Source organism: Oenanthe melanoleuca, chromosome 7 (genome assembly GCF_029582105.1).
Source record: "Oenanthe melanoleuca isolate GR-GAL-2019-014 chromosome 7, OMel1.0, whole genome shotgun sequence".
Classification (NCBI taxonomy): domain Eukaryota; kingdom Metazoa; phylum Chordata; class Aves; order Passeriformes; family Muscicapidae; genus Oenanthe; species Oenanthe melanoleuca.
This window is the reverse complement of record NC_079341.1, coordinates 22,918,856-23,059,857: the sequence shown is the minus strand read 5'-3', so window position 1 is coordinate 23,059,857 and position 141,002 is coordinate 22,918,856. Positions and strand designations below refer to the sequence as shown.

General features: G+C 48.3%; 3 protein-coding genes across 4 annotated transcripts; 2 read left to right on the top strand and 1 right to left on the bottom strand.

Moving 5' to 3' along the window:
* Positions 1-2,310: 2,310 nt before the first annotated feature.
* Positions 2,311-5,856, top strand: RPL37A (ribosomal protein L37a). Its single transcript, XM_056496565.1, has 4 exons — positions 2,311-2,700; positions 3,632-3,760; positions 4,992-5,074; positions 5,707-5,856. Exons 1-4 carry the CDS (start codon positions 2,698-2,700, stop codon positions 5,768-5,770), a joined length of 279 nt encoding a protein of 92 aa, XP_056352540.1. The 5' UTR covers positions 2,311-2,697; the 3' UTR covers positions 5,771-5,856.
* Positions 5,857-36,251: 30,395 nt separating this feature from the next.
* Positions 36,252-93,017, top strand: IGFBP2 (insulin like growth factor binding protein 2). Of its 2 annotated transcripts, none has more exons than XM_056496242.1 (4): positions 36,252-36,821; positions 87,612-87,835; positions 89,220-89,360; positions 91,110-93,017. In XM_056496242.1, the coding sequence occupies exons 1-4, from the start codon at positions 36,404-36,406 to the stop codon at positions 91,275-91,277; spliced, it is 951 nt and encodes a 316-aa protein (XP_056352217.1). In that variant the 5' UTR covers positions 36,252-36,403; the 3' UTR covers positions 91,278-93,017. The 2 variants fall into 2 exon arrangements, with proteins under 2 accessions (XP_056352217.1, XP_056352215.1); XM_056496240.1 differs by having other exon boundaries at positions 36,255-36,803.
* Positions 93,018-95,387: 2,370 nt separating this feature from the next.
* On the bottom strand, positions 95,388-118,402 carry IGFBP5 (insulin like growth factor binding protein 5). Its single transcript, XM_056496243.1, has 4 exons — positions 117,018-118,402; positions 100,365-100,591; positions 100,084-100,203; positions 95,388-99,715 (listed from the first exon to the last, which is right to left on the bottom strand). The coding sequence occupies exons 1-4, from the start codon at positions 117,346-117,348 to the stop codon at positions 99,584-99,586; spliced, it is 810 nt and encodes a 269-aa protein (XP_056352218.1). The 5' UTR covers positions 117,349-118,402; the 3' UTR covers positions 95,388-99,583.
* Positions 118,403-141,002: the final 22,600 nt, after the last annotated feature.

The following is a 141,002-nucleotide window of genomic DNA, read 5'->3' as shown; positions in this document are numbered from 1 at the left end:
CTGGGCAACTGGAGGAAATGTTTATCTCTGGGTTTGAGGCTGTTAGCCATCACTGCTCTTACTTCAACAGCTGGCCAGGTGATGAATACATGCTTTTTGACATTTTTAAATGTCTGTCATCTTGAACACAGAGTATTTAATCCGTCTGTAGGATGAGTGATCTTTCTACTGGCAAAGTGAGTTGTTCTGAGTAAAGGGTATGAAATGTTGCTGTCTGCTGACTGAAAAAAAAATGCAAAAGGCATTATTTGTGTACCCATATTATTGAATCTGGTAGAAGTAGTTCTCTTCTTTGTGAAGCTACAGCTGTGTCATAACAGTACTTTTCTAAGATACACTGAAAGTACCCTTGGAGAATTCTGCTTCTTATTAACTTGGTTAATCTTGTCTATAAGATTATAATCTTGTCTGTTGGTAAATCCCAGCCCTGCTAAAGGAATGCTAGGTATACCTTCCCTGTGTCAGGACCCATAAAATCTCAGCTGCTTTGCTGCACAGATACAGAGGTTTTTCAAATACACCTGAGATTCACTTTATCCTTACTACATGAAAAAGGGGAGAAGAACCTTGCAGGAAAGTGCTAGTAATTACTTCTAGGGATGGGAGAGACTGCAGGCTTTATCCCAATGGCACCATTGATCCACCATGAATATGGTGAGGAGGTGGCTGGGCAGCTGGCAGCAGGCTCAGGCAGGATCTCCAAGGCAGTGTGCAGGATGCAGTGAGACCCACAGCTGGCTCAGGAACGTGCAGCACTCCTGGGGCCTCGTGCGCCTGCTGGCTGAAGACAACAGAGATGTGTCTGTCTAGTGTTATCCAAAACCAGTACAGGACAGGGAAGGACCCATCTTACTGGATCTTGGAGCATCTTACTGTGGCTGGATGCCTGCTTGTACACTTACATCAGTGTTCCCACCCGTGCTGGAGAAAGGTGTGTTTTCAAGAAGGATGCCAAAACAGCAACAACAGGTTAAAATACCTCAACAAGAAGCTGGAGCAGTTCCAACTAAGTGTTCTGCATGCCCCAGGCTGGCTAGCTTCATGAACTGAAGAGTTCAAGGGGATGGACTGTCTGGCCTGTCTGTGTCCTTCATCTTCTCAGTCCTTTGGAAATGTGTGTTGACTTTGGCAGTGCTGGGAATGGCTGTCACCCAGGGAGGCTGGGTTTGGTTGCTGCAGAGCTGTCTGTGACACTGGTAGATGATGAATATGACCATGTGTTGTACTGTCACAGCAAACCTGAACTCTGTAGATACAGACCAGAGAACAGCAGTAGATTCTCTGGATGTGTTGGCTGACAATTTATATTTTTTTAACCATATCATCACTAAGCAGCCAAAGGAACTTAGTTTTTCTTTTCTGTTTTCTAATACGTTGGTATCAAAGCTGTATCCTGTGAGTCATCATTGTGACGAGGATCTGAAAAGGGCAGATATATTCGTAGGATATATCAAATGAAATTTTGATTCAGCTGAGGGAGATATAAATACCATTGCTGAGCCCTCATCTCAAACACTGTTCTGGCCCACCAGATCCCAGAAGAGCTAACAGGGATGATCAGGGAATGAGGAGCCTGGCATGACAGAAGGAATTAGAAATCTCGATGTTCAAACCCTTAGAGCAAGAACCAAGAGGGGATGTGACATCTGTCCATGAGCATCTCTTAAAGCACAGACCCCAGCTGGGGAAAGTAACACAGTGGTTGAGTACACAAATTCCTTGATTCCCTCTTAGACTGTAAGTGAAAAGTGCTGTCAATGGTTGAGACAGCCAAAATAACATGCAATAAGTCCCTGGGGAGGGTTTCTCTAGGTGGAATGGGAAGCACCAGCCCTCTCGTGGCAGGAGGGGATGAAATGTAGCTGGCTCTGCACATCTAAAAGCTCTCAGGCTAACTGGATTGCATTTCTTAATGGAGGTTAATGGGTTGCTAATCCCCTTACAAGCATTGCAGCTCGGTGCCACTGCTGTATTTTTCCCTCTGTTCTGGTGCTGGGAATCACCTCTGCAGCAGCACACGGCACTTTCAGGGCTGGTGGTTTCAGCACTGGGTAACCCCAAGGAAATTAGGAAGTTCCCTTAAATTGACCTGATGCCAAAACTCTTGAAACCTCATGGTTTAAGGGCCGGTATTTTTATGATAAGAATTAATCCTCATTGATTCATCTATCTATATATATTTGTTATTATTTATTTTTTCTGCAGTTCTGGTCACGTTTTCTGTCCCTATTTTGACATCTACCTGCTGCTTATTCTCTTTAAAAACAAGGTGAATGAATGGAACTGCCCCTTCTCCTTTTGTGCTGTGACCTCCGTGGGTGGAACCCCAGGAATGACTCCGCTGGTGCTGGCGCTCACGCACCGCCTGGTCTCACACTGTGTCCCACAGGACGGGGCAGGCTGGAAGGGACCGCGCTGTGCATCTGCTCCAAGCTCCCTGCTCGAGCAGGGCCATGGCGGAGCACAGGGCACGGGACTGCACCCGGATGGCTCGCAAGTGTGCCCAGCGAGGGAGCCTCCCGCTCTGTGAGCGGCGGTGACGCGGCCCCGCCCGCAGGATGTCCATGGGGCCGGGCCGTGTCACCGCGCTCCTCACCGCGGCCAGGCCCGACCGCCCGGCGCCGCGCCCCGACCGCCGCGTCACTTCCGGCGCGCGTGCGCGGTGCGGCTCCCTCTGCGTGTCTGCGCCGGCGGAAGATGGTGAGTGAGGCCGGGCCCGGCTTGCGCTATCCGCTGCTATCCGCTGCCATCCGCGCCGGGGCCGCCGCGCTGAGCCCGCGGGCCGCGCCCGGGGCAGCGCGGAGCCGGGGCCGAGGATGCGCCGCGTCCCCGAGCCGGCCCCGGCTCCGCGCTGCGCTGCGACAGCCGCTCGCTCCGTCCGGGCGGCCGGGGGGAGGCGGCCTGGGTGAGGGCAATGGCAGCGGGGCGCAGAGGGGCTGCAGCGCTCCGTGCCACCGCCGGCTGGCCCCGAGACGGACGCGGCTCTGCCCCGAGTGCCCGGCAGGAGCTGGGCGGCGGCAGCAGCGCCAGCCCGGCCGCATTTCATGGCTGATGCTCCGGGGGGGGGCAGCGAGGAGCACTGGGGGACTGGAACAGCTCTCATGAGCTCAGGCTGAGGGAGATGGGCCTGTTCAGCCTTGGAAGAGGCGATTGAGAGGGGATCTCACTGTATAAATATATAGTAATTAAATAGTTAAAACTGTGTACTAATATCTAAAGGATGCTGTCAAGAGAGAGGAGCCAGGCTCTTCTCCATGGTGCCAAGCTGTAGGACAAGTGGGCAGAAACTAAAGGCCCACCTGAACACGGGGAAGAAGTTCTTCCTGTGCAGTGACCGAGCGCTGGGATGGCTGTGCAGAGAGGATGTGGAGTGTCCTTCAGTGGAGATGCTCAGGAACTGTCTGGGTGCAGTCCTGAGCCATGTTCTCCGGGTGACCCTGCTTGAGCAGGGACGTTGGACCAGTGACCACTGTTGTCCTTTCCAGCCTGACCCATTCCATGGCGCTGTGCACAGTCAGTTTTCCCGGCCCGGCTTTAGGGCGCTCAGCACTCGGCTGCCATGTGGGCAGGGGAGCAGGAGGAGGAGGCTGTTTCTGCAGAGCTGAAGCTCATTCTGGTTTGCTCCCAACAGGCCAAGCGCACCAAGAAGGTCGGGATCGTGGGTAAATATGGGACCCGTTACGGTGCATCCCTTAGGAAAATGGTGAAGAAGATTGAAATCAGCCAGCACGCCAAGTATACCTGCTCCTTCTGTGGCAAGGTGAGAGATCTCCTTCCCCTCCCAAAAGCCTTTAAAAATCACATTGTTATTGATGCTAGAAAGGTGATTTGATGCTTCAGTAATTTTTGTACTGAAGAAAAATGTACCTGGTTCCAAGACAGTATAGTAAACTTTGGGCTACTGTCAGGCCTTAGAAAAGAGAGTAGACATTTCAAATGAATGTTTAGTGACATGAACAAATGTTTAGTTAAATGAAAACAAACAGTATTACATTTCATGACACAAAAGAGTGAGCAGTGTTGCCATATTATATGTTTTACATAATTAATGAAATAGACCTTACAGAATTAAAGCATCACATTTGTTATCTTTATAGTTAAGGCTTCCCTTAGGCTTTTTTTTCCTTTCAGTAGCTTTTTACTGCATACCTGGTGGAGGTATGCACAGAGCTTGCTTTTCCCACTTTAACTTCTGATGGCAGTTGCTTATTTTTGTGTGCTGTATAACTCTGGATGGGGAAGAATTTCTGATAGGAAGTAATCTTAACTGCGTGTGTGCATAATTAAAATTTGCTGTTAAATCTAGTTGTCAGTTTGAAAGGCCCATCAGCTTATGCTTTGCACAGATTTTTTTATTGATATCTGTAGAGTAGGAATCTTTAAAGTGGCTGGAAATTTAAAAATATTTTGGGGTTTTTTCTTGCTTTGATTTGTTGTGGTTTTGTTTGTTTTTAACTTACTGTCTTTCACATATGGAGTGAGAATGTTCATAGTCTTGCTTGCAGAGCTGCCTAAATGAAGCATAACTGTGGGCAGACCTGTTGTCACCTCTGCAAGGTGATGGATACCTGCATGGGGGAGGGAGTTCCATACCCCCCACTCAATCTTTAGATGCTGTTTGAAGTGGGCCTGGGTTGAGCAAGCTGGGCTTGCCCCAGGTGTCCTGGGAACAGTGGTGTTACATGAGCACCAAACCAGGTGACAGTATCAGTTGTTATGACCCAGGTAACTCCTTACTATTTTTCTCCTTCAGAATAAGCTGAAGTTTTGATGATGCCTTCAGAAATGACCCAGTTCATATCTGAAAGGGAAAGTGTTTCAGAAGCCTCTGCAGAATTTGAGTAAAAGGATTGTCTGCCCCTTTCTAGTCTTGGCTTATAGGAGTGCTGTGGTGTGGTGCTGAAGTCCTTGCCTGAAGTTTCTTGTTTGGCTTTTTCAGCTGATGGAGAGTGACTTTTTTTTTTTTTTTTCTCCTTTTTTTTCTGTTCCAGACCAAAATGAAGAGGAAGGCTGTGGGTATCTGGCACTGTGGATCCTGCATGAAGACAGTTGCTGGTGGTGCCTGGACTTACAAGTAAGGGAATTAAAAAGCTCCAATCAGTATTTATTCTCACATAGCTGAGGCCTAATACTTAAATCTTTTGACTTTTTATTGGCATTTTGTATATTTTTTTTTTCTACTAACCATTAAGTAGATCTGTCTTGAGATAGTGGTGGGGAGTTGCCTATTCTGTTAAAATTTGATTGCAGTGGACCAAAGTCAATTTGACTGCTATTCTTTGCAATAGGCAAAGCCAGATTTATTCTAAGAAAAGTTATTTTCATGTTTTCCTTTTGTTGTAAAAGCAAAAAACCTGAATTATAATAACCTTTATTGTGAGGATGCAGTTGTTAGTCCCTTTCTTTGCTCTCCTTCCCCCACAGTTCTGTAGGAGACACTCTTGCCTCACACGTAGCAGTCAGGGATCTGAGCCCACACGTTGTGCTCGTGGTCGGTGCATGACTGGGAAATTTGGGTTGTGAAGTTCCATGTGCTTCATGGACCAAGGCCTACACTTTGTTGTCAGGAAAACAGAAATGGAGTTAGACCCTGTTTGACAGTGCAATCAGATGATAACAATTTGAAATTATTAATGCTTTCTCAAAAATAAATAACACCAGCACAGTTGTTCTGCCACATGCAAATGACTCTGCTTCTTCCTCCAGTACCACCTCTGCAGTGACAGTCAAATCTGCCATCAGAAGACTGAAGGAACTGAAAGACCAGTAGAAGCTACTTCCTGTTCTCCTTGTGAAACATCCTTTTTTCTGCACTGTCAAGATCTGTCCTTTTATTAATAAAAGGGTGATGATGGAGTGGAATAATGTTTGTCTTTTGTGAAAAAAGTTCTGTCATGTATGGTGAGTACCAGGTGCCCACCAAAGCTGCCCCATCACTGCCTTCCTCTACAGGACAAGGGGGAGAAAATAGAGAATGAAAGGTCTGTGGGCTGAGATAAATGCAGGGAGAGATCCCTCACCAGCTGCTGTCACGGGCAAAGCAGACCAGCTTGGGGAAACCAGTTTAATTTGTTACCAGTTGTATCAGAGTAGGATAATGAGAAATGAAACTAAATGTTTATTCCAATCAACCCTCCCTTCTTCCCAGGCTCCCTCCCAGCAGCTGCACACACTAGCTGAGCCAGGGATGAATGCTGTCAGGCCTATGGTGCATGTGCATGTCTCTGTACCTTCCAGGAGAGGGAGGAAAGGAATGAGGAGTTCTACAACTCAGCCAGTTGTGTAAGGGAGGAAGGACATTGCATGATAAAAAGCATTCTTCCACCTCAAAGGATCTGCTTCTTAATGGCCCTCTCTCATCTGGCTCAAAACCAGTTTGTTTCTAAACAAAAGTTGGTTTAAAGTCGTGCACCTCACCAGCTGTTTTTGAAAAGGCCAGTTGTGTCATTAACTCTTAAAATTTCGGTCTCTCAAAGGCAGGTGCATCTCCTGCTGCACTGACTGGATACCTGCAGACCTGTTGCTCTCACATACTCTCACTCCCCTCTCTGGCTGCAATTGCTGTTTGGATTTTTTTCTCCTTAAATCTGTTACCCCAGACACCCTACCATCACTGCCAATGGGCTCATGCTTGGCCCGTGGTGGGTCTGTGCTGGAGTGCTGGGCTGACATTGGTTCTGTCAGACACAGGGGAAGCTTCTGGCAGCTTCTCACAGAGGCTCCCACTGCCAAAACCTTGCCATGCAAACGCAGTGCCCTGTTCAGTATTTGTAGGTGTAACTATGGAGACACTAGTCGTGCTATCCAGTAGTTTGGCTCTTGTTACTGGTGAAGCCATTAAAAACCACTTTCCTTTCTAGTTAATTGCACACTTTGTTGCTTGAATGCACTGAGGTGAATCTGAGGAAAGCTTAAATAATTTGAAGAATCTTGGCTCATCTTGGTATATCCTTCACATCTGTGCCTTGAGGAATAGCATAGAGCTCCATGAGTGAAGGAATGGGCAGATGCAAGGGGGGGAAGAGAGAGCACATAAAATATCTCTGCCTTTTCCCATTTCCTCAAGGGACTGGGCCAGAAAAAGAGTATATTGACTGGAATGGTAAAAGCAACTCGTGCTCTGCTGCTGGCTGGTGCACGACCCGCAGATAACACCACCCACAGATAACTGTCCTACAGCTTGTGCTGTGTTCTGTTGTGTGCAGATCTCAGGGTTAGTCCACCTGAACGCTTTCCTCCTTGTGGCTCCCTCTCTGTCTGGTAGCTGGCCCTCCTGTCTGGATGTTTGAGTGCCTAATCCATACTGAGCTGCAACAATAAATTTTCATGTTGAGCCAATCTTTGGGACATTCAGTCTTGGTGAAAAAGCTGCTGTTTGAGTTAATAATTGCCTCCAAGTAATCCATTTAAACTGTCAAGATGCTGGAACATCTTTTATGGTCTGACTTGTGAGTTTCAATTTGGTTTTGTCTGGGGTTTTTTGTTTACTGTATCTCCCATCCCTAACAATACAGGTCAAAAACCAAAAATCTTGTTAATAACTTTGGCCATTAACAAAAATTATAAATTTTCCTTCTAGAGGAAAACCAGTAAGGAAGTAGTAGAGGGGTTGCTTGTAGTTGCTTCAAATTAAGCTTTACTTGGATTTAGGTAGTGATAAGCCACAGCAATAATAATTCATTACTGAGCCTGACATCTTCAAAAGATAATTCAAAGCTGGACCTAAGTAGGAACTTTTTCCCAAGTTGCAAAAAGTCTGTGGCTCACCAGTTTGCAGTGACCTTGAACTTGTTTTCTAAACTTTTCTTTTTTTCCTTTTAATTGAGTGCTTCAAGCATCCCTTACTGAAGTCAATTCATGTATTCAGGTATCTGGTGTCATTCATACCAACCTGCATATCCCAACTGGCTTGGTGATGTAACCACTTCCCTGAGAAGCCAATTGCAGTGCTCAACCACTCTCTGGTTGAAGAACCTTTTCCTAATATCCAGCTTAAACCTCCCCTGATACAAATTAATTACTCTCCTTTGGGTCCTATTGCTGATCACCAGAGAGATCTGCCCCTGCCCCTCTGCTTCCTGTCATGGGCAGGACAGTGTGGTTCTGCATATTGCTTTTTATTCTGGGTTCAGTGTGCTTGGGCCACATTTCCACGTGGTGAGACACGACTCTGCACACCCCGTGCTTTCTTCATTAAAGCAGAGGTTGTAATTGAAGTTCAGGTTTCTGATGAAGCCTTCTCAACTGCTCTGAAGCAGCCATTCATAAACAGGTGCAGAGGATGTTTCACTGTGTTGACATCCCAGGATGGCTGCACAGGTATCTTATCTGAGATGACTTCTATTCCTGCTGAGGAGATTATTAATGACCCTTTGGATTAATATTTGCAGAGGGTGGAAGCTGAGAAAGGTAGAAATACAAAGAGAAGATAGACGATCTTTTTGACCTGGATGTAATGTGTGGTCCTGCCTGCATCCCTGTGGGATGGGCTGTGCCCGCAGATCCCCTGGGCTTCTTGTGCCTGCTATCCCGCCTGGTATCCGGCGTTGTGTGTCGGTGAATCTCAGAGACTTCCAGTCCCGCCCGCTTCCCGAAGCGAGGGCGGGGAGAGGCAGGATGCTCTGGCAATGCTGCGAGCGGCCAGCGGGCGCCACTGCCGCGCTGCTGCGGGGATGTGCGAGGATGCTGGGGGATGCTGGGGGATGCTGCGGGGATGTGCGAGGATGCTGGGGGATGCTGGGGGATGCTGCGGGGATGCTGCGAGGATGTGTGAGGACGCTGGGGGATGCTGCGAGGATGCTGCATCCCCCGGCTGCCCTCCCGGCCGGCAGAGCCTGGCTACACCACAGCACCTGGGTGCCTGCTACAGCTGCTCAGCTCCCCCCTAAAACAGACCATGGCAGTCATTTCCGACTGAAGCAAGAGCCTGTGACAAAAGAACATCAGGAGGTTAAAATAGGAATGGGCAGGTTGGACATGAGGATTTTGTAGTCATTTGTCACCCCTAGAAAAGCTGAATTTGTGTCAGTGCTCAGTCGAAATGCTGTGTATATACTAGGAAAATCTGTATTGGCAGCTATGTGATTCAGCCAGGTGATCCTCCAAATTTGTTGTTTCCTCTGGGAATCTAGGGTGGAAACAGGAATTCTAAAAACAATACTGCTTACTGCTTTCAGTATATTTGCTGTTAAGCCTTAGTGAGGAACCTGGATAGAGTTGTCTTAGATGCTGTAGAAGCAGGGAGCTGATACCTGTCCTGGAGGGTGTAAGCTTATGACAATGTCTGACCCCTCTGGATTACAACAGCTCTGGGAATTGGAGAAGGGTTTAATGGAAACTGAGACTTCAAATCTGCCTGAATGTTCTGTAGATGTGGCTGTGCAGGTTAGTTTATCTTGGCTGCTTTTGAAGGGCAGGTAAGAAGGAGACCTCTTTCTCAGAGCAATCTGTCAGTCCCATGGGATTTTTCTTTCAGGATAAAGGATAGAACCTAAGGGGATGGTAGCTGTAATCAGGGTGGCATTCAGGTACCAAAAGGTGTTTCAGGAACCCAAAGGAACTTGGAAATAAAAAAACTGAAAAAGCTCAGGGAAGCTTTCCCCATTCTGATTTCTTTTAAGTATTTCTTTGTTTCCAAAACAAAATACTTGCTTTGGCCTTACCCCACTTGTGCTTCCTGCCTCCTCTTGATCACCTACAGCCTGTTTGGTCTGTAGTGGGTAATGATGCCTTGGGGGCACCACTGGTGTTATGCCACATATTAAAGACTGGGAGTTTAGGGCTTGCAGGAATGAGAAACCTCAGCCACAGGGCTACCCCTCTTGCCCTTTCTGCATATCCTGACTTAAAGGTGGTGTGAGCTCAGCCCATGTACAGGTGCTCCCTTTTGGCTTGGTGTTGTAGGAATTTGACTGTAATGCAGCCTGGCAGTTATAAGCAATGGGCACCATGTTTTAGTCAGCCTATTCCAGTGTGATTTCTAACTTTCATGACCATCAAATGTTTTGCCCTTACTGTGTGGTCAGCTGCTTTCCTCCTTTAACACAAACAAGGGCTGCTGCTCATGGCCTTCCTCAGCTCCCCCGTGTCTTTTCCTCTGTGCTGCATCCCAAAGAGATTTCAGTGGCACTTCAGAAACAAGAGTGACTGGTGCAGGTTTGTCACATTCCTGGAGCAGACTAACCCTGCCTTGGGACTATATTCTAGGTCTCTCCCTGGAAAGACAGGAGATTGAGTGGTGAAGTTTATTACTGGCTTTGCATGCAGCTCAGAACACTGGACAACAAGAGAAGCAACCAGACTTGGGGAATGATGTGAGCACCACTTTAACAGGCTGCAAGTCTCCATCTGATTTTATGTACTATTGTAGCTTCCACCTGCTGCTCATCCCACCTGGATTTTCAGCAGCTCCACTTTGGAAAAATTGCATGGCAGAGCTGGCCCAGCTCCCATGGATGAAGGGGCAGGTAACATCTCTGCCACCCAGCTTTCCTGCACACCCAGCTGGGATGCAACAGGGCTCCCAGCTTTCCTTGGAGAAACGGTTCCTTAAAGGATGCTACAGAATGATTTGCAGTGGCATGAGGTTGTGTATTTCAAATGGCTTGAAACTGGCCCAGTGCTCTGGAAGTGGGCAGCTGCCATCCATAACACATCCTTCCTCCCAGCATTTGATCTCAGCAGATGCCTTTTGAGGCATGGAGCGTGGCAGAGTTGTGGATATGCCTCAGGTGCCCTTATTAGATGCCTGGATGCATTTTGAAAATGGCTGCTTAGAAAATGTCTAATTGCTATTCCACATATTCAAAAAGTTTTTTTTTTTTTCTTGTCAAGGCTTTGGCATGCCTTAGATTGCTAAATATACTTTCCTCTTGCAAATTCTTGGCAGGAATTTGTGTAAGGAATCATGCCAAGCAGTCTCTTCAAATGTTAACAAGCTCATCGGTGTGGCTTTCCCAGTGCAGGGTTTGTGCTCTTTTTTTTCCACCTTCCTTCCCAAAAAACCCCAACCCTTCTTTTTGTACACTGTTGCTCTAAGCACATGAACTATGGCAGCTCTGCAAGAAAGGATTTTTCTAACCAGAGCCAAAAAAGTGCTTCTTTCGTGTTCAACAGTTTGGTGTCACAGCCCTGCTCAACCTCCCGGGACTCCTGCTGAGTAGGAAGTGTGGATTTTGGGGTGCTTGTGGAAAACCTAATCCACTTCCTCTCCTCCTTTGCCATTCTTGCTTTTCCTCTGTTCTTAGCAAGCTGGACTGTGTCCTTGCATGGTAATTGTAGATTTGATGTCTTTCTTCCAGTAGGCTATTAGCAAGTGAATGAGGCTGTCATGCTCCCCTTTTGTTGCCTCCCCAGTGCTTATCCGGGTGCAGAAGCAGCCCTGGAGGTGGTGCCTGCAGCGGGCAGGACCCAGAGATTAGAGCTCCAGGCTGGGCTGCCTCCCTCCCTCTGCCCCAGGCCAGGAGCAGGCTGCTCTGGCATCTGGAACTCACAAAGCAAAGAAAGCAGTGAGAAGCTAGGGCAGCACCCCTGAAAACCTCGATGTCTCCCTGAAGGAAACCTTATCCTAGGACTTTGGCATTCATCAGTATGAGGTTACACTCCTCCCTTGAGCTCCACTGGAGACAATCTTGCATTGGCATTTGGAGAGTTTGCCTCTGACTTGCTCTCCTTGCCTTCCTCCATCTGATGGACACACCTTGGGAGCAAGCCTCTGTGTTCAGGATGGGATGCAGGATTCCCCTCCCTGAGCTCAGTCCTACCTCCTCCTCATGAAAGAGCTCAGTGTGGGATGCAGGGAAGGTGCTGCAGAGGAATTGAGCTGTGGGGCCAGAGAGCCTGAGTGCATCACACTGCAGCCTGGAACGAGCAGTGGGTGTTTTTGAAGGGACCTCTGCTCACACCGAGGAATATTTATTTATAACTCATGATTTTGGTTTCAGGAATTTGCTCTGTGACCCTTCTCCATTTCTTTGATTAAACCTCCTGTTGTAAGAGGAACATTTTATTTTGCAGTCCTTCCCCACCCTGAGACAAATGTCCTGCAAGTCACAGCTTCTCTCTCCCCTTCAGGCAATTCTGGAACAGCTTCAGCTCTCTGGAAGTGTGAGGGAGAACCTGATTCCTCCAAGTAAATATACTTGATGCCAAGTGATGGACCAAGAGGGCACTTGCCATTTTTACTGAATATATTTCTTCCAAGTTGCCACCTAGTGCTGGGCCACAGCTTTGAAGGAAGAAGTTCTGATGCAAGGCAGGAATGTCTCTGGTATCCCAGCTGTGAGGTCACTGATTGCCTGAAGATAGGATCTTGGGCTCTATCAGTCATGTCTGTTTCCATTCAAGTGGTTGCATTTGAAACTGTCGGGACTGTGATGGATTAGATTTGAGATTAAAAGGCAAATCTGTAAAGGGAACATTAAAAAAATCCTTAAATGAAAACTAGACCCAAGTCATGCAAGGAAAGAAGAGGAACAAATAAATAATCTAGGCATTAAACAATTTTTAACCTTAGTCAGCTGAAGATGTACTTTTCTTTTTGCCTGAGGAATATGAAACAAAAAAATGCAAGTTCCTGTAGCAAGCAAGAGATTCTTGTTCCAAAGTAGATCCACCTCTGACAGAAATGTTGTGTATGCTGTGGTGCTCCTTGGGGACCTCAGGTGAAGACTGGTACCTGTCAAAACAAAGAACAAAACAGTCCAAGCAAAAGATAGAAGGCAGTAAACAATCAATCAAATATGGAAGATTCACAGCCCTAAAACCAGGCTTGTTATCTGAGCCCATCAGCAGCCATTGCTTTGGTTTGGACTATTATTACTGCACCAGTGCTTAGCAGGTGGAGACAGTGATGGTTTTACAACACCAAGAATCCAAGGCATAAGAAAAGGTGGTAGAGCTGCTGGTTGTGCTACTTTTTTGCTCTCAGAAGGGCAGAGAGTGATTGTACATGGTAATCAGGCTAATTAATTTGGTCAGTGTACTGTCCTGGTCTTTCCCACTGCTTCCCTTCCTTCTTTGGTGTGTTCTCACCTTAGGAATGGAATATTTCCTTGTTTTGCCCACTGGGCAGGCTGAGCACAAAGGATCCTGTTACCTCTGTTCATCTGAAGCATGGAGATCGCCCAGGCCTTTGAGGATACATTTCAAGAGCATTCCCTGCCATCACAGCAGGAAGATGGTACCTTTGTCAAAGGGAAAACTTGCCATCACTTACAGAAAAAGGGGTTGCATAGAAATGAGACGGACTCTCACTTGTGGTTTTGCTCTAAATCAGCTACATTTTTAACATTCAGAAGCCAACAAAGATGAAAGACTCCTGGTCAACCTCTCTACTCCCTTGGGGAAAAAAGTAAAAAGACTTGATAAATATTTTACATTAATAAATTCCATTTGTCTTATAAAACAAAGTTTGCCAGCTACCAAAGCAGGAAAAATACTTTACATAACTCTGAGTGCAACGTCTGAAGGTTGCTATGAGCCTGGTTTGAACAGCTCTTTCCATATCCCAGAATGTGAAGGAATGCTAAGCTTCTCCCAAGCTAGGACCAAGCTTGGTGTGTGTGTCTGTGTGGTGCCCACCAAAGCTGCTTGGGGAAATCAATTTAATTTATTGCCATTCAAATCAATGTGGGGTAATGAGAAAATGAAAACCAAACTCTTAAAACACCTTCCTCCCACCCCTCACTTCTTCCCTAGGCACAACTTTACTCCTGATTTTCTCTCCCTCCTCCCTGGCCTCCCTCACCATGCCTCACCACAGTCTTCCTCATGGGCTGCAGGGGAATTTCAGCTCCAGCAGCTGGAGCACCTCCTGCCCCTCCTTCTGCACTGACCTGTCTGTTCCTCTCACATGCTCTCACTCCTCTCTCTGGCACCAGCTGCTGTTGTGCAGGAACTTCTTTCCCTCCTTAAATCAGTTATCCCAGAGGTGCTGCCACTGCTGCTGGTGGGCTCAGCCTTGGACAGGGGTGTGCCCATCTCAGGGCCAGCTGACATTGGCTTTGCTGGACTCATCACAGAAGCCCCCCCTGCTATCAAAACCTTGCCATGCAAACCCATGTACTTTTCTGACAGTTAGATTTATTGCAGGCTGGCCCAGTAGGTAAGAGGTAAGCCATGGAAAAAGAGATAAAGATGTGTACATGTCCCAGAAGCTGTTTGTGAACCCAAAACAATGTCCCTCATTGTGCTGTGGGAATGTTGTTGTAAAAGGCTGGAAAAGCACAGCTGCCTACTATTATTATTTTGTTACTAATTTTTAAGTGTGATGTTGATTAATCAGTGGAGCAGATTCCCCAGGGATGTTTCTTGGTCTGTACTCCCAAGTTTCTGGTTCTCAGGGCAGGAATGGAGCACTGGCTGTTCCTGCTGATCCTGACAGGGTCTATGTGATGGTTTGCATCACCCTGCTGTGGTTTTGTGTCAGGCATCAGCCACAGCATCTTGGGGAGCTGCAGGAGGCTTTGCTTGCCTTTTGCAAGCCTGCAATCCTCGGCCTTGGTTAGCACTTCCTGGCATACAGAAACACAAATTGTGTGAGTGGTAGAAGGAGGAGACACCCGAGCCTGAGACAAGCAGGGTGCAGCTGAGGTCTGCCTTCAAATAACAGTGTCAAGACCACTTCAGGTTTGGCAGCCCGAGCATTCCTAGGCAAGGATGCTTTTTTGGCTTTGTAGGATGCTCATCATCACAGCTGACCAGCCTCCCTCCACCCTTCCCATCAGTCTCCTAGGTATCAGCTTGGCCGGCAGGAGCTGGGGCTGTTTCTCTGCTCAGTTTAAGTCCATCTCCTGGTCACCCCTGCCTACCTCCTTGAGGATGAACTGGCTGCAGCTTTTTGTAAGCTGGTGCTTCCCCTTGAGCCTCCCTTTGCCTTGGGCATCTGCCACCAGATCTTCTGGAAGGAGGGGGTGACCAAAGGCTCATAAGTCTCTGTCAATGTCAAGGCCAGGAAATGCTGTGAGTTAAAACACAAAGAAAATGAGGATGCAGCAGCTCTGGGGGTACAAGAATTGCCTGGAGCTTGGCTCCTAAAAGCCCCCCAGCCCTGCTGCCAGAGGTGTTCATGCCAGGAAGATATGCCATGGTTAGCCACGTGGGAAGTGACCATTCCCTCTTGGGAAGGTATTTGAAACAGTCGACTAAAGATTAATCCAGATTTGGGGTGAAAATTTATTTGTGAATCCCAAACAATGTCTCTTGTGGAGCTGTGGGAATGTTGCTATAAAAGTCACGAAAGGCCCAGCTGTCTACAATTATTGTTTTGCTGTTAATTTTTAACAATAAGGGCAATTACCCACTGGAACAGATCCCCCCCGGGATGTTTGTTGGTCTTGGGTATTTAAACTATGAGGTCCTGTGAGCAGGGACGTGTCTAGGGCAAAGTGTACATACAGCGCTGAAAACCTCAGTGCCTTCAGCCACAGCTTGTGCAAACCTACCCTCAGTTGTGTTGCAGCAGTTCAGGAGGGCACATGTGGCCAGACATGCTGTCTCAGCAGAGGGGTGTCTGCTCCTGCTGGGGTGGCACTAAGTCCTAAGAAAACTTGGAGACCTGAGTATCCCTGAGCACCTGAAGTCTTTCCCAGTTTTATCAGATTGATATTTCACAGCAGAATGGCCTGTTCAGGCTGTATACAGCCAGCCCCTAGCTGAGAACAATTAGTATTTGTTCTAACAGCAACTGAGGCTCTCTGGAAAGAGTTTCAACAGCTAAAGGACCAGTTCTTGGTCACCAAGGGCGTGGTGGCGTTTTGGTTTTATCCTCCCCCTCTCCCCCTCAGCAGACCGTGCAAGTGCCTTCTCTTTTAGGAACCAGTTCTGGAACAAACGGAGACTCGGCACTGAATTATATCTGTGGCAGAAAAGCAATGCCAACACAGTCAGTTGATTTTGTAATGCAGGCCAGAGCCCCCCCTGCCCTGCGTGCAGTCAGGCACAGACTCCTTGGCAGCTAATTAATAATTTGCAGTTCAGCAGTGGCTGCTCCCTTGCATCATTTCAACACGGTTGCCAAGGGGAAAATTGAAAAGCAAGAGAGAGACAGAGAGAGGATGACAATGACAACGACAACAACAACAACAACAACAACAAAGGTTTAAAGTTCTAGGAAATTTCACTATGTGAGGTCAAAATTCCTTGTGTGTTCATGGGCTGGGCTGTTGGCTGGCAGGCACCTCCAGTTAACAAGGCAAGGCCTTTTCTTTTCAAAGCCCTGTTGTCCTCAAGCACCTCCTGTTTGAGAGGAATTTCTTGGCCCTAAAATGCACGTGTTTGGGGAGGGGGAGGATGTGGGGAGTACACAGGACTAGGGCAGGTTGAAGAGAAGGCAAGTGAGGGCTTTTCTCATGGTTGGAAAAGCAACAAGTCCTCTGGGGGTTAGGAACAGGAAAGGAGAGATGGTGAAGCAGCACTCCCAGCACAGGACTGGGAAGAGGATGGGGGTGATGCCACGAAGGAATTTGCAGAGCAGGGGATACCCAAGAGTGGGCTTACAGCCAAGGGAATCCTGTTTTAGTTTTTCTGGATCCTGGGGCACACATCTTGCAGGAGTCTCTCCTTCCAGTATGCTGGTCAGCAGGTGGACTGTGTTTGTTCATGACACAAATGGGCTTTCCTATGGGTGGAGGGGTTTTTAGCATGGTCCAGTTAGATAACAGTAACAGTATTGTCTCATGAGTTAGATTTTCCACTTTTTTTATGGGGGAGACATGGGTCATGAATTGTTGGCACAGCAAGAAGTACAACAGCTGAACTGAGCATGTGAAGTTTTCATAAAGCTTCAAGTTTGAGGTTGTCAGAGATGTGAGGAGAAGGGCACCAAGAGTGTTCAGAGCATCTGATAAGCTGCTTCTGCTTTGCCAGCCTTTCTTCTGTTTTCTCCTCTCCATGGAGGAAGCCTTGGAGGCATTTGACTTTTCCCATCTACAGTCACAGAACTCTTCATGAGGTGGCAGCTCCAGGATCTGTGTGGCTGGAGACTGTGGGAAGTAGGCATAAAAGATCATCAGTCTCAAAAACATGACCTATGAGGAAAGGCTAAAGGATCTGAAGAAGGAAAACCTTTTTGAAAATATTTTTAAACACACAAAACATTTTGCTGTAAGGTAAAATGGCTTCATCAGTTCTCTGTATTCATTGCAGATCTGACAAGATGTGATGACTGAAACTTCAGCAGCAGGTTAAGTGTTGGTTGGACATCTTCTGGGGGTTGGAGCAGAGACTTCCAAAGGTCCTTTCCAACAACAAAATTCTAAAATTCTGTGATAGCAACAATTTTCCTGCAATACAGATGGCCACACAGTGATGAAGTGCGGTGACAGTAATGTCACATCTGGAAGTTCCAAGCTGGAGATTAGGCAAGCATTTGTCAGAAGTGGCTTGGGGAAAGCTGTCAGTGTTTGAAAAGGGAAAGCAGAATGTCCTCCTGATGTCTCTTCTATTTTTGACTTTAAAAAACATCAGCTCTTAACTCTCAAGCACTGACATCTGAGGGCATGAGGCTATGCATCCTCCACTTCTGCTTGGAAGATGTTGAGCTTACAGATAACCAGCATGAGGGAGGCCAACTGGTTCCATTAAGAAAAACTGTTGTTCTCCCATGTTCACCCTCTTGGTTTGGGGGTTTTCTGGAGAGGGAAGGAACCAATGGTGTGGATGACTCATGGCCCTTTTCTGAGAAGCCCAGTAATGCTGGGTTGAATCACTGAGCAAATACAGGCAGAGCTGCAAATACCCAGAAGTCTTGGCCCCATTCTGCTGCTCACATTTCATGATTTCATTATTCAATCTAAACCTGGAGCTCACAGTCCCTTCCAGGGAGGTGTGTTTAACAGCACACACATATCATCTCTTCCTCTTTGCCCTGAGCCTTTGTACACAAAGCAGTGACTGGGGGCTTGTAGCTTCTTGCAGTTTCTTGCTTCTGTGGGATTCCTGTGGGCTGAGCATGACTGAGTGGCTGTGGTCCTGTGGATGAGAAATGCCTCACACCCTGCTGGCAGCGAGGAAGGATTACTGCTCCCCTGCTCCATGTGCTTGTTCAATGCCCATTCTGTGAGGCTGTTTCTCAGGCTGTTTTCCTTGCAGGATGTGTCTCTGTGTGTGCAATTAGCTAAGAGACATCAGCTTAATGACTTGTGCGTGTCTGAGTTAGGCCTGGCCCAGCTTGGCTGCCTTTCTCCTGTCTGGAGACGTAATTCTCTGCAGCACAAACTGCTCTGTCATGCTTATCCCAGGGGTTGGATGCAGACAGTGTCTCTTGCTGGTCCCCAGCCAAAGGAACCCTGCTATCACACATAATTACCTCCTTGACTCATCGCGACTTTTATTGCTCCCACCCCCCCGTTCTTGTTTTGTTTTATAAGTTTGATTTGTTCTTTCGAAGCTATTGTTTCCATCCTGTATTCCCAGTGGCTCCAGAGGACTGCAGTGTATTCATGCAGGAATTACTGGGGCGGGCTCTGTGGTCTGTTTTGTGTAAGAGTTCAGACTGACTGATTGTTCTGGTCTCCTCTGGCTGGTTTCTGAGCTTATGGGTTAGGCAGAGGGAGAGTAATACCTGGACAGCAAGCTGCATTGCTCAGGAGCCTGGTGCTGAATCAGTCTCTCACCAAAACGTAGATGACCATTTATTTTTAATGGACTGATTCTCTTGGTAATCTCAGGTGGTCCACTGCAGCTGGCTGAGCAGTGACTCAGGTAAGATGAAGGGGGCACAGGTCATCCAGTCTTCTGAACAGTTCCAGAGCTAGAAGTCCTCAGGACTGCAAGAATAGATCTCACACATAAAGAATCTCTCCTCCCCCTCCATCTTTTGTTCTCAGTCATTTTCTTTCCCATATACTTCAGCCCCAGCTTCAAAACTCAGCCCAACAAAGGTGTCTGCAGAGGGCACTGGTAAGAGACAGGTTTCTCTGTCTCTGTTCCTGGCTGCACTGAAACTTCTGCCAGCTCAGCTGGACGACTTCTCCTCTAGGCAAAAATGGATTAAGTTTCCAGAGCCACCACTGTGAAACTATGTGCTGTGATTGGACCTGCACAACAACATTTATGGGAAGAAAGGCAAGCAGATAGGAGTATCTTGTGAGCTTATTGATGGGTTAAAGCATGGTCAGAGAGTTTTTTTGAACCAGACATTGCCTGCCTAATGCTGCCTCTGATCCTTTCCTGAAAAGTGAGGGCAGGAGGAGTGCTGTACATTTTGGATGGCAGTAAGTCAGTTTATCTGCATCTCTGGCCTTGTGAGAGGCTTTATTGGACTCCAGGTGCCTCCATATCCTTTCCAGCTCCTCCCTCCTTGTGCTATTATCCATAGGTAAGGCCCTTGAGCCATCACCTGCAGCTCACTCTCAGGAGACACCTGTACTTGTTCCCTTGGTGGAAGCTGAGGAAAAAAGGAGTGCTTGGGTGGACCATGGTGGAAGACTTCCTTCAAGGATTCCTCTGAGGGTAGGATGTGTGTGCCAGAGGCAGCTGTTTTGGAGTAGGTGGTTTGAAATACTGTCTGGAGCAACAGGAAAATGAGTGACAAGTTCATATCTTGCATTGCTTTTCCTCACCAATTTGCACTTCTATAGTAGATTTGGCAAGGCATCAGCTTCAGACTTGGCATGGGAGGAACAATCTGAATAAATTTACCTTATCTCTGCTTTAAAAACTCCAAGATCTATCAGTTTATTGTCATCCTGGAAAGGACTGTGACATTTCTCTTATTGCTGAATACATTGTTCATGTTAAAAAGTGTCACTCATGTTGTTCTTTGACGTAGATGGATATAATCTACATCAAATCAAATACATTCTTTTCATTGATGTAATTAATCAGCAGGAGGCAAGGGGCAATTGTTAAATTGTTGAATACTGCAAATTAAAGCCTTCAAGAACAACAACGAATCCATGCCTATAATGGAAAGAGCAAAGACATGTCAATCTTGTTTAGTTACCTGGATTTAGGTTTCAAGATCCTTTACTGGCAATTTCAGAAAGAGTGTGACAGGGTAAGAATATAAGAATACCAGATCCAGTAGCTCCTATTGAACCAAACCCACATGAACTCTCATCAGGCATGCTTCTTATTTTCTTACATAAATTGTTTTCCTATTATGAAAACCAGTCCTTTTTGTGAAACTAAGCATTTCAACAGGGTACATCTCTCTCTGAGGACTTTTCCTGTAGATTTTTCATGGGAAACTGACCAAATAACCCAACTCTGAGGTTATTTTTTTTTTAAATCAAATTTATGGGCCTTTCCTGAAAACCTTGTAGGTTTTATTTCTTCATCTTAAAGCTGAGGTTAAAAAGAGGTCAAGGATAATGACAATTTTTAGCAGCAAAAACCAACATTTTAACAACCTTTCTTCCTAAACATCTTGGCTAATTGTTCATTAAAATACTGTTAAAAGCCTTGGAGAGGAACAAAACCTCCATGCATCATCTCCACCTGTCCTGGGAGATGGGCAGGGAGACAACCAGGAGCTCATGGAGCAGGGACTGTAGTGGACAGGGAGCAGGCTCTTGGCTGCTCTGTGAATCTTCCTCCACAGGAAGGTCATCATCAAACCTCCTCAAGGCTTGGTTCTCTTTAAGTGCATGGGTTTGGGTTTGCAATCTCTGGCTCTACACACAGCCTCTTCCTGACCCCTGGACCAAGATATTTCTGCAAAGAAAAGCCCAGAAAAATACCATGGGAAGGACTTTCTCCTTTTAGACATTGAAGACAAAGCTCCATTTGGGCCTGTGGCCATCTTTAAATAGAGTTGTGTCAAAAGATGAGTCCGTCCCTTCATTTATCAAACAAAACAGCCTGATCTCTGTGTCAGTCAGCTCTTGCACTAAAGCTCTACAAGTACTGGGTGTGTCTGGCTGAGCCAGGGTCCTGCCTGGCCTCACTGCCACCATGATGATTTGGGGTTATCCATGAAGAACTGAGCGCTGGGCGCGGATGGATGCGCTCGTGCACAGGCAATTCCCACTCCTCAAACACCACAGCCTCAGCCCCTCTGCTTCCACCACAGCTCCTCCAGGGGCTCAGAGGGCTGGAAAGGGTAAAAGGCTGCAGCAAGCCAGGCATGGAGGCCAGCTGTCCCCTGCACAAGTCTCCAGGGCCTTAACCTCCAGACCACAGCGCTCAGCTTCTTCTGAAAAAGGGCAAGGCTGCTCAGCACAACAGTGGAACTGGAAGGCTTGTGGGCTGAAATGAGTCCAAAAGACATATTAACAGGCATGAGAGGCCTGTGATGAAATAGCTAAGGTATTAATGCAGCCAGAGGCTGGTAATGAATACAAAAAATGCCCACATTTACCCAACAGGTCCCAAAGGTCTTTTGTCCAGAACATTGTGATCCTTAGAGAAATCTCTTAAGAAAGTTAAGCCACAGGGTTAGGGCTACAGGACAAAATCTGGGCTAGTGTGGTCTCTCAGCTGTTCTGACCTGTCTGATGAGACCTTATTGGCAGTTTTGTGCTCTTTAAAGAGCATGGATATCATCCTCTGGGACTTGTGCCCTGTCAGGTGAGGGTGCCCTCCTGCCCCTTTGGCTGGTGTGAGTCTCTCTCTGTGCCCTGTGGCTGTGCTGCAGATAGCAAAGCTTAGTTTGCATTTTTTTCAGATGAGATTCTGTCCCCTGGTGACAGGGGAAATCCTGAATGCTCAGGTACTACCCATGATATACAAAATGCTTTTCTAACACTTAGCTCTCCATCTCTCAACATGCTGAAGGAAACCTCTGACACAGGTCAGTGCAGGATAAAGTGCCATCATCACAATCTGACCTTCAGTTCTCCTTGTTTCCTCAGCCCATTCCCTTTTCAATGCATGGAGAACCTGGAAATGGTCTCTTGGAGCTGAGCAGAGCTGGGGGAAATGGGACCTGGAGGCTGAGGCATACCTGGTGATGGATAAAATGCAAACATCACTGAAATGAGGAAACAAAAGCAGGTTTGATGGATCTTCCTCTAAAGTCAATTCCAAAGCAGTGCCTATGTGACCTGCTTTTTGGGATGGCTGAACACACTTTTTAGGACTCAGGCACTGCAGTCAGGCACGTTTTTGACCCTTCCAAAGGTGTGGCAGGCCTTGACTGTCCCCAAGGCTGTACCCACCCTACTCACCCTATGTCTGTGTGTCCTTTAGCCTCTCCATCCTTCAGAATCTTTTCTTCTTTTGCACATATGGCTTCCAATTCAGAGTGCCCCAATGAGGAACAGCTGCTGAGTGGAGGCCTTGCTGTATGGCACTGGCATGTCCCCTGGCATGTCCCCTGGCATGAAAACACCACCCATGCTGTGATTATTTTATGCACCTGATGTGAGAGTCCATGCAGCCATTCTTTGCTTTGACCATTAGCAAGGCCTGATTTTAATCCAAAACAAGCTTTCTTGAAACAAAATAGTAATTTTCCAGTCTTCCTGTAGAAGCCAAAAGTATTTTAAGTTGGACTGGACTGGCCTAAACACAGGGTGGGGAGGGAATCAGTAGGTTTGGGACATTTTAATAATGAAGAGAAGAATGTGAAAGGAAGGATTAAACATGGTGTTTTATGTGTATTTATTGAGTCAATTTATAAGGTGCCTTTTGCAAAATATCTTGAGCACTGCACGGAAAACCACAATGCAAAATATTTGAAAAATCTGAACACGAAGCCAGCGTGTCCCAGCATAGAGCCAGGAAACAGAGGAGAAGCTGGCACTGGGAGCAGCTCTCTAATCACCAGCCCCAGCAAAAGGAGATCTGTGTCTGCAGGGCAAGGTGATCATCATGGGAGGGATCTGTTCCCTGTGCTCCAGAGCCCCAGGGGGGTGTCTGTGGGCAGCCAGGAGGACAAATGGCTCAGCCCATCAGATCTCCAAAGAGAGACCTGACTGACAGACCTTGGTGGAGATAGGGTGACCCTGGCTGATCTGGGAGGCCTTAAGGCAGCCCACTGAACACAGAGGAGCAGGACTGCCTGGGTGGGAGCTCTTTGGGGAGTGCAGCCACTGCTCCATCTGTACTGCACAACCCTCAGGACAGCTGCCCCTGCACTGTTTTCAGGGAGAGACCAATTAGAAGCACGTTGCACCTGGCCAAGGCAAGAGCACAGATGATTGTGGCATGGTTTCTGTTATGGGATTTTCTCTTGGAACTGAAGCAGGAGTCTTTGGCACGCTGCTGTGCTGATGGCTTTCCCTGTGAGATGGCCAGAGCTGCCCCTCCAGCTGTGGGGCTCTGCTAAACCCTAAGGAGGGGCTGCCAAGTGCTCCCCAAAATCTTTGTGAAGTCCATGGGACACCCATGTGGTGAGGAACACTATAAAGAATGCACTTTATAAGAGTGCTTTGAAATCATGGGTAATGGAAAAATATTCTGTGGAGGACTGAACTGAATTAAAGAACAGGTGAAGATCTCAAGGCAAAATTACTGCACCTCTATTTTTCAACTTCTTCAATCATTTTTAAGGGTGGCAAGGAACTGAAAATCCATAGAGTAGAAAAATGACCATGCTGATTGCTTTGAGCCATGCAAAATGCATTTTTTTAGCATCTGTAGCACAGTTAATTTCCTTATAGAGTATTTTTCCTGAAAATAATTTGCTGTTAAAAAAACAGAAGGAATACCATGTCCATGGGACAGAGGTTAATCTGCAGTACAGAAGGACATATCTTCAGGGGAGGAAGCACACCTACAAGAGGAGGTTCCATTGCAGGAAATACTGCTCATCAAATTGCTGAGTTGTCAGCAAATTTAAAAAGATAACTTTGTTTTGCAAATCTAACCTGTGCAGTTTCTGCTGTGGCAAAGGCTTGGAGAGATGAGCGAGATCAACAAACACTGGGAGTGGGGTGGCCTTCATCACTTTCTTCCCTACAGTCAACCACTTCCAATGGGAAGAGTGAAATACTTAAAAAACCTCAAGACAAACCAAGAAAACCAGCTCATAAAACTTCATCTGTTGGCAGTGAGGCCCAAGACAGGACTTCAGTCTGGTCTTAGCTAATCTGACTGAAGGTCAATCCACAAAGTAGCCCCTTGGTTGGCTGGGACAGTTGCTAGATATATTAAAGCTTTGGGCAGTCTGTGTTGGGAAAGAGGTTTTGGACAGGTGTCCCTTGAGAGTGGTCCAGGGTCTTGCAGTTATGAGCTGCTTGTCCAGCTGTGTGTCCCAGTGTTGGAAGAGAGGTGAGAACAAGAACTTTGAAGGCCAAGCCTTCCATTTAGATCCTGAATGAGAAGCATGGACTGATGCACCTACATCTGGGTGTGAGAAGGGCAGCATCACCTGGCTTTCTGTCACATGGTTCTCAGGTATTATCTGGACATTGCCCTTACCTGGAGGACTTTACCAGCTAGGAGCAGAACAGATTGACAGCCTGACATTTTTCAGAAATAAGAGTATGCATGAAGCAGAGAGGTGCTTGTATGGATGATTGATAACATTTGATTGATACTTGGAAGTGCTGCAAAGCATTGCTGGAGGAGCTGGTTTGCATGAAGGATTTGACCTTGAGCTTTCTTCTGCAGTTCAGGCCAACACCCTCTACCCCCTAGGCTTGAAAAATGCCTCCCTCCTTCTTTAAAAATATATTTGTTATGTCTAATTTTTCTGGCCAGAGCACTGGTACAGACGTGTACCCGCAGAGCTATGTGGGTCAGGGGTGGAGGTGATGTGACATGTGAGGACTTTAGCTGAGCTTACTGGAGTCCCCAGTGCAGCTACACCAGCACCACTGTCCTCTTCTGGGGGCAGTTTGCTGTCATCCCAGGGGATGGTGAATTATTGTCCCAGTGTGAAGTGCAGCTCTGTGAGTCTTCCTGGGCTCACACTGGGCTGTGGCAGCCACAGGCTCGCTGTGACATCCATGCTGCCAGTTCCAGAGTGGGTTTGATAGCAGACACCCATAGCTCTGACCTGCTCATGGTCAAGGGACCTGCCAAAGGACTCTGGGTGTCTTGGAGCAGTGTCTCTGATAACCTAGAGCACGTGAGCTTGGATCTTGGCTGCCAAGCTCCAGACTTTATGTGGGATGTGTGTGGGTGTGTAACGTGGCTGGCAGCAGAGCCCCATTCTGGGGACAGGTAGAAGAGTCATGTCCCCTGTGATCCCTGAGTCAGGCACAGAACAGGACGTGGACTGAAGCAGGGATGGAGCAGGTTTGTGTGCTCCAGCCAGACTGCCTGGTCCCCAGCCAGAGCACTGCAGCACCCAGGCTGCTCCAGAGTGCTTCTCCTTGGGATCACACACACAGCTTCCTCCATCCAGCTGCTGGGCAGGGGGGCCCCTGCCCTGCTGCCAGGTGTGTGGGTGAGTCACAGAGCACACCCCCCTGCCCCAAGTCAGTCTAGACACAGGGAAGTCCAGCTGCCTGCACACCCCCCATCCCACCAGCTTCCCAGCCAGTGCTCTCCTGGCTGGCTCGGGTCATTTGGAAGGACTCCAGCAGAGGATTTGGCAGGCTGATCTCTCACTGTTCTTCCCAGTTCAGACCAATGTGGTGAACTGGTTTACCAAACACTTCAGACTGTTCACTGTGCTTTTGCCCTTCTTTGAGTAATGGCTGTGTTTATTGGCCCAATGTCAACATTCATGAAGTGACACCCCTTGTCTTCATGTGAGAGGCTACTGTCATGCTGGAGTGGAAGCATCTACTTGCTTTTGTGGGAGAAAAGTGGGTATAGAGGGCAATGTGGTGATTTTACAAGCAGCAGTGTTGAGTATAGGAAGCCACATGATTGAGTTCCATCTCTGCCACACCAGAGTGGGTTTTCCAGTGAATTTCCAGCAGTGGGGGATCTTTGAGGTGTCCTAAAAAAGACTCTACCTCCCTGGGAGGATGCAGACAATATCTCAGTGGCATGTGGATCATGCTGAGCTTGCTATCAAACCTCTCCAGGTGCTTATCCCTGGCACTGATTCTTTTTTTGACGTAAATATTTTGTGTAGAGAGGCTGACATTTTCCCACAGACCATGGCTTAAACCTTGTGGGAGCTCATGTGCAGGCTGCTGGTGGTGTGGCTATACAGGAATCCTGGCTGGCTTCCATGCAGCTACCTGCCCTGACCTGTCCCATGAAATTAAGATATGCAAAACCTATTTCCCAGGAGATCTTTTGTGTTTATGTTCTGCTGGCCCACAAAAGCCATTGGGCTGAGGTTGTTTCTGTATTGGCTCAGTAGTGGAGGAGTTTGAAAGCTGGGTATCTTTTTATAACACCAGCTGTGCCCCCATCTCCTCTCCATGGGGCAGGGTACTCCTGCTTGGGCAGCAGGATGGCATTACCCTCCTGACAACCTCTTCTAGGCATATTGATGCAGCACTAGAAAGCAGTGGTAATGTCCTTCAGGGACACAGATAGACAAATCTTGAGAACCTGAGCCAGAAAAATCTTGTTTCAGTGAGATATTGGGCAGTTCAAAGGAACACAATTTGCAAGAGTTATATTCTTCTGTGATGTTTCTTTCTTTTTTCTTTTTTTTTTTTTTTTAGCTCACCCTCCATCAATTTCTGTATCCATTGCAGTTTCTAGCTCTGTGTTCAGCTTTTCCCTGCCCACTCCCCTTGCACTCCCAGTGCATGCAGCCCTGCAGAAGCACACCACTGGACTGTGAAGAGCTGACTCTCCCCAGGAGCTCCTGGCATCCAGCAGAGGGCAAGCGAGCTAAGACAGCAGCCCTGTCCCTGCAATCCCCCCTGAATGCTCACTGCTCAGGGAAGATCTTCTGGGATCCTTCTGGGCTCTCAGCAGACAAGATCACATTATCCACCCCCTTTTTTCCCTCTCTTCACCTGCCTGCATCTTTCCATTTCTCCTCACTAGTAACACCATATTTTATTTTTTTTCTACATTCGTGTCCTGATTGGTATTGGCATGATCTACTGAAAACTTAGCTTATTTCAGTCTGACTAGATACAGGAAGTATTTTTTAAATGTTTTTTTTTGTTTCCTGTGTTTATTTCCTGCACTTTCAGAAGACATCTTCCTCTTTTTTGGGTCCATTTTGGATCACTGTCCCTGGGGTCTTGAAAGCTGATTCCCCAGAGAAGCTGTTGTTCCCCCACCCTGCAAGGAGCAGTTCTGTCCAACGTGTGCACAATCATTACTCAAACAGTTCCTGCTGCTCCTTTACAGCTCTAGCACATCCAGACATTCACGTTGTTACCTGTGACTGTTCCAGCTGGCAGCTTCACAGTCCCACGTGCTGCAGGACAGAATCTTTCTAATCAAGTCCCTCCTTTCTGGGAACGTGCACTGTTTACCCTTACACCTGGCTGAGGGTAAGATTTAAGATTTAATCAGCAAATTAAAAAAAATAAACAAAGCAAGTTTGAAGAGAAGCAGATATTCCTGTCCTTTATTTTGGGATGCTCTCTCTTTGTTCTCAGCACAAGTTAGTGTGTGTGCTTCATCAAAGGGAATTAAAATGTGGTTCAACTCTCAAAAGACACTGCGGGAAACCAACACCAGTTGCTGTGCATTTTCTTCCTGTAAAAGGTCAGCACTGGGCTGTACTTGCTGGGAGAGTTAAAAATGTTGAAGGAAATAATATACTCATTTCTCTTTGAATGCTTGTAGTGCACAAGCTCCTTGTTCTTTCAGGTTCTTCTGGAAAATCTCAGCCATGAAGGTAAGTAGGCTTTACCCCAGCTCACAGCTGAGGTAAAAGAGGTAAAAGGGTGAATAACTGGTAAAAGAGTGAGTAACTGGCTTATTGCCTTAGAGAAGGGTGTGTTTGCTGCTGACTGCTCCCTGCTCCTCCCTGTAGCCACACCAGCAGTACCCACTGGGACAGAGTGACAGGAGGGAGAGCTGGATGCTGTAGAAGGATGGATCCAGCATGGATCCAGAAAATGGATCAGGTTCTGGTTGGGTGAATATCCCTAAAGCCAGGGTACTGCATAGGGTTTGGGGGAGGCAGATTTGGGCCCTCTGTTTTAGAGCTTGTGGGTGAGGGAGGAGAACCTGTGCTTGCAGAAAACTCATTAGAAAACAGCTTTCTCTGATGGGGTGGGTTTCATCTGGAATCTGTGAGAGACAATAAACAGGATGTACCACAGTGACATTTTTATAGATCTGCTTTGCAGAACGGGGCTGTGCCTAAAATCCAAATTTAGTTTATTTGAGTGGGAGCGTCCTCAGCTTTAATGTCTGCTTGCTTTCAAAGCAACAGGATAGAGCTTGGCTCATGCAGCTCTGGTGTCCGGGCAAACCCGTGATCTGGATCCCTCCTGCTATCCTCCTAAAAGCCCCCTGCCCTTCCATTGAACTGCTCATGCATTGAGATTTTAGCTGTAATGATTTTGTGAAGGGTTAATTAGCAAGCTGTGCTCTGCAGCAGAGATTACTTCATTTTAAGGTTTAAGCATCTTTGTACATCAGGCCAATAAAATATTCTTGGAAATAGACACAGAGCTATAAACCTAAAATCATGCTCTACTGCTGAGTGAGATACAAGAATCTTTAATAAAAGGTCTGGTTAATTACTAGCATGTGATGGCAAGTGATGAAGAGAGGCTGTGGGCTGTGTTTGTTCAATGTGGAGAAGTGAAGGCAAGAGCCAATTGCTGTATTTGACTCTCCAAAGGGAGGGTTCAGAGAGGATGGAGCAGGTCTCTTCTCAGAGAGGTACCACAAACAGACAAGAAACAACAGGGACAAGCTGCTGTGAGGGAAGTTCTGTCTCCATAAAAAGAAAATAATTTCAGGGGGAGAGTGGTTTAGCCCAGAATGGCTGTGGATCTCCACCCCTGAAGACACTCAAAACTGGATCAGAACAGATGCTGAGCAACCTTCTCCAGCTCTGAAGGGGAGCTCTAAGTCTCTAGCTGAACACTGCTCTGCACAGCAGCTGTTTGCTTTAGGTGGGGGATTCCTGCAGGTATTGGTTTGTGGGGTTACCAGGAGACCTTTTCCTGGGATAGAAGGAATATACAGCCTTGGGCAGTGGTGGCCCAACCTCCTTACTTTAGTCATGCCTTTTCTTTGGCAGGGTGTCCACGTCAGCAAGAAAGTGAAGAGTTAGTCCAGCTCCTCCTCTGTCACAGCAAGGGTCCAGAGAAGAGAGCCAGAAACCAGCAGTGATGCTTGGAGAGAATGCTGCAGAAGGGGTCTTGCCTGTGGGCTGCATGTCAGTGCTTGTGCTCGTAGGCTGGTACATACACACACACTGAAGAAATGGAAAGACTCGCTGCTGTAGGAGTGTCTCAGGCTGCCTGGCTGTCTCAGCAGGGCTGCACCAGTGCAGGAGGGCTCACTGTGCTACCCCGGGATGAGATCATCCAGATCATCCCCTCCCACACCTGTCCTGACAGGTAGTGTACTTTAAAGCATATGCTTAAATACTGTGAGTTGGGGCCCCATGCCTTTCTGCTGGCCCATGCACACTTTTATACAGGGCTGGTTCCTCAGTCTTTCTCCTGTGCTGTTGCTGAAGAGGGCAAGGGGTTCTGTCTGGAGGCAGAAGGGAAGAGTTGGAGCTGCCACAAGGTCCCCTACAAGTGGTCTCTGCTACTGAGAAGGTCAAAGGTGGGATAGAGCTTATCTAGGTCCTGGGGAGCTGTAGGATGAGGACCTGTTCCTGCAAGATGCTCTGTCCCCTCAGCTCTTGGGTCCATCTTCCTCTGCTTTGGCCACATACCAGAAATGAGTCAGACCAGAGAGGTGCAGACCCAGAGCCAGGGAAATGGGACTGGAGCAATTCTTGTTTAAGAAGTTGGTAGGGGGTTAAAGGCACTGCAATCCTGTGTGCTCCCTAGTCCTGGAGCAGCTCCTGTTCTTCAACAGCCAGGGGACTTTCCGTGCTGGGGTTTCCTTTGTGCTAGACATAAATGTCAGTGTACCTTCAAACACTTCTCTTGCCCTAGGAGAGCTCTGTGCTCTGAGTCAAGATCTGAATGGCCTGTCTTGCCCCAGCCAAAACACGACTGTTCCCTGTGTTTCTTCCAGTACTTGTTTTATGTGTCCCATGAGACGAATAAAGTTACTTCCCCGAGGAGGCTTTGACATAGGCAGCTAGAGACCAGCAGCTGGAGTCCTTTCTTAATACATAGTCACACTACACTTTCCTTTCCTTCATCCTGTTCCATCCAAGCACTTTCTGTGGACTCATGTAAGCAATCCCTGCTCTCCCTGGGGCTGCAGCCCCTTTCCACTCCATTCCTGCATGCAATGTTGTTACTCAAAGCAGTATCCCAGCATGGTGCCTAGAAAAGAGCTGTTTTCTCTCCTGAGTAGGTTCTCCAAAGCTGTTATTACTTTTCCAACAGCAAATACAAAGCAAGTGGAAATGTTGGCTGATGCTGCTAACAAAATTCTTAAGCATCTATGTGTGCTTTGAAATGCTTTCATCCCGCTGCCCTGCTCAAGGGGTACCAGGCACCGAGGGAAGCCTGTCAATGCAAATGTCAAAACGATCTTTGGGTTCTCATATCTGTCAGGGGGGTACTGTCCATTTGCTATTCCAGGGCCTGGGAGGCTGTCTCAGCCCTCTCCAAGAAGCTGGACTTTTTAGCATCTGGACACACTGAAACAAAGGGATTTTTAATCTAATTTTTATCTTTGGATCTAAATCCCCATGGAAACCGTGGATTATATTGGAATACTCAGTAGGTGTATGGATTGTGGTGGCTCTTATGCCCAGGCATGTGAGTTTTCAGGAGCATTCCTACTACTGAAGGGAAATCATGGTTGAGTGGTCTGGAGAGGGAAGGTCTCTGAGGCCAAAAGAAGAAGGTCCTCAGGTAAGAAGCAAGGGCTGTTAGTCACCAAATATGAACAGTACTGCTCCCCATTCCCTCTAAGTTACAGCTGGAATTTTGTGATGTCTGGAAAGCCACTAAGCATTTAGGATCTTTGTAATCAAGTCACTTTCTGCTGATATCTTGAGAACTGCCACTGGGAAACTGTAATAAAGAAGCTGTGTACAAAACCAGATCCTTTAGCCACCCAAGGTCCACTTCAAACAGAGATTTGTTGAAAGCAGGAATATCTCTGCAAAGATGTACTGCTACCTTGGCTCTTCCTTCCCCTCTCTCAGCTACATCTCCTTGCCAGGTCCTTTTCCAAAAGCAATTAGCCCTGGTACCTGCAGAAATCAAGGACATTATCCACATAAATCCCCTCTGCTTTTGCCTTATCATCCCTATAAGCCAAGTCACTCTGCCTGATCTGCCTAAGTCATTACTGAACTTTTTTTCCTTACCTCTTCCTGGTCAGCTGCTTGGTTTCAAACTGTTTTAAACACCTACAATTAATGAAAGCATCTTTGAGGGAAGCTTAGTGATGAGTGAGGAGTGAATACTGGGGTGTCCCAGTGCACAAGGCTCTGCTGGGCATGGCAGCTGCAGACCAGACAAAGTTGTGCCACCCTGCCTCCCTCCCCTGCAGCCCTGCTGGAGAGCAGTGGTGCCTGGAGATGGGTAAGTACCGAGCACCTGGCCCCTTAGCATGACAATCACTATTGCTTTATGCCTTCCAGCTAATGGGTGGTTTTAGCTCTGCTAATCTCTAATCAGTGCTGGAGAAACCTAAACAAACTAGCCTGGACCATTCCAAAGCATTCATAATTACTGGATCAGGCTCAAAGATAATGCATTTAGGACTGCTCTAAAAACATTTCAGATAGGGTGAATGTAAATAAAGTGGCCTATAATTGACCCTTCTGCTGACATCTGAACTCTGGCTGTGCTGATGCACCTGGGGAATACAATATGGGATGGAGAGGGGTGCCTGGGGCATCTGGCAGGTCCAGACCTACCTCTGAGTGTGACCTGTGGAGCATCAGAGCTGAGGGTGTGGATCAGAGCTGCAGGAGCTGGTGGAGTACTGAGCCCCTTGCACAGGAGCCAGGCTCCAGAGAACAAGTGCTGATGGAAGTGTGAAACATGCTGATGAGTTTTGGAGCGGGGTGGAAGTACAAGAGGCTGATGTGAAACCACAGGTGTAACTCTGGCAGTGCAGGTGAGGTATGCAGTGACCCCTGGGCACCTAACCCTGACGAGGAAGACGTGATGCTGGGAACTCATTTCTGGGCTATTTGTTTATTCCCTCAAAAGCTTGCTGTTTACAGTGTGATTGCCTTGGGGAGCAGCTGTGGGCAGGATGGAACAAGAGGGTCTTGCCAGTGCCTCCCTCCTCCCTGCAGGGCTCTGCTGAGCTCACACCCACCACCCCAATTCAATGAACAAAGCTACTGAACTGGGGTGGCTGAAGGCAGGTTAAGTTTCAGTCCTGGGGATGTGGAGGGAAGGAAAGAGAGTCAATTCCCTGGCTGGATCCAATAGGCTGTATTTGAAGGCTTAGTGTTCCTTTTGAGGGGGAGTAAAGATCCCCCTGCAGGGGCAGAGGGCAGGGCAGAGCTCCTTCTGCCCCTGCTACCAACTCTGGCCTTGGTTCATGCTCCCCTGGCACCCTGGAAGGGATGGGGATGAAGGAGGGAAGACCCCCTGTCATCCCACTCTGATGTGCTTCACTGTGAGCCAGAGGCAACCCCTACCTCCCAGCACCTTTTACTCATGGCCAAACTTTGCTGAATCTCCAGGGAGAAGGAATCTGAATCTCCTCTGTCCTTTGTCAAGGATGAATTAGGAAAAATAAACTCACAAACAGAAAATGGAGGACCAAATACACCAATCCCAGCCTTCCTCCTCACAGCCTCTCCTTCATCATCACCTGCCCCTCACCATGCCAGCTCTGGGACTCGGGAGACTTCCTCCAGCACCCACCATAAAGCACTTTGTGTCAGTCTACTGAAAAGGAGGACCTCAAAAATAATTAAAACACTGTTTTAATCTTCTTGACTTTTTTTTTTTTTTTTCACCCCCTCCCCCGTGCCCCACTACCCATGAAGAAAAAATGAGGGAAAGAAAAAGGCAGAAGGGCACTTTGTTTTCTCCCCCCACACACTCAGAGCTGTAAAATACTTCTTAATCATTGAGAGCAAGAGGATCTCCGTGCTGGGCCTCCACTTTTTGTTTGTGAGTTTATTTTTCCTAATTCATCCTTGACAAAGGACAGAGCCATAAAAGAATCAACCAGCACGTCTGTGGGAAAAAACTGCCCTGAAAAGGGTCGGAGGAATACTGTAGCATTTCCAAACAATTCCAAGGGCTAAAGCCTGTGTGAGACGCAGCTCCAGCTATAACTTGCCTTTCTAGGAACAAACCTACATCTGTTTGGCAATGCCATATTTTGTAGGGTAAAATAAACCCTTGAGAACAAACAGGCCAGCTTATCCAGAGGGGTAAATGCTTGGGAACAGAGCTCACTTGTTAATCCTAAAACTGTCAGCAAAGACCCACTGGAGAAATTATAGCTGGCCACGGGCACTCAAGCTGTTTCCCTCTGCCTCCCCGCCTCCCCCCATCCCCACAACAGCTGTAAAATCTTCTTTATTGTTCTGCTGGAGTTGGAGAGCAGCACAGAGAGGTCTCCCAGCCCAGGGCTGCAGCAGCAGGGGCAGGGGGAACATCTGATCCATTGTATCTGCACCGGTGTTATTGCTTCAGTGGCAGACAAAGAAAATGACGGCGATAAAAAAAGGAGAACAGCCTGAGCACCTACTAAAGAGGCATATGAGCAGGAAATCCTGGCTCGTTCCCACATCTGAGCTGCGCACGTTTCTTTCCCTACAGGATCATTATGTTTAATGTCCTTCTGCAATTCAGGCAGCTGAGCCAGCGGAGCCCCTTCCCTCCCCCTCCTCTCTACCTTCCCTTCTCTCATCAGATTTCGAGCCCTCCCTGTGGAAAAATGATTTGTGCACAAGCAGCCTACACAACGGTGCTTAGAAGGAATTTGCCCCTGCCAGGAGTTATTAATGGCACCCCAGTAAATGCCCCCAGCAAAATGGGCCGCTGCAAGCATCAAGTGCGTGTTGAAAAATCGGGTTTAAATCGTCCCTTGGGCAATGACCTCTTGGCCACCTAAAAAACGCAGGATTGGTTTGCTGTATAATTAAGTTCAGGCCATCTCTTGTGCTTACACATGCAGAAACCCAGATGTCAGCTTGGTGCGAGTCAAAGTTCTGGGCTCTTTTAAAGCACCAGAAGACAGACTGTGAGGGCATAACATTTGCCACTGGAAGAAAACCTACTTTGAATACTTGGAATATTTAACTGACTGCAACAGATAATTAGCCAAACCCTCTTACGCCTCCAAATATAGATTCATTAGTCATATGAAAATATCTCATTGGAAACAAATGTGAGTCATTAGTGAAGTCAACAGCAGATCATAAAAAAGGTACCGAGAGCCTCCTTCCCGCTATCCCCGAGAAGTTGTAAGTGTGCAGGGAAAATAATTTGCTCCATTTTCTATTGAACATCTGCTGGGAAATCTGTTTAAAAGGGCTGCTGGTATGCAAGGCTGTGCATCCCATTTTCCCACTTTGAGATTTGTGGGAGTAACAATGGCAAATCCCGTGCTGGGCTTTTTTACTGCATTTATTTTTCTTTTTGTCTTCTGGAAAAGACTTTCTCAAGTCGCCCAGAATTTGGGTTCTGTAATATAAAAAGACATTTTGTAACCTGAAGCAGAATAAAAATCTCTCCATTGCTTGTTTGTGTTTTCAGGGGAACATGTTTGTTGGCTTGGAATTTCAGAGACGCTGCACTCAGAGCAATAAGTTCCTCCTGCCACAGGAACCCCAAAACCAACTGGATACTTTCAAAAGCTGGTTAAATTCAGTGTCCAGCTTAAGCAAGGTGCAAACAAACAATGGTGTGTTTTAAAAATGGCAGCAAGTGGGTAGCTCCTCATGACAAGGTATCTGCAGCGTGATGAGCAGCCAGAGAAAGGGACCATGCTTGATTAAACCCTCATAAAACCAGAGTTATTGTTTGGGAAAACCCAGAGACTGGGATGGGACTGTATACTCAGTCCCAGGACGTATCACAGATTTCACAGAGCGTGCTGAACGCTGCAGTCCATCAACCATCCCTGCAGTCATCAATCTCACAAACAAACATGTTGTTGTATAACTCCAGAGCTGTGAGTAATCCTGTGCCAAAAGTTGTGTCGCGCGAGTTGTCAACAGCAGCATTCCGCATTTTTCTTAATTTGAAAAAACTAAAACTAGAACAAGAAAAAATTACACCAGCAAATTTTAAATGCTCCAAAGCTGTCATTTCTCCCGTGGCTGAGGGAATTCAGGCTGCCTCAATGCCTGACTTTAACCATACACCCCTCAAGCTTATTGACTGAGTTTTCCAGCTTCATTAGCTCAGTTGCATTCCCTTAACTTCGTTGTTACTATTTTTTTACTATGGGAAAAAAGTCATCTCTATGTAATACCCCTTGTAGTTAAAATCCTCTGTGTAGCCTGTGGCAGTTGAGCAGCAGGAAAAGGAGTATGACAGAGCTGGAAATGGGCATTTCATACCAAAACCCTAAAGTTCAGAGACCTCTGTCTCCGTGCCTCTGGTTGTACCCCACTTCTGGTCACCTTCATGACCAAAAATGCCACAAGGGAGGCGCTGAGTCAGTTGCAGACAGCTTTGATCAGAGGGCAAAACACCCCGTGGGCAGCCAGGCTGGAGACATGGCGCATCCCTATGGGCTTGGAGCCCTGGGTCTCCAAGAGGTCTCACCCAAACGCAGGGTCCTGTTCCCATGGAGGCATGGTGGCTCCCAGGACCAACATCTGGTGAGCCACTGGGTGTTGGGACTGTCCCTGAGGTATTGGTCCCCATGCCATGGTGGCACCGGGACTGAATGAAATGCGGCTGCCTGTGCCAGGCACTTTTGTGGCTGTGCACTGAGCGTGAGCCGTCGCTCACCCAACCCAGCTCCCCTCGTTTCTGGGGGTGTGCAGATGACCCCGTTCCCCTGAGCCAGCCCTGGGTGTTGCTGTGAGGCAGCACTGGTGGAGTGGGATCTCCATCCCTCCCTGCTCAAGGTGTTTCTGTGAGGCGGCTCTTGACTCCCCTCGCGTTTGGTCCCGCCGCATTCAGCGGGGCAGACCCCATCCCTTGTCTCCTTGCAGCAGGCCCTCTGCCCGTGCGGGTCACACTCCCCAGCTCCTCTCCGGGTCACCCCACTGCTGTGCGCGCTGCCCAGCCCGCTCCGGTCCGGTCCGCGCTCCGCAGCGGCAGGGACGGCCCCGACCCCCGCGGGGGAGCGGGGGCGGGCGCGGGGGCGGCTCTAGGACCCAGCGGCGGCGCGGCGCGCCCGGCCCCGCTCAGCCCCGCTCAGCCCGACTCCGATCCGAGCCGAGCTGTGCCGTGCCGCGCCGTGCTGTACCCTGCCGTGCCGTGCTGTACCCTGCCGTGCCCTGCCGTGCCGTGCTGTACCCTGCCGTGCCGTGCCCTGCCGCGCCGCGCCGCGCCGCCTGGTTCCGCTCCGCTCGTCTCCGCTCCCCGCCCCGCGCCGCCCCGCCGGGGGCCGAGCGGCGCGTCCACCTGCCGGCCCGCGGCCCGTCAGTCCCGCCATGGCGCTCGGCGGGGTCGGGCGCGGCGCGGCGCGGGCCGCCTGGCCGCGGCTGCTGCTGGCGGCGGCGGCGGCGGCGCTGGCGCTGGCGGGGCCGGCGCTGCCCGAGGTGCTGTTCCGCTGCCCGCCCTGCACGGCGGAGCGCCTGGCCGCCTGCCCCCCGGCCGCCCGCCCGCCCTGCCCCGAGCTGGTGCGGGAGCCGGGCTGCGGCTGCTGCCCGGTGTGCGCCCGCCTGGAGGCCGAGGCGTGCGGAGTCTACACGCCGCGCTGCGCCGCCGGCTTGCGCTGCTACCCCGACCCCGGCGCCGAGCTGCCCCTGCAAGCGCTGGTGCAGGGACAGGGCACCTGCGCCCGCCGCCGCGACACGGCCGAGTACGGCGCCAGCGCCGAGCGCCCCGCAGGTGAGCAGCGCCCCGCAGGTGAGCGGAGCCCCGCAGGTGAGCGGCCCCGGCGGGTCCGGCAGGGCGAGCCGAGAGCCGCGCACCGCGCACCGAGCGCTCTGCGCCGCGCCGGGACCGGGCACTGCGCGCCGGGAACGCGGGACGGGGCGCTGGGGACACGGCACCGTGCATCGCGCACCGGGTGCCGGGCACCGGGGACAGGTGGGCGCTGCACACCGCGCACTCGGGAACAAAGGGTGACCTCAAGGGGGTCCTCCCGGGGCAGAGAGACCCCGCGGGAGCGCAGACGAGGGGGATCCCTGCGGGAGAGGAGCGAGAGTAAGTCCAGGAAAGCATAAAGAGGGAAGCAATGAGAGAGAGGGGCGCTGGAGGGGGGGCAAAGCATCAGCGCATCCCTGAGATGGGCAAAATGGGATATTTGGGGTGCAATTACTTCGGGGATTAGAGAGGTTTCTTTGGTATGGGACAAGAACGCCAGGGGTGGAATGTAACGGGGTGGAGGGGAATGCAGGGACTGCTCCAGGGGGCAGGGAAAAAAACCCCACCATGGGAACAGATAAGAGTGAACTTTGGGGAGATGTAGCTAGGGGATGGGGAGAGTTCTTTGGGGAGCAGAGGGAAGGGAACGTTCAGATTTGTGTTTGGTGGAAAAGAAGGATGATGGATGTCCCAAAGATACGGAGAGAGGTGGTGTGGGAGGACCGTGTGCTGCCGGGTGCGAAGGGGGAAGACTGCGGGGACTCTGCGATGTGAGGAACCTGTTCCTGCGGCCACCCTTCCAGCAGAGCCCACCTTGGGGATGAGCTGACCTGTGCCGGCTCCCGTGGGGTCCTGGCCCCTCCGGACCGTGCTCAGGGGGCTGGGAGCGGGACAAGGGGAGCGCAGCCCCGGGCACAGGGACGCCAGCAGGCTCCGGACCTGTTGCTGTGATTGCCGTGGGAGGGAGCGCTCCTCGGGCTGCCGATGCAGCAGTGTTGGGTTTTATTAATGCCTCCTCTCCCGTGCGATCCACTGCAAGCTCTTTCCTTTTCCGTGGGATGTTAAGAATTGACAAACCAGCTCTGAAAATAGAAAACAGCACTTTCTCCTTCGTAAGCCAGCACCCGTCCTTGCCTTCTGCTGCCTTGCTGGGTTTGCTCCCCTGGCTATGACTTGGGCTCTTGACCCTGTTTGCATAACTAGTTCAGCAGCACGACTTTGAATTCCCTCCCTTCCCTCTTTATTTAAAAGTGCTCTGAACCGGGCTGCACCTCTTGGCTTCCCTCTCCATGAGGATGGGAATGCAGCCAGGTACCTGTGTGTGCTGCTCCAGGTACCTGTGTGTGCTGCTCTGCTCGATGAGGAGAGATGGGGAGAGCAGAGTAATGAAAAAACAGCAGCACGAAGAACTTTGCACGTTTCGAGCTGCTGCTTTGCTGTGACTGCTGTTCTCCCCACTCCTGTCCCTGTTCCCTTGCCCAGCTGTGAAGGGCTGTGGAGAGCCAGGACTCTGGAGAACAACGTTGATGCAAAATCTTCCTTGATTACAGAATATGAGTGTCAGGGGAATGGATTTTAGACTCACCAGAAGAAGCCAAAGGCATTTAGATTTAAGGAATTTGGTACTGACTTCCAGGCTTATGCTTTTACAAAAAGCTGGTGTGGGTGGAGGGTATTGCAGTGATGGGCTGAGGTGATTTTCTGAGTTATTGCTTCTTTTTTCTTTTGCAGACTTTAATTCAGAATTATGTTTACATCACTCACTATTTTGCTTGATTTGATTATCTTCATTCCTTTACAATGGGTGTGATTTATTTGATTGTATCTCAGTGGATAATACGCACAGATATAAATAGCAGAGTTTAAGAACCCTATAATGTATGTGGTGCTCTGTAATATCCATAGGGGGTGAATAATAAAAATACTGGCACATCCTTAGCCAGCGTGATGTGAAACATGCAGCTGGAATATTCACAGTTGAGCATGTCTTGGCAGAGGATCTTGGACATCCAGAAAAGGGTTTGTGCTCTTCAGATTACAAAACTTTTAACAGGTTGTTGTAGCCATTAGGAAAAAAAAAAACTCCGACCAAACCAAAACAACCAAACCCACAACAAAAACAAAATCCGAATCTGCCAGCTTCACTTGATGCTCTTCTCTTTAGATTCTCATCTTTGATCCCATCTGCACTGTGCTTGCTAAACATATATGAGGGAGCTGAGTTTGCTTTTCATTTTAAGCAGTGACAGGGAAAGCACTTTGGCACCCAAAAGAGCAGGGACTGGAATTTGCTTTCAAATGCTGATGTTAAGCCAGTTTCAAGAGTGCCCCAAGAGCAAGTTTTTGCCTGCAGAAAGCAGGTGTTGAGGGTTTTTTGGTGTGGTTGGTTTTGTGGTGCTTTTTTTTTTCTTTCTTTTTAAATGTGCTTAAAGGTATTTACCCTTTTTCCCCTTTCCAGCTTGAAAAGGCTCCTTTGGCTGATTCAGGACTGGAATGCAGAGCTCGTGCTATTCCTAAATTAAGAGGTTGGCAAGTTTTTTTGTCCCTGATGAGAGGCAGAAGGATTGCCGAAATGAAACAAGGAATAAAACTCTGCAAATTCTCCTGCTATGGCTCCAGCATTGTTTAGTCTTCCACTAAGGTCTGTAAAGCCAATCCTGAAATGGTTGTAGGCGGAAAGTAACATAAACCACCATGCAGCTAAGAAGCAAGGGATGTTGCTCATTGCACAAGAGGCTTTGGGTATTTTGGAGATGTTGGGAATGTTGGAACAAAATAGCAGCAGTCTGTGGAAATCAGTCTGAGAACGTCTGCCCTCCCCGGGGAGGTGAGTGCATCAACCCCCCTGAGTGGTGGGAGTGAGGTGGAGACTCAGCATCTACAGGGATCAGGGCCTTTGAGGTCGTTTTGGTGCCTCTGGACCACTTTCCACTGCAGCTTGTTTCAGGTCATGGTGTAACAAGTTCCTGTACTTGTGGCTGGAACTGCCTGACCTGGGGACAGGGTTGTTCCTGTGTGCACAGAGCTCGCAGAGCTCCTGCTGGTCTTGGGTGTGTTTATTCTCTCAGCACCTCTGCAAGATTATCACAGTGTTTTGCAGATGGAGTAAATGATGTGCCCAAGGTCCTCCAGGACACAGGGAGCAGAGTGAGGACTGTATTTTTATTGTGTTAGTGTGTGTCCTGGCAGAAAATGTCTCAGTCCCTGCAGCCACCTTCTATTCAAAGCAGGCCTAAGCTGGTATTATGGGTCTTGTAGGCACAGTGTGATTGGAGAGGCATTTTAGGTACCACTGGGCTCTTTCAACCCCTCCAATCTCAGCCAGAGGGTGAGGATTCTGCCTTCTGTTCCAGCCATAATGAGCTGGCATCAGGGGCTTGTGTGGTGGTGCAGCTCTCAGCTCCCATGTCCTTTGCCCTCCCTTCTGCTGGGTTCAGCTCTCACCTTATATCAGAGCAGGGAGATCGTCCTGCTGTGAGCCAGCCCTGGAAAACAAGTGTCAGATCAGTGACCTGAACTGGCTCAAGGTGCAGCAGGGTGCCCAGCAGGATGCCAAGTGCTGCTCCCAGGTGGGAACTTATGCTAAGAGGTGGAGCAGGACAGATCTCAAGGATGCAAATGCCCTAGATTGTCTTGCCCAAGCTGTGAGAATAGCTGAAGAACGTATTTTCTCCTAATGGAAACAAGATCCTGGGAATAAAACTTGTTCCACTCTGAAAAAATGGTTCTTGAGCCACTGTTCAAAGCTGACCAGTTAAGAGGCTTTTTTTTTTTCCCTTTGCCAGTTCAGTTCAATTGTGTTTGTAGTATTACTTTGTTGTTGGGATACATGTACTCATTTAGTGGGATATGTCTCAGAACCCACTGCTAGCTAATGAGTCCTGCTTTGGAATCTCACTTACTTGTTAAAACTAATGTGTTTTTTCAGTCCATGCCAGTGCAAAGTAACCTTTCCAAAGGGAAAAAGAGCTGTGCAAAGAATGTGGCTCCAAGCAAACTTGAACTTGACGGGCTGGGGTTGCCTTACTCACCTGACCAGGGTCTCCACTTTGAACTCCCATGACACTAAAACAGCGTCAAAATAGTTAACTGTTAAAAACACAGCTTGTTTTAGCATCCAACTAAAATCCTTATTTGGGTAGCTCCAAATGCCACACATCCTTCCTTACAGGTCAGATGTCAAAACCTTCATTTCCCCTTGGCAGGCAGCTGTTAAAAGACAGTTTAATGTATTGCTTGAAAACACAGAAGACTCTGAGGTTGGAGCTAGCATAATGTAACTGGAATTTTAACAGCAACTTGAAAACCATTCCAGTAATGCTATGAATGCATTTTTCATCTCTACTGAATTGCCAGGAAGACTTCTGCTTTTCTCCTGCTTTTATAAGGAAATGAAGCATCCGTCATGATCTGCATGTGCATGTGTGCATCTGTCCTTCTGCCCCCACAGCTTCTGACCCTGCCAGTCACATTGGTGGATCCAATGCACCAGTGGATGTCCTGAAAGTACTGTGTTGCTAAACGTGGGTGAGGAGTAGAGGAGAGCCAGGCTGTGAGTGTCCCCCTCATCCTCTTCTGGAAGCACATGAGCAAGAGGGAGGTTAGTTATGAGTGCAGCAACCAGGCTTTCAGCCTGGCTTATGCAAACTTGGGCATTGCCACACTCCAGGGAAGCTGACTACCAGAATCAAACCACAGGAGTGTGTTGATATGTCCATAGCCACTACAGCGGCTCTGCCCAGGATAAGCCGAATGTCTGCACAGCTCCTTGCCTTGGAAGAAGTTATTAAAAGACAAATGCAATTAGTAACAGCTGTAGGGATGATGGGTGAACAAGAAAACCACACAGCTCATCTGTCCTCATTGCCTTTGGGGCTTTGCCAGTAGGTGGACCAGATCTTCACACTTGTCCGCAGCAGCTGTGTCTGGTCAAGAGCTAACCTGGTAATCTTTTAAGTTTTAAGGCAATAAATAACACCTTTGTACAGCAGCTTCGTGAAAATAATGCTACCCCCTGCCACAGTCCTGCTGGAGTTTGCCATGGTGGGAGTGCTGCTGGTGTGAAAATAGTGGTTTGGAGGGAGAGGGAAGCCTGGGAAGATTTCAAGGCTCTGACCCAAAGCAGAAATGTGTTTTCATGCTGTCCCTTGGCAAATGATCTGTTTCCTTCTTGCCCTTTGCAGTTGTTTCCTTTCCTCTGGATTTCAGGCTTATACTCACTGAGTATGGTATTTGTCAAGGGAACAGCAAGAAGCCCCGTCTGTGAGAAAGTCCATGTCGTTTGTTTTATCCACATCCAGGAATTGAGCTGAGATAAACAATTCAGGAGGCAAAACAGTGAAAACTGGAATGTGAGAGGTGTCTTTGTGTATGGCTCTGTACTAGACCTGGCTGCAGTATCATCTGGGTCTAATTTATCTGCCCGATGGGCAGCTGTTGCTGTTGTACACAAACACAACTGGATTTGTGAAGGCAGGATTTCATCCCAGCAGCCAGCAGCATTCCTGTACCTGCTTTTCCTGGTCATGTGTTCTGAGCTGTGGAGCTAGGAGAAACAATAGTTTCCTCGGTGGATTTTTTGCATTTCTGTTTGGAGTGGACAATTCTAAGCTTTCTGAGCATGGGAACATCTGCCTTTCCTGCTGGGACTCCTTCAGGGAGGATCTTTTGCTCCAAGCAGACAGAATAGGAGGAAGGTTAAGGTGGAATGTAAAGATGCTGTATAAAGCATTTCTGTTACAGAATGAGCTTGGTGGTGTACTGAGTTTTCAAGCATAAGGAATCCTATTTTCTTTCCCTGTATTGGGGTGGGTATGTAACTGCTCAAGTTTCTGCTTAGCAGACCTTTTCTGTATTAAATGCAAGTCCATTGCAATTGCTTGCACTTCCACTATCGCTTCCACCCATCTTCATCCCAGCTGTCCCTTGGGGAGATGCTGCTGGAATCAGTGATCCTATGTCCTTTAGCAGCACGTACTGAACACATTGTGCTTGGCTTTCCAGCCTGTCCTCTGGGACTGTTAGCATCTGCCAAAAGGGGCAGGTTTGTGCTGGGGGCTGCATTAGTGCCCCGTGTGTCCCTGGGGGAGGGAGCTGTAGTACATGTGTGCACCAATACACCAAAGTGGTACTTTTTGGGTGCAGAGTGTGCTCTGGGACTGGGAGGCCGACCATGGTGCAGGGTCCTGCTGTGGACTTGTGAGAGAAGGAAAAATCCTTGCTAATCCTTGCACTTACTGTGCGGATTATTCCACTCAGCTGATGTCGTGGCAGCCATGTGCCGCTCTCTTCCCCGTGCACATTCTCATGCTCTGTCACACAGATCTTGGGCTTTGTTTGGACCCACAGAGCCATGATAAGAAGTTTACCCAACTGAATCTTCACTTTTCTGGAAGGATGAGTTTTCTGCCAATTTATCAGATTTCAAATCTAGTCTATTCTTTCCACAAAAACAAACTACCTTCAGTAGACCGGATCTGACTGAAACATCTCTGCCTACTTTCAGCAGTCACTGCCAGCAAGCTGGAAGGTGTTTCTCATTCACAAACTGGCCAAGTGTGACCTCATTAAACGTTGAGTTGACACCTAATTACAAGAACACATGATGTGATGGCTATCCTAGGCAGAGGCTGAGGAGAAAAGGGTTAGTGCTCAGTTATCGGAGCTTTGCTGCAGCCCAGCATTTGACAGCTCTTTGTAATTGCATTATTGATTGATTTCTGCTCAGTGTTTTGCCAGACATGTCATTTAGTGGGATATCAGTGGGAAGATGAAGTCTCTTGTTGCAATAGCTTATGGTAGAAATAAATCGCTTAAGAAAGGAAAGGATTGGGAATTATGTGCCTTTGTTATGGACTGGAATACTGGGAGACATCAGGTCACTTTTATAAGCCTTGAACTGTCCTCTGACATTGCAGCTTTTATTCTGAAGAAAGCTGCACTGTGCCTCTTGGCTGGTAAGGGAGCAAGTTCACTGCCTGGTGCTCTCTGTAGTCAAAGATCCCATTAATTCTGCCGGCTGCAAGGAACGATTTCTTGGTATTTCATTCTGGACTGTAATTGAGAGTGACACAAAGCACTGGTGGGAATTGGACTGTGTTAAAATCCCTGCTTCTTCTTACTGTTTTCTGCAGATAAACCAGCTCAGGTGGGATGAGGGTATTTCTAATGCTCTGCCCTTGAAATTTATAATATTTTCAACACCTTACTGGCCAGAGGCAGTTTTAGAGAGGTGTCTTTGTGCTTCCGTGCAGCTTGTCCTTGTAATGCAGGATATCTACAACACTGACACACAGTGCACTGCACTCACTTGCATAACAACATGTGTGGGATTACATGTCCTGTAATATAATGAAAATTCATGAAGCTTTGCCCAGTATTTTTACTCCAGACTACAGCAAGATTTCCCGGTATGATGTTGCTGGTCAGACCTCAGCCAGAAGTCTGGTCTCAGCTCTCCTGGCTAGCTGTAGAAGACTTGGTCCAAGCTGATGAATTTCTCTTGGCTTGCTGAGGAGATGGAAGCCTTCCTTCCCTTGTTTTCTCTTTGCTGTTTTCTAACTAGAAAAGGGTGAGCATCTGCCATCCATTTCTTCAGGAGTGCTTGCTGCTCAGTCTGAGGTGACTGGTGGGTTGTTAACTGGTCGGGTGCCTCTTCTTTTGGCCATAATGAACAGGACTGCTTCCATGGCTTCTGCAGGGGTGGTTTGGGCAGGATTTTGTTTAGGCAGAAATCCAGGTCGCCACAGACTATTACAGAGATCATCTGGAGCAGAAGATCTGGTTTTCTAGTGGTGTTTAGGGACTATTGCCATTCCTGGGACAGGATGCTGGGTCAGCAGTGCAGGTACTAATTAGAAGCTAACCCACCAATCCACCACTGAATTCAAAGAATGCTGGAACTGGGAGAGAAAAGTGAGACTATGGCAAAATGGTGCCTTCTTACAGGTCAGTCACTGTGGGAATTCTGAGTCATTTTGTTGTTGATTTGAGTAACTATAATCAGTGTATTCTCTCCTTTTTTGTCCTTGCCAGACCCCACAGACGCTGTCACCTCGAGCTTTCAGATTCCATTAATTCTTGTGCATTACTGAGACATTTTGGTTGATTAGATTCTTGCCTGGAATTTCTCTGTGGAGGAGCCCAGCTTCTCACTGCCTGCAGATGGGACCTGTAAAGCTCAGCTTCCTTGCACACCCAGCTGGGTGCTGGGAATACAACTTGTAATGTATTAAGGACAAACTTGGTACCCTGTTCCTTTCAGAGCACCTGTTGCTGAGAGCATGGCCAAGAGTGGGCAGGTGGGAAGCAGCTGGTCTACAGAGCTGTGAATAAAGCCAAAATGCCTGTTTTGGGCTGACTTTGGAGGTCTGGGAAGGTCTAGACCTCTCTGCACATAACTGAGGCATGGTAGGTCTGTGGGCACAGAGAAGAATTTGGCATGGAGCCCTCTGAAGCAAATATCTTGTCTAGTAAAACTCAGGCTGTGGGAGTCGGTGTGAGGAAATAAAAACATCCACTTTGGTTTCTGCAGGCTTTGTCCCGGGGGCTGCTTGGGTGTTGCAGGAGGCCACAGGAATCCTGCTTGTGACCACAGCCAGATTAATGGCCACTTGGGCAGCTTTTCAGAAGTGAGGAATTTGTCCACTTTCACAATAGTGGCTAGAAATTCCACATGAATTAATTAGTTTTATTACAGGACTTGTCCTTCCTGCTCCTCCAGGGCTGCCTGAAACACTGAACTCATTACATGAAGAAATGGAAATAGTACTAAAAATAAGAACTGGTATTCCAAGCCTTCATGAAGGAACACACAGAGTATACTGACATCCTCCACCAGATGTGCTTCCCAAGCTGTGGGCTTTTGGCCAGATGAGATCTAAACCCCAGTTTTAGATCAACTGCAGCCACATAAACACCCCAGCCTGCTCCACAATGCAGTTTTCTCTCAGCCTTTTATTCCCTGCTCAGTTTAGGCTGTTCATCTAGGCTTCGAAATAATTTCCACAATTTCAGTTGGATGCAGTGTTCAGATCTGACCCTGGATGTTGCACAGTGAAGGCTGCACACTTTCAGCCTCCTCTCCTCATTAGAATGGCTTTCCTACCTTGCAAGGACACTGTTGGCTTTTGTGGTAGTGAAGTGCTTGGAAGTTCTCCTGTGAAAGGGTGCTCTGCACTTGGGTTATGGTGGCATGGCACTTTGGAAATGTTTGATCGAGTGTAGTCAGAGTAATGTTAGACTGAGTAAATATTTTGGGAACCCAGAGCTGATAATTTTCCCTTGCTTACGTTTGTGGGGGGTCAGCCTGCAGAAATTTACCACCTCTCACATGGCTTTTAAACAAATGTTGTCCATGGACTCTGTGCTTTTATTTTAATCCCTTTTTAGAAGTGCTGATGTTGTCTTGAGATTCACCCTGCTGGTAAGGGCAGGTGTACTGCTTGCTGGTCATTCCAGTGTTTGCTTTATGAATATTGCTTCAGATACTTGTGGTTGGACAGGGGTTCTCATTCTGAGTCTGACCCCTCCTTTCTGCTCAGCCCCACCTTTGTGACCCAGGCTTGTACTTGTTTTTTTGGATGAAGTGAGTTTGACATGAGAAAGCTGACCAGTGAGGTGGTAAAGTTCCTACAGGTCCCATGGCACAGAGTGGTTTGGTTGCTGCACAGTCCTCTTGAGAATTGTGACCCTCATCCTGGACTATGGCCAAATGAGCTAACAAAGACTGAAACACAGAATTTCCAGCATTAACAAAATGTATAAAGAGTAAAAAATGCAAATGCAGACATATATTCTTCTAATCTCAGATGGTTGGAAAGCTTCTGTTGTTCTAGTAATGTGGATTTCAGTCGCTGCTTTCCTCCATTTTTCTGTTTATTGTTTTTATCACTCTGGTTTCAAGGATCTGTTACCTTACTCCTGGCCATTCGGCCGGTCCTGCGTGTGCTGAAACTGACCTTGGCAAATTCAGAGCACACTGAAAGTACTTGGGCAGTGCAGATGTGACAGGGCAGCAGGTGAACCTGGCCAAATGTCTGTCACATTAGGTGACAGCCAGTGATGCACAGATTGGGAATTTAGGAGAAGAGTATGGAGTGAGCCTTGAGAGGTGGGAGCAGTGCTATGGAAACCCGTCATGCTGCTGATACTGCTCAGCCCACGATTTCAGGGATTTCCAAAGCACAGCCTGCTCTGCTGGCTGCTCACAGAGGCACCTTCTTTATTTGGTGAGCTGCCCTGACTTCCAGCAGTGAGGCTCAAGTGCTGGGGGGGGCGCAGACAAACCCACAGTGGTGTCTATGTACATCAGTCCTGTGTCTTGAGGCTTCAGCTGTGGTGAGAAGGGAGGTCCCATCGCTCAGGCTGTGCCCAGTGGAAGCACAGCCCTGCCCAGATCTGTTTTTATCCTTAGTTACGGGGTGTGCTAGGAGGGTTGAGCCTCTGCCTTGTCGTTGTCAGCAGTATCTTGTCCCCTGGAGCTGATCTGCCCTAGCAGAACTAAAATGTCTCAGCTGACCTAAAAACTGCTTGTAATTGAAATGCAGTGGCCCCCATAAATATTTAACTGAGTCTGTGTTTTGCTGTGCATTTTTTTTCCCTGTTCTTTTTTGCTTTTCCCTGCCTGTGTGTGGATAGTCACATGAATGCACATCTCCTCCATGGCATCCTGTGATGAAATGGCATTTTTGGCAGTTAAATTATGCATCTTGATTGTCTTCTATCATCATCATGTTTAAGACAGATATCAAGCTCAGTGTTGAGTGTGTGAGTGCTCCTGTGGGAGTGTTTACACCCCACTACAGGCTGCCCACTGCCATGCAAACCACATCCTGACAACCTGTGTGCAGCCTGCAATAAGATTTTGCAACTCTGCTGTTGAAGCAGTGGACTCCCATCAGATGAGGGAAGTTACCAAAGTTTTGCCCAAGAAATATCTGTGGGTGGATGGACTGTAGGTTGTGTGGCAGAAAGAGCCTGCAACGCAAGGCTGCAATTAGTGCAGTCAGACAGTGACAGAGGTGTCCCTGTGAGCAGCTGGCACACTGGGCTGAGCCTTGGAAATCCCTGAAACGTGATCTGAGCTGGCCTGACTGCCTGACACCAGTACCTGGGGCTTGTGAAACCCACCCTGTGCTGCTCTCCTTTCAGAGCTTTGGAAGATGCCCTGTGCCTGGAGGACACAGCCTGGCAGGGACTAGGACAGCACAGATCAGGCTGCTCCTGTGGTGGAGTTAGGCTGGGGGACAGGGTCACCCATCATCGCAGCTCAGCCTGCAGCAAAGGTGATTTCCCCATTGTGACAGAGGCCAACAGCTGCATTTCAGAGCTGGAGAGGTGGTGTTGGTGCCCTCTGCTCTGGGCCCAGCTCAGGGGCTGATGCAGGGCAGCACTGCCATCCTGCCCTGGCTGATGTCCTGCAGAGTGGAGCTCTGCTGTTCTCAGCTGGGGTCAGACCCTGAGCAGCCTTGGGCCAGAGCTGCAGCTTTGCCCTTTCCCCAGACAGACACAGGCATCAGTGTAAGGCAGCCAAGGCACAGGGTGAGCGAGCTGAATCTCCCCAAATCTGCCCCTGTTCCCAAGGACCTGGAGGGGGGACTGCAGGAGTGGGGTTAGAGCAGAGTTTGAGCACACACATGTGGCAATGCTGCCTGGAGGGTGCTTCTGTCCAGGGGCTTTCCCGTGGAGAGGCATAGCCGGGAAGCAGAAATAGCAAGTGACTAAATGTCACGGTTACATTCCTACCATCTGAAACGAACTCCCTATTTTCTTTTGGCTGCGAAAATTAACTTCCCTTTTCTCCTCCCGAGCGGGCGAGCTGGCTCCCGGTGGCTGTGCCCTCGTGGCGGATGCACAGGACGCTCCAGGTCAGACTGAAAGGAAAACTCTCCTACTGGGGGCTTTTCACTGTTGTGCTCCTTTCTAAAGAAAATGTGCAGGGCTTTTCTTGGCCCTTGAGAAGGCCAAGATGCAGGTCTGTAGCTGGAATAGGATAAGACTGGCCTCATTTGGGAGCTCTTCTGGGTTTTGAGTTGCTTGCTTCCCTTCTGCATCCCGCTGAGCTGTGTGGGGTGGGGGCTGGTGGCTGGCATCCGGCTTTTTGTTATTCATGTAATTAATCTCATTCCTCCCAGACTGTGGTTCTGCAGCCCCCAGGCACAGTTTAGCCTCTGCTGCACAGTAAAAGCTCCACCTGGGAGTCAAGGAAACTGAGGCAGGTACAGCTGAGTGTGTTGTTCTTGGGCGTGCTTATCCTTTGGTCCTGGAAGATTCAGCAGTGGGACTGTACCTTAGGAGAGAAAGTTCTTTAGACTGAACAGCTTGCTGGTTGCTCTAGTGATGAGCACTGCAAAAACGATGACAGTGCCACATGTTGCCTAGTTTGAAGATGCTAGGATGGGGAAAACACTAAAAAAGCTCCAATGCAAAATTCCCTGGGATTTAAAAAAATTTTTTTTAATACTCTTTGCTATAGCAGAAGTCTGGATTTTTGTGGGATGAGAGCCTTATGGGTAAGGAATGACTCAGCAGCTGTTCCACCTGGGAGCAGTCAGGAGCTTGGTCCTTTGACTTGCAAAAGACTTCTGTGGGCCCTCTGGGATCTCTTTAGTGTCAAGAAGAAAACATGCATCATTATACCCATGCTGACCATGTGCATTCAGGCCAGCATGCTCATCCTGGTCTCTCTTGCCCTCTTCCTTTGCTGCTTTTTTTTTCTCTCTAGAACACTGTACTTTTGTCCCATTGCATTTTTTTTTTTTTTTGGCCAACAAGTTTATTATTTTCCTGCTATAAGGTGCTGTGCTTTCTGTCTTCCCCTTGTGTTCTTGCTGCATTTCTGCCAGCCTCATCTTCTCTCCCCATGCTCGGTCTCATATTTACTGTGCGTATTTTCAGCAGGGTGCTAGCAGGATTATTGTGACCTATCTGGCTCAGTGAAGACCTGCTGAAACCTGCCATTCATTGATCCAGCAAGAAGAGCTGTCAAGGAGCACTCCTGCCAGGTTGGGAGGGTCAGGGCAGAGCTCTGCACAAGCATGTCTGGTAGCTGTGGAGGTGACACTCTCTGGGTTTGGAGTATGATGGAATCCACGTGTTGGTTCCTGCTTGGGACTGCTCCCTTTGGTTTGGCTGCCAAACCACTTGGAAAAAAACGAAAGGTAAAACTAAGGTTTTATTCTGGTAACTTTGAAATACTGACGTTTCTCCTTGGGAGCACAAAGGGACCTCAAAACAAGCTTGCAAAGATATTCAGGGAGATGAGCAGCTAAAGAAGTTCACCATTGAGCATCTTTAAAGAAAGAAAAGGGAATGAACATCCACACTCTCAAAAGCAATGCCAAAAGAACGTGCCACTAGTGATCCAGGGTGTGTGAAAAGTCACCCCAAACTCTTCCTGTGCCTGAGAGGTGGACCCAGGCTGTCTGGGGTCCCACACTGTAACACATGGGCTTTGCAAAGCGCTGACATTTCAGTGGCATAAGCAGCTGCTGGTGTTTAGGGGAGAGCCTGGAAGAGCTCAGTGATCCCTCTGGGATTGATGAACATCCTGAGCACCAATTGCAGGAGCCAGCAGGATCTCTGGTTCAGTGGGTGTGGAAGGCTTCAGTCCCACATGGCCAGGCTCTTGGTGGCTTGTGTTGTCACTGCTCTTCCAGTTCTTGCTGAAATTGGGCCATAAACGTACCTCCTTGGTGGAGCTGCTGGCACACAGACTCCCTCCACCCAGCTGGCCCCAGAACTGACCACAACCTTCTATTTCTTTTCCTTCTAAAAGGACCAAAAAGAAGCCTTGGGTTTGACCATAAGCCAGCCTTTTTGACTTGACTGCTGTTACTGCTGTGATTAAACCCAAACAAAACCAAAACCTGGATTGTTTTCTGTATGTCCAGTTTTAGTTCCTTTTTATTTTTTTTTTTCCAGGTCATCAGCCAAACCAAACAGCCCCAAACAGACCCCAGGTGTTTGCACTGTCCTGCTTTTCATGACAATGCAGAGTTCCTTTATAAAAATGTGTGCCAGAATTTGGGGTTTTTCCTACTCGCCCTCTTTCTTAAGGGCATTCTGAGAGAGACCCTCTTGTCTGTTATGGCTGCACCGAGATGTTTTTATCCTGGCACTCTCTCTCCAAGGTGGGGCAAGGAGAAGCCATCAAGAAGCTGTGGAAAGGGCAGTATGACTGAGAACCAAAGTGGACTTTGGAGCAGAGCCCTCTAATGAAGTTTTCCTGGGGGTGTTGTCGACCCTCTGGATGGGTTAAATGTCTGCATCTATAGCCACCTCCTTCCTCCCCTCCTGCAAACTGAACAGGGCTTTCCTGGAAGCCCATCCCAAACCTGGAGCTGGTAGCTTGTAAAGTGGTGCCAGTCCAGTGCCTGGGCTCTGCACTTGGACCAGTGCCCATCTACTTTTCAAAGAGTGGGGGGTGCCAAGTCCACAAGGAAGGTTTTCCCAGGTTTTGGTGAGCTGAGTGACCAATATGGCATGTGGGCTGAGACATAGGTGGACCTTGATGTCTTGGCTCTTTTTCTCCAATTACCTGAGGTGCTGTCTGTGGTGTCAGCATGCAGATTCCTCTCTGCTTTGCATCATAACTCCAGCCGCTGCGAATCGCTCTCCTCCTCTGCTGGTATCTGTTCTCTGACTTAGCATTTCTGCTGCTGCTGAGTTCTGGCTTCCCCCTTTGGGGGCTGGCACCCACTGAACCCAGCTGAGAATGTGGCCCTTTGTGCCAGGGCTGCTTGCAGGAGCTGGGGAGCTTTGCCTTCCCTGCTGAGAGCCTTTTTGGCTGGAGAACGCGTGCCCTTTCCTGGTGGGGAGGGATTTAGGGGTGAGGGGGAGGTGAGAGTGCTCCTTGTGCTGGAAGAAAAATGATGAATGACTCTCTTGTGCTTCTGAACAAAACCAGGAAATGGGGGGGGGGGGAAGCAAAAAAAAGAGGAAATGAGAAACAGTAAAGAGGCCTCCCCCGCCTTCATATAAGCAATCGCTCCAGAGCATCTGGAGCCCAGTAAAAGGGCTGTTCCCAGGAGACCTCACACTCGCCAGCCACACAGATCTCCTTTATTGCAGGCTCCTGGGGACTGCACCCCTGCCCACCTGCACCCCAAACCAGCCCAGCAAGGGCAGACCAAAGCTCAGTTTCCATGGCCATGAGCAGCAGAGATGGTTGTGGGGCTCTGCTGGCAGGGCATGGCCTGGATCCGTCCCAGGGATGTGGCTGTGATGCTGTCGAAGCAGCTGGAGCACCTGCATGCTGTTTGTGCTGGCATGCTGCCTGGCAGCACCAGGGCACAGACACTTGTCATGCTCTTGTCTGCTGTGAGATCTGCTGGAGTGGAGTCCCCTCTCCTGCTCTGTCCTCCAAAACTGTTTTGGATTCATTAGATGCACTAGGGATGAGCAGAGTGGGTCACTGGCCACTGTGGTGTCTGATTTTAGGTACCCTCCTTTGATATTTGTTAAAAAACATCTGGTAGGAACCTCAATAGGTTAAGCTCTTTCTTACTGTAACCTTGCTCGTGTTACTGGTTCAACCACTGTGGTAGGGGCTTGTTGGCAGTAGAAAAATGTTCCTGAGTGCAGCTTTGAAATCATAATACAGGTTTCAGAAACGGAGACCCTGAGAGAGGAGTGGTTCCATCCGTTTCCAGATAGAGGTGATCACAGTTCATCACTGAGCATCTTTATCATCCCAGCCAAAACACTGGGTTGTAGTTCTTACTCCTCCATTGTCTTCATCAAGTCCCAGTTGAATTTATATGATAGGTGGGAGGGGATTTGGTTGTTTCTCCTTCCTGAGCTGAGAGGAGCTCTTCTGCTCCTGGATGTAACTCAGCTGTTGTCCTCCAGTCTGGAGATGAGGAGTGTTTCTGATGTGATATTTGGGTCTTGCTTGGGAATTTTTGGTGTCCAGGGCTCTGCAGCAGAATTGTTACATAGGTAAGGTAGGAACTCTGTGGTGATGGATGTTCTTGTTTCTTATATCCAGAGACAATACTTTCACCCAGGCTTTAGCTCAGTGCTTGCTCACCTGCTTGTGTGATGCCATTTTCATTCATACAAATCTGGAGGATTGAGTGCATTATCTGAAAAATATATTTTCTCTTTTGTGGGCATGGGAAGTGAAAGTTTTCTCTTGTGAAAAGTTAAATCACCATCTTGTATATTTGCAGCTGTTCTTGAAATCCCCTCTTATCCCCTTGTCAGCAGAAGGGAATCCTTATCCTGTTTCACAAATGTCGTGTCCTCCACACATATCTCTGCTTGGCATGCTCCCAAAGGAGCTCACAGGTGCTCACATGGAGGAAAGGCAGAAATTGCAGAGGAGTCACAGACACCCCACTGTTTTGTGGAGAGACAGAAATCAGGTTACATCCTTGCAAGGTGGTGTCTTCAGGTTTGCCCACGCTAGTTATGGTGATGCTATGGATTTGGGCTATTCCCCTGGGGCAGCCTCCCTGTAAATTGGCTGGACTCGAGGAAAAGCAGTATTATTCTTGAGTTTAGGGCAGCTCCTGTGGTTGCTCAGCATCTAGAGGAGCTTTGTGAGAGGGGCAGTACTGTAAAAATCCTCAGCTCTTCTGCCTAAAATCCCCAGGCAGTAACTTCCTGAACTTGCTCCACCTTCACCCTTGTGTCCTGGGTTTTGGGTGCTTGAGGAGGCTTGTGAGAAGCCAGGCAGGCTTCCCTTTGCACTCTGAGCCCTGGGGCTAGCTTTGGAGTGAGCCCTGAATTGCACAGATTTGGAGGCAGGGTGAGAAGAGGCACTGCAAGCCCTGCCTGCAAGGTTGAGCTGTGCTGCTGGGGGCTTAGCTGGAGAGCAGGGGTGTGTGTGGCAGGGAACAAGGATGGATCTTGTGTCTGTGTCACAGCATGGTCAGGGACTAGGCTGGGAGCTGGTTATTTTTTATTCAGCAGTTATGTGACCAGTCCTTAAAGGAGGGCAGCTTATGATTCACCCCATGCCTCCTTTTGCCTTTGCATGAGCAGTGCCTTTAAAGCAGGGACTTTGATGGCTGGGGAGGGCAGTGTGCTGAGCCAGCAGCTCTTGCTGCTGCTGGATCAGACCCTGATTGGGGTGTGAAGTTTTGGGGATGCCTCAGGCCATTGCAGCCTTCCCTGCTGGCTGCCCCTGTGTGAGGGGGGACCCTGTGCTCTCACTAGTGCAAACCAGCAGGATTTGAGCCTGGTAAATTTGCTTTCTCTGGAAGTCACTCGATTGGAAGCCCTGGGTCAGTTGAGTGGGGTGACTGCTGCGTTTTGGTCCCTTCAATTTTAGATGGGCCCACTCCAAGGGAGAGAAATCTTTGGAATTGTCTTCCTTGGGAAAAGCTCCTGAGGGAAGTCTGACTCCTCTGTGGTTTCCATAACACCATGCTGAGGTGTCTGCATGTCCTAATGTCTTACTAATTTGCCAGTGATGATTTTTTTTGGAGTTATTTTTAACAGGCGCATTGTGCAACTAATGGGCTTTTTATTGGTGGTAAACAAGCCGAGCTAGACAGGAATGCTGCCGAGGCTGGACTGGCAGGCTTGCCTCTTGCTGTAGAAATAACTTGCTCGTTTTTTTTCCTTGAAGAGGGAGGCAGAACCTGTGGCTGTCCTGCAGCCTGATGCTCCCAGCAGCTTCCCTCGCCATGGAAGCAGTGGCAGAGCAGCTGAGCTGCACGCTCTGCCCCTCAAGGCCTGATTGTTGGCTCTAAAACTGCTTTTTGTGTTGGTTTGAGGGACTGTAAGGCTTGGTGGGAAGGCAGTGGCTTTGCCCACACAGCGTAGGTGGGTGGTGCAGGGTCCAATCCTCTCCTGGCCCAGAGAGCCAGGCAGTGTTGGGATGCTCGGGGCTGGCACATCTTTGTAGGGGCTGTGGAAAACACCCTGTCCCTTACACACTGCTTGCCTGATGAGGCCCAAACTCACTCAGTGACACAGAGCATTCCCTGGAGCTGGAAACAGCTGCATTTGGTGCTGCCATGGTGGTGCTGGCAGAGCAGGGCTGTGCTGGGACACCGTGACCCCACCGAGCTCTCAGCCCTGCAGTGCCACCAGCGTCCAGGATAACCTCAAGGGAAAAGTATCAGACTTCAGTGGCCAAGAAAAGAGTGCTGACCTATTTTGGACACTTATTTATATTCAAGTTGCTTCTCTCTGTGAAAAAGCTGTTGTGACTCCAATACTTTTTAAAAGTTTTCCCCCTCCCTTAGCTTTTGTTTGTAACAGGATATGATCTAGGACTAACATCTGTATTTTCCAGTAGTCAGAATAAATGTCTTATTATCTTTTATTTTCTTGCTGAAACAACACTTTTTCGGAGCAAAGCCAGTTTTGTAAGACAGCTAAACATTTAGTTGCATTGTGTCTCAATTTTTACAGGTTCTCCTTTTATTAAAAGTCTTTATTACAATTCAGAAATTTCAGACCAAAATGGAAAGAAGTTGGAAGTATGTCACTCCTGTTTCTGATTGTGAGCAACTGTCATCTAATGTAAGGTCATAAAAATTACGGAAAACTGTTTGTTTTTTGTTTTGGGGGTTTTTTTTGTACAGTTTCCTTCTGTCACTTACTGGCTGTATCAATTTGCTGGAATCTTGATCCTCTGGAAGATCTTACTGGTGAAAATGTTTTGGGTGTGGTTTTTTTTCCCTTTGTTTTGACAGCTACTTGCTAACTTTGTGTGCTGCAGTTCACAGTTAATTTCTTATGTTTTTTAAAATTGAAACTGGAGTTTCTCTGACAAAATTCTACCATTAGAATAATGATTAAATCTGAGCAGCTTGGTCAGGGTAGCTGTGTGCACTAACCCTAGTGGATACTTGTCATCCTGTAGATTTTAGGACTTGCAATTCTGTCAGTAGGAATCTAAGTTAGATATTTTATCAACAAGGAAAACAAAGGCAAATGCTATGAATATTCACCATCCATTTAAATGATGGTTGTATTAGTCCATTGTATTCCATATTTTTCTGCTTTAATGTAGGAGGGTTTTACTGTGTATTCTTTTTTGTTAGTGTTATGGTTGGAATTTTGTTTGTTGGCTTTTTTTTCCTTTCTGTGTGAGTCTAAGACCAGAAAGAGCAAGGGTAAAAAAACTTGCTTTATGGAAATTGCAAACCCTTTGGCTTCACTAGCTGAGCTTGCAAACTCACTGAACAGCACCAACCTTGCACTGAACTGGCTGTGCCCTGTGCTAGTGCATCTACATGAAGATCATATGCAGCTCCCAGAAGGCCAGTGGGAGCCTTTCCATAATCCTTGCCTGCAGCTGGATTTGACCCAAAGTATATCTGAGAAGGATTGTGGCAGTTTCTTTGTGGAACGCAGTTTTGGTGGCTTTTGTGCTGTCATGTCTGTGTTCTGTCTTTAGTGGCTGACATGAATTTTTGAATTTTTGACATGAGAAATTAGCAGTCTGCAAACTCAGACAGACACACAGCCATTTTTAGCCCCTGTGTGCCCTGAGATGTCTCTGGACATCTGGATGGGATGATGCCATTGCACCGTGGCAGAAGGGCTGTACTGGCTCCCTGGGCTCCCAAGGCTGGTGGCTCTGTGGCATCAAGCAAAGCTGCTCCTTAAGCTTGGACAGGATGCAGAGGTTGCTGCTGGTGAGGTTGGATCCTGTGCAGGGTGTTGGAGAGAAGGACTGGAGTTTTATTTTGCCCTACAGAGGTATTTCTCCAGTGCAGTGATGCAGTTTGTGGGCGCTGAGTCTGGGGTTAGTCTTCATCCAAAGTCACCAGGGAGTGGACAGCTGGAGGCAGAGCACTCATGATACGTGGAAGAAGGGTGTTTCATCTTCTGTGAGAAACATCAGCTGAGGTCAGGGCCTTGTCCTGAGAAGCTCAGCATTACCCTTAGCAGGAGTGGCATATGGCATGGTCAAGGGAGATCCCCCATGCTGCATGGTGGGGTTTGGAGTTGCAAATGATCTTCAGCTTTCAGTGTTCTTTCACATGTGTCTGAAGTGTGTTCTGGTCCTTGTTTGTTAAAAACATTTGTAAAGCTAATCTAAAAGGAAGTAGATTCTGAAGGTGAAATTAGTTCTGCTGCTGCTGGGATCAAAGGAATGTAGTGGCAGTGTCCTGAGTGGTGTGTGGGTTGGGTTTGGTTGTTCAGACCTGCCCATGGATAGACCAGACCAGACTATGACCCCTTCAGTGTAAAATACATATTTTTTAGTACTTTATGTGTGTTCAATTGGACAGTATTTCTTTGCTACCAGAAGAGCTGTTCTGAGTGACAAATCACCCTAACAATAAACATAAGAGTGAAATGGTGGCTCCAGAATAGATGTTTATTTTGTCTCCTGAATACCCTCCACAAGCTGTTGCAGTGGAGCAATGCTGTTGGCATCTCCTGGTGAAATCTGCTGGTGTGCTTTCATATCAGCAAGATAACCACGAGTTTAGGGAACTCATCTGGGATTTGCTGGATTAGGCATGATGAGAGGCTACTGAGTCTGGAAGCTGAGGGACTCTCAGGAACTAATGATGTGTATATACTCTGGATTAGTTTTATCTATAGAAGTTTCAATGCAAGACATTTGCTGGGAGTTGAAGTGCTCCTTGTTCAAAATGAGCAACATTCTCTCTGCAAATGAGAAGGCAGATTTAAAGGAATTACTCTGTGCTGAGTTGGCGTGCTATGGTTTAGATACTCTACTGTGAAAGTGAATTCAGATTAAGCTTCCCCTGTGTAAACTAGCCAGGTGAGGAATTTTTTGTGTCCTGAATTGATGCAGTAAAGCAGAAGCTATAAAGGAATCTGCTGGGAGCAGAGGGAATGTCCCTGGAGCTGGCAGCATTGGCAGAGCTGGGGATGGGGAACACTGGGGAATGCATGGGGCCCTTCAGTGCTTAGCCCTCTTACATCCTACACATGACATATCAGGTATGAAACTACAATTTTCCTATTCTGGACACACATGGAAATGACTGTTACATTTTCCTTGAGTCCATCAAGGATCAGTCCCTTTGCACTTTGGCTTAATTATCTTCATGTTTGCTAGTGGTCTTATGCATGTGTGGCATCACACCTTACACACAAGAACGTCAGCAGAACAAATTTTTTTAAAAAGTTATTGGGGAAAACTTATGGTTGCATATTGTCAGTTTCTTGGAGACATCTGGATCCAAAGCTGAGGCTTGAGTGTTCTTTACCTGTGTTGCTGCCACCATATTTGTCTCGAAGCAGGAACACTGATTAAATTACAGTGCACCTCTGATAATGTGCACGTATGGCAACTCTCTGAAGTTTAATATTAATTTTTATTTTTCATGTGGTGAATAATCATGCTCACACATCCAGAGGGTTGAGGAAAGAACAGGACACAGTAATTGCTGGATATGAATTTCAAAATTCCCTGTGGAAGACAGTCTAATTAGATTTAATGAGCTGGCTGGTGAGCATGCGTGTGCATGTGTGCTTTCACCACCTCTCTTGAGCCAAATGGATCAGAAGTGCTTATGTGTGTCTGAGGTGAACTGGAGGAGTATGTGGAAGAGATATTTTTGCACTTGGAGAGTGCAGGCTTGAAGCAGCCTTCTACCTGCTTTTCTTGTGTGTGTGCTTGTAATGAGGGACTTCCAGCGTGGAGGTGAAAGATTTGATAATGCAGGTGATAAATGGGAAGTGACTTTGCTGTGGTTTCAGCTGCTTGGGTGAGGAGGGATGGGAGCAGAGTATCTGTATCTGTGGAGCTGGTATCCCTTGCTCTGTAATGTACTCCTCAGAGCTGCTGGTGCAGGGGTAGCAGAGCTACAGCAGGTCACAGGATGTGTGCCACCGAGCTGCCAGGAGGAGGTTTTGAATTAGCTGGAGGCAAATGGTCAGTGGGGCTGGGATTTCTGTGAGTGAGGTGGATTTCAGCCGTCAGGTTTGAACATTGCTGTGTCTCTGATCTGCTTTGCTGGCTGGTTTCCCACCCCTCCATCACTGGAGACAGCCCTGGGTTGGTTGTGTGCAGTTTGGCATTTTTGCAGGGGTCATTGCCATGGGTCACTGCTCTGTTTTCAAGAAGGACCAGTGTGAGTTGAGAGCTGTGCTGAAAGGGTGGCCATTTTAATGAGGGTCTTCTGTGTGGTTTTTTACTTCTTTCTCTCTTTTTTTTAAATATTAATTAACCTTTGTTTTCTGTCAAGAAAGTTGTCCTGAAGCATGATTTAGCAAGGCAAACATGCCTGGACAAAGGAAGCATTAAGCCTGCACAGAGGGAGGGGAGAGGGTTACACCTCTAATTACTTTGTGTGCATGTAATTTTTTTTCCCCTCTGGTGACTGATGGGTCTTGAAAGGACTTGCTGGGGTTGGTGTGTGATTCAGCAGGGCAGAGTGTGCTCTGGGCTGAGGCTGCCAGCTGTCTGGCCCTGGGTGCCAAGGGCAGGCGATGCCCTTGCTGGTGTTGCTCCCACCTGAGTCAGCACTTGTGCAGCACAGCTGCTCCCCAGCTGGGGCCAGGCTGGGACTCACTGCTCACAGCCCAGCCCAGCTGCACAGGAGGATGCAGGGCCTTGGCTCTGCACAGGGCTGGTGTGGGAGATGTGGAACAACATCTCCTGGTAGGGATGTGGGTGCTCAGAGCCATCCTGAGCGGGTGCGAAGCACTGAGCTGCCAAAGTGCTTCTGCCAATGAAGGGGACTGGAGAAGGAGGCAATCCTGAACCCCTTCACACATCCCTGTCCCCAAACAGGGAAAAAGGGATCAGTGTTCTCCAATCCTCCCAACAAGCAGCAGGCTACAAGCCACCCAGCCTGCCACCTTGTCCTTTTCTCCAGTCTTCCTGCCTGGTCCTGGAGCCCACGGCAGATATACAGGCTCTCCTGAAAAAAATGGGACCTGAGATTGGCTGGGTGAGGAGTTAGAGCTCATGTTGTTCGTGTGGGAAGCAAGAAGAGGGAAGAGGGGAACTGAGGTGAAGGAGAAAAATGGGTAATGAGCCCTTGTGGGAGTGGTGTTCAGGGAAGAGGAGAAGCTGGGGCTGTGCAGAAGAAAGGAGGAACTTGTGGAGTGGGCTGCAGTCCTGGCCTCAAAGCTGATGGATTAGGAGGGCTTGGCAGAGAGTTGGGGATCTGGTTTTAGGCAAATAGTGTAAAATATGTGGAATTCAAGGAGGGAGCTCCAAAGCCAGTGGGCTTGGCTCCTAAAGATCCCACAGGACAGAATGAATTTTAGTCAGCTTTCATTAAAGGTTTTCTCTTTCCCACTAGTTTTTGGATCCGTTGACCAACTCCCTGCTGGTGGGGTGGTGCCAAGATCTGACCAATGATTTTCATCTTCAAAGTTTGGTAGAAATCACTGACCAGATAAAGGAGGAAAGGCCCTGTTAGTATCCTCTTGGAGAAGAAGGCTGCAGCATGGGTTCAAATGGAGTATTAAACATGTGGGTGTTTAAGGGCCAAGGTGCACTCTTCAGCAATACTGCTCCAGAGATGCCTGGCTGTCTTTGGGAAACAGTGCACTTCCTGTGCCAAAATCATGGAATCTTTTAGATTGGAAAAGGCCCTTGAGATCACTGAGTTCAACTGTAAACCCAGTACTGCCAAGTTCACCACTAATCCTTCATGCCATGTCTTTTAAATACCTTCAGTGTTGATGCCATCACTTCTCTGGGCAGTCCAGTGTTTGGTAACCCTTTCTATGAAGAAATTTTTCCTGATATCCAATCTAAACATCCCCTGCTACAGCTTAAGGGTATTTCCTCTTGTCCTATTGCTTGTTACAAAAAGGGCCAGAAGAGATTATTGCAGGATTGATTTGGCATATGGAAAAAGGCTAACCCTGCCATGGCAGTTGGGAGATGCAGGGAATGGGACCCTTCCTGAGCTGGGTGGTTCCAGATTTGAATCCTCTAATTTTAGATATGGGTTTTCCCTGCTTCTGGGTATGACATCTTACTGAATATCTTACTGTTGGAACTTTTTCCCAGTCCCTTTCTTCTCTTCACCATTTCCTCTTTCCTGATGCTTTCATAAGTCTCAGTGTCTTAGAGAAAATATTATTCACATCTTTCTTCCCCCCCCCACCCCCCAATAAGCATCTCTTCTATTGTTTTCATGAATGAAAAATTGTCTCTAGCAAAAGGCAATGAGAATCTTTCTTGCCATTTGTAGCAAATTCTTGTCCTACCAGGATGGGGAAATCTATCAGTGTCACCTGTTTGGTTGCTTCTACCAGCTCTTCTCTGATGATAGAAAATCAGCAGCATCTTGCCATTGGGTTTGGTTTTGTGTGTGTTTTTGTTGTTTTTTTTTTTTTATTTTTCTTTAAATCAAAACAAACCAAAAAACCCCACCAAAATAACCCAAATACCCAAACCACCCATCTGTCTGGGAGTTCTTTCATTAAATGGATCTGAGGGACTGCAGCAAGCTACCTCTTTTGCAGGAATCTCCTTTGGCTTGAAAGGAATTAGTCATGCAGTTACGCAATCCACGATGAATTTTCAATTTGTCACAGTTTTTCCCTGCCTCCTCCCTTTTGTCCACAAGCCCAACTAGGCTGCTCTTGAGTCTCTTCATTGATGTGCTTTAGCAAGAGTTCTAATGTGCAGGTCTGGTCCTGATCCAGCAGCCCTCCATGGAGTGAGGGGCTGCACAGTGAAGTTCTAGATTCTTCCCAGTTTAAGGTCACACCTTCTGAGAGGAAAAGCCATCATTTTTCATCATGAATTCTTTTCTGAGAGCCTGTGGTTGCTTGGTGTGTTGGCTTTCTTCCCTTCATCTGTGTGGAAGAGCCAAGTGGTTCACATTCCTTGCAGGAAGATTGGAAGCAGAGGACTGTGTGATCCTCTGCAGTCACAACCTGAAGTGTGGCTGAAGTGCAGAGGTATTGGGGAAAATCTCAGGAGCCTTAACTTCACGAGTATCTGCTCAGATGGGTGGTAGCTGAGCTAATGTTTCATTTTTCTCAATTTCAGATGTGGGATGGAGGTGTTCACTGCTCATCCTGATGCAGGGAGCTCTGCCACCCCGAACAGCAGCCTGAGCTGCTGCTGGCACAGGCTGAGTTTTGAAGAGGAGCCAATGTGTGCTGCACACCTGTGGTGGGTTGGTCCTGGCTGGATGCCAGGTGCCCACTAAGGCTGCTCCATGGCTGAAGGAGCTGTGCAGTGGGTGATGCCTGGGCAGCACCAGCATGCTTAGGGAGGCAAATGTTGGTGGGATGTGGATTTTCATTTTACTCCTCCCATTCAGTACTCTGTTGGATCAGGGGTAGGAATTAGCTGATAAAGCTAGCTGTCGCCATTAACAAAAGCATTTTCTTTCAAATCCCTAAGAGCTCCAGCAGAGAAAATAATAAAAATTCCCTTGCTGTTCATGCCTTGGAGATGCACCAAGATGGAATAAGAAGATCTAAGGGAGGGTATACACTCCTGGGACTCTGGTTAGGAGTATGAAGATCTATTCACAAAACATATAAAACAAAATAGAGCAAACCCAACAAACACTTCCCCAAAGACCAGTTTTACTGCTCTCCCCTGATGCAGCGCTGTGTTGAACTTGACACCCCCATCCTTCTCTGTGCTGATTCCTGTTACTAATTTCTCTTGCTGCAACAAGTGTTAAATCCCAGCTGCTAAGCAGCAGGTCTGGGCTGTGTTTCAACACCCCCCCTCTTTCCCAGGAGCTGTTGATGTGCCTGTACTTGCACCCTTCATGCTGTGTCCTCCATCCTGACACAGCTTTTTCTTTTCCCTTTTACTTTTTGAAGAGTTCAGGCTGGGGGTGTGATGTGTGTGGTGGGGATTTTTTAGAGATGTAGGTTCCTTGAAAGCTGTCCCAGCCTGAACAGAGCAGAAAACTTGTGGAATATTTGAATTACTGACTAGTTTGATGGTTTCCTGGGTAATGGGGCACAGGGGCAAATGGTGCTAGTGGCAGACACTGGAGTTGGAAGGAGTTCTTTGCTGCAGTATTCCTCAGTGGTGGTGAGGCCAGCCCAGCCAGCCAGAGGGGTCCCCTGGGCCTGCTGTATTTTGTTTGGGTCCTAAAGTCCCTCTAAGTGAATTCAGGTTTCATTTCTCCTGCTTGGTCCATCCCTCTGGCTGGGTTTCCTCCAGGTGTGACGTGCTGGAGTCACGGCAATGCAGGATCCCCTGCAGGGCTGGATGTGTCTGGAGCAGAAGAAGCCATTTGTGATGGGCTGCTGTGGGTGCTGCCCTGAGCACGGGCTGTGCCCTGGCTCCTGAGCAGCAGCTGGGGCAGGCTGAGCTCTGTGCTGCCCTAGGCTGCCTGTCTGTCCCTGCCTGTCTGTGCCACCGCCTGAGCCCCGGGCACATCCCCGTGCTGCTCCAGGACCTGGCACCAGAGCTCTCCACGTCCCTGCTCCGTGCAGGCGAGTGCCTGCATGTGTTTTACGAGACTGAGTTCACTGTGCCCGTTCTTTGTTCTCCCCTACCCCTTAAAACTTCAAAATCTTACATTTTTTTCCTTTTTTTTTTTAAATCCCCATCATATGAATGCACGCTTCATGCATCCAGAGCATCTGATGGCAGTCAAAGTGCAGATCTTTCTCCTTTAACACCTCTACAATGTGCCACGCCATTCTAACTCTGTTGAGGGGGCATCTGGGCAATAAAGTGCAAACATGGTCCTTGTTTGGCTCTTGCACTCAGTAAAGGCTTCTCTTTCTTGTTTTAAAGCAATGCACTGGCTGTCCCATTTTGAGCCTGGCTTTCTTCCAAACAAGCCTGTGTGTGGGCACGTGTGGATTATCTTTGTCTCTATGGCTACCCTGAAAACTTCTGAACCGGAAAATTCAGCGGAGGGGTTGAGCTCTAAGATACTGGTTTCCTGTGGCTTTTATGGAAATAGTTGCTGGGTGGTAGGACTGTACCTTGTTCATGTCTCCTAAGGGGTCAAAGCAGGAACTCAGCAGTATTAGACATCAGAGAACCAACAATGTACTCTACAAGCACACTCTCAGGAAAGATACATAGAGCACCTTAAAAATCGAGCTTTGTTAGTTATATCACTCAAGTGTGTTAATATTAATTAGGTCATTTAACTAATTACCTGTTTGCCTGTATGTAAGGGACAATTGACAGCTTGCTTATGGGTCCCAGCTGGAAACTGTAGAGCATGAGAAACAGACCTTGAGAGTCACACGTGGGCAGGAGGGGACTGATTATCACTTCCAAGAGCTCTTGTTTGCTAGGGCTTTAAATCATTTTGGCAATTCCTGAGTTTCATGTGGAATGGAGAAGTGCTGTCTCTGATGAGGGTTAAACACACACTTTTTGAGAGAGAATTAGTGCATGTAAGCTATTCACTGGTGCATGCTTGGTAAGAGCTGCTGTCAACATTTCGAGATGATAACAAGTAACAGCACTTACAAATATCATCATCATCCTTATGTTTTGTTTCTTTTCAGGCACCTCCTCAGCTGGGGATTTAAAGATGTTTCTAATTAGTCGCTGGTTCGAGATCTGGGAGATGAGAGCTGCTGAGGCTCCATTGCAGAGATGTCTGTATTCTGTCCCTCCCTGGATCTTATTCTGGGATGAGCATTGTCCCTGCTCCCCTCGTGGAGGTCGCACACTCTACAGTGAGTGTGAGGAGATAAAGCAGGGACACTGGAAGGGGAACCTTGTCTTTGAAGTTTCCTGTGGGCTTTAGGTCTCTTAGAAGGGACACAGTCACTGAGAACTTCGTGGGTTGTCCTGCACCATCATTAGGATGTGCCAAGTGCTTTTCCTTCCTCTGCCTTGTCCAGCTGCAGTGGCACAAATACTGTCTGGCACCAGTAGGTTTTCCAGCCCAGCTGTGTCTCTGGGTATATCCATGCCAGGCTGGACAAGCTTTGGTGGTGAGCAAATGTGTAGTCACTTGTCAGTCTCTCCAGACTGGCTGTGGGAGTCAGGTCCTATGGTGATTTTTTCAGTGTGTTTTTTTAAACATAAGTGGTGACATTTCCCATGTTTCTGTCATATTATGCCTGGTATAATAATCTTCGGAGCCATTCAAATTATTTGTTACTCATTTAATGAAAATTGGCAGAGATGCTTTTAATTTTTTAACTTAAAATACTACAAATGTGATGTTGGAAAGCTGAATGGAAAGAATTCATCCATACCAGTCCCCTGAACAGACAACCTCCATGTTCTGCTCCCTGGAGAACCCTCCAGTCTATTGTCATTTTGGGCAGAAGAGATGTTAAAACTGGCCTAATCCTCCCCCAGTTCAAGAATATTTTGGTCAAAATCTTGCAGTTTTAAAGCAATTGTTCCTTTCTGGCTTGTCAAGCCCTTTCTTTCCTATTGTTTGCACCCTCCTGAAAGCTGTGCTTACACCCCTGCTGATGGCAGGTTGGTGTCTGTCAGACTTTCTGATTGCTTCCTCAGCTCCCTGAGCCCAGTTCCCTTTCTCCAAGTGCTTCTTGATAATGCAGCACAACACAACCCTCAAGTTCAGACTAAGGTACCACAGAAAGTGGAGTCCCCAGAAGTTCCATGTGGGAATTTAGATGATGGAATGGGTTTGAACTGTTGCTTTTTTTCCATCAGAGTGTAAGGAATTACAGGGTCAGTCACAAGTCAAATGTTGCTCTCAGAAGATACAGTGAAGGCTTGGTCTGAGATGGGGAAACAAAGAGGGGGAAGTGTGTCCTTACCTGAAACAAGAGCTGCTGTTGCTCAAAGCAAGGAGTGAAATAACATCAAATATAATTGATGATGTGGCATAAGTGGTGGAGACAAGGCAAGGAGGTAGCTGCCTCTGGACATCTGTACATGAACAAACAGCTGTCTTGGGAAGAAATTCATTTGCCCTGGGAAGAAACTACTCTGGATGGGAACTAGTTAGGGCAGGCTTATTTCAGCACAAGGTTGCATCATGCAGGTTTTTTTCCCTCCCCTTAGGCCATCTGGGGATTTCCTGGCTGGTCCTGCTCATGCTGCTTTCTCTGGGTGCTTGAGAGATCTCTTAATAGGTGCTTGTGAATAGCTGTGGGGGACAAGCATCAGCCTGGCCTAGCTTATTAAGGGAAAATGGGTTCAGAGCAACTAAGGTGATCTGGGGGCATTAATTGGTGGAAGAAGAGGACAGGATTTTTCCTTTTCATCACAGCAGTCTTCTGAAGGCATGCTGGGATCTGGGGAGAGAGGTAAATGGCAGCTGTATTCTGAAATAAGATTCTCACTGCTCTTAGCAAGGGTCCTTTGCCCTGCTGTGTTGCCTCAGCAAGGCACACTCAACTTCCAGTCATTAGTAATTCACTAGTTATTTCATTTTGTGGAGGAGATTATAACCAGCTGAGGCAACATGGCAACGTGAGAGCCCAGGCTGCTGTCTTCAACCACGGTATTGTCCCTTTGTCTTTGCTTTGTCCTCCTTCCAAACCCATGGCCATCCAGACCATACAATGGAGAGCAGGCAAGAGCATTCCTTAGGGTGGGAGGAGCAGACAGTCTGGATTTTTGCAAGTCAAGTTGCCCAACACTGGAGTTATGTTATTCACTGTGGAACAAACGAGGGCTGAGCATTGTGATGGTGTGCTGTTGATTTCAGACAATTTATAAGCTGTGATGAATTTATGGAGAGCAAGGGCTCAGGGCTGGAGGACTTCATTATGTGGCTGCTTCTTGCAGCCTTTGAATCAGCCAGGCCTCAGGAGGTGCAGCAGGAGCAGGTGGATTTGAGGGAGCTCAGCTTCAGCTTCTGAAGATCCATATTACCTAATCCAGTCGTGAAGCAGTGAGATTAGGGATGCTCACCCTTCCCCTTGGAGCCTGAGTGTTGTTCTTTGATGAAAAAGTCTTTAGGAGACAAGATTATCACTAAATTAGCCTGTTGAGCAAATTGTATACTGGGACTCTGTTGTCCTGGAGGGACCTCAGGTCAACACACTGATTTTAAGTGATAACAATGGCATTTGATCAAGTGGCTCAGGTGAAGAGTTAGATCTATCACTTCTAGGAGCCTGACTTTTGCTCCCAGAGTCTTGCAGTTCCTTCAGGACCAAATCTTGGCCCTTCTGAAGCTGTTCACAGCATTCTCCCTGTGAATGAATAGCTTATTACTGCCTGATGTTTCTCAAGGGCAAGTTGGAGACTACTATTGCCTCTTACATGCCTAGGCTCACATGTGGTTTGGCACGTACACCTCTTTGATATGAAAAATGACTGGGTTGAGAAGATGCAAATCACTTCTGCAAAATTGCTGATTCTTGTTGTATGAGGGGGGAAGGAAAAAAAAAAAAAAGATGCACCCAAGTCTTTCCTGAAATTTCCAAGTTTGAGGAGTGTCCAACCTCTGCCAGGCTTGGTAATCACAGTGCCTGATGCCAAGCAAGAACAGGAATTTTTCAGCAGGTAAGAAGGTAACAGTGAGGTGAACTGTGTTTGGTGCTGTGGGGAAACATCTGTATTCCCCCCACCCACCGTGCTGTGTGGTCCAGAGTGGGGGCTGTGTCAGGGTGAGTGATCAGAGACAGGTTGTCTCTATCTCCTGGGTTTCTGCATGGGGTCAGTTTTGCTTAATCTGCAGAGCCTGAGGAAAAAAACCCAGTCAAATGCACAGCTCAGGATTATTGTCTGGGTTGTCTTAGTTTGGGCAGCTGCAGTGCATTATGTTTTTTGTGAAGAGGCAATTTTTGAAGCAAGGCAGGTGAGGTAATCCTTACCACAATCCTTTTGGATTTTGCTGAGCACCTCCAGCTTTTGCAGGGCTAAAAAGAGAAAGAAATCAGAGTTTCCCCAGTCCCCTGCCCCTTTTTACTTTAACCTGTATGTTCAGTGATAATAGTGTGACAAAATAAAGGGGAATTATTTATGTGACACTAAAAGCCCAGCCAGTGTCAGAGTAAGGGACTTGCACCTGAATATCTGTTCATTTTGGGTATGTGGCTGTCCTTGCCATAGTTACAGGGATTGTTTTTCTGTCTGCTGGCTTGATCTGTCAGTCATTCTGTCAAAAATGGGATTTTTATGATCCCTTTTTTATAGATGCTTACTGCTGGATAGAGTGATACAATTATTTCCTCAAGGTCTGTTAAGGATGCAGAAGCAGGGGAGGAGGGCTGGAATCCAATTCCCTTGAATCCTAGTTCATGAACTTGGCTCTGAGACAGTTTATGGGACCTTCCTGGTGTCAAGATTGACTTCTCTGAAGTCAGCTGTATTGTACCACCATAAATTACCTTAAGCAGATTATGGCCAGGGCCACATTAGTTGCTTTCAAGGACTTCACTGTGAAACAGAGCACACAAAAATTGGAGTGGGATCAAGAACAAAGGAAGTACTGAAAACAAAACTCTTTGGTCCCACAGTAACATAATGGGCACTGAGACTTTCTTAGTCTACCAGAATCCATTTTTGTCTTAGTCTAATTCATCCTCTCTCATTTGCATTTCCTCTTTTTTTGGCTGACATTGGTTTTGATGAAGAAATGTGCCAGGCCCTGTGACATCCATGACAAGTCCATTCACAGTTCCTCATGTTGAGCCAACACTACTGACTCCATCTCAAACAGACCAAAGATGAGGCCACAATTAGCAGACTTAAATGCTCTGCACTGACAGGGTTTTGTGGTGGTGTTTTTCTGTGATGGTGTGTTATGTTTTCTTTGATAGTATACTGGAAAGGAGGAAGGTCTGGGTGGCTGTGATCAGAAATCAAGGACCCAGAATTGGTGATACCAGAAGCACTGGCATGTAGCCTATATGGACTAGTAGCTATAGCAGTGTAAAGACAAGAAAGGCAACCTCTGTGGGGAAGGTGGAATTAAAAATGAAGATTAAGAAAATGAAGAAAATTCTATGGGGTGGCAGTGGTTGTGTGGATAAATGTCTCAGTAATATTATTGGAAAGATAAAAGTTTCCAAAATAATACTGCCGTGGGAACTTAGGAATGTATCTTAATATCTAGGAATACACGTTGGCAAACATGTTTTGTTAATAAGGTAAAACATAGATATGCCTGGATGTGGTAGCCCAGATTTTTTCATTAAATAGAGCACCAGCAAATGGAGGTGCTATTTTAGGTTTTGTTTTGGTAACTAGTGTTGATGTTAAGAGGGCCTGATTGTACAGAGGAATCTTGGACCTAGTGCTCATAAAATGGATTCCTTTTAAATTAAATAGAAACCTAAACAAAAGTAGATCTGGAACTAGGATACTTGTCTTTGAAAGGGCAAACTTTGAAAAATGAAAAAACCTGGTGGGTGAAGTCATCTGGACAGAGAATCATGAATGCAGGGGATACAGAGCCTCTTATTCAGAGGTGCAGAAACTATGTGGACCAGGGTCCTAAGCAGAAGAGGAAAACAGGGCAGGAAAGGGCTCCTTGCTGAAAGCTGGTGAATAGCCACCTTAAAAAGGATAGCTGGGATTAAACAGAGAGTCTGTAAGGAATGGAAAAAAAGACTAATTGGCAAAAAAGCAATGTCTTAGAGGTCAGGAAGGGTAGGGATAAAATGAGAATTGCCAAAAGTCATGCTGCGTTAGGTCTGGCAAAAGAAATTAAAACAAATAGCAACAGGTTTCTCAGCTACATAAATAAAATTAGAGTTGAAGCTGCTGTGCAGCAAGGACAAACTGGAAGATCAAAGATAATGTAGGTATGGGTCCAGTATTAACCAAATTTTGCTTCATTATTAACTATAGTTGGAGGGGATGAGGGCGTGGAAATCTTGGAAGCTGAGGGTAAGAACTAAAAGTCAAAGAATCAAACTGATTGAAATCAGTCAGAGGGCAGGAACACCAGCCCTGATGGAAACTGTAGGTGTGAAGATCTCGAATACTTGTGGTTGCACTGTTAGGCTCATTGCTATGAAGAGAGAAAGCCCAGAAAAACTCTTTGGGATAAATGATGTGGGTGGCACAGAGTGTCAGGATAAAGCTGAAGAGAACAGAGTGCTGAGATGGGCAGTGAAAGACCAGGCTGAAGACTTTGATGAATGGGAATTTTGCTAGTGAAACTGCCAGTGGAAAGCTAAGACCTGTGTGTGTTCATTGATCCCAGGGTGAGGGCTCTCCCATCCTGCTTTGAAGAAGTCACCCAGGCTACCCTGTGTCCACAGAGAAGTGTCCCACGGGGAAGGAAGTGTTAACCCCCTGGAAAGGAGCTGGCAAGCCCTCAGCAGCAGTCATGAGCCTGAAAAATGGATGTAGGCAGGCACAGGTGCAGGGAAGAGCTCCAGGGGAGTGGGAGCTTGTGCCATGGGGAGGACTTGGCTGCTCTGACGAGTTACAGGAGGAAAACAAAGACAGGGAGGGGAAAGAGCACTGTGAGTGAGAAAATAGTGCTGGCACAAGGACATCATACCATAACTCAGCCCTAAGAATACCCTGCCTAGAAAATATGGCATCATCTGCTGGCTGGAGCACGGTCTTTCTAGGATGCCATCTCCAGGTGATACCTCAAGGGCAGGGCAGATACTTTCCTGCTCCCAGGGAGGCTGCTGTGATGTGGCTGATGGCAAGTCTCGTGTCCAGTGGTTCAGGAGCCCCTTGCACTAATCTCAGGGAGGATTTTTTTTCTTAAAAGAAGAATTTTCTGATGTTTTAGTTCTCCTCATGAGCCCAGCAGTGTGTTTTGTCAACACACAGGACATACTGTTAACCTGCCATGCTAATGCTCCTTCAGCTTGACAGAAGGTTTTGTCATGGGAGGGTGATTGTTAAAGATCAGCGTGACCAAATTATGATCAAGACCAAATGCAAAATAAAATTGTGCTCAGAAGAATTTGGGGTGTCATTCATAGTGGATTGAGGCTAAAACAGTATTTCTATTTCAGAAAAAGTTTTACCATACTAAATTTTCAAACTGTTTTTTAGGTGTGGGTCCTTGGTCTGCCTGTTTTTAAAATTGATTTTATTTTAAACTGTAGTGAACCAAGTGGCATGACATTCTCTGACCTAAAGCGAGTTTCCATCTATTTATTTATTTACTGAGATTTTATTGCTCAGCATTTCATAGTAGCAAAAGTGTCTTATGTGTTTGTTTTCTTTAGGCTCTAAAGTTTATTCTGCAGCCAAGCCAAACTACTCCAGCTTTGGGGGGAGCTGAAATGAGGAAATCTGTACTTTGTGACCTTAAACTTTAAATGAAAGGGGATTTGGGAATGGAGCAAGTGATCAGAAAGTGAGTATTTGCAATGGGTAAGCTGGGGAAGGCTTTGAAACAAAGCCCTTATACAATGCCAATGACTAGATAATGTGGTAAAGTTGGGAACAGAGATAGAGAATAGGTTGCTTAAGAGGAGGTATCAGGTATGTTGTCTGAGGCCAACAACCCTGACAGAAACAGGGAAAAGGATAGCTGGCAGCTCTGATACTTTAATTGCAAATGAAACAAAAGCTGGTAGGGGAGAAACTGAGAAGTGTCACATGCCTTTAAGGCCTCCAAAAGGCTCTTCCCCAGCTTACAGTGGGCCTTCCTAGACTGATTTATTCCTGTGACTCAGTGAGGGTTAGATTTTTAAGCATTTGCTTCTCTCCATTTCCAGGCTCCCCCAGCATGGCCATGCTGCCTTTGGGGCAAAGGAGCAAGATGCACTTCAGACTATTTATGGCTTGTTCTACAGTTTCATTCTGGGAACATCACAGGGAGGCTGATGGCTGTTTTGATGCCAAATATTCATCAGCCTTCTGCCATTTTCCAAGTTAATTTGTCTGGATGACTTCTCTGATGACTTCTCACATTTTCCACCAGCTGATGCTCTATTAGGAGTTTGTTCCTTTGTCTATCTCTGGGGCTGTTTCATTGTATGGGTGCTTCTCCATTTTCTGTCCAGTTTAAGGATTCAGGCTGATCCTGTCTGTTGTGGCAACTGATCGAGGCCACTTTTGTAGGGAACCATCATCTGGAGGCCTCCAATCCAGCTCCAGTGCAGTAGGTGTGATCTGAGCACTGCCCTTTTCTTTGGTGGAGGTTCTTGGTTCAGGGATCTTTCCACACAGTGTCAGGTCATCTCTTAGGACATCCATCTCTGATGCTCCCAGGTTAATTTTTCACAGCCAGAAGGACAATGTCCCATTCTCAAGCCTGCTTCCTTGTCCAGTTCAGACCACAGATTTTTGCTGTGTGAATGGCTGTTCTGACTGGCACACTAGAAGTAACATTTGGTCTTGACTTTAAAATCACTCATAACATGATACACTATCACAACCCTATTGTAAACTATACCAGTGGCTAATTATTTGGTTTGTCCATGTTCATCTAATCCAGTAGTTTTCATAAAAGCTGCATATTTATAAGAGTTGTTAATTCCTTTTGGTCTTCCTAGACTTAACTGTAGGTGTAGTCAAACTTTCCTTGGTTGCCCTTTTCCTTTCTAGTATCTTATCTGACCAATCTGTCCTACTTTCTTATGTAGTGCTCCATTATATAATTGAGGAGCAAGAAAGATGCTTGTCTTTCTCCACAGGTGATCTGCACAGGTTTTATTCACTTTTGCTTTTCATTATTGATAAGCAGTTTCCATTCTCCTCTTCTCTTACACCTCCTTAATAATAAATATTTACATAGTATTCTGCAGACCTTAAAAGAGGCAAATCCTGTCCCACTGATTCCTTGCCTTGCCATGCATCTCCCATGTGGGGGCACTGGGAGCAGCTTTGCAGGGAAGGACTCACATACTGCAGAGGCTGGGTGTATTTTGCTCCTTTGGAACTCACTGGGAATGGAAGACCTTCCTAATTCCCTTTCAAAGAGGGGAGATATTACACATGGAGAGTGTGTGGAAGTGCCCTGAAACTGGACATGCCCATTCTACCTTCTCTGGTCCTGTTACAAGTCTTGTCTTTGAATGCAAAATTTGCATTACCCCTCCTGTGAGGTTTTAAATGCCACCAGTAACTCTCCTTCTTGCTGACTACAAACCCTTCCCTCCAGCATTACCTGTTGGCTGCTCCTCCAGGCATGCTTTCTAAGTGATATAGGAGGGAGTAGTAGTGAAATGAGTTGTTAACTCAGCTCTTGCAGTGTTAGGGATGTCTCTGGTCTGGAGGAACTTGATGATGAAGAGATCTGTGGCTGTGTAGGGATCAGCCAAATGAAGCTGGTAGAAATGAGATCAGCCCAAGGCTTTTCTTGCCCTGGTATTCTTCCTACTGGTATTCAGTAGGAAGACTCAAATGTAAATATGATGATTGCAAGCACATGTGGCTGTGGCTGTCCATCTTGAGACCTGTTCAGTGAAAACTGGATTTATCTGTTTGCCAAGAGCAACATGCTTTTCCCTTTAACCCTCAGGAAGCCTTTCAGCTTTAGTCTGGCTGACACCATCATGGTTTATTTAGCAAGGCAAAGCACGGTGAGGCTGAGGGAGTGGTGTGAGAGGCCACAGCTGGGCTTTGTGAGAGACAGGAATGGAGCAAGGGAGAAAACAATTAGGAAATAGCAAGTGTTAGGGTGCAGAGTTTTAGAGTGGGAACTTGTAATGTTCAGTGGTAAATAGCTGGTTAATCAATGCCAGATTGTCTCTTGGAAGTCATCTTAATTACTTTAGCCTGTGCCAGACACTGATATGCTTGAAACCTGAAAAATCCCATTAGAAGGTGTTTTCATTGGTCCTCAGCCAACATGTTTCACTGTGTGACAGAAGTGAGTGCCATTGGGGCAGCACTGGAGGGGTCTCTGTGTCAGGGCACCCTGTGCAGCTCCTCAGGAGCTTGCACTGAGTTCCTTGCTCTAGGGTGGTGTCCAGCTCTCCGCTTAGGCAGCAGTAAGAGCTGCTGCTGCTGTTTTCCATGTGCTTTGGCTTTCTTCCTGTGCCCTTGGCTCATGCCAAGGCCTTCTGTAGTTGCAAAGAGGCTGGGCATTTTTCTTCCTTTTTAAAGAAGAGGTGTCCTGGCTCCCAGCCCCTCACCAGGGCTGTGGTTGATTTTGGAGGCGTGCATGGTGCACAGCAGGTGCACTTAGCATTCTGAAGGTCTGTGAAGGCTATGAAGCAGGAACAAGAAGATCACTATTTTTCAGTTTCATTTGGCATTCCATGAAAAGATCAAGCAGGGCACAGAACTGAACTATGAAGGTTACTCCTGTAAGAAGCTGGAAATGGCCTTGATATATATATGGCATCTAAAAGGAAGTATAGAAATTCACAGATGTATGGCTGGCCAAGAAATGTGATGATCCATGTGCAGCCTCTGGCTTGGAAAGTCCCTATGTTTTTGGTTTCCAGAAGCAGGGGAGATGATCAGTCATTACAGTCCTCCTGATAGCAGCTGCTGGTCACAGAGGAGCAGCTCATTTCCTGACTGCTCCCTGTTTTCCTGGGAAGCAATGCTGCAGAAGCCATCTGCTCTCCCCTCTCTCCATCTTGGTTGAAGGGGGGAGTGTCAGTGTGGGTTGTACAGCAGTACTTACATTCTCTGTTTTCCCTAACTTTGGAAGATGGGGTGTCCTTTTGAGGATAACATGAACTGGTGTTCCCACAGGTAGAGTCCAGCTGCATTCAACTGCAAAGCCTAAAGAGGGATTTTTTTTGTAGGAAAGATGTCTCTGCTTTGTGGATATGAGCTGTGCTGGAAGAAGAGAGGAGGGCAGGGAGAGGTTTAGAGACTGTAATTTGCTGCCTTCTTCCCAAGGAATCCAGAAGTTTGTCTTGTTAAGGACAGGTCTGTTTTCCTCTCTAGTGAAACAAGAGTACCTGAATAATTATCAAACACACAGGAATATCCATTACCAGTTTGGGATAGGAAGTGCAGAGTTTAATTAAATTTTGACTCTCTTTCACTTCACTATTCAGATATTTCTTTTCCTGGGTTTGAAGTCTTGTTGGAGTGGGACAGGAGGGACCAGGGGAGCTCATTTGGCTGCTACTAGTTTGCCTTGCTTTTTGCTCACTTCAAGGGTGGCTTTTGTGCTTAGACATGGGAGAAAAGATACCAGGCAACAGGGATAAAGGATGGTTGGACTCAGCACTGCAGCATGAAATCAAACTGGAACACAGCATTGGGAGAGCTGACAGTGCTTTGAATATCTTATTCTTGTGGAGAGTCAGGCAGGATGCAGATGCCTGCTTCCATTGGAAGAGTTGAGAGCCACAGAGTTCACAAGGTGTGACACCTTGTAGGTGGCAGGCAGGAGAACAAGGAGCTGAGGTCAAGGCAGGACTCTTGGGAGATGGCTGGTGGAGGTGGGGAACATACCTGATGGACATGAAAAACAAGTGGTGGTGTAACTGAGAGCTCCCTTTTGGCTGCCTGAAACAGATTGAGGGGATTGCTGCATCACAGCCATGATGTGTGGTGGTGTGATGAAGCATCACTTCAACCACTTGCCCTGGAGCTGCAATAGTCCTGATTGCAGCAGGTCATCCTGCTTTTAGCAGGTATACAGCTCCTGGGCCCCTTGTGTAGGTTGCATTCTGTGTTAGTATTAAGCAGCATAATGTATTTATTTGTGTGCATTTGGTGCTCCATGACAGTCAGGTGGCCAGCTGAGCAGTCTCAGCCTCAGTCTGCAGGGAGAGAAATACTGTCTGGCATGGTGCCCATCCCACATCATGGCCTGAAAGCTGTGGAAGGATGCTGGGCATAGGCATCCCTGTGAGGATGGCACTGAAGGTGCCCAAACTTCTTGCCCCAGGAGGCACCAATCCTGTTCTTCCAGGCTGTAAAGTATTTGGGGTGGCTTAGTGGGAAAACAGCCAGCTTTAGAGCCAGTGCTCCTCTGTGTTCCTAGCTACTGTGTGCCTGGCTTCTGGTTTCACAGGGAAACAGGCATACAGGAGCTGGCAAAGGGCATTTCAGGTAACCTCTCCTCAGTCTGGGGTATGAAGGACACTTGTACTTTCTGGAAGGGATTCAAGCACTGTGTGCTTCAAGTGCAGGCTTCCTGAGCTGGGCTTTTCTGTTGTTGAGGCCACCTGGAAGGATGTGCCAGAGGATCCTTGCAGTGTGATTGTTATGAGCAGCAGCTGGCACCAAGCACAGCCTGCACTGGGTGGCTGGAGGGGGACATGGGGGCTGTGTTTTGATTCTGCTTTTCCTGTTTGTTGTAAGTTGGCAAAGGCAAAGTTTCAGAGACAGCAGGGGCAGCAAGATCCTTTTTCTTTTATTTCTTCCAGACATGTACTACACCACCACCTGCCACTAATTCTGATTTTTTTGCCGGGGAAACAGAGTGGAAAGGGAGGATTGGTGGGGTTGAAGTCTGCAGCTTTGAAGCACACAGACCAGAATATTTACATGGGGTTTATTTTTTAGAGAGGAGACTTTCCTAAAAGCAGCCCCAGAGATTGTGAGCAGCTGTCACGGTGGCTTTTATTCCTGCTTCAGGTGGGATTTCAGTGGGAAAAAAATTTTAAAAGGAAGAATGAAAAAAGAAGCAAACTTCAGCCACACAAAGCCCTCTCCCCAAGGCCTGTTCAGAAAATGGAGATAAAGCAGCAATAAAGTCAAGTGCTCAATTAAGCCAGATGTATGTGCTTTAAAGCACTAACAGATGTGCCAACAGTGGCTCTAATGGAATGGATCTTTATGGACCAAGTGTGGTGGAGGTTGGTGGGGGTGCCTGTTGCTTCCTGATGGGGAATAGTGCAGCAGTGCTTTTGTGCTGGGACCTGATGAAAGGGGGTATGTAGCTGCTGGGGGCTGTTGTTAGCCACTGTCTCCTTGGCTCCTGCCCCCTTGCCTCTGGAATGGCTGTGGTGACAGTGCTTTCCAGTTGTGGTGGTCTGTCTGAGAGCAGTGCTAGTCACAGCACTCCAGGGCAACCCACCTACTGACAGCCTCCCACCTTAGGTTCTGGGATGGTTTAGTGCCCCCTTGATGAGCTCCTTCCCCAGATCCCATGCTTGGGGACTTAGGTGCCCTTAAATGACTGCTGCATTTTGCTTTGAAAATGTGGGGGTTCCAAAACACCATAGATAAAGGCCAGGTGAAACCTTTTGCATGCTGTAGGACGTGAGCAGAGTGCAGTGTGAGCTGTACATGCTGCAGAGCAGCTGTCTGGGCTGTGGCTGGGGAGACTGACCCACACCAGGCATACACCCTGTTCAGGGTTGGTTTGGAGGAGGATGTAAACATCCATATGCTGCAAGCCAGCTTATGGCATTTGGCATTTTGGGGTGAGCTCCGTGGGAAGTCCTTCTTGAAGCCAAGGGATTCCCTGCACTTCCTGCAAAGCTCAGTGTTTCACTGTTTGCCTTGTTTACAAAGGCAGGGGTGGTTTTCTCTAACTTGAGAGTCATCCCACCCAGTGTATCATCAGATCCCACTTTTCAAGTGCTCTTTGCCACATGCCTGGATCTCTTCCAAGGATTTAAGTAGTACCCAGATCGTGTGGCCAAGAAAGTGGTGCTGTGTAGATTAGGTGTAAAGTAAATGTACCAGGGCACTTGGTGCTGAGCTTGCTGGCTGGCTGTACACAAAATGCTTTCTGGAGCAGTGTAAATGGAAAGCTGACTGATGTGCATCCCAGCTTCTGTTCCAGTGGTTCAGCTGGGTTATCACCTTTGTCTCCATCACTGTGTTCTGTGGTGGTCTGTTTCTTAAGCTTTGCAACCCTCCTTGGGAATGCAGCTGCTGAGGTTCCCCTGTCTTTTCTTCCTTCCTCTACCACAGTTTTTATGACTCCCTCTTCCTGCCTTTTTGCTCAGCAGGAGTCTGCAAACTCCTGAAGTTTGAATTTGGGCAACTTCATGGGTGGCCCAAAATAGAGAGTCATTTTCAAGCAAAATGAGATCCAGCCCTTTTTTCTATAAAGGCAAGAGACCAAAGCAACAACATCAGAGTGAAGCAGCAGGCTGCCTGGCACTGCTTCCCTCACACCTGTGGGGAGGAAACTTCCCCTCCTGAAGGCCAAGTGGCATGGATGTGGCCATTCTGTATGTTCTGGAGGCTGGAAATCACTGAGGGACCAGAAAGGTCCCTTCATTACTTGTATGTGCATGGCCCTTGTATGTCACAAACAGTTATTACAGTTCAAATTGCTGCCTTCTCCATGGTAGAATATCCATGAGTTTGAATGTTTCATTGTGTTCCTGCATGTGTGCATGTGCCAGTCAGCAGTGGGATGAGTCTGAAAAGTCTTAATTTTGTCAAAGCTCCCAGTTATTTCAGTAAGTAGCAGTGTTGTATCAGTGAAGACTGATAGAGATGGCAGTTGCCTTGTTTCAGTAAATGCACATACTAAGATAAATAGTAAATGTGCATAACAAATACACATGCAAGCCCTAGTTCAGTCCCTTCTCATGGAGTACTTGAACACAAGGGTTCAAATTCAGCTCTGCCTCTAGCTGGGAGAAGGGTTAAAGAAATTGAGCAAAGTGACTGCAAAACTGAGTGAAATACTGCCCCAAGAACAGATGACCAAAGTGTTTTGACATAACCTGAAACAATTGTGGTGTTGCTTAGCTTGGATGTCAAATGAGAAAAAAAAAACACAATCTGGGAACAGCTCAACTTGTGGCTTAAATGTGGGATATAGCAACTAAGTAATAGCCCTTGTGAGGGGGAGATAATGACTGTGCTTGCTGGAAGCAGATGGGAGATGCTTGTGGGCAAAAAGGGCTCAACTAAATTGCAGCAGATGCTCCCTCTTTTACCTACATTTCAGCACTCTGGTTTTATTTGGAGGCACCTGTGCTTTGTGCCTGGGGAATGCAGGTTCTGGGGAAAAAGCAAACAGGGCTGACTTTAGGGGCTGGTGCATGGCTTAGGGCTGTGTGGGGACAGTAGGCCCAGCAGATTTTAAGGTGACACTGATGGTGTTGGCTGTTGGGCTCTGGCAGAGTTTCTGAGAAGGTAGGAAGAAACTAGTGTAATAATAGTGTGTTTTGAAAAAGGCAGACTTTGAGGAAATGTGCACTGAGATTTGGGCGGGTGGTAAGGGGAGCCCTGGCCTGAGCTGCTGTCTGGAAAATTGACTTTGGAAAAGTCAGATGTTATTTAAAAACTAGTAATACAAATGACTGAAGTTCATTCCATTTGTATGCATAATAACTGGAGAAGCCAATGTGGCTGAGAAGGGAGCAGAGCAATACCAGAGATAGGTGAGAGATGGCTCTCACAGGCAGGATGAAGCACCTTTTTGCATTTTAAGTGATGTTTTTCTTTGTTTGTGGGTTGTTTATTGTTTGATTAGGGTTTTTTTATTCCTAGTTTTGAGGCTTTTCAACCTTTCCACCTTGAAGGATGCAAGGTCAGATCAGACTTCTGGCTGTGCTGCACACAGCCTTCCCAGACAGTGCAGAACTCTGCTGCAGGCTCCTCCAGTCATGCCGTGTCCCCAGCGGCCATTGATCCTGATGGGAGTTGTGAACAGGCACCGAATGGTGAATCACCAATCAGTGAATTGCAGTTGGGCTTCCAGAGCCAGAGGACTTTTGGTGAGCTTTTGTCTATCCTTGAGGAGCCAGAACAGGCAGAGGGCATTGTCAGAGACTATCTCCCTTAGCTTCTTAAATGATAAAATCCACAAAATTTCCCTCAGCCACCTCTCCTTGAAGCAAGATGTCCTGTATTTGGCTAAAGCACCCTATCCAACAGACATGGACAGATGTACTTCCTCTAGAAGTTCATCTCTCATTTGTGCAGGTTCAAACCCATCCTTGGCAGTCTATCTCCAGTTAGCATGGTGTTTACTTGTTGCTACCTGCACCTATAAAGGTAATAATTTAAATACAGGAAAATAGTCTGAAAAGGTCCTTTATGCTACAATATGTGAGGGAGGCAGAAACATTTAGTGTGATTTTGAAGAGTTTCTTGTTTGTGATTGTGTGTCTATCAGATCATAAGTCCTTCATCAGTCCTTCCTGGCAGGCTGCAGAGCATCATACCTGGGAATCAGACTTGTTGAGATTCAAAGCTCCTGTAATTCTGGCAGCATCTGGCTCTCCTGCAGGAAAGAGAGGTGCAGCAGCCTAATGTCAAACAGAGATCATCTAGAGAGTAATGAACATGCAGGCACCCTTATGGCCATAAGAAGAACTGTTCTGTACTTGCATACTCTGGACAGTGGGATGTAAAAACCCTGACAGATTTGGACTTGGGGTTATTGATGAGCCCATGTTTCCATTGTGGAAATACAGATAATTCCAACACAGTGGTTAAACCTATAGGAAATGAATAAGGTGGTTTTGTTGTTCACTTTTATTCTGGAAATTCATAGGAACCAAGGATTTAGGTGCTGATCTTATACTAAAAATTGTTTAAGGCTTTCTGGGGTGCCTGAAGACCACACAGATGCATGTGAGTAAGCAGGGAAGGAGAGCAGAGGCTTGGCCTGGTAGGATTAATGGCTTCTTTCATTCAGGCAGAAGCCCCTAATGACTGAGTAGTTACTACTCTGGGGATTTTACAGACAGGGTCAATGTCAAATCGGGAAGCTCCAGTGCAATTAATTTAAGCTGGGAAGTGTTTTCAAGTTAATTCATTTGGTTCTGCTGGGAAGCTTGGAGCTTTGCAGAGGGCTAATTGTAGAACTGTGTTGAAAAGGCTGAGATACGGTTCACTAAGAAGGGGGAATGCTTTTATGGTGGCAGGGAGCTCGGAGAGCCTCACTCAGCAAAACCTTCCAAACGTGTTTAAGGTCTTTCCCCTGAGCATACTGCCTTCACACATGTTGAGGTTAAGTACATGCACAAAAGCACTGTCATCAGCCATGAGATGAGACCCTCAGCCTCAGCTTTTAGGCAAGTCCAGTGTGTCTCTGCTGTAGCTGTGCACTGGGATGTGCAGCAGCAGCTCCATGCTCGGGAAGAATGGTGAAAGAAAAGCAGCATTGTAAGTGGAAGCTTGGTAAATGAAGGGACTTGAAGCATTCTCCTGCATTTTTGAGGGTCCTGAGCAGCATTCTCACTTAACCATTCTTGGCACACAGTGAACAGCTGGTGCTGGAGAGAGCAGGATGTTGCAAACAATACGTGCAGGCTCACTGCTGGCAGGAGGAGGGCTGGAGCAGATCTTCCCCAGCAGTGGTTTGTGCTTTGCTGGGTCTGCACAGACTGGACTGGTAATGTGCTACACAGCCCTTCAGTCAAATCATTTGGAAAGAAAGCTAACAAAACAAACCCTGCTATTTTGTCTCTCTTCAGCCTGGTTGCACATTTCCATGAAATGGTGGAAACTTACTATTTTTGCAAATTGTGTTCCTGTTTGAGATGCAGTTGGCATTGCTGACGTGTTTGTAGATATATTGGGAGGTGGAGGGGGAGGAGAGCTAATAGGGAGACAGGCAGTCACACAAACATAGGCGCATGCAGAAACACATAGAGGTAGGATGTAGAATTGCACAAGCCCTGTATCCTTGGGAAACCAATCTACAAACATGGTTAAAAAAAAAGAAAAAAAGGCTGAAGTAAAGCCCCGGGGGAAGGGACATCTGGGTCCCTCTTCTATCCTCGTCAGACTTCAGCTTCATGCCAGTATTGCTTCTGCCTTGCTGCTGGAGGGCTCTGTGTGCAGAAGTGCACAAGTGTGCTACAGGGCACTGTGCAGTGGAAAGAGGTTTTCCTCTGGCTCTGGAATTAGGTGGATGGAGGAGGGAAAGTTGAGCACTCCAGCCACCAGGAATAGGCAGAGAAAAGAGAGCAAAGTAGGCTGCTGAGAGCTGTGCTGCCTGGAGTCAGTGTCCCTGGCACTTTGGAGGAGCATAAAGCATTTCCTGTAGGATGCCTGAGTCAAAGGAAAGCACTGGGTGCCCCTTGGATCACCCCTCAGTGCCAGCTGCTCAGGGCAGGGAGAGGAGCTTGCTAAGCAACCCCTGGCCAGAACATGCCGTTCTCTCTCTGCTAGTAGAGATGGGCTGAAAAGATCTCATGGCAAAAAAAAAAAAAAAAAAAAAAAAAAAAAAGAAAAGGGGGTGTATTTGCAGAGCCCTAGGGCTTTTAGCCCCAGGAGATCTGAGAATGCTTTGTGGACAGCTTATCACAGAGGTAAAGCAAGCTCTTGGAGACCAGTGCAGGAATTTTCTGGCTGTGGTGTGCAATTCCTCACTGATACTGAGCAAGTTGGTATGATGAAATAACCCTGGGAGTGCAGGCAGTGCAGAGAGCCCCGGGGAGCTCTTCAGCAGATGGAGAGATGCTCTGAAGTGATTTGTGTCCCATGGTAGCCTGTGTTTCTGAGAGTAGGATGACTGGTCTTAAGGCTAGTCCTCCCAAAAGCTGGGTGGCACAGACACCTCTGTACTTTTAAGTCCTTTGCAACCAAATCAACAGTTTAAACATGACATGTTCTCTGTGCAGAACTGGATGAGGCTAAGCAGAACAGGCTGCTGGCTGGGGAGAGGGGACAGGAAGCAATATGGGGGTGTCCCTGTACTGGAATCCAGAAGGGGTCACACACAGCTTTTCCTTCTCTAGGTCTGTCAATGGCTGTTAAAACCAGTCTAGACAAAATAGCTTTGGTTTCTGAACTGCTGATGGCCAGGAGGAGTGCAGAAGAGAATTGCTTTGTAATTGTCTTCTCTTCTGTGCTTTACCTGAGCCATTTGGTTGCCCTCTGTGAGAGATACTGTTCCAGGGCAGGTGATGCTTCTTCTCTGATGTGTGACCTTCTCCCATTGTCCCCTCTCCTACACAGTCCATTGCTTATGCTCTCTCTGTGGCATTTCCAGAGGCACTTTTGTGCAAAGTGAAGAGTGAAACTTGAATGGCGTTTTCGTCTGCCTCTGGACAGCTGCAGATGGTTTGATGATGCTTGGGGTCAGACCATGTACCAGTGCTCCCCCATTTTCCCTCTGCTGCCAGCCGAGTGTGGATGGATGTTTTGCCATGGGCTTGGTGCTTTACAAGTTGGCAGTGCTCATCAGCAAACCCTGGGTCCTTTTTTGGGGTAGGGTGTGGGCCACAGGTACTGGATGTAGGGGTGGGCTTCGTTCTTGGCAGCTCCTGCTGTGACAAAATTACGCCAGTGTAATACTTGTTGGCAAAGTTTTTCTGAGGTTTCTGAATTCCAGATGATAACACACACACCAGAGCTGTTGCACCTTTCCCCAGGGCTCTTCTAGAAGTACTCTGCAGACTGATGAAGCAGAGGTCACTGGGGCTGTGGTTGGGGTTTGTCTGCTCCTTCCCTACCTGCCTACAAATAATTATTCTGCTGGGGCTGTTGTGTATATGAAAGGTCAGGCTTAAAGGCTCTGCCTGCTCTCAGGCTGCACAGGACAAGCACTGGCTTCCTGGCAGTCTTCGACAGGCAGCTCTGCTCCTCAAAATAAAAAGTGGCAAGCAATAAGGCATTAAAATTATCCTGAAATGGCAGAACTTGCAGACACAAAAAGCTAAAAGAATTGGAGGCAAAAAAAACCCCAAACCTAGATAAGATGGATGACACTGCTCAGGGTGAAAAATCTCTTCATGGATGCTGCATTCGTGCAGCCCCAAGTGTGCTCACTCCTGTACATGGTGTAGTGCCAGGCCAGGACTTGGGCTTCTGGATTTGCCCATATATTCCCTGCATGGCTTTGGGCAGCAGTCTGAAACATTTGTGCCTTTTTTTTGTTTTTCTTTAACCATGTGCAATTCAGGATGAGCACCTTTCTGTCTTCAGGGTAATTAATGAACTGCAAGGCCCTTAGACATCTTCAGGAGGAAGGTGCTGGCCAAAGGAGGCTGTGATTGCTGCGGGAGGGAGATGTAAGGCCCTGTCCAGCCAAGGACACAGCCAGGACCCCCAGTCCATGAGATTTCAGGCAGGGTGTTGAAGGCCACTTGGGTGAAACTTTCTGTGGGTCTGGGACCTTAATCAGCATTTAAACACTGTACAAACACCCCGGGCAGATAGGCAAGTGCATGTGAAACCCTCTGGGCAAGCTGTTGATGAAGGAAAGCAAGTGCAGAGAGAGCAGGAGCAACACTGGTGAGGGCAGCTGCAGTCCTTGGCATGGTGTGTGCTCCCTGTGATAGAGCCTGGCCCTCCCATGCTAAGTGAGTGCTACTGGCTCCATCCCGTTCTGCAGCCCAGATACGCTTCAGGGCTCTTCAAAGGGATAAAAATATATTTTTAACCTGAGGCAGCTGCCCTTTTTTGTATGGTACATTTTTTCTCGTAGCTCTGGAAGTGACAGGTTGTTTTTCAGCCCCTCTGTGTTTCTCAGCTGTCTCGGCAGAGGTGCCTAGAGGTCTCAAACCCAATTCCCGAAAATTTCAGCACTGGAATTTGGTAGTGGCTTTTGAAAGTGTTGGCGAGACGGTGCAGCTCCCTACAGACGTTAACTGATGGCCATTTGAACAGGCTTTTTCTTCAGCCAAGTCCTCGCCCCATTGAATGAATGGGAATTTTCCTTGAAAAAGGCCATAAAGAAATACTTTCTTGGCAAGTAGAGAGGTGTTTCATGGACTTTACATCAGCATTCAGGAGAACCTCAGCTATCTCAGCTTAGATTCCTGCCACACTTGTCCCACCCTGCACAAAGCTCTCTACCTTTTGATCCGAAATAACACAGGAGATGTTTTCCACATGCCGTAAGAAAGAACTATAAAACAATTGTTTTGGAGTTTGGCACCACTCCCTTACAGATATATTTAGTGTGAATTGAAATTGGTCAGCAAAAAGGCGTTGGCCAGGATGACAGACAGATTAGGACTCTGTGTCTTGAGGCTATTACATACCTGCCCATCCCATGCATAGTAGGGGTGGTAGGTGGCTTCATTAGTTCATGGATTGCAATACACAAGCATGACTTGCAGCTTTTGGGCAGCATTAAAAAGCATTATCTGGCTGCAAGAAGGGTTGTTTGGCTTGTGGCACTGGTGTCCTGACCTTGAGTCTTTATTTCCCCACTCTTCTTGTTGCTCCCCAGCCCTTTTGTTCTTTCAAACATGGTCCATCACAGCTGGTGCTCAGCATTCTCCTGTGCATGCTGCTTGTTCTGAAAGAAACACTGGTCTGCACATGGGGCTAACCTCTTCTGTCTCATCTCCCTTCCCCTGTGATGAAGCCACTCCTGGAAGCTCCCAGTCAGGGTGACTTCTCCTAAGAGCAGCACCAGATTTGGGAGAGGGAAAAGCTGCAATGGGGCTCTGCCATCATCCCCAGGTGGACCAGTCCAGCTTGGCAGCAAGGTCAAAGGCATGGCTCACTGTGCCTGGCTTGGCCTTTGAGAGGAGAGCTTACAGTCAATAGCAGCTAGACCTTCCTGGCTGCTGATCCAGTCTTGCTCCTGTGATGGTGCCTGGGGAGCCAAGACCAATCTCTCCTGTCCCTGGGTGTGTTCATGCACATTGGCTTGCACACTCCACTCCCATCAGTGGTTTTCTTTGGGCTGATATTTGTTAGCATTGGAAAGTGAGAAAAATGAGCAAAAATATTATCAGAAGCAGGTTTTGTGAATGAATCAGCCGACAAGAGGCTTACCAGCTCGCCTGCATTTACTAGCACAGTGCTTATTTGGGCAGATGTCTATATATTTTAGTTGGAGGCAGGAAGGAGTGAGAATGGATGGGGGAAGACATCACTTCCAGTTTGCTGCTTTTCTGTCAGTTTGTACCATCTCTTTCTGAATGAAGCAGAGGACTGTGGTGTGTCTGAGAAGCTGCCCTGCTGCTGCCCTTGTTCTGCTGTTGTTGACAACTTGGGGAGCACCAAGGAGAGGAGCATAAAAGAGGTCAGAAGGCTAAAACTCTCCTAAGCAGCTTGTTGAGGATCAGGCCTGGCCAGCCTTGCCCCTCTCTTCATGGTGCCTTTTTATTTGATCCTCTCTAAAGGCGGCCTCATGGCTTCTCTCTTCTCACTATGTGTTTCTAATTAACGGGGAGACTGGCGTATAAACAGAATATTCTTGCTCAAAATATTGCCTGTCTGACTCCTAGGATGATGGCCAGATGGCAGTCACCAGACAGCAGCCTAGACTTTGAGCTCGCCCATCTGGCTATCAAACCTGGTCTCAGTTCTCATCTGGAACCAGAACTGAGGAAAGTAATGGACTTTGCCAGACTGGTTATGCCCCATGTTTCCTTTTCAGTTGCTACCTAAGCAGCTAAAAACCTGCGGACCAAATGTATTTAGTATTTCTGGAAATTGTGAAGAAGTTCAAAAAGATACTGGACAAATCCTCTGAGGGATGGGTCTTTTGGTGGCATTTGAATCTTGTGGGTCAGATGCAGTCTTTAGCCATGAAAGAGCTTTTACTGCTGGTCTGCAGCACAGACTGGGAATGGTCCTTCTGCTCCCAAGTGGCTGCTGATGGTCTCTTGTGAATGGCAGGCTGGGCTGGATGGCTCCTTGACCCAGACCACCTGGGCCACTTGGCATCCAGCAGCTGCATGTTTGCTGAGGAAGTTCAGACAAAATTTTTCTCACAGTTTCTTCTTTGTGAGCTTGAGATTGTAATGAAGAGCTCTGAAAAGAGCTTAGAAAGCTGTGGCAGAAATAAAACACTTGCTATTACAATTTTTCAGTCTGTCATGACAGTAGGGCTATGCCCTGACAAAACATCATCATGTGTGTTCTGAAAAAATGAGCTGCTAACATCTGTAAATGCTCTGTGTGCTTGGTCCTCTGAGAAGCAGGAGAGATCCATAAATTAAGCACTGTTATGTGAGCTAAGGCATTGCTTGCCCTGCATGATGCACAGTTTGATATGATTTCTTTACCTCTAGGTAAGTGCTGAGTTCCACAATGCTGGAAAGCTGAAATTGGAGGTGCCAGAGAGAATTCTGATGCTGGGAAGTTGGGTGCTACAGTTCTTCCTTGGCAATACAGAAAAGATATTTCCTGTTTGTCACCACCACCAGAACAGCCTGGTCTGTCCCCTGGTGTGGTACCTGTAGAGCTGCTGAAGAGGTCTTGTATAGAGACATACAGAGACATACAGAGGCATACAAAGCCTGGCCTGGGTTATTGCACTGGGAGGTGATGGGCCTGTGTGAGTTCAGTCCTAATTTGGGCTGGAAGGGACCTCTGGAGGTCTTGCTTCAAGTTCCAGGTTAATTCAGGGTCAGCTTCAATATTATGTTCAGCTATAGTATTAGATGTGCTTCTCAGCCAGATCAGAGCAGGCAGCAAGGAGCGATCAGCTGTCACCTCCTGGACGTTTGGAGCAAACAGGAGGAATTGAGATCAGTCCTCATTGGCTCTGCAAACTCCGAAGAGACTGGTGTCTGCAGCATTGTGACCATTGTGTCCTGCTGTGGCAAGGTTTGCTCTCACAAATTCCTGGTGAATCGGGAAAATGCATAAAGCACAGAGTAGAGGAGATGGAAAAAGTCCAGAGATCCCCAGATTTCTGCTAACTGATTTTGAAATGGCTGAACTAGCTGGGACCTTGTGGCTTTCAGCAGTGGCTGAGTCGTGACTGTTCCACGGTCAGCAGAAGTGGTCAAATGCAGAAGTAGGTAGAAGCTAAATGAGTAACACAGTGTATGACAAACAGTGGGAAAGATGGTATGGCAGGGATGATGATCACTGAAATGGCAGGATCTCCAAAGGATGTTAAGGTGGCCATGTGGCCACAGAACAGAGGCGAGGTATTTTTGAAAGCAGGCCTGAGAATTTATTTTAGCATATGAATATTGAGTAAGTATTCCTGGAGATACTCTGGGGGATGATAGGAGGACTTCAGGTATTGTTACTAATCACTGTGGTTTTAAGTGCTGGAGCTGAAGTACACTTGGCATCTCTAATCCAACTGGACTTCTGATGGGAAAATTGCATTCTTGGGAAGTAATTTAGAAGGTCACAGAAAAGCCAGAAAGAACTTCTACAGCAGCTATTTCCCTTGTTCTCTAAACTGTCTTTTAGAGTGGTAATAACTCCAGAATGAAAGGATCTATTCTCACCTTCCAGATGAAAGGGCTAATGTAATTTAAAGTTTTTGCATGCAAAGATTTTATGGCTTGGTAACCAGCCACGTCTGAAAATGATCCAGGGCAGGATGAACACGTGAGGCAGCGCCTGACTGAGCTGGACGCTTTCCTTGTCTGCCCCGTCTCCTGCAGATAATGGTGATGACCGCTCTGAGAGCATTCTTGCTGAGAACCACGTGGATGGCACCGTGGGGATCCTGAGTGGAGCTGGAGGGAGGAAGCCCATGAAGACTGGCATGAAGGAGCTGGCAGTGATGAGGGAGAAGGTGAACGAGCAGCAGAGGCAGATGGGCAAAGTCAGCAAGGCCCATCACAACCACGAGGACTCCAAAAAGTCACGGCTGTCGACGGGCAGGGTGAGTGGGCAGGGCTGTGGGGAGCTAAGGGGGGCAGCTGTGGGCTCACTGGGAAATGCTGAATGCAAAGCCTAAGTGGCATCTGCAATGAACTGTTAAACTGTTTTTCTGTTAAAAACAGAAAAAAAAAAAAAGTGGGGAAAAGCAAAAGAGGAAAGCAAACATTTTTGGCCTGATACTGAGGCTGAAAACACCATCTGATGAACTTTGATATGCTGGTCAGGAGCATTATTTTCATTGCAGCTTCACCTCCAGAAGAGGGGTTTCTGCTGGCTCAACACCCACTTCTGCAGGGGTGCAGGCATGCCCTTTTCCCATGGACTGGCATTCTCAGACCCTTTTTCCCTAAGCAGGTGTGGCCCAAGGGGATTTGAGGGGCCAGAAGCAGGGCTGTCTGCCTGCTGCAGGGCAGCCCCAGTCCAGATTAAAGAAGGCTACAAGCCCCGAGGATGACCTGTGTGACTGTCCTGTAGCAGGGAGAGTGTGCTAAGACCTCCCAGTCTCCTTTCCTGTCCCTGTTATCCTGTTATCCAGTTCTTGGCCGTGGCTTCCCTCTAGTGGGAAGCTTGATCAAAGCAACTCGATGGGATGGAGATGGAAACCCACCCCAAAGGGTCCACAATATACATCCCTGTAAATGTACCGAGTATTCATATCTGGGGAGCACAGGAACAGAAAGGAGCTTTAAAAGAGTCCTCATACCTTCCAGGGACTAGGCAAAACAGAAGTTTGAAATAAAATGCAGGCACCATCAACTTTGAGAGCTCACACAGTGCTGCTGCTCCTTTGCAAAAAAACCCAAAACAACAAAAAAACCTCACTTACCTCAAAAGCAGATAGGTGTGGACTCTGGCTCACATCAGACACACTTCAACGACATCTCCTTGGCTAGAAGCCCTGTCTGGGAGCTGCTGTGGACCAAGAAGAATACCTCCAGACGTTGGCTTTGGGTACTCCCATCCCCAGGTCTTCCTTTCCACTCCTGTGGAGTCTCACATGTTTTTGAGTTTCACTTCTGGGCTAAAACTGTGTGCTCTGGTGTATGCTTATGGAAACCCTCTTGGTCTGTCTGGACTAGCCCTGCTTCATGTCACGTGTCACCACCAGTGGGAGCCATGGTAGCCTCTCTGAGGTTTCTCCTCTGTATCCAGGACTTGGGACCTGGTATTATGTTGGCTCTTGGCCCTGTCAGGCACATGGAGACATGCATGTCTGATTTTGGGTGCCTGGAGGTGAAGTCTGCAGCAGGACCTAGTGGTAAACCTGTTCTTTAGGGATGCAGATGTGTTCATCCCTACTGGTATTTCCATTGTTCACAGAGTTGATGCTGAATGATACCATTGTCCTGATGCATTTTTTTTTCTGCTTTCTGGGCTGTTTTCAGACCCCTTGTCAGCAGGAGCTGGATCAGGTCCTGGAACGCATATCCACCATGCGGCTGCCAGATGAGCGAGGGCCCCTGGAGCACCTCTACTCCCTTCACATCCCCAACTGTGACAAGCATGGCTTGTACAATCTCAAACAGGTAGGTGGGGAGAGTGGGAGCAGAGCCCTTGGCTCGCTGTCTGTCCCCACTGTGTGCAGACACAGAACATGCGTAATTCAGGGCTGGGCTGATACCCTGTGCATGATGTGAGGTGTGGGGTGAATAGCAAATGCTGCACGTGGCATGGACAGGTTTAGTTACTCTCAGGTGTAGCTGCAGCCACAGGTTTGTGAGTGGAGATGAAATCCATATCCACACATGGCTGTGGGCAGTCCAGAGATGGAGAATCAGTTTAGTTCTTCTTCCCCTTTGAGCCAGGTCTTGTCCTCTCTTGGGCCCTGCTGCAGGAGAAAAGCAGAGAGGGACTGAATACTGACCAGTCTTGCAGACAAAGCAGAAGGCACTTCTGGGAGTCAGGAAGGTTTCTGCTGCATTTTACTAATTTTCTTCCACAAGTCGAGGCTGGTCCCAAGGCTCCAGGAGGGATTTCTTCTAGGCAGGCTGGGGGTTGGGGTGCAGCATGCTTCTGAAGGTATTTATGGGGCCCAGAGGAACTCAGAAAACTTGTGTGTCTGAATTCTGACTTCCTGGCTTCATCCATGCAAAACCACCAGGTGTCAGTGGCTGAGGAATGGGGAAAAAACTGCCAGCAAAAACAGTAGAACAACAGCTGATGCAGGGTTGACTGGAGTCACCTGTGAACAGTACCTGGATATAAGGATCTCTGGTAGCTGAGCCTTTTGAGGGGACCCGTGCTGTTTTCATGGCCAGGCCTTTTACTCAGGGCTACTTCTGCCCCTTGATCAGAAACATTAAATAAAAAAAAAATAGTATGCTCTGAGAAAATCTTCTCTGTCTGTTCTCCTGTCTCTGTCCCACTTGGACCCTCACCCATCCACCCCTGAAGAGCCCCATGGGCTGGCTGGATCCCCCAGCATGAGCACACTTGGAAGGCCTGGATGGAGCAGAGCTGGCAAATTGCCTGTAAGATGAGCCATGTCTGGGGAATGAGCCCCCACACTGCAATGATGCTTTGTGTGCTACAGAAGAAAAAACAGTCTCTGCTGCTCCTTGTGCTTGGGGAACAAGTCAGCCTGCACTGGCCTGTGTAGGGTAACCTCTGCATCTCCCATTATACCCTGTTCAGAAATGTATCTGCTGGGGTTGGAGGGATGAACATCAGGTTCAAAGTGCCTGCAGCACTGCAGGGTAGGAGGAGAATAATAACTATTAGACCAAGAAACTTTTCTCTAACAAGAGTGGGAGGACAGAGTTCAGGTCCAGATGCACCATGGTCCCCAACTCTGTTCTGGGATAAGTGAATTTCTGTTTGGTCTGGCTGTGGAGACCTTGATCTGATGTTTGTTTAGCCTAACCTGCATGTGAGAAGCATTTTATACAGCTCCTCCGTCAGTCTGTCTCATCCCAATTTCCCAAGGGATCTTTGTCTCTTTGGATGCTTTCATCCACAATTGGCAAAGGGTGATGCATTTCTGGGATACTTGTCCTTCTGGTTCATTAAAGTTGGCTTCTTGGACCTTGGCACAGCTCCTGGGAAAGAGGTTCAGCTCTCACCCTGGACTGCTGGAGTAACACTGCTGGTGCAGCATACGCTCTGGGGGTGTTGGATACAGTATCCCATGGATTTTGCCTGAATCTAAACCAGTGGCAGATCACTAGAGAAACCCCAGCTCTGCCAGTGCTGGGGCTTTGGGCTGGGTGACATGGGAAGTGGTTTGTTCTGTCCTTCTCTTGACTCTGATAGCTGTCCTGTGCCTCTCCCCACAGTGCAAGATGTCGCTGAACGGGCAGCGTGGCGAGTGCTGGTGCGTGGACCCCATCCATGGGAAGGTGATCCAGGGAGCACCCACCATCCGCGGGGACCCCGAGTGCCACCTCTTCTATACAGCCCATGAGCAGGAGGACCGGGGAGCACACGCCCTGCGGAGCCAGTAGACAGACGTGATCTTGCTGGCTGGAGGTGGCTCACTGTGCCCCAGTGCTGGATTTTACATGGGTTTCAGCGTGTCTCTCTAGGCTCTGGAAGAGACTGGGTGCTGCCCTCCTTCCTCAGCTGCCTGGTTCCTGGGGAGGGGAGGGATAACGGGAGGGGAAGGCGGTGGGGGGTTTGCAAGGAGAAGGGACTGCTTTCTTAGTCTTTCACCCAACATAAACCAGAGAACTGGTCTTTTTTGCTCCTCGCCCTCCCTGCTGCTTTGCGGCGTCTTTCTGCACCCTCCAGCACAGAGTGCCATGTGCTCCCTGACCCCTCCCAGGGGACAAAACCCCTTGTTATGAGTGGGAGAAGGTAAAAAATGAAAGAGCCCAGCCTTTCCCCCTCTGTTTCTCTCTTCCCCAAGACCAAAGACTGTAAATACTGTCACCTGCCTCTTGTGTCCTGCCAGTCAGTCTCTTGTGCCCCAGCCCAGCCATCAGTTCTGGCATGGGATGTGGTATGGGAGGGAGGGAATGAAGAAAGACCCTGGATTCCCAGCTGGAATATACTACCACAGTTGGGATGTGTTCCCCAAGGAAGCAGCAGTGAGGGAAAGGGCTAAAGATGAGACAGCTGCCACCTTACCCCCTAACAACACTCTTGGGTGCTTCCTTTGCTCGTGCTAGGGCACAGCCAACTCCACAGGGACCCGGCTTCAGCCACTGGTCTGGGAGCATGGGGCCTTTGGGTGATAGCAAAGCTAAATGCTTGTTTTTCCAAGGGATTTGAAGGGCTTTTGCACAGTATTTCTTAGGATCAGCTTATGCCGAGGGAGCTAAAATGAACTTGCTGAGGCTGGGTGGAAGGATGCGTGTGTAGATTTAGGATAACAAGCCAGGGAATGTCTCTCTTTCTCTCATTCATTTTTTCTTTATTTCTAGATAGGAAAAAAACAAAACAAAACCTCTAAAACCTGCGTCCCCAAGCAGCTGCCCTTGTCCCTCCATTTTTGCTTGGGACTGAAGTGAGCACCTGTTATTCAGCACATAACTTTTTCTTTTTGTAAGTAAATTACAGTATATATCTTGCTGTGTAAAGGCCCTCACTCTCTCACACACACATACAAACACACACACACAAACACACTCCTCTGCCCACATACACATTTGTATAGATGAAATCCAAGTGATTCTAGGTGCTCTGAGAGGTCTTGTGCTGGACATGCTGAGGAGAGATGTGTCTCTGCTGTTAATTCACCTGTCGATTTCTTTCTGTACAGAACACACTGATGCTGAGAATAAATAACTTCCCCATTGCCTAAGAAAGGAGGTTTTATTATTTTCTTCTTTTTTTTTTTTTTTTTTTTTTTTTTAAATATGGATGTCCTTATTAGAGCAATTGCAAAAATCCTCTCCTTGGAGTAAACGTCTCGGGCTTTTCTTAAATAGTTTGTTGTTTCTTGTCCCCCTTCTTGGACCCACTTTTCAGATCTGAAGTGTGAAGGGCACAGGTAGGCTTTGCAAATTAGGGCCCTCATGCCTTTGCAGGGGCTGGGACATGGCAGTGGAGGAGACAGGGGAAGGACCCCCTTTGGAAAGTCGGGATGGGTATATGTGGATGTGTATGAATGGGAGGGCATGAAAGAAGAAAACACACCTCCATGCAAAACCAAGAAACTGTAAAAATGATGCTACCTGTTTTCTGTTAACATCTGAGGGTGTTCTGCTTTTTCATATAAAACTTGCACATGCTGGCTCTCATCTGCAGTTTGTACTATGTTTTGTTTAGGAATTGGGAAGTTTTCTTATGTACTTGCCTTCTTCCCTTTTAAGAAAGCTGAGCTACATAAAGTTGGAATAAATTAAATAGGATGCCAGAAAACTGTTGTCTTTCCCCTCCACAGTGCTTGCAGGACACATTTCTTGTCTGATACATCACACACAAATTTGTCCCTGTTTGTCCTTTGTCCATGGCTGATGGGCAGTAATGGGAGCTGAGGTTTTCGTTGTTACTGGCCCCAGTTATATGAGCAGGGAGGAACTGGGGTCTCCTCCTTTGCCTGGCTATACACATGGGTTCTTGTGAACCTGCTGGAAGAGTGCAGGGTGGTATATACAGGCTCTGTGTGTGACCAGAGTTCGGCTGAGCTGCTCCACTCATGGGGCTGTGGAGGGAGGTCTTGCACCTTCTCCCAAGGTGAGAAGTGCTACCAAAGGGAGTATGACAGCAGACCGTGGTGTTTGGGCATCACAAAGAGGCAAATAATAATAAAAATTAAAAAAAAAAAAAACCCACATTACATTCAATTACAATTGAAGAAGAGGTTCTTTGTTGGCCCAGAATCCTGCATCCAGGTGGCTGTGGTTTCCCTTTGAACTCCCCAAAGGGAGGCAAAGCCACTGGGCTTCTTGCCCTTCTGTTCTACCCCCTGCCACCAGTTTCAGACTGGCACATGCTTGAGGGGTTTGCCAGTGGTGAGGAGCACCAGGAAACTGTATGGGGACATGAGGCAGAGAGTGCATGGGGCTGCAGGGGAGGGCAAAGAGGACAGGCACGATGGGGGTGGGATGTAAGCTGAAGAACATGGAAAAAATAGCAAAACTGATACCCTGTTCTGTGCCTCTGGGCCGAGCTGGAGTGGCTCAGGTGCTGCCATGGAGGGGAATGCTGTGTAGCAGGGTGGGTGCTCTGAACCAGGTGCTGCCCAAAGATGGCTGGAGGTGATAGAGATGCCCAGAACCCAGCAGTGCCTGGGGCCACCCTCCCGGTCAAGGAGGGGAACAAACAGGAACTGTGACTCCTTCCACTAGAGCGGGTTGCTCCAAGGCCCGTGCAGCTTGGCCATGAGCGCTCCCACAGCTGGGGTCTCCACAGCTCTGGGCAACCTGTTCCAAAGCCTCATCATCCGCACAGCGAAGAATTTCAGCCTCGTATTTTTAGTATAAAAACCTGTGCGATAGTATAATATAAATAATGCTATTTAATATAAAGAACATCAATAGTGTAAAAATGTATGACCCTATCTGTGTGCAGCTGTAGCTCCTTACACACGTGCCTACAGCTCCAGCTGCCCTTAGAGGTGTGATTTATTAGCCCGCAGCTGGAGGCAGCAGGACATTTTTGTTCGGAAAGCCCAATCGCAGGGCCCGTGCGGCTGGAGCGGCCCCGCGGCCCTGCCCGTCCACCGCGCCATGAGGGCGACGCGGCGCCATGAGGGCAACGCGCGCGGGGCGTGGCGCCCCCTGGCGGCGGCGGCGGCTCCCTGTGCGGCCAGGGGCCGGGCTGGGCCGTGTGGGGTGTCGGGGTGTCCGTGGTGGGATAGAGCGTCCATGGGGTGTCCATCGGGGACAGGTGGCTGTGCCAGCTCCCTGTGCTGCAAGACGGCTGCGGGATGCGTTGTTAGCACAGCCCTGGCAACCCACGGTCCGCACTGCAGGGCAAAGGGGATGATTTCGCCTCCCCCCCCACTCTGGGCGCACGGGGTGATGCCAGCAGGTGAATGGAGGGGAAAAGCGGCACAGGAGGAGGGAGATGCGGGGAAGTGGGAGAATGAAGGGTGACGGCAGATCCAGCACCGGGGATGAGCCACCAAGGGCTACCGGAGTGTCTGAGGACCACGGCCTGGCTGGGCTGAGCAGCTCCAGGGATGTTCCTGTACCGGGACATTGGGGCAAATCTTCCAGCGGTCCCAGGGGGTCTGAGGCTCAAATAGCGCCTGCTCCCAAGCTGCGGAGCTCAGTTTGAGATGGCATTTAGGGGCTTAAAGTCACTGGCTGCTGGGTACTGTGCCCTGGGAAGCTGGTTGAATCTGTGTGCTGTGCCCCACTGCCACATCCATGCAAAGAAAATTCTAAAAAAATAAATAAAAAAACCCCCAAACTGTAGCTCTGCTTGCTGTAAAGTTAAGCTTGCACCTTTTACCAGTCACGTAGCAGATTGCTCTGGTATCAAAAGCTCCCCTACAGCATTGCCACCGTTTTACCCCTTGCCCTGTAGCTCCCTGAGCACCCTTGTGGAGCCGGCTGAGCCCCCCAAGAGACCCCACACGGGTGGCTGTGGGGTGCTCGGGGCTGGAGCAGCTCACTGGCAGGCCCTGGCATACAGATGCTCCACGAGGGTCAGGCACGAGCTAACTGAATGCATAACTTTATTAAATAAATGCTTTGTCATGAGAAAAGACAAAGATCAAAGAGTAACATAAATTATAAGTTGAATAAATAGTATACAGCAATCTTCACTTTTTAATAAAATGTGAGATTTTTTTTTTTAAGTACAAAATGCTAAACAGAGCATTAAGCTCTTCTTCCATTGTCAGTTTTTCACAAACTGCTTTTTTTTTTTTTTTTTTCCCACCAGTAAGATTATGAGTATTTCTTGTTTACTGGAAAAAAAAAAAAAAACAAAACAACAAAACCAAAACGAAACAACAGAGCTACCGTATGTATGTAAAGCTATAAAAAGCTACCGTAAAATGTGTAGTGAGTATTGCTTAAAGATAAAAACCAGGCAGGAATCTCGGAATCTGGTGTGTTTTAACAACTGTGTTACAACGGTGGGTAACGTGCGTGGTGACGTCTGTCCCGGTGGCAGTGGCGGCGGCTGGTGGGGCTGGGGAGGGGGCCACAGCAGGCAGGGCTCCTAGCCAGGGCCAGGACAGCGGTCCAGAAGCGAGGTGAACTGACAGTTCTTTAAATATACAATGCTCCATTTGGGGGGAAAAAAAAATCAACAACGACACAAAACAAAACAAAACAAAGAAAACCAACAGCAAAGAATTTTCATGGGGAAGGTGGAAAAAAGGGGAAGGGGGGAGAGAGCGGAGAAATAGTGCAAAATGCTCTTGTACTAGTGGTTTTCAAAGTCCACTGCAGTACAGACAAGGGGCAGCCCAGCCACTGAGCGCCGCTCCCGGGGCAGATGTGGTGGAAGGGCTGTCCTGAGCCATCCTTGTCCTCTCCTTCCCAGCTCGCATCCCAGATACCAACGTGGGCTTGGCACAAATACCGTAGCCAGAGACCCCTGAGCCTCACGATTCCCCGATGCACAAACTGCCAGCGTCTCCCGGTGTGCCTCAACCCTCCCCAGCTTCCAAATCTGCCCCTTCTGGTTCTCTCATCCTAAATGCAGATGGGTGCTGCTGGGTGCTGAGAATGGGAGCACCTCATCACTGCCACCCCAGAGGGTGACCAGGCCCTCCTGAAGTCTCTCTCACTCCCAGCCCAACCCAGGCTCCAGCTCAAGTCCTAAATATTAGTGCAGCCTGTAAACAGCCTCGTCCTGCCAGGGATCCTTAAGGGAGTGGACAGCTGGGGGGGTCACTTGGTGCCCCATCCTGGGAGCCAAGGTGATCTGGGGGATGAGGGTGGTGCAACCCAAATGTCCATCATCCTCCCCGCAGGTTCGTGGGGACAGGACAGGCAATGCCTTCCCAGCATGGGGTGTGCAAGGGCATGGGAAGCTGTGTGGGATTGATTTTGGTACTCGGGGCTCACAGGCCCCAGACTTGTTTTGTAGGGAGAGGACAGAGCATCGTCCTGTGTCCCCTTCCTGGTGTTTGTGGTGGCCTTATTGTCACACCACCATGGGGCCCTGTGAGCTAACCCTCACCCTGCAAAAGCATTCTCCCCAAGAGGCAAGGTCCATGGGGATCTGCTGCCCTCTGCCTGCTCCCATCCCACCTGGGGGCACGTCTCCTTTCTCTGCAGCCAAAGGCTTTCAAGTTTTGGGAAATTAAACAATGAAACAAACAAACAAACGAAAAAAAAAAAAAAGCAAGAAAGAGGAAGAGAGAAGGAAGGAAGGGTCCTGGGAAGGGTGGTACTGGCCTATGACAATCAGGAGGTTTTGCACAGGAATCAGCAAGCAGACAGTGTCAACAATGGTGTCCAGTGGCCCTGGGGTTAGCTCCTCCTCCTCCTGCTGTCTTCACCCCATTCTTCACTCCTCTTGCACCCCAGCATTGACTCACCACTCTGGTTAAATCAACCCTGCTCCATCAGCCCTGCAGAGCCTGGAAGGGTTCTTCTCTCAGCCCCCACCATGCTCCCCTCCAACAACACGTAGTTACCCCACTCCAACAGGCTTTTTTGGGGGCAGATCTGCATTTGGTGGCACACTTCCTTCTTTTCAGCAAGGGAAGGTGCTTTGTCCCCAGGCTGAAATGTGCTCCTCTGGGTCTCTGTGTAAGTCCATAGGCAAAACATACCTCCACTGTCACTTGGAGGGAAATAACTGCAGGTGTCCAGTCCAGCCCTCCATCAGAGTAATGTCCTGGTGGGGGCCCACAGGGTGCTTAGGGGAGTAATGTCATCTCATGGGAGGCTATGAGGGCTCCCAACCTGCGATGGCAAGAAACCTTCACCAGAACCCCTTAGTGCGGAATCCCCCTTGTTCCATCCCCACTGGCGGGGCCTCGGTTGTGCTGTGGACCTCCATTTTTCTCTGCCCAGGTCCAGGAAGCTCAAAGGGATTTAGGGGTTCAGGAACCTTCCACCTGAGATCAGCTGTGTCCTTTGGCCAGTGCTGGCTGCCAGCTCCAGCTGTGGCAGTAGGATGTGGTTCCCAGTGGGTGTGTTTCCCCACCACAGCACACAGACCCCACAGCTCCCTTTCATTTCTTCTGCTAGCTGCAGGATCTCCTCCCAGCACCAACATTATGGAGACCCTTGTCATGGATAAGCAAGAGGCAAGAGTCCCAAAATCAAATGCAAACATTAAAAACAACGAATGAGTCAGGCAGGCAGCCGAGGGCTGTCCCAGCATGCCCAAGGCAGTGGGTCTCCATGGTGCAGTGGCTGCTGTCACTCGACAAGGAGCTGGGTCCCAGGCTGAAGGCAAGGGCCCATCACAGGATCCTACTGCAGGGAAGATGGAAATCAGCCATGGCAACATAAGCAGTATCCTCAATGCAAAAGGATGGAGACTGGCATTTTCCTACCCACAGGGAAAGCTATAAACCAGCCTTAAAAAAACACGATGAAACGAAGTGGAGGTTTGGGGTTTTCTTTTCCCCTGGAGCAAACCACATTTTTGGCTGTAAAAAAAAAAAAAAAATTAAAAAAAAACTCCATAGTTGGTCATCTTTGTGGTGGCAAAGGGTGGTAAAGAGTTTTGGCCCTGATTCCCCTGTCCCCATGTAGGGATGTTTCAGTCTGAACAGTGATGCAGTCCTCAGTGTTGATGAGGCCCTGATTCCACAGGCACCGATGCTCCTCTATAACTCTGCTTCTGTGCTTAATCCAGCAGGTTATGATTTGTTTTTGGGAGGGGCAGCATATCCCCCAATTGCATATTACATTGAAACCTCCAGATTTCAAGCTGAAGTGTTGGAAGGAGGGAAAGCCACGTCAATGCACACATACATGCACACAGGTGACGAACACTTTCACACCTGGATGGACAAAGGTCAGAGTCCGCTTGTCCAAGAAAATTTCTGACCTTCCAATCAAGATGAACTGGACAGGAAAGGCTGTATTTCCTTTTGTGATGATTTTTTTTTGAAGTCCACAGATACTTTCTGAGGGTATTTGTGCTGTTGCAGGATCTGTGTTTCCCTCCCCAGCTTATCTCCAGACACAAAACAAACAGTCCTGGTCTCCTCCCTTGCTGAAATCTGTCTGGATTGGGGGCTGTCATTTGAGATGAAAATCAACTCAAGTGAATCCCAGCAACATGGGGAGGACACTCGGGAGGACTGCAAGGGGAACCACGGGTGGCCACGAGGTTTTCTCTCAAGACCCTTCAGAAATCAACTAGCTAACACAAAAAAAAATATAAAAATAAAAATTAACCTGCCCAAAACCCATACTGGAAAATCACCAACTTGGAGAGCTTCCTACATCAGGGTGACCTCTGCTTGTGGCAGAGGGGTGCAGGCAGCGTTGGGGGGAGCTGCAGGACGGCAGAGCGGCCATGGCTGGTTTGTCTCTGGCTCTATCCTTTCCTTGCTGAGTCCTTGTTGTCAAAAGGCTGTTGTAGATTCCGAGTCCTCAGTTTCTTCAGGGTTTATTTTTCTCTCTTCTCTGTTTTTCCTTTTCTCTTCTTTCTTTTCTCTTCTTTTCTCTTTTCTTCTCTTTTTTCATTTTCTTTTTTCTTTTCTCTTTTTTCTTTCTTTTATCTTTTTACTTTTCCTTTCCTTACTTCTCTCCTTTCTTTCTTTCCCTTTCTGTTTTTTTCATTTTCTTTCCTTTCTCTTTTTTCTTTTCCTTTCTTTTTTTCGTCTTACATGAGATGAAAGGAATCGGAGTCCCGGGGCGTGGGGAGGTGCGGAGGGGAGGGTGGAAGGGAGTCTGGGTAGATAGTGATGGGGCGAGGGAGGGGATCAGCTTCACTCCACATTGCTGCTGTCGAACGCGTGGCACTGCAGGTCTCCGCTCAGGTAGTCAGTCCCCGGCAGCTTCATGCCATACTTGTCCACACACCAGCACAACCCACGCTTCCGGCCCCGGGACGGCTTGCACTGGGGAGACACCCAAGGGCAGAGATCAGGAGCTGGCCACCAGACAGTGTGGTTCCCTCACCCCTTTCACACCAGCAGTGCAATCCCTGTGGAGGGTCTGGCTCTTGCTCTCTGCTTTCAGCACCTCCCTGTCCCTGCTGCCACCCCAGCCCAGGGTTCTCTGACTCTTTGCCCTCCCTCACCAGCTCCTTCAGGATGCTTGCTTCAGGCCAGATGGCACTTGGGGCCATCAGCAAGGCCACCCACCACCAAATGTGTCTGGAGATGCTTGCAGCAGCACCCTGACTAACCCAGCAAAGGAGAAACCTCCATCCTTCCCACTCAGGGCAGTGTCAGACACAAGCGTTCCTGGGTGGGGAGCATCTTACCTGCTTCCTCTTGTAGAAGCCCTTGCGGTCGCAGTTGGGGAGGTGGACAGCACGGGGAACCATGCGCTGGCTGCTCTTCAGCTCCTGCAGCGACGCCTCCATGTGCCTGCGGCACGGGCCCTGCACGCAGGGAGACCAAACGTCAGAAGGGGAGTACCTCACAGAACCTTCCAGCTGCAGAGGCCCCCAGGTGCCCCACCGATACCCATTTCCCAGAGGTAAAAGCCCTCGCACAGTCACCTTCCCACGGAAGCCTCATGAGGGAAGGTGAAGGCACCCACCAGCTCAAACTCCTGCCGGAGCTCGGGGATGACAACACGAGGGTGAGCCGTGTTCTCAGCCATGCCCACAAACTTGGCCAGGGTCATCTTCTTCCGGCGGTCCTTCTTCAGGGCCTCAGCCTTGAGCTCGGAGAGGCGGCCGTGCTTGGGCCGGTAGGCCTTGGGCGGGTAGGTCTCCTCCGTCATCTCCGATGTGGTGGGCTCCTCATGCTCCCGGGACTCCCGCTCTGCAAGGGAAGCGGCCATGAGTGGGGCTTGCTTTTGCACAGAGAGCCTCCTGCCCAACCCCAGCACCAGGCAGGATGAAAACAGATAACCAAAGGAATCCAGCTTCTGCCTACAGACCTGGCTTTATCCCACTGTGTGGTTTTTGTGTGACCTCTGAGCTTGGGACAGGAAGATGTCTAGAGGGCATGGAGGAGTCAGAGGTCTAGGATGCATTTCCACATACAAGGGCCATCATTGTTTTTGTGGAAAAAGACCAGTGTGAGGGTCATCCTACCTCCAGGAAGGGCCAGGTGACACATAAATGAGGCAGAAAAGCCCCTGTTTATCCATGCTGAGAGGATTAAGTGAAAATTCATACTTCACCCTGCCTTGAGAAAGCAAGAGCACAAGCCAGGAATGCTTGAAGATGAGACAATTCCAAAGCCAAGGTCAATCACACAGCACAACCACCATGTGGCTGGGCAGACACTTCAGCAGTGATACCAAAGATGTGGCTGACAAGTGCTGGGATCTGCAGGGTCCCCAGCTTGCACCCCCACTCATGGAATCAAACCAGCTCCCACACCAAGCAGCCAGAAAAGCCAAGGGTAACACTGCCAAGTAATGCTGTCTGACTGCTGCTGATGGGACTGACAGCAAAGGGAACCATGTTTAGGTTCTGTCCATGCCACCCATCTTCCTGTAGACCCCCCTCCCAAACCTCTGCTGGCAGAATGCAGTCAGGAGCCCTGAGCAATTATATATAGGAGAAAGCTGGTGACAGTCTAAACTTAGATGACTTGTGACATGTACAACCATCAGAGTGAAAAAGGGTTATTTCTCGAATAAATTTGAATACAGCTTAAAGCTCCTGAGGTTCCTGGTCTCCTGACCCCTGGGTCTCCAGCTGTGTGGCAGAGATGAAAAGTTTGTGCTGGGTCCAGCAAGTGACCATGAGGAAACTCACTGCAGCCGAAGGAAAGCATCAGAGTAGCTGAAATCTGTCCCTGGACAGCATCTCTTGCAATTTCTATGCCAGCAAACCCAGTTCATCCCCTCCTACAGGAGGGAAAAAGGCTCAGGATTAAAATAAAAGCAGATATACGCCCCCAACAAGGCAAACAGGATTCTTTCTGCAGACCGACTGCTTCCTAGAGACCAGATGCACCACCAGGAGGAGGAAAGGTGAAGAGGATGCCACTGCTGCCCAGGGATGCCTGAGGATGCCCAGCAGGGGGGACAGATGAGATGCTCAGTGGCAGATGGCAGCGCCAGACTGTCACACACACCTCAGCTGGGAGGTTTGGAGGTGACTGAGCGGATAGACTGGTCACTGGGTGCCCAGGCCAACCACAGCTACAGGTCTACTCCTCCTTGCCAAGGTGACCTTGCACTCTCTCAGCAAAAAACTGAAAGTTTCTCATGGCCACTTATTTATCAAAGTGGCCCTTTGTTTTTTCTGTTTCCACAAAAACAGCACTGGATCAGCATCCCCAACTCAACACTCTCCTAACTGCCAAGAGCAACATAAACAAGCCCATGCCCCAACCTCAGGATTCATGTGGTTTCCCAGGACAGGATAATTTTGCCATTTTTTCCAATGATGCTCTTTTGCTTGGGATTTTATTCCTTGCTACAGGACTCAACTTCCTGCACAGATCAGGGCTCCTCTACTTTAAGAGGATTACAGACAGGGGATAGAGAAGAAATTGAGTAAATTGGGAATTACTTCCCAGAGAATGAAACAATACAAGGTGCAGCTGAAGTACATCCTTTGCCTCAAAAGATATTCTGGCAACTCAAGGTATGAGAGAAGAACAGAGGCATCTGCAGTGACTAAGCCCTTCTTATGGAAGTGGAACACGCTGTGTTCTGTCCCAGGAATCTCCTCTGGCACCCACATCCAGGGCTGGAGAAGGTGCTGCCAGACTATGGGATACCCTGGGCTGCCCTACAGTAATAAGAGGAGGGAAGTTTCCCACTGGTGCTGGCAACCCCCCAGTAACACAGAAGGGGCACAGCTCATTACCTCTGCAATAACAAATAAGTAAGGCACAGCTTCTTAGGGCAATCCTAACAGATAAAAACAAGTAACAAATAAAGGATACAAGGCAGTGAGGATTCATTCAGAAAAACAGTACAGGGTGTCCAGTCCCTAGGACTCACCATGCAATGGGGCGTTTGCAGCAGCTCAGACTGCTCACATGATCAACAGCTTTACCCTCTTAAAATCACCTTATCCCTCCTCTCCCTGCAAGCTGCCAGCAAGCCAGAGTGAGCTGGGGACTAACGTGGAGCCACAGAATAAGAATTATTGGGAGCCACAGAAGCCTTGTGCTCTTGCAGACGACTGATGTGCACTATAAGCTGCCCAGATCACAACCTGAGTCCGGTGCTCTCTGCAGGGCTGAAAAAGGACCTGGAACTGACCCCCTTCACTCTCCCTGGCATGCATGTGTTCCCCCTCAAGTGGGAACATACACTCGGGATGTCATGCAACATGGCATAGAAGTGATGGGACTCCTTCATCTGTGACTCAGCAGTGGTGTCTAATTTGGGTCTTTATATCCCAGTGATAACTCCACGGATGCCTTGAAGGGATCCCTTTCCTCCATCCTCTTACGTTTTTTATAGCCTAATTTCCTTCAACAAGGATGACGCAAACCCTTCTTCTAATAAGCCAATTTTGACAAACTCAGAGCCACCCCGTGGCTTCAGGTCTAGTCTGATCCACTGCTGCCCAGGGAAAGAGGGGTAGACATCTGGAAAGACTCTTGACCCAGGCCAGGCCAAAAGGGCTGTGCTGCTGATGTCTCAATCCATGAGCCCTGGGAAGCAGAAAATACCCACAGCAGAGCATAGGCCGTCCTATGCCCTGGGCTGAGGCATAGTGTCTTCTCCCCACTCCAGGCTAGCCAGAGGAAGCTCCTAATAGGAACCATTTCCAACTGTTCTCTGCAGAAGGGAAGGGGAGTAGCAAAATACCAGGCACTGTTTCTGGGAAGCCACAAATTGCTCCTGTCTGTCTGCCTGCTGTCCTTAAGAGATACCACCCAGAGCAGACTACACCTCATCCTGCCCTGCATCAAAACCCAGCCTGGTGCTCCTGGCTTTCAGATGCTTTGGACCCATGTGAGGTCCCAATAAGGTGGTGGATGCACTCACATAGCAGGGCAGAATGTGTGGAACACTGCATCCCTGCCTGCTGACATTACAGAGTGCAGCACGAAACTTTTTCCAAATGGCTGGGAGGCTTGAATTTTTTGTAACACATTTTCATTGGTTTCTGGCAGAAAGAATCTATTGACCGCTGCTCCTAATGAACCGTGCTCGTTACAGCCACAGCCCGCTGCTAGAGAACTTGCTGTCCTGTCCAACACCACCCCCAAAAGCCACATGCACCCAAGAAGTACAGGCACAACCACAGCACAACCCTGCTAAACAGCCCTCTTGATTATTATCATGATCATTATTATTTACAGCATAGGCACTCACATAATACACCACTTAAGCAGGAAGGTGTTGGAGAAAGACTTAATAGGGATCTCAGTTAAAGCTTTAGCACAGGAAAAACACAAACGTCATTTGTGGAGACTTTGAGAATTTGCCTAGTCCTTCCTCTGCCCCAAACTCAGCCATCTCTTCAGAGGTGCTCATTGCATATGGGGCTTATACAGAAATTCCATTCTTAGGTACCTGGCAGCTAAAAACCCTGAGTATTTTCCCCAGCTGCCCTTACCATTTATTACCACTCCAGAGGAGGGGACATACTTGACCTACACCAAAACTTCCTGGTACGGGCAGGCAAATTCCTCCCTGACCTAGACTTGCACCTGTGGCCATGATGGGAAAATAAAAATTCCTCCTTCCTAGACAGCACACAGAGAGAGACACTGTGTTTGCATTCTCAAGATGCAGGCAGAGAAGGGATAAAGCAGGCAGAGAATGGCTGTAAAGAGAGGAGAGTCATCTCATCTCGCACCCTTTGGCAGCTGGAGAGTACAACTGAGCAAAAGCATTCCTGAGCTCCCCAGAGGCCATCAGACTCAGCCCGGGAGCTTTCACCCGCCTAATGAAGAACAGCTCGCTCCCAGTGCCATCCCAGGCACAGCCCCCAGTGCAGTGTGACCAGCCCCAGCCCTGCTGGGGGTCAGTGGAGTGGCACAGCCCCCAGTGCAGTGTGACCGGCCCCAGCCCTGCTGGGGGTCAGTGGAGTGGCACAGCCCCCAGTGCAGTGTGACCAGCCCCAGCCCTGCTGGGGGTCAGTGGAGCGGCCCAGGCGCTGTGCCTGGCTGGGGTCACTGCTGAGACCCCCGCCCTGGTGAGGTCAGGCAGTGAGCTCAGGCAGCCGCCCAGCCCCAGGCCATCTGGCACCCACTGGAGGCGGAGCAGCCAGTGAGGATGGAGGCTCCAGCCAGTCCCTCCACTAGCCCAGGGTGTTGTCTGCTGGAGAGCCAGCTGCAATGTGCCTTGGACTCTGAACGAACTTTTGTGCTTTGGTGGGGTCTTGGCATCAGGTCGGTGCAGTCTGTCTGGTAGGGACTGGCAAGGGAGCATGCTGGTAATGCTTGCAGGTGATGAGAGGCTCAGAGGAGACACCACACACTAAGGACAGAATAACAGCAGCCCTGCTGGGACTGCCACCCCACCTTCCACACGTCTCAGCAACGTGCAACAGACACTTAAATCTATGTCACATAACACCCAAATGCTAACACTGAGGTGTTCTGGATGGCCAAACTCCATGTGTAAGTCATTCCAGAGATGCTGCACCCTCCAAATTGTGACCAGCCCCATCATTTGGCTTGGGTAATGATTTCAGGGTGGAGCAAAAGTCCAGTCTCTTCTCCTGTGACTCCAGTTATCACACTTAGGCCTCCAAAGGTCTGAAGTTAACAAAGGTAACTCCCACCACCTCTTCAGTCTTGGTCCCCTTGCAGCCTGTGATGTAGTTCCCATGGGTCAAGCTGTTTTGCAGACACAGAAGCAGTAGTAAGAAAACAGAACCTATTTCCTTCCCTGGGAATTAGGAACTTCAACAGCTGCCAAAGGCAGCAAAACACTTTTGTGATTTGCAGAGCGTGGAAAGAAGTCTTTAGCAGTCAAAGCACTGTGAAGTGCTCCCAGAAACACCCACTCTGCCCCACCACACCCAGACACCTACCAAAGACAGATGATCAGAATCCAGTCAGTCCATGGCTCAAAAGCCACAACAAGCTTTTGGAAGAAGGGATGCAGGGTATTCCAGTATCTTATACCCCTGTGACAACATGGTGGAAGTTGATGAGACCTCACTCCCTTGCTCCACTGAGACACCGTTTAAGGGAGGGATATGGATCAGTAAGGCCATGCTCAAAGAAGAGATGGAAAAGCATCCAGAGAGTTGGCTTGGAAGGCTAGGACTTATCTCCATTTTATTAAGCCAAGAGCCAAGGAGGATGCTTGGGAACAGCTCAGGAACACCTGAAGAACCTCAGATAACAGGCACTGATGGCAGAGAGATGTGCTGTTCTGTGGCCTTTTTTTATTGTTTTTATTGTTTGGGCTTTGCTGAACTAGCCTGGAAGACCAGCTCTTTCTCAGGTGATTAATGTCTCCTCAGCAGAAACCTGCGGATGCAGATTCTGCTGTATCAGCCAGGGCTCACCTGCAGAGCGTGAATATCAGGTGCTTGGGCTGCCCCCAGGTTCACACAGGACTCATGGGAAAGGGAGATCATCATCCTGATGACCTCAGTGTCCTCATACAGAGCTGGATGGGGGAGAAATGCAGCTCAGCATGTGGGAAAGAAGCTCTCAAGGGAACCAGCTCAGGTTTTGGTATGCTCTGGAAGTGCAGGACCTATCTGTAGGAGTGGATCTCTGGGTCAGCACGACTTCGAGTGCCAGCAAATGCCATGGAGGTGGGAGAGGTACAGCTACGGGAACTGGAAGCTTAAGGAAGTGTCTGTGTTGCTATGTGCCAGATGGCACTTTCCTGGGTTGCTCTTCCTTACTGCAATCACAAAATTAAACTGTGAGAGCAACTCTGTGGAGCACGGAGAAAAGTAGGTTTGGATTTGGGGAGCTTCATGACCGAAGCTCCTTCCCTACACAGTTCTAGCTGTTAGTTCAGCAGTCTCCAAGCACCCATGCTGTGCTGGAAGAGCCAAGCTTGGGCACCAGCTGATGGGCTAGGCTGGTGCTGCCTTGAGAGGCAAAAATAAAAACTGTGGCTAAACAGAAGATGTTGTCTTTGTCTCCTTCCAAGGACTTCCCAAATGTGTTTACAATCAGTTCTCTGTGCAGGTGTGGGAGTCTGCAATGCACACACAAGACACACCAATACCAGGTGAGGATCTGAGTCAACAGATAGCATAGCCAGAGACTCTGGGTTCTCATGACAATGATTTCTGTCCAAGAGAAAACCCAAAATGCCTAATCAATAAAAGAATTGGAAATTTTCCAGAGTTTCACCCTCTGGTAAGATGATGAACAAACATCCATCCATTTCAATTAAATGGTGCTGATGTGCACCATCTTGCAAAATTGCAGGCACTCTGTTGCTAGATATCTGCTTATATATCAGCCTGACATTTCCTGAACAAAGTCATCTTCCAGAGAACTGAACTGGCAAGTGGAGGGGAAGGAAGTACTGCAGGACTAGATTTATATCAAGAAGCTCCTGTTGCTGATGCACTGATGATAGGAAGATAAAACATATTTCCTTCACATCATCTGGAGACTGCAGATGTTCCCCATTCCATATGCTGAAGCTCCAGAAGAAGCTGAGAGCTGAATTATGACCCACAGAAATCTAAATAAATCATCTTTCAATATCAGAGTGACCAAGACATATTCTTCCTTCCTGGAAAGGATGAAGTAATTCAGCCTTTCTTAGTCTCGTATCTTTTCCAATAAATCCACCCCAGTGGCTGATTTCACTGGTTGCAATAAAGGAGGCAAAACCCATACCAAGCTGCCAAGAAACTAAGAGCAGAAGAGATTAAAAAAGGAAAACTCAGAGAATACTGCATGACAATCTCTGCCTAACTGACACGAAGGGTGAGGAAAATCTGGATTAGCTCCTGAAAGGCATCACTGAATTGTTTACCAGCATGGTAAACATTTGTGACAAAAAGATGAGAACACACATGCTTTAAGATTTTCTGAATGAAAACAGAAGATTGTTTGATCATCTGGCCACCAGAGAAGACTCAGAAAAAAATCTTCCTGTGCCCACAGAAATGAAGAAGGTGTGATGGGTTGGAACCCTAAAAGTGTCCATCAACTGTCTGACTGTCATTATTGCATGAAAAAGAACCAGGCAGGGGGACTTTTTGGATGCAGGTAGCTCAACATCAGCAGTGGAGGAAGTTTAACTAGGGAGAAGGAGTTTTCTAAATGGGGCTTGTCTTTAAAACTCAGGTGAAGAGTGGTATCAATACACATGAGACATCAAGAAACCTGGACTTAAAATCAGGTGCTGCCAGGATGCTGATGCTGTTTTGGTTTCTGAAACCCAAGTATTACAAATCATAGTAGAGTCAGGTGCTAAGAAGGCCTTAGACGCTGGCCCATAACCAAAAAAGAGCTGCTGGTGGCTATCAAGAGCTGGGATGTCAGTGTGGATATTGTAGCTTTTTACCTTAGGAACAGTATGAAATTGAGAGGAAAATCATATATCAAAGGAGAGGATCAAGAAAAAAGGGTGTCCTACCAAAAAGGCAAATATTACAGGCTATGCAAACACTAAGCTCTCTGGCCTATTTATGGATGAAGGTGGACAGGGTTCTGAATCTGATTTTGTTTCATGTTGAGCAGAAGTTTTAACAACTGCTCTAATGCAACTGAATCCAGGAAACATTCCTGCCAGAAGTTGGTGGTCTCCATCCTAAGATATGTCCCCAGAGATTGTTACTGAGAGTCTCTGTTGGCCTCAACAGCAGTCAGGAACTGCAAGAGCCAAGAAAACCAAACCCCCTGCTCACCACAAAGAGAGAGGAAAAGGCCCATCAAGGTGGGCTGTGAGATGCACCTGTGCCAGGTGTTGGACAAGAACTGTTACAACACCAAAAGTATTTCAGGCGTGCAGCTGTGATTGCAAACTCCAGCCTAGCCTGGATTCACTTCTAGGCCTTCAGCCTCACTTTCACAGTTTTGCCTTAAACCAGATGTAAAAGCTGTGTGAGATCACCCATTGCTCATCTCTGTGTCAGCACCACATGACACATCATCACATGTACTGTCCATGCTGACTATTACCACCTCTGAAGGATGAAATTTCCAACCTCTGCCCTCAGGACTCCTTTCTTAATGGCTCCTCCTCTCAGAAAGCCTTTGCCTGCAGTAGGCCTGGATGTTATTTAATCTCTGAGTACACCTAAGTAGGATCACAAAAAAGTGATCACATTCACACTCGGACAATATTGATACGGAGAAATTTGCCCAAGCTTGATCCTAATGGATGACTCTTGCCCCTCTCATTCCACTCTGTACCATTGCATACATTAGCAATTTTTTTTAGTCCAACACAATGCAAAGAGGCTTTAAAAAATCCCCATGGATCTCTTGATGGAGAAAAGAGCACAGACCTCCATTTTAGGATCTGAAATTCCATGAAAGACAACTGACCACCCCTTGCCAGAGGTCTGGAGCCTTTTTGGAATGATAAAATCCTTCTTGCAGTTTGTTGTTTCTCCTGCAACCTCAGGCCACTGCTGCTTTTGCAAAACCAAATAACTGGCCACTGAAATGGTTATGAAATGATGCAGTAAAATTTCACCCACATCTACGATTTCATCAGGAAAGAAGGATGCACAAGTAAGAGCAATGACTGTATGTCACCTTGTATTTAGATAAAATATCTGAAGACATATATATATAGCTGTGGCAGCGTAACTGACAGCTGGACAGGTATAAGACATGCAATTCTTCCCTAGAAAACTTTTCATTTTTTCCAGCATCTCCTTTAAATTAGGAAGTGAAAGCCAGGTTCCATAATTTTTACTGACTTATTTAATTACAGATTTTCATCATTAGTCTAACACATAACATCTCATTTCTTAAGCATGAATAATAAATGGCTCTGTTGATTTAATTGTCCTCTGATGAATCCCATCTGTATTTGGAAAAATAAAATATTTCTACTGTTTTTCTACAAAAAAGAATTATGCATCTTGGCCAACTGTGCCCCCAAAGTTACCTTTAAGAAACATTCCTTGTTCTGTTTAGCTAGGCAATCATTTCCCTAAGTATCTGTCAGGATTACTTTCTTGCCCTTAAATAGCAACCAGACAAGTCATCTCCATCAACATAACAATTATCTCCATCATCAAGCCAGCTGTGTCCATCCAACAAGCAAACAAACCAAACTGCAACAACAGCCCTCGAGGCTCAAAGCTGCAAAGAGCTCTCCAACTCTGCCAGAGCTAGCAGTCTTTGCTTTGGCCCCACAGTCCTTCGAGGACTGGGGCAGCTGGTTCCCATTGAGGGGAGAGGTGCCCAAAAGCCTTTGATTTTCTGGCCCTAGAGGAAAGGTGCTCAGCATCCTGCAGGATCAAAGCCTGTCAGGCTAACAGGGAACAGTGTGCCAATTTGCTGTGAGAAATACTGACCTCCCCACTCCCACATTCTGCATGGAAGAGACAGTACCACCGGGGTGGAGTTACAATAAAAAATGATGGGAATATCAGAGGGGTCTGGAGAATAAGGGCAATAGCAAGAGCAAGGTCTTGTGCATGCTCACACCAGAAATGCCCACTGACCTCACAAGGATAAATTTAATATGCTTCCTCAAAGTTTAATCTGTTGACCAGAGCATACTTATCCTGGAATCATCATAGACAGAAGATTTACCAAAACATGCTGAGAAATGGATTCCTTGAGAGCAAATTTGCTCACATTAAATCACCAAGAGTCCCAAATTTCTGCAAACACATTATGCTGGCTCCTGCTGGGATTAACTTCAAGCAGTGGATTGACATGAACACTAAGGGGTCCTCTCAGATCACAAGCATCAAAGAGCCACCTCAAAAACAACATCTTGCTGAGAGTTGCCTTGGATACACAGCTGAAGGAGCACTGTGTCTTGTGGGGCTTTAGTGGTGTGGGGATGGGGGATGTCACCATCCGGACCCTTCCAGGATGGCCTGAGGCATGAATCGTGACCCATGCCCAGAGATCTTAAATGGGCAGCCCAAGGATCCAGGAGTGCTGGCACAGCTGCTGCCCCACTCCATGTCCTTGCCCCATGTATTGCCCTGGGGAGACCCAGTGTGGAGGCTCATGCTCACTGGACCCAGTGGGCCAGGTCTTAGGGGATTCCAGCTTGGGGGGTCAGGTATCCCCCTCCTTCTCACCAGCACAGCCTCCTCATACTTTTGACTATTCCTGTCCTGATGATGAACAGATAATATCTACTTTTCCTCTGTAAAAAAAACTTATAAATGACTAGGTGGTTATCAGGCTGGCTGCCAGTGAGTTCACACAGGCCAAAGATGAACTTTGGATCATCTCTGTCCTCTGCATGAATCATGGCATTGGGTCCTGTAGCTTCCTCTGCTCAGTGCTGGATGCTCTTTCTCCTGCCCTCAGCTGCTACATTCCAGCAAATGTGCCATCTTTCCCCAATTCAGTTCTTTCACACCTTCCTGAAGGCCAGTTGTTGCTGCCTGGGCATGGAGAAGTTTGCAGGATTACAGATGGTGCCCCTGGCACCATCTCCTTTCACCTACAACACCAGGCACTGGTGCCCTGGCAGCAGAACCAGCTGTCCTTTGCAAGTTACAACTTCACACCTTCGCTGTGGAGAATTTGCTTGCTTGACATGGGAAAATCTGCCCTCAAGAAATCTCCCAGTGTGTTATCTTAGTCTAGCCAGAAAACACAAGCCACTTCCAAGCACAGGGATGAGTTTGCATCCACACAGCTGGCTGAGAGGAGGATAGATCTTGCATCTATCTCCTTCCTCACCTCCCATTGTTTGATATGCTCACCTGGTGCATCTCATTTCTGAGCCGTCAGTGGGAGGACAGGATAGGCTGATCTGTACGCCAGTGTCTGATCTTCATGGCAAAATACGATGTGCCAGTCACAACCAGAACCCCTGCATCTAAGAGAGGTTTGTGTGTGCTGCCTGGAAACCATTCTGCCTCCAGAGACAAGAATGCTCGGTGTGTGTGCTTGCACACATTAAATGTTTATGCAGGCGTGTGTGGGCGTGTGAACACGGGTACGTGTGTGCATATGCTCACACGCATATCTTCCCTGTGCATATTAATCCTGCTGCTCTGCAGCCCACAGCGAGGGGCAGGTGTGCTCCAGCCACATCCTCCACTTATGTCTGGCCTTGAATTTGCACTACTAAGTGCTTGGGTCAAAAAACAAACAAACAAACAAAAAAAAAATCCAAAAAACCAAACAAACAGAGAAACAGGGGGGCAGGATTTGCCGTACCATGAGCGCTTTTATCTGCCCAGCTGAGAGGAGGACGGCAATGCCCGGAGGGACTGAGGTTCTCGCCACCCCTCCCAGGCTGCTCCCAGGATTTGGGGTTTGCGCGGAGTTTTGGAACCCTCCCGCGGGCGCTGCGCGGCGCGGAGCAGAGCCCGCAGCGGTCGTTAGGAGGAAGCAGAGCACCGCGCTCGGGGCCGGCCGCCGCCTCGCCTCCTCCGCCTCCTCTGCCTCCTCTGCCCTGCCCGACACGTGTGACAAACCGAGCGACAAGGCACTGCCGGATGTCGAGATGCTGGCACAGGAGGTACCCAGTGTTTCCTACCCCCTTGTGTCAGGCCCGAGGGGACACCCCGCCGTCGAGCAAGCGCTTCCAGTCGCACATGACTGCTGGTGTCACTGACGCGCCAAAGCCGCCACCGTCATCTGGGCTCAGGATGCTGCTGCTGCTGAAGTATGACACGAGGAGGCACAATGGCCTCCCCCAGCATCCCTCAGGTTTGCAGAGGCTCTGTGTGAGAGCGGCCCCGCTGTCGCTGCGGCGGTGCGGGCTCAGGAGGGGCTCCCTGCCCTGCCCTGGAGCGCGTCCCGGGCTGGGGAAGCTCGGGGCCAGCTCTATCGCTCATGCACGCACGCACGCACAGAGCCACGTCTTTTCTCCGGTGAACTCTGCTGGCACTCGGCAGGAATTTCATTTGGATCAACTACTTAATATTCTCTCTCCTTCCTTAGAAACCAGGCTGCCGAAAAATCCTTCCAGCCAAGGCCCCTCCTTTCCTGTTTGAACCACCCCATCCCTTCCTCCCCCGTACACACACACACCGCAGAAACCCAGCTCTCTTGCTGGCACCTGATGGATTTCACTCTCTCGTTTTTTTTTGTTTTTTTTTTTTTTTTTTAATATATTGTTATTGAAACTCCAGATCAAAAGAAAAATGGAGATTTTCCTGTTTTGTGTCTGAGGTTTTGCAGGCCTGTTGATACTAGCTTTCACCTTGACAGCCTGGAGCTGCTTTGCACGGTGGACCCGCGGCTCGCACCTGCCGGGTCCCTGCCGGGGTGACATGTGCCCTGCTCCCCTGACCCCTGCCCTAACCCCACGCTCACCCCGGACCTCGGCACAGAGCTGCCCACCTGCCCTGCCACATCCCCTCTGCGCACCCCTGAAGCATCCCCGAATGTAGAGCGGGAGGGGGGACTGGCGTGGGGGGAAAATAAGTTGGGAAGCAACAAAGGACAGCACCAAACACAAGCTGCAGGAAATTTGGGCTCGGCAGCACTCCTCCTCCTCCACCTTTCAGCTGACGCAGCAAAGATGATTTTCTTAGGGCTAATTCTGCAAACCCTCCCCCCTTTCCCCTCCTGGTTATCGTTGGCTCACGGTTTCATGAGGAAACTTGCCAAGTCTTGCTCGCTTTCTAGAAAGAGAGCAGGAATGAGAGAGAAGGAAATATTTGACAACCTTTGTTTTTCCATGAGCCTTTTTAGGGCAGCAGGCTCCAATCTGTGCCCTCCGCTCCCTGGTGCTCAGCCTGACCTTGCTGTCTCAGCAGGAGGAAGTCTGGCAGGAGCACAGGGGAGAAAAATGGAAAGATGTGGTATATTTCAAAGGAAACCTAAACAAAACAGAGAAAACCCAGAATCCTGCAGCCTGTGCCATAAATGAAGCTCATTCATGTTTTTTTACCAGGAACAGTCAATTGCAGACGTGATGTTTGGCTTTCAGTAAAGGACACTGTCTGACTATTGTGGGAGGAAGGACTACAGGGACCATCCTGTCAGTACCCACATATCCATCTACTTAAAACAAGTCATACTAAGGCTCTTTAATCCCACACTTGCTTTCATGTCAGACCTCTGAACAAACCAGGAGGACATCCTGCTCATTACCTCTAAGATTCCTCAGTACCACTGTGCCCAGCATACATATGAGGAAACTGAGGCATGGTACCTGCGAGCATCATGTCCCTGGGCACGACACCTGCCCTACATGAGAGCTAAGCCTGGCCTCCCAGGCTCTGGCTCTTGCAGTGCTGCTCAAATGCAGTCCTACCTACCATAAGGAGGAATCCATCTGCAATTTTAAACTTGGCCAGCATGAGGGCAGAAATAGATAGAGATTCAGTTTGATCTAGTCCTCACCACTGTCACATAGTTTATTTTGCAGAGTGCTGATTTTTTTCTCAGCAGTTCGCAGCTCAGGGCCAATTTTGGTCATTGATAGATGGGAGGGCCAGGCCAGCTTCCCCAGTGCACGGTCCTTGTGCTGCTGGCCAAGCTGGCAGAGGCCAGAAAGTTCAAGTCAAACTTAATTTCTTTTCTTGCCCTGTTGCTTAGAAACATGCCTATGAAAATATACTTTGTTCTCACATGCTACCAGTCGAATGCCAAGTGACTTTCCCCCCCCCCGCCATCCTCAGGAATTCCTGATTTATTTTTTATTTCTTTTTTGCAATTGCATAAATCTCAAGAGGAGCCTGCTGGTCTCCTGTGGCTTCTTGCAGCAGCCTTTCCCATCCAGGCTTATCTGCTGTCTGCAAACAAAACCTGTCAAAAAGAGGCCCCTGCGGCACCTGGGGAGTCCAAACTGGAAGTGCAGGTAGTGCCAGGGGGCTGGTTTGCACGACAGACCTGCCACCGCTTTCCTGCCCCTCTCCTTGTTCATCCAAAGGGTGCTCCCCATCCCAAGAAAATCAGAAGCAGTGGAATTACAAGGGACCTGGCTAAAGTTTTCACACAAAGCACCTGCTAAAGGACCAGTTTCCTTGGGAAGTGCGAGGCAGGTGAAACGGAAGGACGCTCATGCTGGGAGCCAAGCGCCGAAGCTTTTTCAGGTGTCTGCATGGGGCACCCTGACACAGGCCCTGCTCTCCTGCTGGGTTTCAGCTGCATGGCTTTGCCTTCCTGACCCTGCCCCCGGCCACGCACACACACGTGCAGAGTAAATAAACACCAGGATGACGTGCTCCGGGATCCTTTGCCTATCTCTGCTGACAGTGGTTACTGCCCAGCTTCCTGGGCTCCACGGCAGGAACGTGGCCCCTGGCCTCACCCTCTGCTCCCTGTGCAGGTCAGCTCCCAACCCTCAGTCCTTACAGCTGCCCTTCCAAAAACCAAGCTCAGCTTTGCTGTTTCTGGCCGATTAAAGGGAGTTTGGACATCTGATGTAATTCGAGGGAGGGGGGAAGTTATTACACACAGAAATTTGGTTTTGCTCTGAAGGATGGTGCGTAGCAACGCAACCACTGCCTGCAAGCAGCAAAGGGGAAAAATAATAAAAGCATCACGATTTATTAGGTGCTAGAAAGGAGAAATGGATTCCCGTTGCATGGGTATAAAAGCAGACACTTGCTAACAAGTAGAAATGACTGTTTCATGGATCAAGAAAAGTGAGGGTTTCTGGTTTTGGTTGTTTTTTTTTTTTTGCCAAGTGGTCCCCCAGACACACAGACACCCTCCCTACCTCCCCTTCACACCATGGCAGAAATACAGATGTATTTGGAGGAATATAGGGAATCTGTCCTCACATGAGCTACAAGATTCAGAAATGGGAGTGAAATGAGTGTCAAAATGAAGGAGTGCTTTTTTTCATGCTTTTGTCATGTGCAAGGTGCAAACACTTCAGAAGCTTGGCCTTGCACTGGTGGTGCCGTGCTTGCCTTCCTGCTTGCTTTTAACCTGTTCTTGCCCGTTATTAGCCACACCACCATTGTTTTTTGCAAACGCATGTCCTGTCCCTAATGCACCTGCTCTGTTCATCTCCCTGAGCTAAAGCCCATCACCCAACAAAAGATGTCCAGCAGCTGGCAGACAGAAAGAGCGAGCTGTAGTGATTCCAAAGTGATTCCAAGAAGGAAGTGTGAGGCAGAGCAACAAACCTGGGGGTGGCTGAGGACTTTGGGAACAGGGCTGCTGGTTGAAAGGAGATGCCCTGCTCTCCTCTGTATTTCAATCTGCAGAGATCAGCTTGGGCCCCAGAGCAAGGTGGGGGATATGGTGATAGAAAGTTGTCAGGGAGAGGGTTGAAGACAGGGATGCAGGAAAGATGTAAAGGATGCAACCGGGGTGCAGTTGTGACTAAAAGGATGCATCTGGGAAATGGGGAAAGAAAACCATTCTGTTGGAGATGGGACAATCACGAGGCGATAATGGAAGGCAGGGTGGGGGGAGGCTGTGAGATGATGCAACAGGAGGTTTGACCAGAGCACAGATGGAAGGAAGGATGGGAAAAGTGGCAGGGGGCATGGAAGAATAGTTAGGGGGGTGGGAAACTACCCAGAAAGATGGAAAAGCAACTGTGGGTGTGGGTGGAAGAACAGCTAGAAAGATGTGAAAGTAGCTGGAAAGGTGGAAAAGCAATAGGGGGGTGAAAGAGCAGCCGGAGAAGTGGTGGTGGTGGTAGAGAAGCAGACAGAAAAGATGGAAAAGCAACTGGGGGCTTGGAAAAGTTGCTCGTGGAGGGGGTGGGGAGGAGAGAGAACGGGAAATAGATTGAAAGATAGAACAGCAGCCAGGGTCTGTAATTGTGTGAGAGAAAGAGGAAAGTCAGGCAGAAAGGCAGAAAAGTAGCCACGAAGATGGAAAAGCAGCTGCTGGTGGTGGAGGGGAATGGAGGAGCCAGGAAGGCGAAAAAGCGCACGGCGGGGGAGAGGGGGGGAGGGGAGATGGAAAACCGGGCGGAAAGATGGAAAAGTAGTCGGGAAGGCGGCAAAGCAAGTGGGGGCACGGAACAGCACCTGGGAAGATGGAAAAGCAGCCGGCGGGATGGCAAACCAGCGGCGGGGGCAGGGAAGAGCAGCCAGTGGGAGGGAGCAGAAAAGCAAGCGGAAAGATGGAAAGGGAGCCGGAAAGGCGGAAAAGCAAGCGGAGGGTCATGGAAGAGCACCCGGAACGAGGGAAAACGAGCGAGGGAGCTGGCGGCGGGGTGGGAAAAGCGGGCGGAAAGATGGAGAAGGAGCCGGCAGGGCGGATAAGCACCCGGGGGAGCTGCGGCTGGAGGGTCGGGGTCACTCACCGGCCTTGGCTTGCTCGCGGTAGCTCTTCTCGCTGAGGCAGACGGCGGTGCCGTGCAGCAGGGCGTGCAGCGGCTTCTCCTCGCCCTGGCGCGGCAGGCAGCGCAGCCCGCGGGCGCAGCGCTCGGTGTAGACGCCGCAGGGCTGCCCGGCGGGCAGGGCGCAGGTGAGGCAGCAGCCGCAGCCCGGCTCCTTCACCAGCTCGCAGCCCAGCGGCGGCGGCGGGCACAGCGACAGCGCCTTGGCATCGCAGGGCTCGCACTGCACGAAGGAGCCCAGGCACCGCGAGAGCCCCGGGCAGGCGCCCAGCAGCACCAGCAGCCGCAGCAGCATCGCGGCGGGGATGCTGCGGGACGGGGCGCGGGGGGCTGCCGGCAGCGGGCGGCGCTGCCTTTCCGCTTGCCCCTTCGGGGGCCAAGGAAAAAAAATTTAAAAAAAAAAAAAAGAAGAAAAAATTAAAAGAAAAAAAATTAAAGAATTTTTAAAAAATAAAATTCAAAAAGGAAAGCGCAGCCCCTGCTTGCAGGCGCCCCACTCTGGGGGTTATTCTTGGGGTGCGAGACCCTCCTGCTTTTCTTTTGGCGTTGGGAGAGGGGGGATGTCTAGATTTCCTTTTTTTTTTGTATTTTTTCCTCCCCTGTTTCTCCTTTCAGCTTTTTCTCGCCTCGGAAGGGGGAATTCGCACCGCGATCCGCGGGAGCGCAAAAAAAAAGGGAGGGAAGGAGGGGGAAAAGGGAGCGAAGCCTGCAGGGGTTGCACAGGCTACAGGTTGTAGGGGGAGGCGTGGGGGAGCAGGGGTGTATGGGGAGGTGGGACGGCGATTTCAGACACACACTCACGCACACACACACTCACACTCTTCCCAAAGGGCTGGGAGGAGGCAGGTTGGGAAGGGAGCAAAGTTCCTTGAAAACCAGTGTCCTGCTAATAATGCATCAAAGCAGTCAAGAGGAGAAAAAAAAAAAAAAAGAAAAAAAAGAAAACGTAGGACTAGGAAGAGGGGATGCAAAGCTCCCCTCCCTCTTCTTCTGCAGGAGGAAAAGTCTCTCCCGACGCAGCGAGCTGCTGGGAAGCTTGGTATGAAGCAAAGTTGTGTTTCGATCGGCTCTGTTCAACTCTCCCGCTTTCCTCTTCCAAGATTTGCAAAGGAAAAAAAAAAAAAAGGCCAAAAGAGGAAAAAAAAAAAAAAAGAGTTTTCTGCAAAGTTGGAGTTTTTTGTTGCAAAGTCGGCAGAGGAGCGGTAAAGAATCAGGGGGAAAGGAAAAAAAGAGGAAAAAAAATCCACTTTGTAGATCTCCCAACACTTTTCCCCTGGAGAAGTTTCTAAAGAGACTGAATACTGCAGAACAGGCTGTCTTTTAAATAGACTGCCTCTGGCTGCCTGCCAGCCCCTCGCTGCAATTTGAGATCCCAATGACACCTCAGCTTGACTAGGTGCCAGCAGCGAGGGCCCTATCAGTGCGCGCCCGGGCCGTGGGGGTGGGGAGCGCTGCTCTGACTTCTGGGCTTCAAACCCCGGGCACTGATCAAGGATAATATTATGAGCAGAGACAAGGGGAGGAGGGGCAGCCGAGCACCGGAGGGTGGGGAGGTGGGGGGAAAGTTCAGATCTTCACGGTTTAAGAAAAAAAAAAAAAAAAAAGCAGCAAAGGGTTGCAGTTGGGTTGAGGGGCAGCAGGGAGAGTGGATGGGAGAGGTCAGGGCTCGGAGTTTGGGGAGGGATTGAGTTAGCAGGGCTGATCTGAGGTGCTGGTGGGGTGTGCAGCCCTCTCTCCTGTGCCTGGGCAGCCAGGCTGGGAGCTCCAAAGGTGAGCAGCAGGAGATGGCTGGGTGCCTGCCAGCCAGCTCCTGTCCCCCTCCCGGGCCCGGGAAGGAGCCTTTGTGTGTGCAGAGTGCCCAGCCCTCCTCTCCTGTCCCTCTGCCCCCGGGCGAGGTTTAAAACCGCGGTGAGGCTGTGCCGGGTGCGCCCCTGACACCCCTAAGCAGCAAGGGTTAACACGGCCGGACAGTGAGCAAGGGAGGGCTGGGCTGCTTGTAAGCACTGTGTTAGATTCCTCTTTGGAAAAGTTCGCTGTTGCTCAGGGCATGCCAGAAAAGAAGGGGAATTTTGCCATGTGAAGTCCAATTTGCACGTTTTAGCTCATTCTTATGCCTCTTGCCCCGCACAAAATGAGGAGTGAGAAGAAAGGGGAAAAAAAAAAAAAAGCGCTTTGCAGTGCTCATCCCCTGTCCTGGGCAGCTTGGGGTTTGTTGTCTTTTGTTCCACCGCTGCATTCCTCAGGGTTACAGTTCTCCCGGCCCGGGTCCTCCTCACTTGCCTCCCTTAGTCCTCATTCATCTCTAGGAGCAGGGAAGCTGGAAGCGGAGGGGAGGGAATCTCCAAAACTGGGGCTGCAGCCCCCGCACCTGAGCCCAGGGGTTACACCTGGAGCAGGGGGGTGAGCAGAACCAGGGGTGGAAATCTGCTCAGGAGCTCAAGCACGGGGGCATCTGCCAGGGCAGTGGGAAATTCAAAGGGATCGGCTAATTCTGAGTGAGGTTTATGTGCGATTCAAGCCAACCCCCCTTCCACACAGGCACTCACTCCTCCAAAGCTTCATATTCCCCAGGTTTCTTTTTAGATCAGTGATCTGTGCAGCTGCATTGCATGGATTTTGCCACTAGAATGCACCCTTATCTATGGTAAGAGGACGGATGGTTGCTTAAAAGCATTAACTCCTTCTTCTCCAAAGTTTCCAGCTTAAGGCTTTCTTTGCACCTCTCAGGTATTCCATGTTTTACTGCCTTTCTACCCCATGTAGACTCAGTAGAAAGGATCAAATTCCTCCTCTTCTTACCCCTTGCCCTTCAAAAAATAAAACAACATTTCTAAGCTTGGTTGGGTGTTTTCTTGCTTTTCGTTCTACCAAGAGTTTTTCCAGAGATTTTATTTATTACTACCTGAATCTCTGCGCTTAGATTGCAGTTAACTGGAGAAAAAAGAAAAAAAAAAAAAAAAAAGAAAAAAAAAAAAAAAAAGGAAAAAAAGAGGCACCTTTAAGGTAAGAAAAGCACTCCCCAGGGGTTTTATCTTCAAGTGCTTTAAAATGGTTTCTCCAGTTGACACTTAGGGCTTTTACAGCATATTAATTGCATCCTGCCGCTGCTTTTTATGAGAATCTGCCACTGGTCTGAATGGGTGCTTTGCAGAAAATAGCACCAGGCAGAGAGTGAGCACTGTTCACCTGGAGATCTGGAAGCACTTTGTGAGAGGGCTTAGGGCAGGAGAAAAATGGCTTTCCTCATTCTCTCATGCACCCTGTAAGAAGCAGAGTGCCCCGTGTTAATGCCTGGTGCAGAGACAGTGAGAGTATCTGGGGGGTGGAGGAGAGGTTTCACTCCCACTCCTACCTGCGAGACACAAAATGGTGAGGCATGTAGAGAGCTGCCTCCATCAAGCCCAGCTGCAAGCCCTGGCATGGGAGGCTTGGGCACGGCTGGATTGCCACGGGGCAGAGATCCTGCGAGGGATCCCAGGGGAAGCTGCTCTAACTCAGGGAAATTTCTCTGGGGCCAAAACCCAGGTCATGTGAAGCTGTCTTGCAGCCACCCTCATTTCACTCCTGCGCTGTGCTGCGAGGACACTCATCCACAAAGGCTTGCCTGGAAACTGAGTTGTATCCTCAGCCAGAAAATGACAATATTTTAGCCATGAGAGATGCCCTCTTGGCAGGTTTTCCCCCATTTTATGAAAATAATCTCAGCCATGGGGATCTTAGGGCTGCCACCTGTACTGGGGCCAGCAGCTGGGATGGAGTTGCAGATGAGCCCCCCAGTCTGTGCTTCTGTGCTCTCTCCATGCTCTTCACAAGGTCTGTCTTTATGGCATCTTCTGCTGACACCAAAAAAGCCCCATACCCTGGCAACATAAGACAGCCACAGGACAGTGTGCAGCGTATGGCTGGCCGTGAGCTGCAGGAGAGCCTGCAGCTAACAAAGATCACATTTCTCCTGGCTTGTGCTCTTCCAGGGGAGATCACAATCATGTTTTATGTTTATAAGACATGCTCTCTTATTTCGAGGGAGTGAACAGAGAGCGTTCAGAGGAAACCAACGTTTCTATTAGTGTCTTCTAGTGCATTTCATTGCTATAGGCTCCATGTGTTACATACAGCTCTGCTGCAAAAAGAGAAATAATTATTTGGAAAGCAGTTACTGTTCTTAACATATCAGATACGTTACACTTCATTATGATGTCTCATAATAATGAAGTCTCAGTAATATGCAAAAGTACTGACTTTCCTGGGTATGATAAAGAAGATGGAAAGTATACTTTAATCAGTTTGGGCTAATCTGTGTGTTTTGGAAGCACTTAGAACATAAAAAATGTTCAGGCAGTCTAGAAAGATTAAGAGCTGAGTGACAGATACAAAAGTAAAATACTTTTTTCTTCTCCCTCCAAAACCACTGTCCTGTTTTTGTAGATCTGAAACTCATTAGCAAAATAATGCTTATACAGGAGAATGTATAATTTATTTTTTTTTTTCATGAGCAAGCATTAAAAAACACTGAATAGTTGTGAAATCAGGTGCCTGAAGCATCGTTCTGAAAAAAAAGAAAAAGCTAATATTTCTACAATCCTTGGGGGGAAAAACGACAAGCAAGAGAAGTAGAGCTGATGGGACGAGTCTGCGGCAGAAGTGCAGAAAGCAGAGATGAACACCAGCAGGAGGTGCAGATATCGGCACAGCGTTTCACTTTGCGTGGAGACTACGCTGAGTGTCGAAAGCAAAATGTGATTTCTTGCCAAGATGTCAGTTCTTCCCTTGGGCAGTGCCTTCTTGCTTGCGATGATAACCCCAGCAAGTGTTCCCAGCTGCGAGCTGAGCCCCTTCCAGCAGGACCCCGCAGCCCATCCCGCAGCCGTGGATGTAGTAGAGCTAGCGAGGGCTAGGTGGCATACTGGATACGCTGGAGAGTCACCTCCAAGGACTTCCTTCCACATCCAGCAAGGCTTAGGCTGAATGAAATTATCTCTTTGCAAGCAGCTTTCTGTGTCATTAAAAAAACAAAGCAACCGATGCTTCCAGTGAAGACAGCATCAATGTTTTGCTTTCTAACATGCCTCATGGGGGTATCAATTTTAAACCGCATGTAGAAATGGAGTCTCCCCCCACCAGATCAGTGCCTGGGTGTTCTGCAGGGTTGTGTTGGCTCTGTTTCACATTATCAGGGCTCAGCTGCCAAGATTTCCAGTGGTGATGGGTGACTGGGGTGCCTCCACCTCCCAGTGGCCCACATGGGTCAGCTTGGGGTGCAGGGTGGGGGGATTCAGTAAGCGAGGGACATCAGATCCCAGCATCAGGAGGTCCTTCCTCAGAGACTTTCACAAGGACTGAGGCATAAAGGCTATACTGGATGTTTAAATGATAAAGGCAGAAATAGCTCAGGGGACAAATTCCTTTTGCCTGACCACAGATGAAATTAATTTATTCTGCTAACGGGGGAAAGACAGATGTTTCATCGTGAGCAGACAGCAGAGGTTCCCCTTTGTGCCTTCCTGGCCGGAGTGGAGGGCAGAGGTCATTGTGTTGCTGGTGTCTCTCAAGGACCTGAGTGTGGGGCGAGCAGTTCAGTGCCCCTCCCAGCACCGTGCATGGCCCAGCAACAAGGAGGGCTGTGAGTCTCCTGCCCCACTGGCCATGCATGCCATGGCCACGGGGCCACCTATGTTCCTGCTTCCCTGGGGCATTGGAAAAGGGCAGTCTGGCTCTGGGCAGAGATGCTCAGTGATTGGGGGTGAGTTGCAAAAGAAGCTTCAATTTCCCTTATCTGTGCAACAGGACTGCTGAGGCTTTTGTGTCTGAGAGAGGACAGAGTGGACTTAATAGGGCTGTCTTTATAAGTGGCTGGAGATCTTGTCAAGGTGCTCTGCAAGCTGGAAATATCCATGTGATTCACTCGCTTTCCACCTCCACCTTCCCCCGCTTCTTGCTGCCCACATTGTTTTTTTGTTATTAATTGTTTTAGATTCAGACAATGCCTCTCCTTTGGCCTCAGGCAGACACACTGGCTGAATCACTAAAACACTTTAACACACATCTGCTGAGGCAGCAAAACTCAGTATCTCCTTCTCTCTTTTTCTGCCTCTCCAGTATCACAGTCAAAAGGTGACTGAGACACAAAGTAGATCTGAAATTGGCTGGAAAGGGAAAGTGCTCCCAGCTGAAGTGCAGAAAACACCTGCATCTAATAAAAACAAATGAGAAACATCATCAATAACCAGGAGAAAAAGTAGTGTAAATAAAGAAAGAGTATAAATTCAGATGGTCTCTGGGAAATTTGAACAGATGCCCCAGCCTGCTGTCTTCTGGAGATATTGGCTAATTATTTACCTTGTAATGCAATAAAATACAGGGGGTTGCTGTGTTTCTCTCTAGCATAGACTCAGGTGCTCTAGAAACCTCGCTGTGCATGTGGGTGCCATGGTGATGGATGACACAGAAACACCATAGATTGTTGCTGTGGCAGGAGAGGGACATCTAGAAGAGGGAGTTGTCCTAAGAAGGGTACTCCTTTCTTCCTGTGTAAGGTTTTACACGTTCTGAGTACTTGGATAATGATTCAGGGTAGAAAATATGTTTGGAGTTGAGTGAGAATCTTGAAGTCCCTTACAGGGTGTGCTGGGTGGAGGTGGGGTGTCCTTTGCCTCTGTGGTCATGTACCTGCTGCTGGCCCATGAACAGCAGTGAGGAGCACTTTACCTGGAGGAGATGGCTCCTGACTGTGACCTCCCTCCAAGCCTGCTCTGTGCACGTTCATTCCTGAACCTTTGCATAGCGCCTGAGGAGCTGGCATGAAAATACCCTCTTGGAGCCCTGCTGATTTCATTTTTCCTTTTTTCATCTTTCAACCACTCTGGATTCCCTTCTGCTCTGTGCGTGAGCCAAGATGGATATAGGCTTTTCATCTCGTTTTGTGATTCCATGTGCCTGAAAATGTTCTTGTCTGAATCAATGTTACTACCAGGAATATACCAAAACCTCTCTCCAAAGGGCAGGGAGGTGTTTTTGTCACGGAGTGGCTCATGGGTGGGAGAGTCAATGGCTGCACCACTGACAGGAGTGGGTATGGATGGTTTGGAGGCTTTCTAGGGATGAGGAAACATAATCCCTGTAGCCTGAAGAACTCTCAGAAACCAGCCTGTCTCTTCTGCTGACGTGCTGCAGAAGTTCCCAGGGACATCCAAACTACTCTGGGATCTGTGGATAGCAAGTGCTGGCTGTTACCATTATAGCCCTTTAAACAGGGAGAACTCTCCAGCCTGTGACTATCACACCTTGATTTCTTGCAGAGATTTCTGCTGGTGGGATGCCTGGGTGCAGCTGCCTTCATTGAATACCCACAGTGAGCAGCTGTATTGCTCCAAGGACAATTAAGGTCCTCAAAGAATTAATCCAGGCTGCAGCTTAGTGCCTCAGCTTCCCTGATCTGAAAGGAAAGTATCCTGTCTCTGTCCCACCCCAGACACATGCATGGACCTCATCCCTGAAGGTCTGCAGAGTGCTGTAGGATCAGAAATGCATGAAGCATTTTGGGGTCCTGCTGAGACTCTGGGGACAGCAGGTTCTGAGATGGTGGTGTTGGCTCATGGATGGAGATGGACCCAAACCAGAGGGGCCCTCAAACCCTGCTTGGATACATCCTATTCTCAGCCACTAGTAACTGGCCTGGATGTGGGCTCATGATTATATCCCTGAAGTAATTCCCTGGACTTCTCCTTACCCCCACTCTATAATTATTCATAGTTATTTTCTAATGGCTGTCCTACCACTTGTTTTCTTTCTGGCTTTCTTTTTCTTCCGAGTAATGAAAACACATCAATGGCCTTTCTCCAAGAACAGTTATTAAAGCCATCACCCCTGCCTATCCCCCCTCCCCTCATTTAAAGCCTATCAAGCTCCATTGGATTTGTGGCCAGAGTTTGCATCGAATTACTATTTTAGGGTTGCCAAAATAAGCACAACCAGAAAGTTTGGAAGGGGTGGGGTGGGGGAAGGGAGAAAGAAGAATAGGGAGAGAAAGTTATAATCTTCCCAGATCACTATTAATTACATTTATAATAATTATACTTTTCCAGACGGTTACACTGCTGACAAGTAGGAGGATCAGCTCTTGCAGGGCAACCTGTGTGTGTATTTTGGCCTTTGCTTTTCCTCTACAACAAATCCTTTGTGACTTGCAGCTGCTGCTGGGACACCTCTGTCCCCAGTGTGATGGAGAGGACAATGTGCATGTGCAGGGAGGGTGGGTGGCTTCGCTCCCTCGATGACAGAGCTTGCTCCCACAAACAGGTCCCAGCTTGGTTTGCCAATTTGCCACCTCCTCTGAAGCTGAATTTCAGTGCCTTGTTTTGTTAACCCAGCCCCCTGATGGTCCAGAGCACAGCAGAGCCCTGTGCAGGACACAGGACTGGGGGTGATTGTCTGAAGCTGTTGCTCAAGGCAAAGCAGTACCAAGGGGTGCTCTCTCGTGGCTCTGGGCTGAGCTGTGCCTCCCTCTGATCTCCTGGGAGCACGTTCTTGCACGGGTGGATCTCGTGGATGAACAGAGCAATTTGGAGTAGCTCTCACAAGTCAGACTGTTCCTCGTGTGTCAGAGGATATTATTTATTTAAAGGGGTGTAGCAATTAGGGAAGAGAACAGAGATGTCAAAAGCCAGCTCCTTCTGCTGGTGCCTCTTTCTGAGGCCACTGTCCTCCCCAGTCTCCTGCAGCACTGAAATCCCTGACAAGTGCTCTGCAGCCGAGGTTATTCTCTCCTCTCACTGCCTTTGCTTGACACTTCCTGCTTGTCACCCCCCCTCCTATCCTAAGTCAGAGGAGTGAGGACCCAAATACTCATCAGAAGCAAAACCTCAAAGGCATTAAAATAACACATTTTGTCATTGACCCAGTTATCTCCACTTTCAGAGCTGTCTTACTTCAGACACATCAAAACTTTGGATCCCACATATTCTCACCTGTAATCTGATATATTTTATGTCTTCTACCAAATGCCCTCCCTAAAACTGCATATTACACAGGCCCCTCAGTGAAGAACAGAAACACCTTCTTACTAGTGGGGGAACATTTTTTACAACATCCACTTTGTCTCCAGCCTGTGAATCCTGATCCTCAAGGGTAAACTAAAATAATACTGACTCTTGAACTAAAATTCATAACTCTCCTGCCTTTGTCAAATCACAGCCTCAACTAGAGATATTAATTTTATGGCATATTACATCTTCCCCTGCAATTTACCTGTCCCCCAGGATTCTAAAGGCAGTAATTATCTGTCAGTCTGTCCATCCAGAACCAACAGCTTTTTTACCTCTTCTTTTCCATCTTCCTCCTCTGCTTTCCAGTTGCTGGCTCCCATAATATAGACAGGCATGGCCATCATGGCAAAGAGACACAGGTGGTGTTTGTGAGCCAGGGACAGATCTCCCTGGCACTCCTGACAGATGGCTGGCAGTGGTGGTCCACTTGTTCTTCCCTTGTGCAGTAATTGCTAGAGTTCACAGAGCAAGAGCTGAAGGGCCTCACTGCCAGTCTGCCCCCCTAACTTCTTTACCTCCTTGGTGAGGGGAGGCATTTTCACCCTTTGAACAACGCATTCTTTCCTCTTGTTTTCCCTAGGAAATATCCTGACTCCCTTTTCTGCCCTGCTTGCTGCCTGGCAGGGCAGAGCATTGCTCGTGGATGCCCCAGCAAGAGTCCTTGCCACCATCTGATGAACAGCCATGGGACACACTGCTCCACTGGGTTGAGACTGGCCCTGAGGATTGTTTCACTCAGTGTTAAAGGAAATAATAAGTGGTATTAAACTAGATGCATTAAAAGTAGTATTAGAGCACGTGCCTAAAAAAGGCAGTTGGAATAAGAGCAGATGCAACAATCCAGGAGGAATTGAGGGAAAACAGAGTCTGTGCCCAGTACAGAAATAGTGAGGCCTTCAGTGTCTCTTGTCTCTGGGCTCCCAGACTCAGAGCACACATCAAAGGCCTGAACTTGGTCCAAACCATCATTTCTATTCTTTTCCCCCTGCCCTCCTCCCTTTCTCTTTTCTTGAGGAGGGAATCTCCCCAGCCTCTTGTGAACCAAGTTTCACAACCTGGGGCATGTGGCTTTGTCTGCAGTCTTCCTATTTTCCTTTCACAGCTGTGCTGTGGTAGGCTATGAGAGAGGGAAAGTCAGAGCCACTTATGCCTTGCATTGGTCCTTACTCCTCAGAAGAGTCACTGGGAGGTTGAGTGGAGCACGTGGGTCTCCAGTAGGATCCAGCACCCTCGTGGATCTTTGCTGGGAAACAGCATATGAGCATATGACTCTTGTGCTTTTGCAGCCTGGGGAAATGCAGTGACTCAACACACTCGTGCCAGTGGGTGACATCTTTGTGTTGGGATGCATCAGGAATTAATTTAGTATTCCCCCTGCATATCAGGCTGGCAGGAACTCTCTCAGACTGAAGGCATGCTCTGGCACATGTGACATCACATCTTTGAGGGCACTTCTCCAGTGGTCCCAGGAAAATGCCAGCCAGCTGTGCCAAGAGGACAGGAATGGCAACAGGGCAAGAAAGCACAGCCCTCCTACAAAAGAAACTACCAGGAGAGCTGCCCCATGGCTGTGGGCTGCACATTCCACTGGGATCCACGGACCTTTGGTCACCATCCCTCCGTCTGAAACAAGTCTGGTATAAATGATGCCTTAAAATATTTGGCTTCCTCTAGGGCAGTTAATTTTCACATTTCAGATGGGAGCCTGAGATTGAACGAGTGAGTGCAAAATGGGCAACAGATGGTTGAGGGCTCAAGTGAAATGTAGACCAGCTTGACAGGGTAGGCTCAGCGGACAGTGCCATGAAGAGCAGGCAATTTACAATAGTTAGGAAGAGGAGCAGGGACCTCCCTCTCCTGTGGCATGAGGAAGCTGGAGAATCCTTTCTTGGTCACATATGCAAGTGCCACATTAACAAGCATTCTGGCAATGATGCCATCTCTGTCAGCATTCATATACCAGAGTGATGGATTCTTCCTCAGGAGAAGAACTTTATCTGTGAACAAAAGTCTCTGCGTAAGTTTTGGCCAAAGGAAAAAAATCATTCCTCCCACGTGCCTTCATTTTTATGGCCCATTTGCACTCTTTTTCCGGAGTTTTCAGCAGCCTCTTCAATCTTCCAGCAGAAATCCCTGAGGATAGTCTGATCCAACATAAACTTTACTGTAGCAGCTTTCCCAGGTGACTGGCTCCTGTAGCTGTTCTCTGTACTCTAGCTCTGCCTGAAGTCACTACTTGTTGCCAGATCCTTGATGCTTTTCTGAGGTCTCCAAGTCTGTGAATAGCACATTCCCTGTTTTCCCATCTCTTCCTTGATGTCCTTCTTGTCTGCCTCTTAAAATCTCATCTTTCCAAAGCATGGTCAGAGTTTTCAGATCAGTATGTCACACTCTCTGCTGAAACCTTCCAAAATCTGAACATATTTCAAGTGTAATGGTTCAAGTGTAAAGATTTTGGAGGAGATCACAATCAGAGTCATATAAGACTTTCACCTCATCTTCAATTTTACTGATATAGCACAGTAAAATTGTTTGGGTCAAAAGAGGCACTAAAGGTTATCTTGTTCCAACCCACTGCCATAGGCAGGGATACCTTCCACTAGACAGGGTTGCTCAGAGCCCTGTCCTGGCCTTGAACATTTCCAGGATGAGGTAGCCACCACTCTTCTGGGCAATCTGTTCCAGTGCCTTACCACCCTCATCGTGAAGAAATGAAAACAGCTCTTCCAAATGAATGTAATAACCTGTCCTTGCAGACCCCATCCCATCTCTTCTTATATGTTTAAAACTTGGTTGTCTGGTTGAGAGTAGTTGTGGTGCTTTTTTATGGTAAAAGTTAGGTGTGGAAGATCTGAGATGTTCCCAAATCTGAGAGAGTTTTGGTGGATGTTGAGAAATCGTGTCCTTTCCAGGATCAGTTGACTGAGTGGTGACTGCTTCAGTGTTCGCAGTGTTCCTCTAAAACAACCTGACTTTTGTGTCTTGGAGTCCAGGGCTTTTCCAGCAGGCTTGTGAGCTCTCTGGCTGATGGCTGCTCAGCTCCAGGGCCCAGGCAGGAGCAGGTGGCTGCAGTCACCCTGGTACAGCTGCAGCCTGCACGGGATGTCCTAGGCTCAGTCATGCCTGCATCTGTTCCAGCTGGTGGATGAGCCACAAGGGCCACTTCTGGCTGGAGAGGTTGCTGGAGAATGGCCTTAGATGAAGTTTGCACTTGGGAATTCTGTTCCTGGCTACAGTTTTAACCAAGAATGATGTGTGGCTGCTGAGTTACAATCACTAGTCTTTTTCCTCTCTGCCAGAAGGAGTTTCCATAAGCACTGAAAGGCAAGATCTACAAAAACTCAAAAACTCAACAAAACAATCCACCCAAAAAAACCTCTCTGTTGAGGAAAAAGATTAGTTAAGTGACTACATTTCCTGTACATCAAATAGCTGAGGACATGCAGGTTTCCCAGTTTCCAGGGCACCATAAAATCAAACACAATAGGAAGGGGGAATGAGATTAATGGGGAAAGTGTCATGGTCTGCTCTCAGCCTGAGCAGTCTCACCAAAAGTGATGGGACTGTGCCAGTGAAGGCATGAGTATTTGGCCTTGCATCTGTTAAATGGGGACATTACCAGAGTACCAGATTACACAGCCTAGCTGTCTGAAACCAATTCTGCTAAAGTAGAAAAGATTTGTTAGAAGGCTGCAAGGTCAGGAAAGCAAGATTAGTGGTTTAGCAGCCTTCTGCTGTGCTGGGGACCCCAGGCGATGGCAAACACAGCTCTGCCCAGTGTTTCACATCTTCTGCTTTGTCATTTAAAGACTTGTAAAAAGGACAACGAGACATTCTCCTTTCTTTCTCTTCAATATTTGCACAGTTGGAGTAATTCTTACTCTGTGCTTTTTTTTTTCCCTCAGAAAACAAGTGCTTCAATGCCCTTATTTTCTAAATAAACTGAACATGCCCACACAAGTGCACCCGCGAAGGCGAGCAGCCCAGAGCGCATGACCACAACAAGGACCCGTTTTGTGGCACAGCCTGCATGAGTATCCTGTCAGAGCAGCCCAGCCCCCTGTTCATAAACAGCTCTAGAGCTCCTATTAACCAGCAGCCCTCCAGTAGTGCTCTGTGCTGTTCAGCCCTGTACCCTTTGTGACCTCCCAATAAAAGACCCTACTATTGCTGAGCAGCTTGGCCACAATTAATCAGCGTAGCTCTGGGCTTGCAAATTACCTTCACCCTTGCCAGCCATTACTTTTGAGTGACCCTACAATAACAAATTGAGATCCACTGCTGACAAAATAGTCAAGGTTGGCTTTTTTTTTTTTTTCCCCCCAAATATCTAAAAACAGATCTCTAAATCTTTTTTTTTTTTTTTCACTATCCATTTCAGAAATTAAAAGGTTTAACCTGAGCACAAAGAAATAGTCATTTGGAGGAAAAGGCAGAGATCACTTTTAATAGGTTAATTGTCCAGGCAGGAAAAGGAAGGAACACTCAGTGTCAGTCTGGAGGATCCAAGTCACAGACCAGATCTATGGAACTACACAGTGTGTGTGTCCCCACCCCAGAAGAGGAGGATGTCACCCATCTTGTGCCTGGGCCTGTCTCTTGCCTGAGATCCCTCTCCAGAGGCTTAGGAGATGCTGTGACAGCTGTGCTGAGGAGTGTGCTCTCAGTTCCATAGCACAGTCCCATGCTGGTGCTTGAGCACCACCCCACTTTATCTTCCTTGTGCAAGTGCAGCCACAAATCTCTGGTTTGTGCCCCCCACCCTCCCTGCTCTTTCTGGACTGGTTTGCTGCTGGCCAGTGCTGTGAATGAGTCACTTTTTCCAAAGCAGGTAGTTAATTTCCAGCTCTCTTCTTTACCTGGTTGCCAGTTTTCAGGAAAACTGTAGAAATGTTGCATCTTGGAGCACCCTGCAGTGCTGTCAGATTGGGTTGAAATGGGCCAGTGGGTTGAAAAGCTACTGTAAAGTCATGGGGGCATGGAAATGCCCATTCCCTTAAGCATAAATATGACTGAGCACCATTCAGTCTGTGGTGCCTGGTGCCACAGCATTGTGGTGGCATTTTCACTGTGTCCTTCATAAGCTTCTGCCAAAGTCAGAGTCTGGAATTTGTCCTGTTTCACCTTGTTTTAGCACCTGGGGTTGAAATGAATTTTAAAAGCAGAGGGAAGCTCAAAGAGCTGGCACACAGTGGGGTCCTGGCTCTGATCTCCCCAGAGCCACTGACTCACTCTGTGATCTTCAGCAAAGCTCTTGACCTGCTCGTGCTTTGTGCTACACAGCTGGAAAATTGAGGAGAAAAAAAAAAGAAAATGGGAACTTCACTCAAAAGAGCAGATGCACAAATTTTCTAGATAAACAAATCACCCAAGCCCTGCCACTGCAGTGTCCCCAATCCTCCTCTCTTCTTTGCAACTTATAGTTAAAGCAACAAGCAGTTTAAAGTGGAAAATCTGGGGCTGTGTTTTCTTACACATTCTGGATCCTCCTTTAACTGTGAAAATGTTCAAAGTGAAAACTTGACCTGGCAACAGTTTCTGAATGACCTGGCTCTGGCTGTGAAATCCACTTCAGCTTTGCAGGAGCAAATTTTTACAGTCTTCTCTGGTGGAGGAACAAAAAGGTTTTTATTATTATTATTATTTTTCTTCTAGAGGAAACTTTATACAGACTGTGTGTTATGTTTTCTCCCAGCGCTCAAGGTCAAATCAGCAGTTCTGGTCTCATTGTTCCCCACTCACTTTATATCACCCAAAAAAAATAACCCCCTTCCCTGCTCTCCCTGCAGATAGTCCACAGCAGCAGAGGGGAAGGACAGAAGCAAGCAAACAACAGAATGACATTTCTGCCATTGCAGCCACACACCGTAAAGACACGTCTGGGCAATGTGATCATGTAACTGGAAGTTGCTAATTGTAATTGCTACCTCCTAATTCAAAGCATTAGTGACTCACAGGAACCCTGAGCCCAGATCCAAGTTCCTCAGACTACAAACCATGGCACTGAAGATAAAGGCCTCCAGTGGATTAACTTCAAGCCATAACTCAAAAGTGGTCAAAGACACCACTGGTGAAGATTTGATATCAGCTTCTCTCCAGCTTGGTGGTGAGTGCAGGATCAGAAGCTGCAGCCAGCTTGATCCTCCTCAAGCACCCAGTGCCAGAAGCCCTCTGCTGAGCACTGCAGTGATTTTCTGCTGGCCACTTTTGCCAGGGCACTGTATGCAGCACCAGCCATGCAGTGGTTGAGAAAGACCATTTATGTTTGCTGGAAAGGCTTCCCTGTGGGTGAGGGTGGCTGTTTGCATGTGCAGCCAGCACACCTCACACCTCGTCAAGGCTCACAAGTGCACACAGCACAGGACATTATTATGTATGTGCCTGCACACTCTCACAAAGCTGAGCCTTAGGTGACAACTGATTCTGAATGATGTGCTAAAAAAAACAACAGGTCTGCAATAAGGACTAATCCTAACTTGAAAAAAACCCTTCTTTTTATCTCCTGGCATGGTCCCTGGACAGGAAAGCCTAGTTTCTGACACTGACTTTCCCCACAGTCATAAGCAAGTCTTCTTAGTCTTAGACACTAGGCATAATAAACATGTCCTGTTAGTTGGCCAGCTCATACCTGTGCTTCTGAAGCTTGGCCTGGGCAGTAGCATGTCTCATTCCCAGTAAGGAGGTGACTACCACAGGATGGAAGAGGGAAGAGGATTTAGTTATAAGCCAAGCTGAGCTGACTTGTGCCAGGCAGACTCCAGAATATGGTCATTGATCTTTTAGTTACAAGGATATATATGGCCTGCATTTCCAGAATTGTAAATGAGACATCACATCATCAGGGTTGAGAGAGTAACACATTGAGGAAAGGGAGTCAGGCCAAGGACATATTACAGTATTATCTTATTATTCCTTCACACTCTCCTTCAATCAAACTGTGTTCCCTGTCCAGCATTTTACACATGATTATAGGCTCTCTGGGGGCAGAGGCCATCCCCTGGCTGCATTTGTGCAGCTGCTGAAGCAGTGAGGTCATGTTCTTGACAAGAAGAATTTCTGCACGCCAGGGATGCTGCTGATGCCAGGATGCTCAGGGGAAGGGCAAAGGAGCACTCCCCTGCTGAGATGCTACTCCACAGCAGAGCTGAAGGTCTGTTTGCTTGTCTCACTTATTCCAAGTCAGCAGGGGTTTGGTCATTTAAGGAATATGTGTGTGAGACATGGCAACCAGACAGTTCATTCCTCTGCCACAGAGGTGTTTCCACACTGGAAAATGCCTCACCTGCATAGGATTTGCCCCTGCCACTAGAAATAACTAAACATGTCAAGAAAATGTGAGGTCTAAGGCATATTGTCAGAAGTCTCTTTAAGGTAATTTTTATTAGGTGTTGGATGTCCTAGTTGAGGGTTATTTTCCCTCTTGAAGGCTAATGTAGGAAAGAATCACAGCATCAGCTCAGCCCTCCCAAGAACTGCCAGCAGACCATGTTCCCAAGGGGAATGGAGGCATGGGATGAGCCACACTAGGTTACAGAGCGTGGCCAGATGTGCTGAGGAGTGTGTGAAGCCTGTTCTTTGCTTCAGGGTTAACATGCATGAGGAGACTGCTCATCTTGTAGCTGATCCTCCCGTGGAGCTGCAGCCTGATGTTGCTTTCATCATCCCCTCCTCCATGTCCATTGCTGTGGGAGGCACTGTGACACTGGCACTCCATCACTGTGACACTGATGGCTTTTGGGGCACTCTCTGCTCTCCCCACACTTCCAAAAAAGCTTTCCTAGTGCAACATCTCCAGTGTCCACTCTTGTCTTTCTGTCCATCTAGATGGTGTCCTATAGGTTTTCCTGCTGCCTGCTGTTTGCCTCATCTCTGTGGCCTAGGCTACCTCAACCACAGAGGCTAAACAGGGGATGGAGGGAAGCAGAGCAGTGAGACAGAAGTTGTAGTGGCTTGGAAAGGCTGTTCAAGGGCACCCTTTGATCCCAAGAAGGGATCTTGTCTGTGTGCACCATTCTGGCCCATGCCCTACAGCCACAGGCAGGCAGGGATGGAGAAGGTGCCTACATGGAGGCATAAGCTGCTCTGAGCTGAGCTGTTCCTATGCACCATCCCCAGCAGAGCAGAGTGGTGCCTGGGTGTATGTACCTCTGAGAAGTGGGTGATGAAAATGGCTCATTATGCACTGAGCTTATTCCCCCCTGTACTCAGGGACTTTACAGAGGCAGTGAGGTGGGAGAAAAATAGCCATCCCTGCTCTAAATCCACTTTCATCCTTGTCCTGGGGATTGGAGACTTGGGTCACATTTCTGTACATTCTGCTTAGCCCTGCTGCCTGCTGTAAATAGGACAAGATCCTTGAAGAGTGATGGGTGTGTTTGCACAGCTAGAGATCACCCTGCAGGCCATGTAAATTGAGGCATTCAAGAAAACCTCATCCAACATCAGTTCTGCCTGGTAATTTCTTACAAAACCCTCTGAAATCAAAGAGGAAGGAGTCAGGCAGCCCCTGCCCAGGACAAACCCCAGTGACCAGATGAAAAGGAACAATCCCTAATTAGCAGCTGGTGCAGAGCCATCTGTGCTTATGCATAATCTGCTAGATATGAGCCACGTGAGGAGAGCAGAGCCTGGTGTCAGCTTCTTGTGAAACCTGCTGTGATGGCAGGACAGCAGGATAAACTTTGGGGATGCTTATGGCAGGATGAGAGTGGACAGTGTCATGTGGGTGACATCATGTCCAGCAAAGCAGCTGGGAAAGGACACAGTGGGGAAATTCAGAAGATGTATTGGTGGGGATATGGTTGTGTCTGGAATATTTGCTCAGCTGAGATCTGGAGAAGCTGTCACAGTTGTTACATCACAGGTGACAAGGATAGGAGAGAGGAGAATGGGAATTCCATTGAAACTATGAAAGACAGTAACTTGCCAGGTTTTATCCAGGAGGGAGCAGGTGCAGGTAATCTCCATTGGGAACAGTCTCACAGTTCATTGCTTCTCCTTTCCTTCCTCTGGAGAAAGGAAAACATGCTTGAAGGGGTCTTCTGTTTTGGAGAGAGTTGGGCATTTCACCTGCTTTGTCTAAACCAGTCCACATTTTGCAGCGTCTCAACCTGTAGCAACATTTCCACATCACTAATCACAGTTTTGTTTTGGTTTTTGTTGTTGTTGCACAGATCTGAACTTCCCAGAGGGAGCAATAAATGACAAAGAGGTGAGGTTTACACTGCATCCAGATGTGCCTGGTAGACAGTTGTGCAGCGTGTTGCGTTTCTGCCTTGCATTATCTCTCAGGTTTTGACCCCAATATATCAGAGCTCCTCAGCAAGGGACAGAGAGAGAGAAAGAGCAGCAGCCTTGGAAAATGGTGCATTGCCCACCAGGTGCTGGCTGATTGCAGGAGACAGCCCAAGGTTTTGTTTCCAGTGTCTCTCTGGAGTTCTGGCCTACTGCAGCCATGTGCACTCATTGGTTTCAGTGCTGGCTTCAGGTCTTCCAGCAGCCAGATTCCCTCATGCTTGAGGTCATGTTCAAGCCCAAGTGATAAAACCACATTCAGATGTTTTTCAAAGGCAGGATCAAGCTATAGAGGTGACTGAAGCTAGGAACAAATGTCCTGTTGTGCAGAGAAACAGCGCTGAGCTGGTTTTTGGTACTCCCACTTAGTGCAGCCGGGGTGCTGGCAGCCTGTCTGTGTTTGGTTGGTGCTTTGTGGGGCTGCAGCAGGGAGCACAAAGCTGTGGGAGGCTGGGCTCCCTTGCTGAGAGCACTGTTTGTGATTAAAGCCCGTAAAGTGACCACAGGTTGTCACCTCTCTTTGGCATGAGATACACAACCAGCCAGGGAAAGGTAGTAAGTGCTGACTTTGCCATTTTGCTAGTCTGTTTGCAGTCTTCCAGCTGGCTGAGAGCTCCCACAGTTGTGTTGTTCTCCAAGCTGAGCTGTATTAATTGTCTCAGGAGACCCAGCATCAGCTGCTTTATTGTAGCTCAAACTTGTGACGAGTAATTCGTTTTCTCTTGCTGTAATTGCTGGTAGTAAAACATTATTTCCACTCATCAGAAGGTCACAGGGCAAGAGGCAGGCAGTCTTTGTAGAAGTTGTGGCAGCCCATCAGAGAAGAACATAGTGTTTGAGATTCTGGATTTGTTGGTGCTAAAACCAGCACATGACAACAAAGAAAGATGAGAATTGGCATCTCTCTAGCCAAGACTTGGAAGAAAATGGGCCATGGCTCCTACCTGAGGGAGTTGAATAGATTTCTAGTTAGGTGTCAGCTAGATTTCTAGTGCAGGGGTCAGCTCCCCACAGACTGTCACTCCTCTTTTCATATCCCACCTGATGTCCATCTCCTGTTGGGTTCCTCTGCTGTTCTTAGGTTTGGTGTCTTCCCTCAGTCATGGAGTTGAGCCATTTAGCAGCATGTTCATGTGGTTTGTAGTTTTTAAGCTGCAAGATTTGTAAGCTCTTATAAACAGAAAGGCCCAGCCAAGTCTTGCTGCCTGACTGAGCTATCAGCATCTCTAGATGTGTAGGAGAGGCCACTCTTCCCTCATGTTTATTTGTGACTCAAGGGAAAAGAGGGAAGCAGAGTAAAGCCTAGTACCACAGAATTTACTGAAGAGTGACAGCTAATTTGCATTTTAGCTAAGACATCCAGCAGCAAAATGCAATTGCTTTCACACACACTCCAGGATTCCTACTACATGGTCTTGGGCACATGGATTTGATGGACCATGAGTTTTGCTGAAGCCCATTACAAATAAGGAAGAAATGTGACAAGGCTCCAAGGAAGATTTGAGTGTTTGTGTGAGAAGGTTTGCATTACTAAGGACTCCTGTAAAAGGTATCCTCCTGTGAGCTCAGTATTCCTCCACTGAAAGGTTTGTCTGTGCCTCTCCTGTGAGGTGGCCAGCTGAACAGTTCTGTGGGTGGGTGCTGAGAGATGGACAGGAGGGAGCTTTCTGAGAAAAAGACTCCTGAAGGAAGGACTTGACTGTGGCATGAAGGATCAGGGACTGTGCTCATTTTACTCAGATGTCCTCACTTAAAAATTCTCTACTTGATGGTCATTTTAAATCTCACAAGTCAAATGTGAAGGTTTTAAAATTTGTTTTTCTGTACTGTCTAGAGAGCCTGGGTTTTTTTTTCTGAGAACAAAAAAGTATCCAGAGAGGGAGACCTATTTTTGGTGTGTTATCAGACAAATGTGACAGTGGAAATCTCCATGTTGCATTATCTACTGTAGTCTCTGCTGCAAGGAGCAGAGTCTGATCTGAGTGTGCTGCTGCCAGAGCAGGGGTCTCAGTAGCCAGCATGACACCCAACCATTACTCATGACAGATCCTTGGGCTGAGGCTCAGGCTCAAAATCCTTCTGCTGGAAATGTGCCCTGCATCTCCCTCCAAAGAGCAACACTTTATTTCCCTCACCATCAACTAACTGAAAAAAAAACAAACCTCATATTTTGTTCCTCTGGGCTCTTTTGAGTGCTGGGTGTGCAGCTCTGTGCCACCTCTCTGAAATTGCTCCAGCAGGGACACAGCCTGCCTTTCTTTCCCAAGTTTGAAAGCCAAGCCCTGCTCCTTCTCTTTCACTGGTTAATATGGAGCAAAGTCAGGACTCAGAGAGCTCGTGCAGGGCCATAGTGTCTCCTCCCTGCTGCCATTCCTGTGTGTCCAGGGTGTCTGTCCTGGCTGGAGGTGGAGGCACACCCTGCTGAAGGCACGACAGGACCAACTGGCTGCACCTGGGACCATAACTCGTCACAGCTGGATGGGTTCCTGCTTCAGACCAGCCTGCTCCAGCCAGCTACACACATCCTCCAGGCAATTTTAATGTTCCTGGAAAGTCCTCCCAAAAACAATCACATCATCCAGATCAGCTGAACATGTGGCCCACTGAACGGCTGCCAAAATCAAATCCATTTGCCTTTGAGAGGTGCTAGGGGAATTGCAGAGACCAAAAGGCATCACGTTAAAGTCAGAGCGAGACACGCTGTCTTTGGACAAGTTTCTGGATGAGTCTGCCCTTGGCAGAAGCCGCTGAGCCCGTTTGGAGAGGAGCACTGCTCCGTGCAGGCAAGTGCCTTGGGCAGCTCCCCTGCCTGCTGGCTTTTACTTCTGTCTTCACTTTTGGTGCTCAGCCTCTCAGAGAAATGTGGCCATCAAGTCCAGTGTGGCCAGAAGAGCACAGCTCTGCTGGGACCACCCAGTGGAGGGGTGGGAGTGTGGGAGCCCCTCTCCTGCTGGGTTTGGTTACCAGAGCCCGCCTGTCCTCCTTCTGTTAGCACAGTGCTGAGAACAATGGGACCTGGGTCCCGAAGTAATGAATAACAGCATCTTCAGCTCAGGCAGTCAAGCCATATTTGGGGAGGATGCACTCTTTTCTTCCAGGAAATGTGTCTGTGGAGCAGGTCAGCCCCTGTCAGCACCCTGGTTGTGAAACCTGTGTGACACTAATTTGTGGAAGACCTTCATCCTCCCTCAGCACTGCACCCCCTGCATTGCCCATGACACTTGTGAGAGGTTTTTTAATAGCCAAGAACATCAGTGACCCTCAAGGATATTTTGGAGGATGTGACACTCCTACCTTCTTATGAACAAAAGCCCTAAACCCAGGGTTTTCCTTAGCTGCTTTTCTAGTTCGGCTTTTCCTTGCTGGTTCCTGGGAAATGTATGTTGCCATAGAAGTCTTAAAAGAAATGAAAACCTGTGTCCTTGCAAAGAACTTACCTGATAACAATCTTCTCCCATCACTGGTTTGTCAGACTTACAAGCCAAAGGAATGTTAGCAAAGGGGAGAAGGGACAAGATGCCAAATTTCCCCCTGCCGACCTTCCTTTCCACCTAACATCTGCCAACACAGGGCTGGATGCAGAAGAAATAAAGGCTATGCCTGCCAGATGGCTGATGGATAATGGTAGCATTGTAAAAGTTGGCCAGAGCAGCTCAGACAGCAGCCCTGCCACCCTTCACAGCATGGGACAAGGGCTCAGATGGCTGTCATTCACCTCCAGCCAGAAAGTGGGCTCTCCCCTCCAAGACCCCAAAGACCTCATCCTGCCAGGTGCAAAGCTCTCTGCAGTCTCCTGAGAGAGGTAGGAGAGCTCCTTGGCACCCCTCTGGAACAAGCATTAATCCTTTGGATTTGTTGTTGTGGGGGTTTCAGGAAGGGGTGGCTCTGATTCTGCTGGGGCAAGCTGTTGCAGAGAGAGGGTGCTGAGATACCTTCTTTAGGACTTTCTCTGGGGCTGTCAGCCCTGATACATTCTTAGCTTTTTTATTTCCTTCCATCTCTTCTGCTCATTTGTGCTTTCTTGGATTGCTGTCACGGAGGAAGGTTTTTATATTCATAGAATTTATACCTCAGTGACTCAGCACTGGGCTCAACCAGAAACTCAGTTGCCCTGAGGAGATATGGATGGAAGAAACGACTGTGTGTGTAAGTATTTGTTGGCAGGGGACAAGTTCTTCCCCAGCCTCAGCTTTTCACACACTTTTGATTTAGGAAAGCCTGAAGAATGGTTTTTTACTTCCCCCTTATTGGTGCTGAGCAGAAGCAGGACCAGACATCACACTGCGACACGCCGAGCCTGATGCTCCGTGGCTTTTCTCCTGGTGCACAGAGGAGAGCTCAGGGAACAGCCCCCCCAGCCAGTTTGGGACTTCAAAATGCATCAGCTGATCGTGATCTTGTCTCAAATACCTGTCTGGGGCAGGCCATGTGTGCAGTGTTAACTCTGCAAAAGAGGGGCTGGAGCGCTGCAGCAGGGTGGACGAGGAGCTGAACTGTGGCTCTTTCACTGGTCACAGCTACCACAGGTGAGCAGCACTGGTGCAGGGGGTGCAGAGCCATCCTTGAGGATGCAGGAGGACAGAGGAAGATGCTTGTGAGGTGCACACCCAAGGGAGCTGGCAGGGCCAGACAAAGGAGGCAGTTCCTCCTGTGGCATGTAGCTGATCTGAGGATGTCATGGATGGAGAGGAGCTTCCAGAGAACTGTGGATGAGTTAATGAGGAAGAAATTCCCTAGGGATTAATAAACTTGCAGAGGAAAACAGCATATTTACTTATCCTGTTCTTACTTTCCCCAGGTTGCAGGGCCAGATGTCGTGTGCTCAGACCCAGCTCACTGCCAGATGTTCTCATACAACCTTCTAGCTCCTTGGCAGCTGCCTTAAGCTGAACAATGCCTGGGGTAGGCCACAGACCTTAAGTATGCCCTTCTTGGAACTGCCATGAGTGTTCATGGAGAATGCCAAATATTTCCCTCTTGACTGCCATTAACAGAATGAGGGGGAGAAGTGTTGCTCAGTGATAAGCCAAGATGTTGTCCACAAAACATTGTTTCTTAAACACACTGGGGGAAGTTTCCACACTAACCATGAGAGCTAAAAGCTCTCCCTTGGTTCCTCAAGTGCAAAGTGTGTGCAGTAAAGGCTGTTTCCTGCTGTAGGCTGCATGGCACTGTGTGACTGTACAGCCTCAGTACCTTTCTGGTGCTTTGCTCCCACCAGACTAGATGTGTCCACTGTCCAGACAGCTGTGTCTAATCCAGAGCCTCCTACTTCACAGTAGGTGTGCAGCAAGACACAAATTAATAATCTTACCCTGGCTCACTTACTGGGCCTGTCACTGCCCTGCAGAGGCACCTCTGGGATTGCCAAAGGTACAGGGAGAGCAGCCAGGGGACACAGCAGGGATTTGAGGTGTTGGATGGTGGGAAACGTGACCTGCACCAAGCAGGGGTCAGGAGCCCCTCATCTGTGGTGTTATTGGAGTGGCAGCTGGAAGAGAGTGCTGGCAGCATCTCCAGCTATACCCTGGCTCTTGGCTTGGAGCTTAGTACTAAAATGATCTCCTTTTAGTACTTTCAGGCATTTCTGAGCATCTTTCTCCTGTTCCAGGAT

Excerpts from the sequence above, each read along its gene's own strand:
- RPL37A (XM_056496565.1), top strand. Across the intron at positions 3,761-4,991 it reads CCTGCTCCTTCTGTGGCAAG|ACCAAAATGAAGAGGAAGGC; the intron begins GTGAGAGATCTC and ends TTTCTGTTCCAG. Across the intron at positions 5,075-5,706 it reads GGTGGTGCCTGGACTTACAA|TACCACCTCTGCAGTGACAG; the intron begins GTAAGGGAATTA and ends TTCTTCCTCCAG.
- IGFBP2 (XM_056496242.1), top strand. The coding sequence starts at position 36,404 with ATGGCGCTCGGCGGGGTCGGGCGCGGCGCGGCGCGGGCCGCCTGGCCG. Across the intron at positions 87,836-89,219 it reads CACGGCTGTCGACGGGCAGG|ACCCCTTGTCAGCAGGAGCT; the intron begins GTGAGTGGGCAG and ends GGCTGTTTTCAG. Across the intron at positions 89,361-91,109 it reads GCTTGTACAATCTCAAACAG|TGCAAGATGTCGCTGAACGG; the intron begins GTAGGTGGGGAG and ends CTCTCCCCACAG.
- IGFBP5 (XM_056496243.1), bottom strand. The coding sequence starts at position 117,348 with ATGCTGCTGCGGCTGCTGGTGCTGCTGGGCGCCTGCCCGGGGCTCTCG. Across the intron at positions 100,204-100,364 it reads TCCGGCAGGAGTTTGAGCTG|GGCCCGTGCCGCAGGCACAT; the intron begins GTGGGTGCCTTC and ends CCCTGCGTGCAG. Across the intron at positions 99,716-100,083 it reads GCTTCTACAAGAGGAAGCAG|TGCAAGCCGTCCCGGGGCCG; the intron begins GTAAGATGCTCC and ends GTGTCTCCCCAG.